Raw genomic sequence first — 144,179 nt, forward strand, 5'->3', positions numbered from 1 at the left:
ATCTATATTTAAATTCTAATAAAGAATAAAATAAATTTTTTTGCCTCTATAGGATTTAAAATGAAATTAACTTTCAATATATCCATGACTATGGCCACAAATATATTTTAAGTTAATTTATATATTAAATTCTGATAAAGAAAAAAAAAGAATATTTCAAAAAAATATGATGATTTTTTAAAAGAGACCTAAGTGGAGGTCAAATATTATTCCATAAAAGATAAAAATGTTAAGTATTATTCACATTTTGACTATGGCTATAAATGTGAATCATTTAATTAGAATTAATTACCTCTTATTAGAAAGGTGCACGTGCCATTCATGTTCCACCATTGTAAGTTTTTGAAATAAAGGTAAAAATAAAATGAGATATCACAGGCAATTATGAGAATTGTATGCTCATACATTCTATTCTAAGCTAAAAAGTAAAATTCTCATTAATGGCAACTTATTACAATCTTTAAATTGAAATTGAAATGATAAAATCCCTAATCTAAGAAAGAAAATCAACATTTCTATGTATTCCTGCAAAACAAAGTTAGCATGAAGCGAAATACTAAATTTGGAAAGAAATTAAGATGTTGTATTGAAACTAAAATGCATATGATGATGCATGCATGCTAATGAGAAAATATACATGAAAATGCATATACAATGCATTATGTTGATGAGAAAACGTGTATTGAAATATATATGTAATGCACTAAACTAATGAGAAAATTGATACTAAAATGCATATGTAATATCCTAAGCAAATGGTGAAAATGAATATTAAAATGTATGGATAATATCCTAAGCTAATGAGAAAAAGGATATTAAGATGCATATGTGATGCATTGAGCTAGTGAGAAAATGCATGTTATGATGCACTGCATTATTGAAAATGTGCATATTAGAATGCAGTGAAGTGTTGTGAAGATATTTGGTTGCAACTGTAAAAAATGCTGTGAAAATGCACATAAGTTGCTGTGAAGAGGTGAAGTAGGGCACGTGGAAGTGTTAGGTGTAGTAGCTGAAGATGATAATGACATGGTGGGAATGCAAGTGTTGTTGGTGAAGTGCAGGAAATCGGGTGTAATAGGTGAAGGAGTGATAGGCAGCAAGTGAAGAGGTGATGTTAGTATAGTGGAGAGGGTAAATGCTAATGGTGGAGATGGAGTGAGCTGGGTGTAACGTGAAAGATGCAGTGATATATGGATGCTGCAGTAAGTGCAACAATGTGGAAATGCATTGAGGGTACATATGATGTGTATGGAAGTGGCTGATGATGAAGTAGCTGCACACATAGTGAATAAGTGTGAGTATGGTGCAGGTGAAAGAGGGTGCAAAAATTTACTATAGTTGCAGCAGGTGAGGGAGTGAATGAAAGGAGGTGTTATAGGCATATGGGGTGTTGTTGCTGTGTGTTGTGAAAGTGGGGCAGCAACATGTATGTAGTGAAAAGGTGTTATGGAGTGAAAGTGTAGGTGCCCAGGTGAAGTGAGGTGCTAGCGTGAGAGTGCTGTAGGTAAGTGGCAGAGATTGAAGGTGGTGTAGCAGTGTTGTGGGCATAAGTGCTGGAGCACAAGGGAAGTATAAGTGATGGTTTGTGCTATGAAGGTGTGATCATGGGCTGTATTGAAGAAAGTGTAAGTGTGATTGAACATATAGATGCAATGTAGTGAAGAGGGTTAAATGGCATGTGCTGAAGGTGTGTAGTAGATAAGTGTAATGAGGAATGTGATATGCTGTGAGTGTAGCAAGTGATAGGGGAATGGTAGGTGTTGTTGTGAAGGCAACAAATGTAGTGTGCTGCTGTAGGTGGAAATGCATTGGAGGTGGAATGGATGCAGTGGGGAAGTATAATGCAATGTAAAATGTGTAGCAGGGAAGTGAGGTGTTATGCATGGGAGAGTGCAGCAGTGGATGATGTTAGTGTACAGATTGCGTGGGAATGAAAACTAAAATGAAGAATAAAGTGAACATGGCAAATGAGATGTACAGATGCATGGAAATAATATGCAGGATGCTACAGGTGTATAGATGAGGTGCTGTGTAGTGGATATGTGCAAGGGGTTGCAGGTGGTAAGTGATGAATACAATATGCTGGAAGCATGGAGGTGCAATACAGTGAAATAACAGAGACAGGCAAAAGGCTACCATTGACCTTTGGATGCAATACATTAACAACAAAAATAGAAACGAGGATCAAAGTCATAGCAATAAAGAAGATGTTGGGACTACAATCATGTCCAGATGGTGTGAACCAATGGAAGAGGAGCCCCGCACCTGAGAATGTTGTCACGTAACAAAACAATGCTACATACTAGAACTGTTCATCCTTCCTATTTCATTCATGCACAAAATCCAACAAGAGAACAACTTGAGCAAAAAGAAACAATCATGTGCCAAACTTTGATGTAGTCTTGTAAAAAATGATGAATTCTTTTGGGAGAAAAAACATCAGTATTACCACAATACACCCGTTTGTAATCTTTGCCATCCATCTACCATGGTGGAGACTATCTCAGACATCATTCTGGTCCTTGACCCCAATCATTGAAACTGCCAGGATAGTGAAGAACAAGAAATTTTTGAAGCTTACACGCAACACAACAGCAATTTGAAATATGTTCCAAGACAGTGAGACCCTAACTGGGTTTCTGCTTGAAGTGGCTTTCAGCATAAAGCCGGAGCCGAACCAGGTTTTATTTAAAATTTACATGCACCAGTAGAACGTGTCTAATCCGATTACCAACCCGATCTTCAAAACATGAATCCAGAAATATTGAAAGATGCAAAAATCATATTTTTGATATTCGATCACTTTGATTAAAATCATTAAACAAGGCAGTAAAGCACGTTATCCATATCCCAGATTGTACCCAGTACTTTACAAAAATCATATTGTGGTGAATGTGATTCATTCTGAGATGCAATCGATCAATGGAATGAAATCCATACCCAAAATCTTATCTAATGATATCATATCCAGGATTTATAAACATATGCAGAGCATGATTTTAGATTCTAACAGCAATGGGATCATTCAGAATCACAGAGGCAACCCCTGATATTCACAAGTAGAGGATATTTGTAGGCAACATTACAGAGGTCTTTCCAATGGTACAATGACAAGGTTAAATATGTCAAGATGGATGGATCCCTATAAGAAAAATGAACATGGGCAAAGCATAATATCTCTAACGATGCACAACAAAAATCCCCTATGCTTCACAACAATAAGAGGCTAAAACACAGAAGATACCGTATGCTGCAATACTTATTAAAATAGAGGCTAAAAGAAATGAAACAAAACATTTGAATGAAATATAGATGAGTAAATGAACCACAATGTTGTTATGCGATGCAACAAAAATTTAAAAAAGGAACAAAAGAACAGATGAATACAGGACACTAATATGAACAAATACAAGTCTTAAACTGAATTAAGAACATAGAACATAACATCAGAATGTAAAAACGAAGAATCAAAGCATGGAAATTACATAGGATTGCAAAAATAATAGAAAAATGTTGGAATCTGGGAATTCCATTGATATTGCACATAGGTAGATCGACGTTGCTATAAGCAACTCGATGCTACCAAGGGTACTTTGATGAAGAAGATGAAAAAAACCAGTAAAAACAAAGGAAAAGAGAGAAGATGAAGGGCACTTACCGTAGCCTTAGTTGTGGGATTGATTGTTTTCCTTCAGCCAATTAGGAGGAGAACAAAGGAAGAAAGCAAAAGAGGAAAAGAGAAAAAGAGGAAGGAAGAGAAGAGGAGAAGAACATGAAGCTTGGTGGGGTGAAAGGCGATCTGGTGGGGTGGAAACAGATCGCTGGAGTTCTGAAGGAGGGAGGCAGATGACGACTATCGAGATCTCCAAATCAGAAGATGAAGAGGTAGAGGTAGAGGGAAGAAGGAATAGGCATAGAGAGGAAGCAGAAGGTGATCAGAGTAATAGAGGGGTGAAGAAGGCTCAGGCTAATTCGAGAAAGGATGGTATGAAGAGGCTCAGGCTTGTTCTCTCTAAAGTTAAAACTTAGGCAAGAAAATTCCAAATGATGAGACTATAGGGGTGAAGTCATATTTTATAGTTTTCTGAATGAGATAGATTACTAAGTTTTTTGAGTTCAAATTCAATCCAAATGAATTATAGTCTATCCCTAATGAGGATAGGACTCACCCAGAAGAGTCCTCCTTCTTAAAAGTTTTATCCAATAAGAGTCCTCCCTCCTGAAAATCACGCAAGAGGGAGAGAAGATTGGAATTTGATAGGATGACGATAAGCCAAATGGCTTATCCTCTATCCAAGTTGTGGGATAGAAAGGAAACTGAGTTATGGAGGCTGTGAGAGGTCTCGTTGAACGATGTTGATCTAGTTTTGAATCGTTTAGGTCCCACCGAACGAGGTCGAACTAGTGTTTTGAAATAAAAATTGGGTTATGGGGATCATTTTAGGTCCCGCCGAACAAGGTTGGGTTAGTTTTAAAAGTATAACAATGCCTTTTTTAGTCATCAGTTGGCGAAGATGATCTTTTGCTCCTTTGATGAACGACTCTCGCTGTAACTGCGCTGTATGACCTAAAGAAGAGCTCCTTTCCCGAATGGCATTACAGAAATACTTTTTCAGAGTTGGACGACTTGAGTGGGGTGTCTATCCAATGTTGGATGGCTAAGAAGAAGAAGTCATTTGATATAGGATGGCGAGACATGAGATACCATCCGACATAAGAGGACACGGTATGAGGTGCCATCCCATGCAAAGCTTGGATGTCGTCCCATGCGGGACGACAAAGCTTGGATTGTCGTCCGTTGCACCACTATTGATGTTAGACCCACAGAGGAATTTATTTTTTAGTCAGATTGAGACTCTTTTCCTTTTAAAATGCCTCCCGCACCTGATTTGCTCCTCACTTCTAAATTCTCTGCTTCTTGATGAGATTGATTGGTGCCCCGGCTTCTGCGATGGATTTTTCCTGCAATGGTAATCACCCTAAAAAATAACAATATCTTTCTTGTTAACCCTTGCCAGGTTCATGCTTATATGGGGACTTTTAAGAACTTTTTCCTTCTTTTTTCACTTACCTCTTGCTATTATTCATCCCGCGAGCCCTCTTTGTAGACCAACCACGGATATGAGGGAGATATTGTTGCTCTTGATTGGTTCGATGAAAGGTATACCAAATTTTGGACTGTCCAAATGGATATGGATCATTGGGTTTTTTGAGTGAGATATGGATCATTGGGGTTTTCAAGGTCAAATCCAGTCCAAATGGATCATAATCTATCCCTAATGAGGATAATACTCACCCAGAAGAGTCATTCTTGAAAATTTTATCCAAGAAAACTCCTTCCTGAAAATTGCGCAAGAGGGAGAGGATGTAGGAATTAGATAGGATGAGGATAAGCCAAATGGCTCATCCTCTATCTAAGGTGCAGGACGGTGGAGCGGTTTGACTGTCCCAATCAGGGACGGTGAAGCAAACATCTGTCCCATGTGTCCCGTCCCAAGATGGAATGGCGTCAAGTGTTGTCGTCCCTAGGTGGGACAATGCTATATGTTGACATGCCTAGGTCACAACTGACACAGCAAGGGTCACAAACAGGGATGGCAAAGCATTGCGCCGTCCCGCATGGGGATGGCGACTCATGACCTACTGTCCCAAGGCTTGGGATTAGCTTTTTGCGAAAATTTTTGAAAAAAATTAGGTGTGTACAGAATCAAATCTTCCTTTCTAGAACAAGTAGTCCATTTTTCTTTTACAATGATGAGTCCATCAGGATCAAACCTTAATTGGCCTCACCATGTACCGACTAACCACAAAGAATGGGCTGACATCACAATGCTGCTCTATACTTGTTGCAGGTCTGAACCCAGAGGGGAATCAAACTTATGACATCTGAGGCCTCTTGGACTCTCTCACATGCTATGGGGCTCTTGCTGTCACAACCCATGAACAAAATTATACGGAATGCGACATTGAAATCCCATTTCATTAGTTTAACAATTATGTTTTGGCAAACTTACAGTAAGAAATCTCTAGTTTACGTTTAAAAGCTGTTGATCATCACTGTAGTTCGTGCATGATTGTGACCCACAAACACAGTTGCAGGATTTGCAGATGAAAAATTACAACAAACAACAACAACAACTACGCCTTCATCCCAAAACAATTGGGGTCGGCGATATGAACCAAAAAAGAAAATCATTCTGGGTCTTCCATAAGAATCCTTCTCCTCCAATCATTTCTATCCATTGTCATGTCCTCGGTGAGGTTCAAAGCATTCATATCCTTCCCTATCATCTCCATCCAAGTCTTCTTAGGCCTACCCCGACCTCTTGTAACTAATATATTTTCTCATTTCTCCATCCTTTTAACTGAAGCATCATTAGGCCTTTGTCGAATATGTCCAAACCACCGTAAACGATTCTCTCTTATCTTATTTTCAATGGATGCAACACCTACCTTCTTATGTATCTCCTCGTTTCGAATCTTTTCTTTTATTGTATTTTCACACATCCATAAAAGCATACGCATCTCAGCTACACTCATTTATTGAATATGATGTCTCTTGGCAGCCCAAAATTCCGTACCATATAGTAAAGCGGGCCTAATTGTCGTCCTATAAAACTTTTTCTTCAACCGCAATGGCATTCTACGATCGCACAACACTCCAGTTGAACTTTTTCATTTCATCCACCCAACCTTTATCCTATGATTTATATCTCCATCAATTTCTCCATACTTTTGAATGATAGATCCCAAATATTTGAAACAATCGTCCATCAGTATTTTTTGCTCACCAAGCTTCACTACACTCCCATCACTACTTCGTTGCTTACTAAACTGACATTCCATATATTTTGTCTTACTCTTACTCAACTTAAAACCTCTTGCTTCCAATGTCTATCTTTATAATTCTAACTTAGCATTAACCCCAGCTCAAGACTCATCAATCAAAACAATATCATCAGCAAACAACATACACCACGGCAAATTTTCTTGAATTGATCTCGTAAGCTCATCCATCACTATAGCAAATAGGAAAGGGCTTAATGCAGATCCTTGATGTAACCCAACCGTTATAGGAAAATTGGTTGTCACCCCTCCACAAGTGCGGACATTGGTTACTACTCCTTCGTACATATCTTTAATTATACTAATGTACTTAAGAGAAATACCTTTCTTCATCATTGTTCACCAGAGAACATCCCTAGGTACTCTATCGTATGCCTTCTCCAAATCAATAAACCCATATGCAAATCTTTGTTCCTCTCTCTATATCTCTCAATAAGTTATCTAAGAAGATATATAGCTTCCATAGTTGATCTTCCAGGCATAAAACCAAATTGATTCTCCGATATCATTACAACCTTTCTCAACCTATACTCAATGACCCTCTCCCAAAGTTTCATAGTATGACTCATGAGTTTTATACCATGATAGTTTCTGCAATCTTGTATATCACTCTTATTCTTATATAGAGGTAGGGGTGGAAATTTCTGACACGACCCGCGAACCCGCTTCTTAGGCGAGTTCAGGTTTGGCTTAAACGGGTTCGTGTCGTAAAAGGGTCAACCTGCCTAACCCGTTTATTAAACGGGTCGGGTTCGTGTTAGAGGTATGCCAACCCACCAACCCGTTTAATAAACGGGTTAGGAGGGCGGGTCAACCCGTTTACCCGAACCCGACCCGCCAACCCGCCCGCTAACCCGCCAACTCGTAAACTTTTCAAAGTAAAACAGTTTTGAAGGGTTAAAAATTTTAATGCCTGTGGGGTCCACCAATCCCTTACCCCCGTCAAAGTTTTGAATTCACGTTGTTTATGATTTAATGCGACAAGTTAAAATTTTTAATGCCTGTAGGGTCCACCGATCACCTCCCATAAAAAAATGTGACAAGTTAATTCAGCCACGTGAAGTGGCTGTCAAGATTCCTTTGTGGGGTCCGCAAATTCCAAGAGAAAATGACAGGACACCCCCTTCAACTTTTTAAAATTGATAGGGTTAAAGGTCGTCAAAACCTTGAACCTGACCCGCCAACCCGTTTACCCGACCAGACCCGTTTATTAAGCGAGTTAACCATGTCGTGTTGGGTTACCCATTTAATAAATGGGCCGGGTTCGTGTTTGCAACAGCCGACCCATTTAATAAACGGGTCGGGTTCGTGTTGAGGTATGCTGACCCGCTGACACGACCTGCCAACCCGCCAACCCGACCCGATTGTATATAGAGGCACCAAAGTACTCTTCCTCCACTCATTAGGCATCTTATTTGTCCGCCAAATCTTGTTAAAAAGATTTGTCAACCATTCTAAACCTTTCTCACCCAAGCATTTTTAAGCCTCGATAGGTATACCATTTGGGCCAACTGGCCTTCTTGATTTCATTTTCTTCAAAGCCTCTGCAATTTCTTTCTTTTGAATCTTGCGCATGAAGTCACGATTCATCTCATGAAAAGGAATGGAGAAGTCTCCAAGATCCTGAGCATGACTTCCATTAAATAGCTTATCAAAATAATCTTTTTATCTCTCCTTAATCTCCTCATCTTTGACTAAAATCCTTTATGTTTCATCTTTGATACATCTAACCATACCCAGATCCCTCAATTTCCTATCTCTCATCTTTGCAAGCCTATAAATATCCTTCTCGCCCTCTTTGGTATCCAACTTGTTATAAACCTCCTTATATACCTTATCCTTCGTATTTCGAACTACTTTTTAGCTTCCTTCTTTGCTATCATATACTTCTCCAAATTCTCATTATCACGACTCTTACTTAGATTTCTATAACACTCTCTTTTAACCTTAATAGCTAATTTGACATCCTCGTTCCACCATGATGTATCCTTACCTAGCGATGCACCGCCTTTAGACTCACCCAATACGTCCTTAGCTACCTTTCTCATGCCACCCGCTATCTTATTCCACATTGATTCTGAATCCTCCTCGAGACACCAATCAACTTCCTTAACTACTTGCTCTACAAACATTTCTTGTTTAGCTCTTTTCAATACCCACCACTTAATTCTAGGATCTATCCTATGTCTATCCCTTTTGCGGCATTTTCTAATTCTAAGATCTAAAATTAAGACTCTATGTTGTGTAGCTACACTTTTTCTCGGTATAACCTTACAATCGATGTAACAACCCCTATCTTTCTTTCTAAGTAGGAAAAAATCTATCTGACTCGTATCAACCCCACTTTTAAATGTTACTAGGTGAGACTCCATCTTCCTAAACCAAGTGTTTGCTAATATCATATCATAAGACAAACCAAAAGCTAAAATCCTTTCTCCACTTTCGTTTCTTTCTCCTATACCATAGCTGTCATGGATACTCTCAAATCCATCCCTACTAATGCCTACATGTCCATTAAGGGCACCGCCGATGAAAAGCTTTTCTCTATAAGATATCTCTTGTACTACTCCATCTAAATCTTCCCAAAATTGATGCTTAATGAAATCATCTAAACCTACTTGAGGTGCATAAACACTAATAATATTAATAATATTCGTACTTATTACTAATTTAATAAGTAAAATCCTATCACCCTTCCTATGGACCTCAACTACATTCTCTATAAATTCACGACTAATAACAATCCCTACTCCATTCCTATTCCTATTTATTCATGTATACCAAATATTATATCCCCAAGGTTCTATCACTTTTACTCTCACCTACCCATTTGGTCTCTTGTAGACATAAAATATCCATCTTTCTCTTACACATAACATCTACTAACTCTACCAACTTACCAGTTAAAGACCCTATGTTCCAAGTGGCTAACCTAATTTTATGGTCTTGAACTATCTTCTTTACCTCCACTCGTCCAACAAAGTGAGGGAACCCTTGCCTATTTGACACCACACCCGAGCGCCGGTGTGACGCGTCGCTTTTGAGCGACAACCTAGCAACCCTTGCCCATTTATCACTGCCTCCGGGCTTATAGAGTACAACCCGTCGCTCAGTAGGAAACGCCCCAACGAAATTCTCATATTGGTTCATATTCATAGGGTGTGACTAAGTTTTTATGCTGGCTGTCACTGGCCTACCGCAACCCTCCTCCTTTATCCGGGCTTGGGACCGGCAGACGAAAACATTCATTTTCATAATTAGGGTATGATTAACACATGCAAATTATTCTAGTGGATACAGCTACCACAACCTCAGGAGAGTCACACATGCATTTCGATTTTGAACTAGTGGGTATGTTTGGATTAGGAATCGACTCCAAAAATTGGCCGTAAATCAAAATCAGCATGATTGAGGAATCCTACAGAAAAGACCGTTGATTCTTCTTTACAATTTTTAGAATTGGTACATAAGGTGACAATGTGATAAGAGTGGTGATATAAACTATCACCTTAAGAAAGATTATGATTATCCTCATTTTGAATAGGGAGGTGGGGGTGAAGCCACTGGCTTTAGGCTTTTCCATTGGAGCAACAAGAAAATGCTAGGAGTCCACAAGTTAGCCTTTACCTAGATCATTTTTAACAGTATAGGAAATACATTTGTTAATCCCTCATTTCCTGTATGCTACGCATCAAGAGAAAACCACCATCGACTTGCTTTTAATCCCAGAAACCATAGTCAATTAGTCTTCCTAAAAATGCTCACTTATTTGTTCTGGAAGGGAAAGTTCATTATACCATTCAAACGTCATTTTTTTTTACACAATAAGCAAAAATGGATAAAGGCCAGTTACCTGCAGGGGCATTGCCTGCCTCATTATAAACTTCAATACTCTTGGTCAATATCTGACATCACTAGGGAAACCCTCTTTTTCACTTGAGGAACTGAAGCACTCACTATCAAAGCGAGCAACCATGCATTCTCCTCATAATGACACATTATTTCAAAATCTAAGAACTATTTGCAACAGCAAGCTGAAAGGCATGAAATACCAATAATTATCGCCCAATATTCAAATTGTGCGGCAGTGGCATTAAGATTCTTCTATTGAACATGTAACAATCAAATGAAAGCCAATTGAAGACACAACTGGGCAAATATACAACTAGAAAAGATAAGATTCACAAAGAAAAGAAATGGACCAGGAACTCTTCCTACGTTCTGACAACGATGCTCGTAGTTTATGGTACATGGAATCCGAGGATCATCCACGGCAAAAACTCCTGATCAACTAGATGAAAGATCTGCATGGGTTAGTGAGAAAGAAGCCTCTTTTTTCTTTTTGTATTCATTGTACCGCAGGAAGAAGTACCCCAGGTAATCAAAATCTATAGGAGACACCTTTGCCTGTCCATCGAAGAAGAATAATAAATCTGCTATTCTTCACTTGGCAGCAGAAGCTTCCAACATGAAAATGTTGAAAAATGTCATGGGCTAACACCAAGGGATTGAAAATTACCTGAATCAGTGCCCATAAGGCCCAGTATGGATGTGAAGCTAAAACATAACAATTTGCCTCAACATAAACAGCATCTAGGTCTTCTTCAGATGCCTGTATGTTAACGAGTCAAATACTTGCAATACTTGGAAGTGTGTCGGATAAATTTGAAATGCAAAGAATGAACTTTTTCACCTTAATCTAGCTTCAATTTTAACACCATCTACTTTGATTCCCATGCTAAGGAAAAACTATGAGATAAAAATTCTAAAGATCATCTGTCACGCAGTAAACTTGAACAAATCACACAAACGCTAGTAATAGCCTTCCAAGCTTGGAACAAAATCTAAAAGAAATTATTGAAAACAATGCCGTAGATAGCCTTATGACATGGTTCAAGAAAGTGCAAGAAAATCCACAGTAGAAAACACTGGCTGATCAGTCACCAAGTAAAAATTTAGGTTGCGAAGCAATCTACTTTGATTCCCAAGACAAGGAAAGACCGCCTATCTAGTTTGTTGCTAAATTGAAATGGTGGATGGCAGTAAGTTTTAAGGGCGGTTGGGATTGAGAGAAATGTAGGGTAAAAAGCAAAAAGTGCAAAACTTGAAATATCACAAAGTACAGCAGCTGAAAAGCAAAAACTTCAACAATATATTAAGTCACGAACTCCCTTTTCTCTCTAACACTCTCTCTCTCTACCTTTCTCTACACTTCTCTACATTTTTAACATGAAGAGGTACCATATTTATAGAGGGCAAAAGCCCTTTACACGAAAATAGAAACCTAGGCTAAAAAGTAGGAAAGCTAATACACGTACATAGCCACTTCTCCCTACTAACAAAAAGCAATTCCTATTAACTAGGAAAACTAACATATCGTGGGCTTTGAGTGCCCTTGAAGAAAATCGTGGGCATTGGATGCCCTACCCACTTCTTCTTCCTTGAGCACAAAAAACGGACGTGGGCTTTGGATCCTCTTGCCCACGACCTTGAGCATTACCAACATTTTCCCCCTTAATGTGAAAGGCTTTGCACACCTATGGATTCTCTGAACATCAAAATTTTTTTAGATGACAAGGATTTTGTGAAGCCATCAACAACTTGATCATTTGTAGAGCAATGCTTCAGCACTACTTTACCTTTTTCCATTGCATCCCTTATAAAATGATATCTAAGCTCAATGTGCTTTGTCCTACCATGAAAAGTAGGATTTTTAGCAATAGAAATTGTAGATTGATTATCACAATAGAGCTTAGTTGGGAGATTTTGCTCTACATGCAGATCCTTCATAACACGCCTCATCCAGATTGCTTGACAGGTAGCAGATGTAGCCGCAATATATTCCGCTTCTGAAGATGATAGCGCTATTGAGTTTTGTTTCTTTGAACACCATGACACAATGCCTGAACCAAAACTGAAAGCAAACCCGCTTGTGCTTTTTCGATCATCCATTGAACCTGCCCAATCACTGTCAGTAAATCCAATCAAATTAAAGTCAGTAACATGATTATAAAAAAATTCATAATTGATTGTTGCCCGTATATAGCGGAGAATTCTTTTTGCTGTGCCTAGATGTTGCACAAATGGATTGTGCATAAACCTTGAGATCATACTGACTGAGAATACAATGTCTGGCCGAGTGTGAGTTAAATACATTAATCCACCGACCAAGCTTCTAAAACATCTTTCATTTGCTCTTGCCATTCCATCTTCCAAACTCAATTTTTTATTCGCATTCATCGAAGTTTCACAAACTTTGCAATTCAACATCTTTGATTTTTTGAGCAGTTCCAAAGCATACTTTTCTTGAGACACGAAAATTCCTTCTTCAGATTGCACGACATGAAGACCAAGAAAAAAACATAGCATCCCCAAATCTGACATTTCAAATTCCTTGATCATACTATGTTTAAATTCTGCAATAAGCTTAAATGAAGAACCAATGTAGATAATATCATCTACATAGACACTTACTACGAGCAATTCATTCCCATTTATTTTGACATAGAGTGTAGGTTCACTATCACTTCTTTGAAAACCATTTTGGTGGAAGAATTTATCAAGGCAACTATATCATGCACGTGGAGCTTGTTTTAGCCCGTATAAAGCCTTTTTTAACTTATACACTTTTTCTTCCTTTTTTTTAACAACAAATCCAGGTGGTTGATCAACATACACGACTTCATTTAGAAAACCATTTAAAAATGAAGCCTTAACATCAAATTGATAAACTTTCCATTTGAATTGAGCTGCAATCGCAAGAATCATTCTGACAGTTTCAAATCTTGCAACAGGTGAAAACGTTTCAGTAAAATCAATTCTATATTTTTGCACGAACCCTTTAGCAACTAACCTTGCCTTATATTTTTTAACATTTTCACCAGCATCATACTTAACCTTATAAACCCACTTTACTCCAATTGATTCCTTTCCAGGTGGCAAGTTGGAAAGCTCCCATGTGTCATTCTTCTTAATGACCTCCATTTCTTCTTTCATTGCATCTAACCATTTTTTATCTGCGCATGCTTCATCATATGATGATGATTCTAGAACAATAAAAGCAAAATCACATTTATAAATATCCTCTAGAGACAGAACCTTTTTCGGAGGAGTGTCCACATCAAGTGTGGACTCAATATTTTCTGTGAATTCATCTCCCATACTTGACGTTTCTGGAGATAATGCTTCAGTAGTATGATTTGATTGCGATACCACTTCATCAATTTGCAACTTCACGCTTTCATTGTTGGTCCATTCTCAACATGCTTTTTCATCAAAAATAACATCCCTTCTTATAATCAATTTTTTAGAAGAAGGATTATAGAGACGATATCCCTTAGTTTCATTACTATAACCAACAAAAATGCACTTTTCACTCTTCTTATCTAACTTGGTTCTTTCAGAAGAGTCAATCAGAGCATATACTATACTGCCAAATACCTTCAACATACTTACATTTGGTTTTCGATTCCACCAGGCCTCATAAGGTGTTTTGTTTCGAACTGCCCTTGTTGGAGAAATATTTAAGATATGTACTGCAGTGTTAACGGCTTCTGCCCAAAACTCATTTGGCACCTTCTTTTCACTTAGCATGTTGCGTGCCATTTCTACCACTGCACGATTTTTCCTTTCTGCCACTCCGTTCTGTTGTGGTGTCTTTCTTACTGTTAGTTGCCTGCGAATACCATGATCTTTGCAAAACAAACCAAACTCATCAGATAAAAATTCTCCTCCTCTATCTGTGCGCAATATTTTTATAGTTTTTCTTCTCTCATTTTCAACAAGGAACTTAAATTCCTTAAATCTATCAAATGCATGAGATTTATGAGTAAAAAAGTACACCCAACTCATTCTAGTAAAATCGTCAGTTAAAAGCAAAAAATATTTGCTATTGTTTAATGAAGGAGTTCTCATGGGCCTGCATATATCAGCATGAACTAATTCAAGAGGTTCCTTAGCTCTCCATGCTTTTCCAACTGGGAATGATAATTGGTGTTGTTTACCAAAAACACACCATTCACATATCTCATTTGTACAATTAATGGCTGGCAAACCAACCACCATATTTTTTTGATGCAAGAGTTTCAAACCATTAAAATAAAGATGCCCATACCTCAAATGCCACAGTTTATATTGATCAACACCATTTGCCATAAAGGCACAATCATTTATCTTGATCATTTCAAGTGGGAACATTTTATTTTGAACCATATCTATTTTTACAAGAACTGTACCATTCTTGTTTTTAATCTCACAGACATCATTTTCAAATAAAAGAGTGTAACCCTTTTTAACCAATTGCCCTACACTCAACAAGTTCTGAGCCAAACCAGGAACATAATACACATCTTGAATGTATCGTTCATTACCTGATTTTGTCTTGATTGCAACTGTTCCTTTGCCATTGACGTCTACTTTATTGTTGTCCCCAAGCCACACATTCAACTTCACAGTCTCATCAATATTCTTAAAAAGACTTCTATCACCGGTCATATGATTACTGCAACCACTGTCTACAAACCACATTTCACTTTTGCAATTGTTAGTATTCATGCTTGCAAAAAACAAATTTTCATTTTTATCTGCAAAATTTGCTTGTTGCTTTGCCTTTTCAAAACATCGGGCTTCAATATGACCAAATTTCTTACAAAAATGACATTGTTTCCCTCTAAAAAACAGATTTTGATTACCTTTTTTTGTTCCATCATTCCTTTGAGGAGTATCATAAAACCTTCCTCGACCTCTTCCACGTCCACGAAAGGATCCTCTAAAACTTCCTCGTCCTCGACCTCTACCTTCACCCTTTTGATCAAACTGAGTATTCTTTTCTTTTGGAATTTCAACTTTCGATTGAAAAGCCTGTTCCAATGTTTTTTCGGAAGACCTGTTTATGCGATGCTCATGGGCTAAAAGAGATCCCATTAATTCATCAATAGAATACACAGATAAATCCTTGGACTCTTCAATTGCAATAACAACATGATCAAATTTAGAAGGTAAACACCTTAAAACTTTTTCTACTATTTTTTGATCATCTAAAATTTCACCAAAGGTCTTCATTTGATTTACAATAGTAGAGAGTCTAGAAAAGAAAGTTTAAATTGACTCACTGGTTTTCATAGAAAACGTTTCAAACTCTCTTCTTAAGGTTTGAAGTTTAACCGTTGTGATCTTCTTATCACCATAAAATTTTTGCTTCAGAAGTTGCCAGGCTTCTTTTGACTTGGTAGCATCGGCAATAGTTGAAAAAATGGTTTCAGACACAGCCTGTTGTAGTACTAACAATGCCTTTGCATCTCTCTTTCGAGCTTCTTTGACATCGATTTTTTCTGCTGCCTTTGATCCTTCAATATCTGCATAGCCATTTTCAACCAACTCCCAGAGGTCTTGTGAGATAAAGAAAGTCTTCATCTTAATATTCCAGAATTCATAATTTTCACCATTAAAAATTGGCACTAACGATTGTGACAAATTGAGAGAGTTAGAATTATTTGGCATACCAAACTTACTCAACAATTATCCTTCAAAAAAAAATCGAATCTATAGGAACTCCTTGCTTCGGCAATGCTCCTATTGCGTTTTTCTCGAACGCCCAGCTCCGATTCGAACCTGACTCTCATACCAAGAATTGAGAGAAACGTAGGGTAAAAAGCAAAAAGTGCAAAACTTGAAATATCACAAAGTACAACAGCTGAAAAGCAAAAACTTCAATAATATATTAAGTCACGAACTCCATTTTCTCTCTAACACACTCTCTCTACCTTTCTCTACACTTCTCTACATTTTTAACATGAAGAGGTACCATATTTATAGAGGTCAAAAGCCCTTTACACGAAAATAGAAACCTAGGCTAAAAAGTAGGAAAGCTAACACACGTACATAGCCACTTCTCCCTACTAACAAAAAGCAATTCCTATTAACTAGGAAAACTAACATATCGTGGGCTTTGAGTGCCCTTGAAGAAAATCGTGGGCATTGGATGCCCTACCCACTTCTTCTTCCTTGAGCACAAAAAACGGACGTGGGCTTTGGATCCTCTTGCCCACGACCTTGAGCATTACCAACAGGGATTTAGTGTTTCATGTGATCTGCTGTAAATTATAGAACTAGCGCATTTCAGCTTATCATGAGGGTGTGCTACCAGGATGCCAGGCTATTCCAGGTTTGATATGGTTGTCGTGCAAGGAGGTACTTAACGTTGTAGACTGGCCTGTAGGGCTAATCTTATCAGATCCGTCCGTTCATCAAAAGTGGAATCATTGCAGACATACCTCAGATGGAGGATGATCAGAAAACGGTTATTCAGTTTGCTTCAAGTTCCTTTAAGGAGTGTGATCTAATAGCCTTTAGCGTCTATAATCAGAATATAATCGTTTTATGTTGCTCTTTGAGCACTCCACATGTGCTTGAATAAGATGCTAGTTCATTCCATTGCTTTGAGTGTGGTGAAATAGGCGGCTAAAGAACCCTATTCTTGTCGATGATCCAAAATGAGTTTCTTGAGTTGGTAAATACATGTGGCATTACCTTGTGAAAACCTCTCTTTGAGGTCAACCCAAACGTCTCATGGAGTCTTAGAATAGATCACACTACTTGCGAGATCTTTTGTCATGGCATTCAATAGCCAAGACAAAATCATGTGATTACAACAATCTCATGCTTGTAACTTAAAAGATGAAGATATTGATTGAGGTAATGAACCATCGACAAAGGCAAGTTTATTTTTTACACCGAGAGTCATCCTCACGGCTCTTCTTCAAGTAAAGAAGTTATCACCATTCAATAAGGTAGAAACAAGAACCGCACCTAGGTTGTAGGAGTGATGCAGGAAAAATGGAGATGATGGCATATGTTCTCTATTGATGACAGGCGTGGTGACTTCTTCATTCTAGTTATTGTTAATGGCAGCCATATAGAAAAAAAATAAGAACATGATAATTTATTTAGAAAATGGTAAGGAGCTCTTCTGGGTGCTTTGATACCATAAAGAAAGTAATATGTTGTGGAAAAGTATATTATCATTTACAGATTCTATGAATATATATATATATATATATACATCAACACAAAAAACCGATTCCTTTATATGAGGAATGAGGAGGTTACAGATGCAATAGGTTGAGAAAGGTAAGCTACATTCAAGGGATATGTTACAAGCAATTATAAAAAAAAATGTATCTTGAAAATCTTCTGGCGACAGGTTCAGTTCATACGTTTCAAGTTGAAGAGACATCTCGAGTTCGATACTCCGGCGGTGTATTCCTTGCCACAAGGCCTAAGCTGGGGGCTTCACACTCAGTTTTACCGTGATCGAGTTTGTTTGGACTAAAACTCGATAAAATTACAGTTATTGTTGTAAAGGAAGTCAATGAATCAGATTTTATTGAATATTGACTGAATCTTATTCTATTTAGTCTGATTTGGTAAGCCAAAACTGTATCTAATTATAATTGGATGTGAATATGGTTTTGATTTTTGCTACCAAATTTGACAGATTTTTGGGATTTGACTGTCTCAAACCAAAAAATCTAGATTTGACATGAGCTTTTCATCATTCTAATCTGAATCCGAATCTAAATCAGTTCAGCCAACATCCAATTAATCAGATATGGTATTGGGCACATTCCACCCAAATCCGAATGGTTTACATCCCTACCAAGAAATCGATGGTTTTCTCGATCTCCAGAGAGAGAGAGAGAACATTCACCATTCAACATTACCAAAATACATCCAACAGAATATTGGATGGGAGAGACAAAAGAGAAACATAAGAGCAAAACAACCACAATCTAGATGGTGATTGTGCATAGATCAGAGTACAAGCCGATCAGCCCCCCCCCCCCCTACTATGTAACTTAAGAGCGAGATACACATCAGACATGACCCGTTGCCGAAACCTTCCGAAATCGAATTTGATGCCCCTGAAAAAGATGTCGTGACCCACCAAAAGCAACCAAGATGTCGTTTTCTCGATCTCCAGAGAGAGAGAGAGAGAGGGCTGTCATCTTGATATAAGCTCTGATAATGATGTTTTGTTTCTTGGATTTGCCAAATTGGCAAGTGGTGTAGGCCCCAAGAAAGTGTTTCTAAACATAAATTTTTAAAACCCCAAGTCAGTAATTTGGATTTTGTTCATTAATGGATGATAAGAACAACAGGGTATCTTCATCAATCCTAGTCTGGCACAATATTTTACATTTAGAGAACCAACATTTTATTCACTAGTGGTTTACTCAAGCGGCAGGATATCCTTGTCAATCATAATATAGCACCATAATTTACAGTTCCATAGCTAATTGCAAAAGCAAATGGCCATATTTGGAAATATCACTAAATTCTCCATATCTCTGGATTTTTTTTCAGCCGGACATTGGTCAATGATTTAGTCAAGCTGATGGTTTACAAAAGGAGACATGGGCTGCTTATCCAAGGTGGGTCGGGTAGGGACCAGGGTTGAATCTGAGTGGATCTAGGATTTATACTACGATCCATTCAACTACCCAAATCTGGCTATTCCGGCCATTCATTGTTTTTTTCTTTTTTTCGACAGAGAAAGCTGGGGTTAGGCAGACCCCTACCAGTTATACAATCATATCATTTGGGGTTCGAACTTGCAACATCCCAACAGAAGGTGACGTGCACTAACTGCTCCTGCCAGACAAGTGGAAACCCGGTTGGTCTATTCCGGCCATTCATGCTAAACACCAATTGCTGCAAATGCTTGTCTTACCAGCATTTGATATAAGTGCATTTTTCATGTGTCCTTTAAGAAAGCTATACCCATATGCCCCCCTTTAATTTATTTAAACCACCTAGCTAAAATTGCAAGTGTTTTTTTTGAAAGGCAAGCCGGGGTTAGGCAGACCACCACCTCTCATTATTCAATGCACCACTGGGGTTTGAACCTGCAACGTCCCACCACAAGGAAACTTGCACTGACAGCTCCTACCAAGCACATGGAGCCCCGTTGGTGAAATTGCAAGGCTTTTATCTGTAAGAACATACTTGGCTAGGTGGGTCAGCTTAAGACATTCAAGTTGAAGGACATTGCGAGTTTGATACTCGCTGTGGGTGTGTGTGCCACAAGGCCAAAGGAGTAGGTTTTCCTGATGGGCAAGCGGGCAGTCGAAGGGTTTTAACCAATGTTGTCAGTATCGGTATCTGCCCTGAATCGTTGGGCTGTGGATTCAGCTGTATTGTTTTGTATCGGCTCAAAAATAATAAAAAACTATTACGGGTCAATCATAATGTGACACATGTTAAAACTATTAAAATAATTTTAAAAAATATCTTTTGGTATTTTTTTACATTTATTAAAAATTAGCTGAATCGGCCCTGAATCATATGGAAATTCTGCCGATACGCACCGATACTGATACCATTGGTTTTAACTGCTTGGAGAGTAGTCCTTACCACATAAACCAGGGTTTTCCTTTATTAAACATAAAAGATTTAACATGTAAAACTAGCCATCCCAACTTGCTTGTACAATATGCAAAAGTATGTTGGCATTTCCCCCATCTCCTTCATATTTCTATTAGTTCATAATTCATGAAGGAAATTATCGGCCAAGTAGGGGAGTCCACTCAGCATATGCTGCATTCCGACCTTCCCATTCCCATCAATGTTGTCAGTATCGGTATCGAATAGTTTGGCCAACGATTCAGGTGAATCGGCCGATTCTCAAGTGAATCGTTTAAAAAAATAATTTAAAAATATTGTGTGTCAATCATTATGTGACACGTGTTAAAATGATTAAAATAATATTAAAATTTTAATTTTAAACATTTTTATATTTATGAAAAAAAATAGCTGATTCAGGTTAGTATCGTATTGATTTTCTGCCGATAGGCCGATACTGACAACATTGATTCCCATCCAGGGAATCCACAACTATGGTCACACTCTAGGTAGACCTGCAGATAGGATTGATGGCCTTCCATAGCTCGAAGAACTGGCCGACCAAGTAGGTCTCTTAGCTCATGTTTGGTGGTTGCCTTGAATAGTGTGAAATAGATTGGTATGTTTCCTGAGTACATACGTAAAAAATGACGATTCCGGTTCACCCAAGTAACATGTGAGTGGGTTTGGGTTATAATTTTTGTTGGATATCCAGCCAACCTGTTGGTGTATTTAAAATATATGTAAAAAAAATATCCCAAATATCTCTAAATTTTGTGGGTAAGGTTCTGGATTTCATTTTCTCAATCCAACATAACCAATACGTACCCAAACCCAAGAACTTGTTATCTAGGTGGGTTTGGGTGCACCATGATGGGCTGGATACCTGACCCCTTGATTGCCCTAAATCGAAGAAAATGTTCCATGGTTGTGTTTAGCCCATGTGCATTTCTAATTTTTTTTTAGGTTAATTTCTGGATAAACTAAGTCCAGGGGATACTAGAAGAAAAGCAGTGTAATTCAAATTTAAGTTTGAAAATGTTATTCTTTTGCTTGTAATTTTCTCCGTGCTAAAAAAAAAATCATTTATAAGATTCACCATTAATGAAAGAAGCAGTAAAAAATTTCATTCACATGACGTTAGGGACATTGGAAAACCAAAAAATTTCATTCACATGATAAAAAAAAATTCACACACACACACACATATATATATAATTACTAGAATATGAGTACCGAAACATGAGAACCAAGAGAACTGGAAATATGGGCATTTTCAACACTTGTTTTGCAAATCCAACCAAGTGGATGTGCTTGGCATGATGAATTTGCTAGGAATCAACCATTGGATCGTGCATTTTGGATGAAAAATATGATTTTTGATTGTTTAAATATTTATGAAGAATATGAGCCACTGATTTTAAAACCATAGAAAAATCTTATTTATTCATCAAAATCGGGCATGTTCTTATAAAACGAAGCATGTGGATCACATCCGTACAGTTAGATTCCAGAGAAAAGAATAAAAAAATCATGAAAATTACCATTTACACATCAGTTCTCATATTTTCAGTTCTCATAATCTAGTGACTATATATATATATATATATATATATATATATATATATATATATATATATATATATATATATATATATATATATATATATATATATCCTTTTCTTCTTGGTCATGACAGCCCAATCAATGACAAATGCAAGAATAATTGATTGATCCAATCCATGTTTTATTGCATCATGACCTTGGAATTGTTCTACTCAAGAATACTTTGAGCATTTGACAGCCATAACACCTGCACCATGCAATGAACAAGACTCCGAGATTCTTTTATGGAAGGTGAACTCTCTTCCAATATATCTTGAAAAGAGTGGCAATCCATGGCAATACCTCATTGAAGGCTTTGGCTGTTTTCTATAGTTTGGACTAGTTACCACGAAGCAAAAATGGATACGAAAAGCGATCTGTGAAACATCAGATAAGCAAGTGTCAAAAAGTAGCATGAGGCGTGAAACAAGATTCATTTTGAAAGTGAAGCAAAAAAAAAAAGAAACAATGATACGAGGCACGATGAAATGAAACGACGGGGCGATCAAAGGTAACAACAAATGTCTTTCCAGTGGGGATCTGAGGCACAATGCACCTCATAGCCTGATGGAGAAGGATGAACTATTGGATTAACCACCACGATTTACATGGTGATTATCCATGATGTGGATTCATCCCCACAGCTGCAATGATCGCTTCCGATAAACCAGCATGAGATAAAGGGGGAACGGTTATGCAAACCGTTCCCATCCCATGCCCTATAAATCAGAGGGTATCATGAGCGACCCTCATCAAGTAAAAGTGCGAGTCACCTACTCAGAGAGGGAAGAGGTCTACTCATCGACTGCATTCAGAAGCCTGTGTTCGTGGTGGTTGCAGCCTGGCTGAGCAGAGAAATTCTCCTTGTTGCCTGATCGATCACCACTGGACTGGCAACGGTTCTCCTCTACTCTAGTCGACTCCACCATCTACAACAGCATCCTGTCAATGGCTGCCTCAGGTACGCAACATCTCCCTGCTAAACTGTGTTTACGTAACAGTCGTTGTGCTTTTCTGTCACAGTGCAAGGTCACCGCTATAGGGAAGCCGACCTCCGACTTTGGAACCCAACATTGGGTTATGGGCCCACACCCCGCATCCACTGCGCGGGGTGTGTCCTGGTCGTCTGGCTATGCAGGTCAGCGTGGGGTGACGCTGCAGCTAGTCGCCGGCACCGACGACTGTCGCCGTAGGGGGACAAAAAAAGGGGCTTACCTCTGTTTTGGGGGTTTTCAATTGAGCAGGGTGTGTCGGCTGCCCTGTTGTGGCTTCTTCTCCATCTGGTACTGCAGAACCGACGCTGCTGTCGTCGACGACTATCGAGTCGCTGGAGCACGACAGCAGGCCTGACAGAGGCTATTTTTTGGCCCCACCGTCGAAAGCTAGTGACCATTAGGTCACAGACGGTTGTGGCAACTCCTCTTTTGGCTTCGGATCACCGACAATCGTTGGATTGGCGAGCGTCGGGGCCGGCAGCGGCGTTCCTCCTCAACAACCGGAGAAGAAAAGCGAAATAGGGTTTTGAAAACCCTATTTCGTATTTTCAGTCCCTTTTAAAGGTTTCGGGTCGGGTTCAGTCCCCGACCCGACTCGCCCCAACCGAATCTGATCCATAAAGATATCTAGATCAGATCCAGGATTCAGATGGGGGACCCATTCTGTTTCGACCCATGATCCACAGACCTTTGGATCTGGATCGGGTCAATATTATGATCTGATCCATATTACTTGATCTGATCCATAAAAGGTCCTTTGGATCGGATCCGGTTCTCAGATAATGGATCCAAAGTCCTTTTGACCCTGACCCGTTGTGTTTTAGGATTCGGGTCGGGTCTGAGAGGTTCATTTTGGATCTCTCTGGATCCGCAACCGATCCGTTAAGAACTTTTTTTATCGGATTGTGATTCAGACCCGGATCTGATGACCCATACCAACCCATGATGTAACGCCCCAAAAATCCAGGACTTGTAACTTTTTGAATAGTCTAGAAAGCTTTGAAATCATACAATAATCAGAGTTCAAATAGTACTTCAGCGGAAAATGATATTTTTAAAACAACAAGTCGATGGACCTTGAGCGCATTACAGCGTAAACTTTGCTTTGTCAAATTCTGCACAACTATTGAAATCAAATGGTTTCGAAATGCATTTTCAATAATTGAGAATTTGTTCATGGGATTTTACAACTCGTTATATTTGTTGAAACCAGAAGAAGTTTACTAAAACAGTTTTAGTAACTCAAGGTTTAATCAAAAGAGAAATTTTGAAATACACTTTATACCAAATTTACCAACATGTCTTCAGGAGCGAAACGTCAGGGAAAGAGCTCTATCTTGATCTCATCACGCCATTGTGCCATCGCAGAGTGTATCACCTATACATCACCTGCCCATAAAATGGGCCAGTTTCACTAAAAACTGGTAGGTGCACATACAGGACAATATTGAACATAATTAAGCAAAATAATTTAATATGTCAAGTAGACAGACAATTATATAGCAATTTAATTCCACCAGATTCACGGAGCAACTATCATGAGCACAATGTTAAAATTAGTACAAGCATTTTACTGGCACAAGTAGGCTAACTATTACAAGCAAAGAACTACATAAGAAATTTAACTAGCAAAATACAAGGCTTCATCAACCACACACACACAATTCCATAAGTATTGAACTTGTTGTACACTATAACTTTCATACGCGTATAACTCAACAAATTGTGTGATCGGATTGAAATTATGTTTCGATATTAACTGGCCAAGTAGGTACACACAAAGCACGACTCTAGAAACAACCTAGACTAATCTGGGGGTTTATTATGCTATGTATTTTAAGATAACCCGGATAGCTGACTGAGTCCGCACCTAAGGGGACGGTTAGTGACCAAGAGAGAAATCCCCAAAGCAACATAAACAATGGATGCATCCCGAACATGGAGAGCTACCACCTAGGATAATTATGGTAGTCCCCTTCCCCTAACTCTGATGACTGGGGAAGCCGAGTCTTTTGCTCGTAACTGTCATTAATGGCTTGTCCATCGAAGTTTTTGTACCTTCCCGTCCTCTCTCCTGACAGGAGTCAGTGGTTCGAATGAGTACATCAGGGGTAGTTAATTGAAGACCCATTCTACATACTCTGGTCTTTCGACCCAACTCGAGTATCTTGCCGGTGAAGGCGGAAATCATCACTTATATAGGTGATCTCAGCATTTTGTTATTTGCACTCATCAAGGTTGCCATAACCTACTTATCCAATCATCGCAATGTAAGAAGACGCACTTGTCAAAAAAGTATGGACGTACTTGTCAAAAGTACGACTACGATAAAAGGGATATGGTTTCACCAAAGAAACCCCAACAGATATTATCTGCATAAGAAGTAACACAACACAATTTGGCAAGATAAGTCTTGAATTCATTTCAACAATATTTTGAATAATTCAGGATACGAGGTCGTTTCAGATCTCTCGTCCGATCAACAAAGTACTTAACACGTCGTGCATGACTAAAAGTACGCTACACCAAAAAGGGAGGTGCGTAGGCTTCTCAAAAGGAACACACAACTTCATAACGATCAAACAAATATAGAAGTGCTCATTTCGCATGATTCATCCTTAAAAGCCACAATTCACACAAGGCACATCACTATCAATCTTGCATCCAAAATTTATATTAATATCGACATGATTCGCACGACACGCAACACTAAGTTTAATAAATGAAGAATGGGTCCTTCAACAGAACCTCACTCGACCACAGGCTCTTGCCCCCAATCGGGGTTATTTAAATTGAGCTGCAACTTGAATCAAGGTTATAAAACATTTCTCCCAAGTGTGTGGACTTGGGAGGGCCCAAATGTGACTTCGCAATCTTGCGAGACTTAAAACTTAACTTTGCAAAAGCTGTGCAATTTGAAGAGCACTGGGTTGGCAGAAGGAAACTCGCTTTTAAAGAACTGCAATGCACAAACAAAACTTCTAGTGTTTTGAAAACAAGTGATATCAGGATAGGCATAAGACTACATTTATGTAAGTACATATTTACCATGAATGTGAGCATATGCAGGTTATAACATGACAACAAGCAACTCTCGACTTGTGATGCCGCACATCGAGGAAAAAACACATAAGTAATACACGAGGTACCAAAATCATACCTTGGCCACTTAGATAGGCAAACACATAAGGTCATAAGTAATACACGAGACACGAAGTCGTACCTCACTCAAAGGAAACGTGCATGCAAAAATGGATGCAAGCAAACAAGGGCATATGTATTTCAAGAAATACGAAACCACACCTCAACTCATAAGCAACTATGCAAAATAATGATCGAAGAATGAAATTGTACATCGACCCATGAGCATACAAACAAGATAATGCGCAATGCAGAAGCAATATAATTCTAAGCATATCTAGCATGGGCATCTTAATTATTTCAACTTAAATAGGTTCATTTATTACCCTTTGTGCGACTTTACCCTACCTCGGAATGTTGTATAGCTGCATACGCCTACGCGTGAGGATAATACGAGGGTCGGGCCGTGGAGCATGAACGGGGCCTATTGCGTAAGCTGCAAAGGTACGTTATCAGTATGCATTTTAATGAACAGGGAAAACGACAACAAAGGACTGGGGTCTCGGCTTCTCTGCAAAACAAGGCAGGGATCAACGGTCCCTGCTGACCTGAAACAGAATGGGGGTAGGGTCCAATGACTCATGCCGCCAAAGGAAACAAATGCAGGGGCCATCGGCCCCTGCCGGATATTTAAAGAAGGGCAAGGGCCATCGGCCCCTACCAGAAAGAGAAATGGCAGGGGCCGATGGCCCCTGCCGAAAAAAATGAGCAGAGGGAGGGGAGCGCAGGGGCCAAAGGCCCCCTGCGGCTTCCAAAAGAGGAGGCAGAGGCCAATGGCCCCTGTCGTTCATGGAGAAAAAAGGCAGGGGCCATCGGCTCTTGCTGGTCTTTAAAAGAAGAGGAGGGCAGGGGCCAAAGGCCTCTGTCGAGCTTGAGAAAGAAAATGGCAGGGGCCATCGGCCCCTGCTGGGTTTTAAAAGAAGAGGGGCAGGGAGATAGGGGTACGACCGACCTCCTGTCGGTCGCCCGATCTCTCACAAGGAAGAGAAGGAGTAGACAGGGGGCTCGTAGGCCCCCTGTCGTCCTCAGATGGATACGCAGAGCACGGCACGGGTCGTGTGCCGCCTGTCGGCCTCATTGTGAACCCCTAAGAAGGGGGAAAAAGAGGAAGGTGAAGAGGGAGGGCACGACAGGGGCCACCGGCTATCTGGCGTGCCTTCCAGCGAGATGACAGAGAGAGAGGTGAAGGGAAGAGACAACGTACCTGGGGAGAGGATCGCTGGCGGTGGTTGCAACAGCGACGACGATCGGACCAGCAGAAGGAGGCATCGGCAGGCAGACGAGAGAAGAAGGAGCGAGGGGAGGTATCAGTTGGGGCTGCCGGCGAGGCTGTCGCCCGTAGGGAACGAGGAGAGGGAGGGCGGTGTATCGATCCTCCCCTCCCGCAACGCTCTTAAAGAGTTCAGGGAGGGGCGATAAACGAGGAAACCCTCAAGGGGTTTCCTTATTCTGCTGAGGGGTGGAGTGGTGTGGGTGAGGTGCGGCGCACAGGGGAGAGGATTTGTTTTTAAACAAATCCTCCCTCTGTGTCGGGTTTTAAAACCCTGCCGATAACGGGCCCGGGTCGGGTCCTGACCCGACCCGGCTCGGGTCCGATATTTTTTTTTACGTGGGTTTTACATCCTACCCCTCTTAAAAGAATTTTGTTCGCAAAATATCATTAAAAGATTATCTGCAACAATCTGGTTCTTAGTTAATCGTTGTTAATGAGGATGCACTATATGCGTGAGTGATCCGAAACACGTATGCTATTAAAGTAGTCAGGACAACACATAATAAATTCCTGAGAAAGGTTCGAAGCCAACAACTCGATCGAACAAAATGTGAGTGATTTTGTTAATAATTTATGTCTTCGCAAGAGTTTATATGGAGTCACAAAAGGGTTTGGCAGGAGACTGTAAGAATGTTTATTCGTCACCTTCTACTACATTCGATATGAATGAAGAGACACAACGAGACATTGCTCTAGTTTGTTTATGTTCCTTGAACGGAGGTTTTTGTACTTTATCATAATCAGGTTGTCATTTGTTACCCTTACTATTTCTAACAGACTCTATGTCCGGAATAGCCTCAACTTATCCCCATAACCCAAGGCCTTACATAGCCAGTTGTCCTATCTTCGCTTAAGTTATCATTCTTAGAATGACCCTAACTTTCATAAAAGACAAAAACATAACCTCGTATCAAGATCTAGAATCAGCAAGGATCTGATTCTCTAATATAAAACCAGTATATAATCATGACACAATAGAAAGCCAAATTTAAAGATTCATATCTGGCTATATGAAATGCTCTCAAAAGAGCATCGAAACACACCATGATTCTCTACGAAATCAAAATCTACAAGTTCCACACTGGATCACTTGGTCTAGGAAATGTACGACCTCACAAGGAATTACCGCCCTAGATGGTTTACCTGGTCTTGGACAAATATACTTCATCACAGGAATTCGCCGTCTTTGCGGCTACCCGATCTTGGACAATGTACTTCCTCACAGAGATTCACCACTCTAGTCGGATTACCTGATCTTGATCATACATGCCCTCACAGAGAATCCTTTGCGGACAAGGTCCTCAACAGGTACCAAAATCAATGATACATGCATCAAAACAAACGACCACTCACAGGGTCGATAGCCACCAATAATGGGCAAAAGCATACATATCATCAGTACACATCATCACTTAATCTAGCACATAAATCAAAAATTACACCTTTCACCAATAAGGTTCCATGAATCATAGTTCACTATTGAACTTAAACATATATCGCATACTTTCAAAATTTAAGGTCACATGCATTTCAATCATATCATACAAAAGCATATTATCCTATGCATTATATCATTGCCACCAGGAGCATTGCATTATCCAAATCTAACCTCAAAGCATGAGTTCTATACAATGTGATCATGTATATTTCAAGAATTAACTAAACATCAAAATACGTAATTTCTACGCAGCTCGAGTTATGCACACCGGATTTAAGTCATATATGCATCTAAGACATTCAGATCATTGCATCATCTTCATAAGCATTCACAATATTTACATCAAATCACATTCGACTATATTCAGCATGAAACACACGCACATACCTCCTAAGTAATTTAGTTAGACATTCATGCCTCTTCAATATACTTACTCAGACAATCACAATGCAATCCTCTGCAATACAACTACGTAGGCGTGATAATCATCAAAACTAAGTGTTTGTAGTCGTGAGGTGTCATTCATCTAAATAGTCTAACTAATGATTTGTAGGCGTATATGTCAACCACCTAAAAGTTAATCATTTGTAGGCGTAACAAGTCAACTACCCCAAAACTAATCAGTTGTAGGAGTGACATGTCATTTACCTACATAAGCATCATAATCATAAGGGTCTAGGTTGAACAAAATTCATACGTAATTTCATTGATAAACTTTTGCTTGACAAAATCCGTACTGAAAAAAATTAAAAAGTCTTACCCAAACTTATTAAAGTGTTTATTCGCTAATTCTCTACCTAACCCGTCATGATAAAAATAAACACGATTCACTACTCTTATTGTCACTAGTGAGGTAGTTTGGGTTGTTGTTGTTGACTTTCCTTTGTGGTTCGCTTCTTCAGATCTGTTTCCTTTTTACGACAAACTCTGGCGAAATGCCCCATCTTTCCGCAATAGAAACAACCTCCAGTGTCTCGAGGGCATGGTTGTCCAGGATGACCATAATTACACTTCGAGCATTTTCGACTAGACGATCGATGTAGCTTGATTTCTTTGTCGTGCCTTTGTTTCTTAGATAGGAATCCCTGCATTCTATCATTGGCAAGTCGGCATTTGCTAACTTCCTTACTACCAACTGACTTTTTGTTCTGAATATCTTTACCCTGCTTCCCTTGCTCCAAGCCTTGTGTGGCCAGTTGTCACCCATCGTACTTTCGCTTATGGCGACATTCTTTCACTGAATGGTCCACCTTACCACAAAAAGAGCAAACAATAGAATTTTGGGGGTATAATAGATTCGGGCGAACTTGATGGTTATCCATCTAATTATCGCACTCACCCTGGAAGGTGTTCTCGCAAGCCACACTATGACTCAGGTTCTGAACCATAGATTGGAGATGAATAACGGCTCCGGTCAAAACATTTATTGTCTCGCTCATCTCATTATACGACATCTAAATTGAAGCAAAATATTTTAATCAAATTAAGTGCAAATCAATAAGATCAAAAGTACTTACTGTGCGATGCAGATGTCGGATGGTCAAGAATCACTATTTTCCCTGTCGTTCTGATACCCAGTTGTAACGCCCCAAAAATCCAGGACTTGTAACTTTTTGAATAGTTTAGAAAGCTTTGAAATCATACAATAATCAGAGTTCAAATAGTACTTCAGCGGAAAATGATATTTTTAAAACAACAAGTCGATGGACCTTGAGCGCATTACAGCGTAAACTTTGCTTTGTCAAATTCCGCACAACTATTGAAATCAAATGGTTTCGAAATGCATTTTCAATAATTGAGAATTTGTTCATGGGATTTTACAACTCGTTATATTTGTTGAAACCAGAAGAAGTTTACTAAAACAGTTTTAGTAACTCAAGGTTTAATAAAAAGAGAAATTTTGAAATACACTTTATACCAAATTTACCAACATGTTCTCAGGAGCAAAACGTCAGGGAAAGAGCTCTATCTTAATCTCATCACGCCATCGTGCCATCGCAGAGTGTATCACCTATACATCACCTGCCCATAAAATAATAGTTACCAAAGTAGGGAGATTAAAAGATGTTCAGCATGACCTGATCTGCTTCCTTATGAAGGTGCTTCCGGTAACCATGATTTGGACATCCATCCGTTTAACGTGTATGGATGAGTACATGCCTCTATTAGAAGAAACACACCCACCCACAAAAAAGAGTATGAAACTATAAAATAAAATCTTGATGTCAATTTTGAATATATCATAAAGCGAATGAATTTTGCACCAAACTGCCTCTAAATCAATTTCAATCACGTCTATCGTGGCAATTATGTATGCATATCAAGTTGGGGGTTAATTTAATGCTGAACATTTGGTTTTGCTGGGGTTGGTCTCACCCACACGAACTCCCCTGTTTGGAAACTTCACTTACTATGCATTAGAAATGGGCCCAAATGACATCATTTTAAGAGCTTCCCCAGTTTGCTGGTTAATTAAGGCCACACTTGGAAGAAAGGATCAATAGACTAACCAAGTCTGCTTTAACTTGTTTGGACAATTCAGGTGTTCTTGCTCCTGGATTTGGATTTATTATAGCATTAGGACATAGACATAATCTAGTGTTGAGAGCTACCTAAGCATCCTATGGTAGGGGTGTGCATCGATCGGGGGCATTTAGAGCTCGGCCCGCCAGACTTTAAGTGTGGCTTGACCCGGAGATGGCTTGGCCCGTATACTTAAGGTCCGGATTTTTGGCCCAATTATTAACGTGCTTGGGTTTGAAGAGCAGCTCATGGCTTGGCCTGTTGGTCCAACGGGTTAATGTGAAGCAGGATGGGTCCAGCCCGATCTGACCCAAATCCATTTGTAAATAGTAATAATTAACAATTATCAACTTTTCATGTACCCAATTCATTATCTTTCTACTTTTTATAAAATTAACCTAACTAATTAGGTAAATAATAATAGTTACCAATTTACCATACAATAATTAAATCTTTTATTTTTATATTATTAAAAAACTAATAAATAACTCGGGCCAAACGAGAGGGTGTTGCGTGTTTTCCCCGAAACACGCACTCTAGCTACAGTGCATGTTCCGGGGGTCCCTACTGAGCTCCGCGTGACGCTCAGTCGGGTGTACGGGCACGCTGTACACCTGCTACAAGAGGTGTACGACGTGACCGTACACCTAACTGAGCACCACGCAGTGCTTAGTCCGGACCCGGAACCCGCACTGTAGCTAATGTGCATGTACAATGCGGGGTGGGGGGATATAACCTGCCCCTGGTAGCCCACAGACTAGCCCACGTACATAATAGGTCGGCTCTATGCCCAACCCTATCCTATACATTTAATAAGTCCAAGTACTCATGATACTGTTTTATTTGGTTGTTTGTAGAGTAGCTAAGTTGTTGTAAGTATCCTCCAGTTGGATTCATGCCTAGACTCTACCCTTGGGGTAGTACATTGATCCAGCTAGGATATTTGTTCCCATGTAAATTTGCTAACATACTACAAGTTTGGAATCGGAAAAAATCTCATAAAAAAGGAAATTTTTGCATATAAAAAGTTTTCATATGAGAACTTTTCTTTATGAAATATTTTCTCATGTTTGAGTGACATGAGAAAAAACAGGTTGGGAAAAATAGAGTTTTTTTATTATGGTGACAGCCTTAAATCTGAAATTTTTTAATAGGAAATTTTTTTCCATCTTTGAGATGGAGAAATTTTTCCTACAAAAAATCAGGGGAAAAAGGAGGAAAATTCTATTGCTTCATACGGTTGGAAAAGTTTCCATTTTTTCTTTTTAACTTGTATATTTTTCTAGCATTTTCCTACTTTCAAACATGTCTAATTCAGGGCATTTTTTATGGGAAAGTCCATACTTTTACAGCTATTGACGAAAGAAACAACATTGCAACGAAGAGGAAAAGTATGGGCTGGCAGGTGCGAGCCCCAGCTTTTCTCACCTACTCCCTCTTTTTATGCTAAGTCTCTCCCATATGAAAATCCTTTCGAGTTCTTGGTCTATGTTAACAGTAATGTGGGACCTAAAGATGGGAAATCCCTAGCACGAAACGTACGCTAAGGGTGTATCAGTTTTGCTACAGCATCTGCTGCTTTAGCTAATTATTGTCCATGGTCTGCTTGAATTTGAGCTTGGCTTTTTATGTCGTTTCTTAGTCACGATTTCCCCCATGTGAAAATCCCTTCTCAATGTGGGCCCCAAAGATGGGAAAGTGTATCATCCTTAGCATGAAATAAAATGTACCTTAAGGGTATATTTGATGGCTTGTTCAGGATTAGACCAAATGAACAAAAAAAGGACAGAACTGTTTCGTAATTGTTCCAAGTCCAACATTTGTTTGGACCATACTCAAATGCTATGTTTCAAATGTTCGTTGTTTCATGATGATGTGCAAACAACTTGGACAGTCATGGATAATGGGTTGAATTACTTCATTTTGTATCGTATGACCCGATTCCTCCACCATTCTTACATGTTTTAACAAGTTTATTATGGTTTTTTGCCCATATATGGATCCAATTACTAAATTATGTCTAAAATCATAATTTGATTTAGTGAGCTTAAATCACAGTTGTGTTTTCTTGGTACCAAGGTGAAATTTCACTAGGGGGGTGAATAGTAAAATATGAAATAGATCGATAAAATAAAAAATATGATAATTAGGCACAACACAGAAAACATAAGATTTATACTGGTTCGATCGAGTTACTGACGTAGATTCAGTCCCCAAGTAAAACACTTGAGCCTTTTACTATAAAATCTGTGTTACGGGATAAATAGTACAACACCCTCTTCCTCAGACGTCTACTTCTCTCAACAGAGAAGAGAAACACCCTCTTTCACAGAGGTTTACTTCTCTCAATAGAGAAGTGAAACACCCTATTCCTCAGAGGTCTACTTCTCTCAACAGAGAAAGAAAACACCCTCTTTCACAGAGGTCTACTTCTCTCAACAGAGAAGATATACAGTTGATAAGAGAAAGTTACAACACTTTCCTATAGAACCTTCAGAATGATATGAATGCACAAATGAAGATTCTCAGAATGTTCTTTTCTTTTCACACACAGTTGATTCTTTTGTCAAAGAGTTTTTCTCTTTTTTTTTCTAAGCTCTCTTTTTCGAATATTGAATAGGAGTTTTTCTCTTTGTAAGCTCACTTATGTTGAATATTTTTTTTGTTTGTATATATATAGGCTTAAGAAAATAGTCGTTGCCTTTTTGAAATGATTGTCTTTTGGGATAGGTCATTTAAAAAACAACTTGGTGTGAAATGATAAGTATACTATATTGTTTTTTTAAAAAGTTTTCTTTCCATAAGAGTAGTATTTGGGGTACACTATCTGTTGTTGTATTTTCAATGAGATATAATGGGTCTTTTCTCATAATAAATGATTTGTAGTACATTGAACGTAAGAGTGCAATCTATCATGTATTTTTGTCTTTTTCTCAATTTAATGATTTGTAGTATATTAATATTTTTCTTACAAGTCGTCACTTCTTTAGTTAAATGCATGTAATTACAATAAATGCTTTGTTGAGTGCTTTGTTTATAAATGGTCATTTCTAAAATGCTTTTTGAGGTGGCATTTAATGTTTATAGAAGGAATGATGGCTTTAAGTGTAAATCGACATTCTTGAGTGTGTATTTTAAAATACATAGCATAATAAACCATGCATTCTTCTCATAATGACACATTAATTCAAAATCTAAGAACTATTTGCAACAGCAAGCTGAAAGGCATGAAATACCAATAATTATCGCCCAATATTCAAATTGTGCGGCAGTGGCATTAAGATTCTTCTATTGAACATGTAACAATCAAATGAAAGCCAATTGAAGACAACTGGGCAAATATACAACTAGAAAAGATAAGAATCACAAAGAAAAGAAATGGACCAGGAACTCTTCCTACGTTCTGACAATGATGCTCGTAGTTTATGGTACATGGAATCCGAGGATCATCCACGGCAAAAAGTCCTGATCAACTAGATGAAAGATCTGCATGGGTTAGTGAGAAAGAAGCTTCTTTTTTCTTTTTGTATTCATTGTACCGCAGGAAGAAGTACCCCAGGTAATCAAAATCTATAGGAGACACCTTTGCCTGTCCATCGAAGAATAATAATAAATCTGCTATTCTTCACTTGGCAGCAGAAGCTTCCAACATGAAAATGTTGAAAAATGTCATGGGCTAACACCAAGGGAAATGAAAATTACCTGAATCAGTGCCCATAAGGCCCAGTATAGATGTGAAGCTAAAGCATAACAATTTGCCTCAACATAAAGAGCATCTAGGTCTTCTTCAGATGCCTGTATGTTAACGAGTCAAATACTTGCAATACTTGGAAGTGTGTCGGATAAATTTGAAATGCAAAGCATGAACTTTTTCACCTTAATCTAGCTTCAATTTTAACACCATCTACTTTGATTCCCATGCTAAGGAAAAACTATGAGATAAAAAATCTAAAGATCATCTGTCATGCAGTAAACTTGAACAAATCACACAAACGCTAGTAATAGCCTTCCAAGCTTGGAACAAAATCTAAAAGAAATTATTGAAAACAATGCCGTAGATAGCCTTATGACATGGTTCAAGAAAGTGCAAGAAAATCCACAGTAGAAACACTGGCTGATCAGTCACCAAGTAAAAATTTAGGTTGCGAAGCAATCTACTTTGATTCCCAAGACAAGGAAAGACTATGAGAAAGAAATTCTAAAGATCATCCATCATGCAGTAAACTTAAACAAATCACACAAAAGGTAGTAACAATAATATGATATCAACATTATTAGCCTACCAAGCTTGGAATAAAATCTAAAATAAATTATTAAAAACAATGCTGTAGATAGAATTATGCAGTTAACTTAAGCAGCAAATCACGGAAAAGGTAGTAACAATAAAATGATATCAACATTATTAGCCTTCCAAGCTTGGAATAAAATCCAAAAGAAATTATTTAAAATAACGCTGTAGATAGTATTATGACATGGTTCAAGAAAGTGCAAGAAAATCTGTAGTAGAAAACACTAGTTGATCAGTCACCAAGTGAAAATTTAGGTTGTGAAGCAATGACCTCAAATATCTAATGAACTAGAAAATGCCCATATGACAACCAATTCTGGACCTGTATCAAACATCCCAAATACACCAAGCCATCTCACAAGGATATGGGGGTTACAGCTATCTTTATGGAGTTCATTACAAATGGCACAAGGAGATTTGGTATGAGGGTAATACGTGGCACAAGGAGATTCGGTATGAGGGTAATACGTGGCACAAGTGGCAACTGCTAATACATAATTTGATTCCAAAGGGAGAATAAGAAGAGACTAAAATTTGAGCAAACAATGTAGCATGAGAATCTAAAGGATATTTTGGGTATTTCAAGGTCTGCAAACCAATCATTAACCAACACAGCTCTTCATAAATCAAGCAAGGTAACTGTGTTAATCGAACAACAAACAGTTTTAATTTTTTGATATCCAAGTCATCAATGCCTATATACGAATTAAATACGACGGATAATATTTTTAAAATATTATGGGAATTTTACGATAAACTAATCACTGACTTTAAACATATATATAGGGAAATGGAAACCTATAAAATGGGCACAGTGCTAAATGAAACATGCTATTAGATTTCCGGTGTTTTTTCGAAATTCTGAACATACAGATGTGATCTATATGTTTTTTTTATAGGAATCAATTCTTGGAGCATTTGCTTCCAGTGCATAGGTAGGTTTTTATAAGGTTTCAAAAATCATCAGCCTACAATTTTCATACATTTTTTAGGCTCCAAATACCATTTTATCCATCCAAAATGCATAGTCCAAGTGTTGATTTCTACTAATTCAATCATGGTGAACACGTCTATGGGGTTGGAATTTCGAAAAAAAACACAGAAATTCATTAGCATGTTTCATTTAGCACCATGCCCATTTTGTAGGTTTTCATTTCCCTATATATATATATATATATAAAAAAAAAAAACCAATGACTGTCTTTTTCATTTATTTTTTATTTGATTCAAGGGATTGACAGTGCAGATCGTAGTCTCCCTCAGTCGATTCATTTCATAGCTGCCTGAGAGTTGCATCCACTCAGAAAATATGACTATCTTTATCTGGCATGGGTGTTATATTGGCTGCATTTCACCCATTACCAGGAAGAGAAAAAAACAAGACAAAGATTATAAATGACAATACGAATCCAAACATGCATTAAATAAAAAACTGAAAAAATATGCATATGCCTGCAACAAAAGGAAACAAGCCAACCATTTAAAGCATACCTCATTCGGTTTCTCAGGATGTAAATAGTGTTGAAAGAAATGGTATTGTGAACCCTTGTCAGGGTACCTACATCAATATCTGAAAACTAAAATCATATTTTGGATTTAAAGGCTTGTTAGATGAAGAAGATGCAACAAATATCAAGAAACATACAGGCTGTAGTCACAATCAAATCCAGCATATTCATTGAAGTGATTTGCAATGTCATATCCACGATAGCTGTAAGATCCATACTCAAAATCTATGAAGTATAACTTATCTGAAAGAATGAGGGAAAAGGTCAGTTCAGAATCAACTGAATCACAGAGAAAGAAGATCAACATAAGATGACAAGAGACTTCTGGGTCAACATGGACCATCCAGGATGCATGTTATTAGTCTAAGTGTGAGACTACCAACAAATTGAAATATGCTACAAAATTTTACATAGAAATAATATGCTCACAACGTGTTAATAAACCCTATTACAATGTGCTTTCATTTTATAATCATTGGGATGACTTCCCAAGCATCTTCACCATCAAAGAAGGTTTAAAAGGCTGACAACCAGAATGCAAGTGCCTTGATTTTTCTGTTTTTCTTTTTTTCTTCTTTTTCTTCCCAGTTGTCAATGTTTATATCATCATAGAATCAAACTATGCTTGTTAAAGAGTTAGAAAGTGAGGTAAAAATATCACAACATAACAAATGCGCCCAGAACAGAGTCAAAGAATTAATGCTCCTAGAAATAAATGTAGATAGTGTTTGATGTATGTAATTACAGTTTATCTGTTTATGTTTAGTCTAAGCAGAAAAAAAATTTGTCCAGATGAGTACAGATGATTTCAACTTCAGTATACACATTTGGGACAAGTACACATAAATAGACTATAATTAGAAGCACGTAAAGATTATAATATGTTCATATAAACATTAGACACACGATTATTTCAAATAAAAACCTAACAAAACATGTATCCATCATTTAAGATGTTGCCACAAATAGTCATTCTAGCCAAAAACATGGCTTTTCTTGCTACTAGTTTAATCATCCGTCTATTTATAGTCGGTTCATTTGTGTACTCATACAAGCTTATATTTTTGGGGAATATATTCAATTATATCTATTGCTAGTCAATACTTTCTAATTGCATATGCTTGATTATGTTCATTTTCAGTATGGCAAATTAATGTTTTTGCTAATTGATCCTAACCTCAACTTTACAGTTAACGTAGAACAGCCCCTAGGGAGCTCAATTTCTGAGACCTCTCAATTGAACTGCCATAACTTTAGCATCCAACCATCGCATTTGATCCTCCAGTATATGGCTGTTTTCTTGGTGGTGTAATTATGCTATCTTTTATTAATCTAGGCAACTAAATTTGTGTAACATAGGGATAACTTGCACACAGCCACTAGCTCCTTGCTTTTCTTTTGGTTTGTCCATTATTCTGCAATTCTCTTCTTTTTCTAATTTTTCATTTTATAATAAAAATTGCTTTTGATTGGCAACTTTTCTGTTTCTTGGCACCATAATTGACAACAAATTATGATCTACGTCAGAGGGACATGCCATTTTGATTGTGTGTCCCTGGTGACACAAGCAGACACATTGACATGGACACAGACATGTAGACCATTATTTTAATATTTTTAAATAATGTTTTATTATATTTTAATCTAATTTCAATAAAAGCCATGTTTAATGTTAAAATATTCAAGAATTAGTTTTTTATTGATTAAAAAAAATCCATGTCCTCATGCCCCATTTTTGAAAAAAAAATTAAACTTTCAAGTTGAATCTGAAAATCATGTTCTCGAGTCCACAAATCATTGTGACATAGATTATGATATGTATAATCTTGACTAGGATCATTTATTGCTAAGTTGTATCTTTCACGAATGCACTATTGTACAACTCACAATGATCTAACCTAGATGACTCCTAGCAAGTTAATAAGTCTGCAAGCCAGGTCTAATGATAGTTCTAGACCTTAATTGTGCTTCATATGGATCAAAGCATCTCAGAAGGCCACTCTTGACACTTGCATAAATTGCTTACATACAGCACATCAAAAAATACACTGCTTGATTTATATTGTCAAGAATTTAGCATACAGAAAATGCACAGTAATGTGGATTCACCGTGCAAGGAGGGTATTTTCTCATTAAGGAAGCAAATATAATAATGATTGTTTTGGTAACCTGAAGGAAGGATCAGTTCTTAAACTGGGTCCAAATCTTAGTGAGTTGGCTGAAATTGAATCAGCAACCCCACCGCATTCACATGGTTTGGCCCTTAGCCACAACCTTCTTATAAAGAATATCTAAATAAGAACAGCCAATAAGTAATGCACAACATAAGCTCAACAAAAGATAAAAGTTGAATGGTGATATATTAACTTCTATACCCTAAAAAAAATGGACAATTTGTAAAATCCTTAGATTAATGTTGCAACCTCTTACCTTCATCATCACTGAGCATCAAGTTTCCAGCAAGCAAATCATTATGAGCAAACACCACAGGAGCATTTAGACGGTCTGTTAAGGCCTGTTAAAATTGGACCAAGTAGACAAAACATTTGAGTTGCATGAGGTAATAATGCCCAGAATTCTTGAAAAGTTCAAGTTAGAGATCTTACGTACAAGAACTAGAATAGCAATAATATAGAACAAATGGAGGCTTTAAGACTTATGGTATTAACTTAGCATGTTACAAATGGATGCATCATCACTTAAGAAAAATTTGGGATTCCTGCATAAAGGACAGGTTTAACCTGAGGTTACCAGACTAAGAAGCGGAAGCAGAAAAAAAAAAAAACAAGTGGAAGCGAGAAGCAAGATATTTTAAAATTTATAAGCGGGAAGTGAGGAATCAATTTAAAAGCAAAATAGGAATAAAAAAAAAGTGATATGGGATCAAGTGGGAAGCAAAATACTAATCAAAAGAGAGGAATAAAAACTAAAAAAAATGATTATTCTTAAATTTTGTGATTTTGTAGTGTAAGAATTAAATTTTTCTCAAAATCTAAAAATGATGGTTGCCAATTTAAAGAAAGTATATGAGAAGTGTGCAGGAAGCGTGAAAGGAAGAACATGGAAAACATGAAAAGAAACGTGAGAGAAGCGCATAGGAATCATATAGGTAAACAAAGAAGAAACATGTGGGAAACATAAGAGAATCGAGATTCCTATCATGTTTTGAAAGTGAGGAGTTTCGCACTTTCGAAGCGAGTTTCCGGGAAGCACGCTTCCCGCCTATCTATGAAGCTTCCGGTAACCCTAGTTTAACCCCGTCGTATATTTTTAAAATATAATGGTAAGAACCCCAAAACAATATCTCAGAGAACCGAGTTTTTTTTTCAGTCTAGTAGATGTTTCCTCTCTCCTTTACAGTGTCAGTATTATATCGTATTGTATGATACAATGTGATATATCGTAGTATCAGTGCAGGAATCGATACGATTTAAGTAGTAAATTGTATTCGATACATTTTTTTTTTACTTCTTCAGCACCAGAAAAGTGGCGACCAGCCACTTATGGGGGGCATTTTTTAGCCTTCAAGGGTCATTTTAACCCTGTTTTTCATGTTCTCCCTCCCCAAACCCCTTTTCTAAGCTTACCTACCCTTTTGAGATCAAATTCACCGTAAAGATTGGAGAATTTGCTAGATTCGAGCCTTGAAGTGTGGTTTGCATCAAATCTCACCCATTTCCATCCTACCCAACCTTTTTTGGCTTCTAACCCTCAAATCTCACCCATTTTCATCCTACCCCACCCTAGAAATTAGAGCTTTTGCTAAATCCGAGACCTAGTAGTGTGATTTATCATAATCTGCCCATTTCCATCATACACATTTTTGTCCCTCTAACTCTCAAATCTGAACCCTAGAGGGTTCGATTCAACATATTTGGAGCATAGCTACATAAAGAGACCCAGCATGGGATCATTGTCCATCAGTTTATGAAGGAAATAGGATGTTGAACCGGTGTAATTATTGTAAGAGGTAGATTCATGGAGGCATTTCAAGGATGAAGCATCATTTAGCCAGCACAAGGAAAGATACAGTAGTACGCACTTCTTCGAATTTGCCAGATGTGAAATGGTAGATGCATGAGATTTTAAAGGAATCTTAGAGGAAGAGGCAGAAAAACAAGAGGCAGTAGAAATTGAGAGCTACAATATGTCCGAACCTTGGGAAGAACTAGAAATGCCACTTAAGCTATATGGAGAAGCGACATAGAGTGTAACCGGCCCACTGAAGAAGAGTTGGAGTTTTTACTGTTAAAATGTAAAACACACATATATATATAATAATATTATTATTATATATTATTATTATATATTTTTGCATATAATATTTTTTTTCTTTTATTTTTTCCTTTTTGTTTTATTATCTAGTTTGATTAGAACTAGATAATAGAATTTGGTCAAGTTCCGGTCGGAACTTGACCAAACTTCTAGTCGTTGGAACTAGTCCAACGGCTAGAATTCTAGCCGTTGGACTAGTCCAACGACTAGAAGGGAGAGCTCCTTATGAGCTCTCCCTCTTGCTCTTGTATAAATAGGGGTGCAGCCCCTCATGTAAAATTACTCTCAAAAATGCTTTTTAAACATTTCATTTTATGAATAAATTCCTTTATTATTATCTTTTTCCATATTTACCGTTTTGTGGGTTTTGCTTAAAGTGTCTTTTAGACACATCACTTGCGTGATTCTAGTGCTTTCTTGGAAGAGCACCATTTCATTACATGGTATCAAAGCTACGGAATTATTAGATCTTGAAAAACTTCGACCTCGATTTCTGTGCTTCTTGTGCAAAGGTGTGTTATCACCTTGCTCTTACAAAAAAGTGTCTCGTCACTTGGAGAAAAAGTGTTTTATCACTTGCCGGAAGAGTGTTTTACCACTTCACTATCGGCTACAAGAAGATTCATTTGAAGGACTTTAACGACATTCTATTGTATTTCTTCCTCTTCTCCTCTATTCTTTTTCTTCTTTCTCTTCTATCTTTTCTACTTCACACCCTTGTAAACGATGGATGACAATGATAAAGTCACCATCATACCCATGAAATTGAATGATACAAACTATGTAATGTGGGCTTCAATCATGAAGCACCACATATGGGGAAAAGGTTTATGGAGAATCGTGGATGGTTCCGATTCGGAACCATCCAAGCTATCCCTCACCAACAAAGAGGGTGATAAGGAACTTTCGTTAACGGAAGAGGAGAAAAACAAGGCTCTAGCCTCTTACGAAAAGAAATGGAAAGACTGGAGGATGGGACATGCTAAAATAATGTCATGGCTTATTAATAGCGTAAACATTTTTTGTTCTAGCCTTGCTAAGTTTGAACATGCCGATAAGGCATGAGAATACCTTAGAAATATGTATTCCCTTAAAGATATTGCACATATGTGCAATCTTTAAGAAAAAGTTCGGACAATGACTCAAAGTGACAAATCCATTCGTGAATATTATAATGAGTTATCCGAACTTTGGAAAGAATTGGCTCTTTTAGAGCCAAAATGACATGTTGCCCAGAATATCGAGCTTCGCCAAAAGCAACTCGATATGAAACACTTTTATCAGTTCGTAAATGGGTTAAGGCCGGAGTTTGAATCCACCAAATCGGCCCTCCTTCATCGTAGAAAAATTCTCACTATTGTGGACACTATTGAAGAATTAATAATGAAGGAAAATCGTCTTAGAAAGAGTACTACAAAATCTGATGATTCCGTTCTAGCAGTATCTAGACCAGGGAATCATACTCGCACTTATAAGCCACCCCATTTCGGGAAACATAATGGAGAGTTTGATAAAAGAAAAGTTATTTGCCACCACTGTCATGAATCGGGACATTATAGGCCTCAATGCCCAAAGCTAAAAAGGTGAGACGAGAAGAGGGTTGCATCTGTTGAAACTGAGTCTAAAGATCAAGATGCACCAGTTTTCATGGCTCAACCTATGTCACATGGGTGCGGGTGCGGGTACGGGTGTGACACGGGTGCAGAGCAATTTCAAAAAATTTGGACACGGAGACACGGCTATATATATATATGTATATATATTTTTAAATATATATATTATATATAACAATAATAAGACTCGGTCAAAGTAGTGCCCGTTAGGGGATACAGCTATATATATTTAAATATATAAAAAGATTGATTTTTTTTAGTTTTTATACGTCTTTTGCCCTAAAATAGAAAAAAATAGACTCGGTCAAAGTTGACCAAGTCCAAAATATAGACAGACTCAGCCCCGGTGCGTTGACCGAGTCCGACACTTGGTTGACCGTGTCCGCCCCGTGTACGAAGCCGCACCCGTGTCGGGTACGAGCGACGCGGGTGCGTCGACCTTTTAACCGAGTCAGTGTGACTTAGGGCTCAACTAATGGAGATTCTTCAACCTCTTCTCAAAGGGGTACCCTCTTCAACTGAAGCCTCAACTGGAGCGGCAGTCGCATCTGTTTCCGGTCCAGGTAACCTTCCTTGGCTTTTAGATTCTGGTGCTTCATTTCATATGACCCAAAATGCTAAATGCTTATCTGAATGTCTTAAAAATAACTCAAGTATATCAAAGGTTTTTACAGCAGATGGAACGTCTCTTGAAATAAAAAGAGTAGGATGTTTTGAAAGTTTTCAAAAATCCAAAAGTTTTTTTATTCCTGAAGTTAGATATATCCCAAAATTGGATTTGAATCTTTTATTTGTTTCACAAATTTCTTATTATGAATGTAATATATCCTTCTCTTTTGGTGGTTGCTGGATACAGGATCGCCAGTCAGGAAGCTGATTGGGGAAGGCCATAGAGAAGGAGGACTATATTACATGAATTTTTTGGAACTACCAAAGAATATTTTTTGTCTAAATGTTCATAAATTGGAAACAGAATTATGGCACAAAAGACTTGGCCATCCTCGTATGTCTAAAATCCAATACTTCCCAAGTTTGGGAAATTTTTGTAATCCTGAAAATTTTGCTTGTAAAGACAGCATTCTTGGTAAAATGAAAATATTACATTTTTCTAGTAGAACCTTTGTCTCTACAAAACCTCGAGTTAATACATTCGGATGTTTGGGGACCCGCACCAGTTATCTCAAAAGGCGGCTATACATATTATGTCATCTTTGTTGATGATTTTTCTAAACACACTTGGATTTATTTTCTTAAACATAAATCCAAAGTTTTTGCTCACTTTCAAATATTTCATAAGATGGTTACAAACAAATTTCAAAGTAATATCTCCAGTTTTCGCACCGATTCAAGGGTAGAATTTATGTCCGAAGAATTTAAAAATTATCTTAATCTATATGGCATTACTCATCAACGATCATGCCCACACACCCCTCAACAAAATGGTCTTGCAGAATGCGAGCATCGCCACATTATGGAAACCACTCGGACTTTGCTAATAGCAAGTCAAGTTCCAAAAGGGTTTTGGGCTGAAGCAGCTCTAACTGCCACCTATCTCATCAATAGAATGTCATCTTCTTCTTTAAAAAATATATCTTCAATTGAAAAACTTTATGATTTAACACCTGACTACTCTAGATTAAGAGTTTTCTGTTGCAAGTGTTTTGTATTTACAAACAAAAATGATAAATTCTCCCCTCGTGCAATCCCATGTGCCTTTTTAGGATATGCTGAAAATAAAAAAGGCTACCAGTGCTATGATCTTCAAAATGGCAAATTATATGTATCAAGAAATGTGTCTTTTCTAGAAAATTAAAGTTCTTTTGAAAGTGAAAAATCTAAAGATATTACTGAATATTCCTTTTTAATTTATTTAACTTCAAAATTTGATGAAGAGGATTTTGAATGTAACCTTGATAATGATCAAAGCCCTATTATCTTTGAAACTGATAGCCAAGACCTAACCAGTAAGGATGTTGGTTTGCAATATTCAAGACGAAGAGTTGGAGAACAACCCCCTCCATGTGCGTTAGAAAGGTTTTCTGAAGTTCCCCCTCGAAGGACTTCTAGAATTTCTAGACCTCCCGACAAATTTATTTCTTAAGACTCTTTTTCACCCTCATATAGGGCAGCCCTTGCATTAATCCAATCCTATGTTGAACCTTCATCCTATTCTGAAGCCAAAAATCATTATTAGATCTAATTGCTTATACTGGTGCTGATTGGGAAGATGATCCTAATAATAGGCACTCAACCATTGGTTTCTACGTGTTTTTAGGTGAATCTCTAATATCATGGAGGTGCAAAAAGCAGCAGAAGGTTTCTCTATCCTCCACAGAAGCTGAATATAGAGTCATGACAACCACCACAATGTAAGTTGTATGGCTCAGGCGATTGTTTGCTGATATGAGAGCTGCAACAACACAAGCTTCACGAATGTGTTGTGACAACAAGAGTGCAATCTACATTGCAAGCAACCAGACGTTCCATGAATGCACCAAACACATTGACATGGATTGTTACTATGTTAGAGAGGAGAATTTGCATGGAACCATTGATCTGCCATATGTTACGTCAGAATACCAAACCTCTTGCGGCTCCCCGATTTCATTTCCTCTTAGACAAACTTTCGCTCATTGTATCGTAAGTTTGACAAAGAGTGTTAAAATGTAAAATACATATATATAATAATATTATTATTATATATTATTATTATATATTCTTGTATAGAATATTTTTTGTTTTCTTTTATTTTTTTCCTTTTTGTTTTATTATCTAGTTCGATTAGAACTAGATAATAGAATTTGGTCAAGTTCCGGTTGGAACTTGACCAAACTTCTAGTCGTTGGAACTAGTCCAACGACTAGAAGGGAGAGCTCCTTATGAGCTCTCCCTCTTGCTCTTGTATAATTAGGGGTGCAACCCCTCATGTAAAATTACTCTCAAAAATGCTTTTTAAGCATTTCATTTTATGAATAAATTCCTTTATTATTATTATCTTTTTCCATATTTACCCTTTTGTGGGTTTTGCTTAAAGTGTATTTTAGACATTTCACTTGCGCGATTCTAGCACTTTCTTGGAAGAGCACCATTTCATTACATTTACGACAACAAAAGGGCAAGGCGATGGAGGTGGGGACAGACAGCAGTGGTACTGGACGTGCACCATCTCGTGATGGACCTGGTGGTAGTAGTACAAAAAGGAGGGGAGCAGATAGGGGATTTACGAGTACAGGACATGGGATTGGCACCTATTTCCTACCTAGGACAACACCTAGAATCCAACCCGATACACGTTCTACCATGGCCCCCAAGCAAATGATTGAGCAAACATATCTAGTAGTTGGGCATTTTTTTATGAGACTTGCACACTATTCAACGTTGCAAACTCATATCATTTTCAGGCTATGGTTGATGTAATAGCCAGTATAAGAGTTGGTTACAAGATGTCCTCCTATCATGCATTGAGGGGGCAGGATTTTGAAGCAAGTTGTTGCAAAAGTGTGGTGAGTTCAGAGAGTCTTGGAAGACTACGAGCTGCACCATCATGGAAGATGGGTGAACGGATAGGCGACAACGAAATCTGGTAAATTTTTTTGGTTTCTTATCCTAAAGGTGTTATATTTTTTAAATCCGTTGATATCTTTAATAATCAAAAGACGACAAAGGAGCTGTTTGCGATTTTTAAAGATGCAATGGAGGATGTTAAGCCTGAAAATGTGGTCCAATTCATAAATGATAATGTAGCAAAATTCAAATTTGTTGGATTAAAGTTGCAGGAGGAATGTAAATGCTTTGTTTGGTGTCCATGGGTAGCACATTGCATTGATCTCATGCTTGAAGATATTAGTGAGATGGAGGGCATTTCTGAGTGCATTGAGATGTGCAAAAAAGAAACAAAATTCATTTATAATCATTCAATCATCCTAAACTTGATGAAGAGGTTTACCAAGGGAGTCATGTTGATACACCCTGCATTGATAAGGTTTGCTACAAATGTTTTGACTGTACAGAGCATTGTCATTCATTAAAATGAATTAAAGTAAATGTTTGCTTCAGATGAGTGGTTTGCAACGAGGATTGCGCAAAAACCTATTGGGGTTGAGATAATGGAGATAGTCTTCACCATAGAGTTTTAGAAGAGGTGCAATACGTTTTAGAAGATGACACTGCCACTTGTGAAAGTATTGAGGAGAGTGGACAGCGACGAGGCTCCAACTATACCCTACTTGTATGATGATATGGGCATGGCAAAAGAACATATTAGAGAAAAATTCAGCACATAAAAAAAAACTATTATATGCCAGTTTAGAAGGTGATTGATAAGAGATGAACTCTCCAGCTCCATCAAAACATTCATGTTGTTAACTCTTACTTCAATCCTGCCATCAATTTTTCCCTCACATTCGTATATGATAGGAAAGTACAAACAAGCGTTCTGAACTCCATTGAGAAACTTAATAAAGATCATAGTCTCCAAAGACAAATTCATTTGCAGTTAACCAAGTATTAACAAAGCGAGGGGGACTTTGGACGAAGGAATGCAATCCAATTGTGTAGCTCATTGCAGCCAAGTATGCATTTAAAATTCAATGTTATTATATTTAATTATGCATTTTTTTTGTTGCAAGGATTTTGATAGCAGTTTGGGGGCACCCTTGTGATTTTCCTTTATTTTTGTATTTTCTTTTGGGGGTGGGTTTGGATATCTCTCTCAGTATGAACTTGTGGATCTAATGATCTAAGTGAGTGTATGGGGTATTATGGCTTACTAAGAGGGATACAATGGTCTTTAGGGACAATAAGTGTTGCATGGACATTATTTGAATTATCAGGGGCAAGGAGGTCCTTCTACTTGACTCAATGCCTCACCAGTGACATTGTGGTCTTTTTACCTAGCTCAACGGCCCCTTAGGGGCATTATCATCTTTGTGCTTGAGGAGACAATCTCTCCTAGAGATCGTCCCAGGTGGAAAGGCCAGGAGGTATGGATTTCTATTTAAACATGTATGGCAACGTTGAAGGAGGCAATACATTCCTGAATTCTATTGAGGTTATTTGATGGGATTTGTCTCTTTCATTAAGAAAGAGATTGACTCCTTGGCTCTTGCCAAAGGAGAGTTCCTTTCATCCTTCCATCCTTCCAAAACGTGCATCTCTCTCTCTCTCTCTCTCTCTCTCTCTCTCTCTCTCTCATGCCTTCTTCAACCTCTGGGTGCGTAGTAGCACTTGGCTAAGATCTGTTATCATTTGGTATTAGAGCAGGCCATCCTTGGCTACTGGAGCGAAGATCGAAGCAAAGGTCCGACGTTCTCACTGTCGGATCTATCCAAAGCCATCATAGAAGCGAAGATCTACCTTGTCGAAAGCACAACAACAACCTCGAGATGAATTGGAGGCTCAGGTGGATGATGCCAATGATTATGCTAACCCAGAGATGAAGGAGGAGAAGAAGACAAATCAGAAGAAGAGGATCCATCATTGAATATCGTTTTCATTATGATTGAAAGATTAAGATGCTTCTTCTTTTGTTTTGTTGTGTAATATATAACTTTGATATCAAACATTCATGTTTGTGACTTTTGTTAAATGATTGTTAGAAGTGTTATTAGTATCGTATCCAAAGTTTTACTAATGCATGTTTATGTTTAGGTTCCGATACGCTATTTACAACATTGTTTCTTTCCACTCTCACCCAACTGAAACCACCACTTCTCCCTCGAAAGAGGAAAAATTGGTTGCAGTTAGACATCTCCTTTTCCAATTTCGAATTTATACAGGTGTCTATTCTTATGGTCTTTGACCTCCTCGTTTACTCTTTGCAGTGCACATGCTTTTGAACCTTCAAAATCTGAAAATTTGGGGTGGCAAGAGTAACACAGGGAACCATGACTTAGAATAGAAACAGGTTGAGTTAATAGGAACACAAATAAAAAAAAGTTGTTTTATTTTTAGTTGGAGGAATTTGAAAGAAATTAAATTTTCTTTTTCTTTTGCAAAAAAGAAAAACTACTCATTATATACTACGGATAAATCCTTTTTGTGATAGCAGAAGTCAAAAAGAGGTACATACAGATTCATAAATAATATATGGCCTTTATTAAACTAACCATGCTGCACAATGCTGATGCTCAAGTGCTATTTGGAACTAATAATTGGAAGTATATGCACCTAGGAGGCATTTGATCTCAATCCTGCAGTCCTACGCCTTGCAAAGAATGAGGTATATGCAGATGCCTTTTACTCTCTTTCCATTGAAAGTATTTTGCAAGGACTAATATCATGATTTATGAGAAAAAAGAAATCCTATTGTGATCTTGATTTCTAGCAGATCTTATTCTTTCAGGAAGAAGTACAATAAAGTAATCGAGAGCAGAATTCGTGGAGCCACCAAAAATTGCCAATTCAAAAGGATAGATCAATATGTGATACATGATAAAGAAAAAAAGACACTGCTTTTCAGCATAACCATCATCATTTCAGAAAACCTAAAGTATCATTCTATCATTGAAAGATAACTCCCGTAGAACATACAGACCTTTTGCATGCTTTGAGATATACTTTGTATTGTGAATATTTCACAGACCAACATTTTTAGCACATCAAACCCTAACATGCCAGTTCAAGAACCTGATTGGGTATTGTTTCCTCCCAACAGGATTCATATATTTTTCCTTCTCTCCTTTTCTCTCATGACCACTAGTGTTAAGCTTTCCTTTTGTAGCATAAAGCAAGCTGCCTCGGCCTTCATGTACTTTTCTTTAATTATGGTAGCCAGGGTATTTTAGTCATTATACCATGCCATGTGCTTCATGGTAGTATTTCAATATTTTAGTTCACATATTTTAATTGTTTATGAGCATTCAGCCTGTAATTGTGACAATTATATAACGAGCCTAATGAGATGTATATAAATGCATAAAGGGCATCCCAAACCAGTTGTTTGGGATCGCTCATTTGACTCGGCCATGTCCCTCGCCTATATTATCTTCTCTTTTCTTTTCTCCTTAATCATGCTCAGGTTAAAACCTTTATCTTATTCAGGAATACAAGAAGAATACACATATATCCCTCCAACTTTAAACATATTTTCAAACATGTTATTTAATATAACATTAACCATATCCACAAGACTTTCATATATTAATGCATGAATTCACAGGCATCTCTGCATGTACATGCATACCATCACTGAAACTTTGATCTCCATCAGGATAAAACCATAAATGGTGAATTGATTATTGATGAATACTCATAGGAGATCCACAGATCTGTTTTGAGCAAGAAAGATCCAAGAGGAAGCTTCTTAGTCTAGTGCAAGTATTGAGCTTTGGAGTAACATAATATTAATATATGGTAATATATGCATATTCTGCTAAAGGGTTGACAGTTTTCAACCACCCCAAGTTTATATGAGCACAAAAAAATCAGAGACTAACACTACTGCAGACACTTTAGTCGATTCCTGTATCACATGTGATCATACATATGTTATCTTGATTTCTTTATGCATGGTATGAGGTTTGTTTTGGCTTTTCCAATGTGCATTAGCCTGTATGTGATTGATAATTTTGCATTATCTGAGGTATTTGCATAGTTCTGCCACACTGAAGATTGTCACACTTCAATGTTGCCTAATAAAATGAATATCAACCCAAATTATTCTGCAAAATACAACATTATCAGAAATGAATTTATTCGAGAGAAGTAGGCAGTGTCACCAATATTTGAACTGATTTCATTGCAATAATGAAAGAGAAAATCAAATTTGAGTACATTAAGAACTAGAAATAATGTAGCAATATTGCATAAATGGTTGAAATTTATAAAAGCAAGCAAAAGCAAGGTTAATCAGGAACAAAGCTACCTTAAGTTCGTCAATCTCATCTCTGACTTTACTGAAGCAAATTGTAGCATATTTCATTTGTTTGTCATGATCATCAAACTCGAGAGCAGATGCTGCAAGTTGAAAGCTCAATTCAGAATTGGAGAGGAGACAAAACACATGCATCACACAAGGGAAGTCCTCAAATTATTCATGAAACATGCACATACTGTCAGTTGAACACCAACGCTAAAACAGGGAAGAAACTTCATCTAGTGAAGAAAGCACCTCTCTTGAAGAACTTGAAGATATCATTCCACAATTGTGGCTCTTTAGAACCTGGTATATCAATCTGATGGAAAATATGTAGCTGTCTTGCAATTTCAGACGCAAGTTTTGGCTTCCCCATGTCTGCAAAAAATTGGAGATAAATGAAATGATTGTTGCATGTTATATTATAGTTAACCTAACCAAGCCACTACGTACGAAGGACCAACGATGATCCCAACTTAAGTAATGAATGCCACTTGTGCATATATTGGGATTTGTGCACCACAATTTCTACAGAAATCCATGTCACTAAACTAGCTCAGAGAGTAACGACCAAAACATGCCTAATTACACACAATACCTAAGCACCAGCCTTGCATTGATAGACAAGTCCAAGTAATAATTGCTTAAGATAAGATGCCCCTTTCTCTACGGTCAAGTGTTAAAATATATGTATCAATACACACACACACACACATATATATATATATATATATATTTCTTCAAATACACCATAATACCCGATAGGGGTATTATGGTCATTTCACATAGTACCCGATAGGGGTACTTGTTTTTTTTCCTTTTTTATTTTCTGTAATTATTTTTTTCCTTTTTTATTTTTTAATTTCTTTAAGCCACTTAAGGGGCCCCACCATAGAGTCGTTGGGGCCCCCAACGGTCACAATTATGACTGTTGGGGGCTCCCAACGACTCCATGGGAGCCCCCTTTTGTGGATCTCCTTTTGAGGCCATGTGGCCTCTCTTCCTCTCTTTTCTTTTGTATAAATAGGGGTGAACCCCTTTGTATTTTCTTCATGCTTGAGCTCTCTCTCTCTCTCTCTCTCTCTCTCTCTCTCTCTTTCAATAAAGAGACTTTTACATTTTGTCTATCTCAAGGCTTGTGTATGTGTTGTCCCTTTGTGGACTTGGCTATTGTCTCTTTTGTTTGTCCATTGTAGGACATTGCAAGTGCTTATAGCACTCTTCGTATTTCCGCATATCTCATTACATCAAGATGGTGCAAGACAACAGGAAATTTCTGTTTTTGCTACACAAAATTCTTTAACAAGCCTCAGCACAGTTCAAAGGCCAAGTGATGGGGTACTGAATGCAATCAGACAGCCCTACTTCAAGAAAGGTTTAGTTATGATAACAATCCCCGATCTTTTACAATAGTGGGCATACATATTATGTGAAAATTAAACTAATCTTTTATTGTATGATTTTTGTTACAAGGCTTATTTCTAAAAGCCATTCTCCAATCTTCTTTAGTCTTGTGGGCATGCATATTATGTGAAAATTAAACTAATCTTTTGTTATAGGATTCTTGTTGCAAGGCTTATTTCTACAAGCCATTTTCCAATCTTCTTAGTCTTGTCTCTGTTCCTTTGTGTATTGGATCACACATACCACACACACATAGGGTCATGATGATTGCAATTCTCATCATCAATAAGATGTTATTTCTACATTGTTTACAACTCAAGTTAAGCTTCATCAAAATCAACTATTTTGAGGATGTAGAAAGTACCAATTAACTCCAATTCCCCCTCGTGCAATGAGACAATGCACATATATAGCTATCACATGGCTGGATGAAGACTGGGATTGTATTCAAATATGTCAACTGGGAGTGGTCTCCACGCCTCAGATCAGTGGCCATTGTAAATATCTTTCTTAGCAATGCCTCATTGCCATGATATCTTTCTTTTGCTTTGTACAGTTCCCTATTTTGGTGTAGGTTCCCAGCTGTAATAATTTTTTTGTAATGGGTAAGTCATTTTTTTTAAGATCTAAATATGCTAAAATTTAGGTCAGGGAAACATTTCTTGTTAATACTTGTAGCAAATGCTTCTCAAATTTGACCATACTCAAGATTGAACGTGCTTCAGGGAAAGTTGCAAGGGATCTTAATCAGGAAAATCAAAATGATGATCTCTACCAAAAGAATTCAATATGATAGCTAGCACAAAACACCTAACTGACCAAAGGACAGATGGAACTCAATGAATTCTTTTTAAGAGCTACGTTTGGAAAGAAGTTTTCTCCAACCAATCATTAATTTCTTTCAAAGTAAAAAGATACATATTGATGAGTTGTTCAACCCCATTGTAGAGTGTAGGAATACTGCTTATGATGGACATAGGTTTCAGCCACAACAAAATCAGTGCCCTGCCATTTGGCAATAGCAGAAGCATAAACATCAGCTAAAATTATTTTGTAGATAATATAATAGATGTTTAGAGAGAGATTCAACAAAAAATCACTCTCATATGAAATGTTGTATCATATGGTATCGTACGTGTGAAGAGACTTACAAATAATCAAGTTTTCAAATAACTTGATAATACATACATTCACCGAATATGCTAGAACAAAAATAGCATATAAATGCTTCACGACACAAATGTAAAAGAGTGCATAAAAAGCACTTTAATCTCAATATACTTGAGAGGAAAACCCTCTGTAAAACATACATTATGGGCATGGCCCTTATTTATAGAGTACATGCTCACTTGAGATAGCTGTTGGGCTACTCCCAACGGCTCTAATTAGAGTCGTTGGGAACAACCCAACAGCTTAGTCAATAGTCAAATATTGACTGTTGACTGTACATAGACAGTCAGCCAGACTGTACAGTGACTGTAAAAAACTACGGAAAAAATATTCATTTTGGACCCGAGTCGGATCCGGATCCGAAACCCATTAGGGTTATATCACCCGACGCAAGGGGGGGGGGGGGGAGTTCTTTTTAACGAAGGAGGGCCGCAGGGGCTTGCCGCTCCCCCCCTTGAGGGTTTCCCCGATTATCGCCCCCGAGCTCTTTAAGAGCATCGCAGGAAGGGAGGGTGGGCTCTCAGCGTCGCGCCTCTCTCCTCCTCTACCTCGCTCTCCTCGCGCCGACGCCCCCTTCTCGCAACCCCCGACGCTGCTGTGGCCGGCCACCTCACAGGTACGCCTGCATTTCTCTCTCTCTCGCTCTCTGCCTCCTTCATCTAACTCCCTCTGTGTCCATCGGAGGGCCGGCAAGAGGCCAACGCCCCCCCTGCCACGCTCTCCCTCTCTCTCTCTTGTGGTTTGTCGGAGGGATGGCAGGGGGCCGGTGGCCCCTGTCGCACCCTCCCTCTCTTTTTGGTTATCGGAGGGCCGACGGGAGGTCGGCAGTCCCCCTGTCATGCCTTCCTCCCTCTCTCTGTGTGCGGGAGGGGGTCCGGCAGGTGGCCCCTGCCTCCCCTCCCCTTCTCTTTTGGGGCCTGCTTGAGGGTCGGCAGGTGTCCGGCAGCCCCTGCCGCCCTTGCCCCCTCCTCTGTGACCTGTCAGGGGGTCGGCAGGTAGCTGGTGGCCCCTGCCACCATTTTCCCCCTCCTTCGATCTCCTCTGTTACCGGAGGGCTGGCAGGAAGGTCGTGCCCTCCCGCTCCCTCTATGCCTACCAAAAGGTCGGCAGGGGACCGATGACCCCTGCCGCACCTTCCCCCTCTTCCTGGCTTTGCCGGAAGGCCGACAGGAGGCTGGCGGCCCCCTGTCGCGCCTTCCCCTTTTGTTCTCTGCGCTGTCGGGAGGCTGGCAGGAGGCCGACGGCCCCTGCCATGCTCTCCTCCCTCTTCTTCACTGTTTCTGTTGGGCAGCCCCCCTGCCATTCGATGTCCATCAGCAGAGGCCTTGGCCCCTGCCGTTCGCTTTGTTCAGGCAAGTAGAGGCCTGGACCCCTGCCATCCGAAGACTGTTAGGCAGGGGCCTCGATCCCTGTAGTTCGCTATATTGTCAAGCAGGGGCTGAGGCCCCTGCCATTTGAAGTCAATCAGGCCGAGGCCCCTGCCATTCGAAGTCTGTTATGCCCCTGTCGTTCGTTCAGCTCAGGCAGGCAAGGGCCGAGGCTCCTGTCGTTCGTTCAGCTCTGTCAGGCAGGGGCCTCGGCCCGCTGTTCGCCAGGTTGTCAAGCAAAGGCTTTGGCCCCTGCCGTTTGTTTAGTTCTGTCAGGCATGGGCCTCAGCACCTGCCATTCGAGGTTCGTCAGGCAGGGGTGAAGCCCCTGCCATTTGATGTTTTGTTCGATATTTTTTTGGTAAGCAGGGACCTTGACCCCTGCCACTCGTCAGATTATGTATAACAGGGGCCTCGACCCCTGCCGCTCAGGCTCTTCGTCGACAGGGCAGTTTTGCCACTGTCCCCTTCTTAGGGAAACTAGTAGAATGGTGGGCAAGGGTTGCGCCCCTATCCCTTCGCTAGTGATTGATGAGCGAACAGGGGTTGTACCCTCGTCTCTTTCTGTTCTTTAGTATGGTTGCAACCTTCTAAGTTTTCACACTTCTGCATATTTACGCAAAGGGTCTCATTTGTGCTCCGCGGCCCGAGTCCCGTATCACCTACACTCGTAGGCACACGCAGCGACGCAACATCCTAAGGTAAAGGAAAATCGCACGAGAATTTTGGATGAATTAAATAAAGTATAAGGATTCTGAGAGAGAATAATTGATATTTCATACATGTGTACATGTAGAGCAATATAACTTGTGATTGCCTGTTTGGTATTTCCTCGTTCTTACTCTTCTAAATTACATGCTTGATGTATTCTATATGGGTAGGCTCATTTCTACAATGATTCCTATTACTGCGTTTTTGTACTTGCTCGTTGTTGTGATTGCACTGTAGATGCTTTGTTTGTTATTACACGTTGGAGCTTGTTGCCGCCCTCAGGTAGGGGTGGCAATCGGGTAGGGTTGGCAGGTCAGCATACCTCAACACGAACCCGACCCGTTTATTAAACGGGTCGGCTGTGGCAAACACTAACCCGACCCATTTATTAAACGGGTAACCCGACACGACACGGTTAACCCGTTTAATAAACGGGTCGGGTAAACGGGTTGGCGGGTCAGGTTCGTGTTAGCAGGCGGGTTGGCGGGTCAGGTTTGTGTTAGCGGGCGGGTTGGTGGGCGGGTCGGGTAAACGGGTTGGCGGGTCGGGTAAACGGGTTGACCCACCCGCCTAACCCGTTTATTAAACGGGTCAACCGGGTTGGCATACCCATAACACGAACCCGACCCGTTTAGTTAGGCGGGTCAACTCGTTTACGACACAAACCCGTTTAAGCCAAACCCGAACCCGCCTAAGAAGCGGGTTGGCGGGTCGTGTCAAATTTTGCCACCCAACCTCGTAGGGTGTATAGGTACGCGTACCATATTTCACGCCTTTTGGAAAGGTGCGAAATTGTGTACAAGCACTAAAAGCTCGAGAGGAGGTGCTTCCTTGTGCAAAGCTGACTTCTCGAGAACAAAATTCTGCTTATAAAGTTTGTGATCTATTTATGCGTTGCTAAATGCAACTAATTGTACCCTGAGTCGATTACTCGGAAAGAATGATTGGATCCACGATGATCTCAAGACATGTTTAAGATTTCCTGTTTCGTAGTGTTTGAGCATGCCAAGTATATTACTGCTTTTAAGTTATATGAACCACTGTGTGAGGTTATCCTTCAGAAAACCCATAACCCGTTATCGTAGTTGTACCTTGAGTCATGTACGGTATATACATTACGATAAGTAGTATGTGAGGTCGTTGAGCACCTCGAAGTGTGCAATGAGACGCTCTTGAAATAAGTGAAAATAATGATGTTCGCCTCTATAGGCCAAATGCTAAAAGAGCAATGCATGTCAAGTTCACACTAAATGAATTGCAACATATTAATTGTTGACCCTCTCATCATAGTTGTAGCTTTAGGTAGGTACGACCATACTTTTAGGCAAGTACATCACATTGGTGTTACGATGTTTGGATAATGAGGTCGTGACAACCTCGAAGCGTGCATATGACACAATGCTGAGATCACATAAATGGTGACAACTCGCCTTCACAGGCAAGATGCTCGAGTGGGTCTAGCAGACCAGAGCATTTAGAATGGGACGACGATTAAGAAACCCTCGTCGTGCCCATTCAACCTTCACGGTTCATCAAGGGAGAGGATAGATGGTACAAAAACTTCAATGGACAGGTTGTTAACAACCACCCAACGGGCAAAAGACTTGGCTTCCCCAGTCATCAGAGTGAGGGGATTTGAGATTACCATAAATTATCCTAGGTGGTAACTTCCAGGTACTTCTGCAGAAGTTGGATGCATCCATGGGCCACGAATGCCTTTGGGGAATTACTCTCTTGGTCACTGACCGTCCCCTTAAAAGTGAACTCAGTCAGCCATCCGGGTTAATGAAAAACACTTGACATAATAAACCCCCAGATCGGTCTCGGTTGTTTCTATGTTTCGCGTTTGTACGTACCCACAAGCCAGTTAATATCAGAACTTAAAGAATATCTCGTTTACAATAGTTGTAGATGATTGAGATTCATACTACTTACAATGTTGTTTATATCTTGTGAAGAATATCTCTTTCAGGACAGTAGATCTTTTCATATGTTGCACCTACTTATCTCATGAATGTCCTACTTTATTTTATTCTTCATTGTCTATTCGTGCACCTACTGATTTGTTATGAAATTGACCCATTTCATAGGCAGGTGACGAGTAGAACTTTACAGGCGACCGATGGTACGATGCAACATGGCTCGAGATTTTTCCTTCTTTCTACTAGCGTCTTGGCTCTGTGTTTTGAGTTCTCTTTAGATTTTTGGATTGTGGGAAAGAATGCTTATCATTTTGTAATCAACTGAAAATTTTATTAATAAGTTATGGTTTTGTTTTGCACTTACTCATGAGTAACAGTTTTATGGATAATGATGATTTTATAACTAACGTGCCTAGAATTTGTTAACTTGTGCTCCTTTCTAAATTGTTTCCGCTGTCGATTTTAAAAGTAAAAACTTTAATCTTTGAAAGGTTTTTCGTCAGTGTTTTCGAAATCACAAGTTGAAATTTTGGGGCGTTACAATGACAGTCAACTAGTGACTCTTAGGGAAAAGACAAAAAAGAAGAGAAATAAAAAGAAAATAAAATAAAATAAAAATACAGAAAAAATAAAGATTACAAAGATATACATATATACTTTAAATATATATTTATATACATATACATACTCTTGTGTTACGAAGAGTATGTATATATATATATATATATATATATATATATATATATATATATATATATATATATTCAAGTATATACATATATATATGTTATTTTCTAACAGTCTCCCTCAAACTTATGGTGAAATCACCGAAAGTTTGTAAAGTAAAATGTTGAATCTTGGTGAGCACAGTGCCTTGGTGAAGAAATCAGCAAGTTGATATTTTGAAGTCACAAAGGGAAGATCAATAGTCTTCTTTAAATATTTTTCACGAATGAAATGGCAGTCCATCTCTATATGCTTAGTTCTTTCATAAAAAGTATGATTTCGAGCAATATATATAGTGTAAAACTCACAAAAAAAAAACTTGTTTTGGACCCGGGCCGGGTCGGGTCCGGACCCGACCCGGGCCCCTTTTCTTTGGGGTTTTAATAACCCAACACAAGAGAAAGTTTTGAAAAAACCATTTCTCCTGTGCGTCGCCCCCCACCGCGCCTTCGATCCGATAAGGGAAACCCATCGGGGTTTCCCCTTTTGTCGCCCCTCCCCGAGTTCTTTAAGAGCATTGCGGGAGGGGAGGATCGATGCCCCCCTTCTCGTTCCCTGCGAGCGACAGCCTCGCTTGCAACCCCGTCGTTTCCTCTCGTCCCCCCCTGCCACTTCGCTGCTGTCGGCAGGGGTGCGACCCCTGCCGCTTCAGTGCTGTCTGCAGGGGCTCGCCCCCTGCCGCCTCGCTATGTTTGACAATGGCTCTTTCTCTGCCACCTTGCTGTTTTCGGCAGTGGCTCGTCCCTGTCGCCTAAACCTACCCATGTCCTCGTCGCACCATTAATTATATTAGCAAAATTGAATATTTAACACTCTTGCATATTTACGCAACAGGTCCCGATCGTGCTCTGCGGCTCAACCTTCGTATTATCCTCACGCGTAGGCGTACGCAGTTGCACGACATTCCGAGGTAGGGTAAAGTCGCACAAGGGGCAATAGATCTAATTAAGTTGAAATAATTAAGATGTCCATGCTAGTTGTACTTAGATTTATATTGCTTTTGCGTGGCGTATTATTCTTGTCTGCATGCTTATGAGTCGAGGTACGATTTTACTCTTCGAGTATTAATTTGCGTATTTGCTTATGGGTTGAAGGTGGTTTTGCACTTTTTGCAATACTTATGCCCTTAATTGCTTGCATATATACTTGCTTGTACGTTCCTATGGGTTGATGTACAATTTCATTCTTCGATTATTATTTTGCGTAGTTGTTTATGAGTTGAGGTGTGGTTTCGTATTTCTTGAAATACATATGCCCTTGTTTGCTTGCATCCATTTTTGCCTGCACGTTTCCTTTGAGTGAGGTACGACTTCATGTCCCAAGTATTACTTATGACCTTATGTGTTTGCCTATCTAAGTGGTCAAGGTATGGTTTGGCACCTCGTGTGTTACTTATGTGTTTTTCTCTCGATGTGCGGCATCGCAAGTCGAGAGTTGCTTGTCGTCATGTTATAATCTGCACATGCTCACATTTATGGTAACTATGTACTTACATAAATGTAGTCTTGTGCCTATCCTGTTATCACTCGTTTTCAAAACACTAGAAGTTGCACTTATGCGCTATAGTTCTTTTAAAGAAGATTTCCTTCTGCAAACCCAGGGCTCTTCAAAGTGCAAAACTTTTGCAAAGTTAAGTTTTAATCCTCGCAGGATTTCGAAGTTGCATTTGAGTCCTCCCAAGTCCGCACACTTGGGAGAAATATTTTATAACCCCGATTAGAGATGCGACCCAATTCGAATAACCCCGATTAGAGATGCGACCCAATTCGAATAACCCCGATCAGGGGCATGAGCATATGAATGAGTGGGGTTCTGTTGAAGGACTCATTCTTTATTTATCAATCTAGTGTCACATGTCGATACTAAGATAAATTTTGGATGTAAGATTGATAGTGTTGTGCCTTGCGTGAATGACTTAATGTGGCATTATGGATTTTAAGGATGAATCGTGTCAAATGAGCACTCTTTTATTCTTTGGATCGTTATGAAGTTGTGTGTTGGGAGTTCCTCTTTAGAAGCCCACACACCTCCCTGGTTCAGTATAGCGTACTTTTAGACATGCACAACATGTTAAGTACTTTGTTGATCGGACAAGAGATCCGAGATGACCTTGTATCATGAAATATGAAAAATGTTGTTGAATTGAATTCAAGACTTATCTTGCCAAGATGTGTTGTATTAATTCTTTTGCAGATAAGATCTGTTGGGGTTTCTTTTGTGGAACCATTTCCCTTTCATCGTAGTCGTACTTTTGACAAGTACGACCGTACTTTTTGACAAGTACGTCTTCTTACGTTGCGATGATTGGTTAAGTAGGTTGTGGCAACCTCGATGAGTGCAAATAACAAAATGCTGAGATCACCTAAATAAGTGATGATTTCCGCCTTCACCGGCAAGATACTCGAGTTTGGTCGAAAGACTAGAGTATGTAGAATGAAGTCTTCAATTAATTACCCCTGATATACTTATTCGAATCGCTGACTCCTGTCAATAGAGAGGACAGGAAGGTACAAAACTTCGATGGGCAGGCCATTAATGGCAGTTACGAGCAAAAGACTCGGCTTCCCCAGTCATCGGAGTTAGGGGAATGGGACTACCATAATTATCCTAGGCGGTAGCTCTCCATGTTTGGGATGCATCCATTGTTTATGCTGCTTTGGGGATTTCTCTCTTGGTCACCAACCGTCCCCTTAGGTGCGGACTCAGTCAGTTATCCGGGTTATCATAAAATACATAGCATAATAAACCCGCGGATCAGTCTAGGCTGTTTATAGAGTCGTGCCTTGTGCATACCCGCTTGGCCAGTTAATATCGAAACATAATTTAAATCCGATCACACAATGTGTTCAGTTATGCACGTATGAAAGTTGTAGGGTACAACAGGTTCAATACTTATGGAATTGTGTGTGTGGTTGATGAAATATTGTATTGTGCTAGTTAACTTTCTTGTGCAGTGCTTTGCTTGTAATAGTTAGCCTACTTGTGCCAGTAAAATGCTTGTAATAATTTTATGCATTGTGCTCATGATAGTTGCTCTCTGAATCTGTTGAAAGCAAATTGTTATTTAATTGTCTGTCTACTTGACATATTAAATTATTCTGCTTAATTATATTCTATATTGTCCTGTCTGTGCACCTACCAGTTTTTAGTGAAACTGACCCATTTTATGGGCAGGTTTTGGATAGGTAATACAGTCTGCGATGGCACGATGGCGTGATGAGATCAAGATAGAGCTCTTTCCCTGACGTTTCGCTCTTGAGGACATTTGGTATAAAGTGTGTTTCAAAATTTCTCTTTTATTAAACCGTGAGTTAATAAAACTGTTTTGGTAAGCTTCTTCTTGGTTTCAACAAGCGAATTCTCAATTATTGAAACTCCATTTCTAAACCATTTGATTTCAATGGTTCTGCGGGATTTGACAAAGGAAAGTTTACGCTGTAATGCGCTCAAGGTCCATTGACTTGTGGTTTTAAAAATATCATTTTTCCGCTGAAATATTATTTAAACTCTGATTATTGTATGATTTCAAAGCTTTCTAAACTATTCTAAAAAGTTACAAGTCCTGGATTTTTGGGGCGTTACAACTTGGTATCAGAGATAGGTTAAATAGTGATTCTTGACCATCCGACATCTGCATCGCACAGTAAGTACTATTGATTTTGTTGTTTTGTACTTAATTTGATTGAAATATGTTGCTTCGATTTAGATGTCATATAATGAGATGAGCGAGGCAATAAATGTTTTGACTGGAGCCGTTATTCATCTCCAATCTATGGTTCAGAACCTGAGTCATAGTGTGGCTTGCGAGAACACCTTCAGGGTCAGTGCGATAAACAGATGGATAACCATCAAGTTCCCCCGAATCTATTGTACTCCCGAAATTTTATTGTTTGCTCTTTCTGTGGTAAGGTGGACCATTCAGGGAAAGAATGCCGCCATAAGCGAAAGTACGATAGGTGGTATCTGGCCACACAAGGCTTGGAGCAAGGGAAGCAAGTTAATGATATTCAGAACAACAAGTCAGTTGGTAGTAAGGAAGTTAGCAAATGCCGACTTGCCAATGATGCAATGCAGAGATCCCCACCTAAGAAACAAAAGCAAGGCAAATGAATCAAGCTACATCGATCGTCTAATTGAAAATGCTCGAAGTGTAATTATGGTCATCCGGGACAACTATGCCCTCGAGACACTGGAGGTTGTTTCTATTGCGGAAAGATGGGGCATTTCGCCAGAGTTTGTCGCAAGAAGGAAGCAGAGTTGAAGAAGCGAACCGCGAAGGAAAGTCAGCAACAACAACCCAAGCTGCCTCACTAGTAGCAATAAAAGTAGTGAACCATGTTTATTTTTATCATGATGGGTTAGGTAGGGAATTAGTGAATAAACACTTTAATAAGTTTGGGTAAGACTTTTTATTTTTCAGTACGGATCCTGTCAAGTAAAAGTTTATCAATGAAATTACGTATGAATTTTGTCCAACCTAGATCCTTATGATTATGATGCTTATGCAGGTAAATGACACGTTACGCCTACAACTGATTAGTTTTTGAGTAGTTGACTTGTTACGCCTACAAATGATTAACTTTTAGGTGGTTGACTTATACGCCTACAAATCATTAGTTAGACTATTTAGAGGAATGACACCTCACGACTACAAACACTTAGTTTTTATGATACATCACGCCTACGTAGCGGTGTTGCAGGGAGTTGCATTATGATTGTTTGTGAGAATATATCATACCTGTATAGCATGATTGATGGATATCATATTGGACTAAAATGTCTTGTAGATCTATGCGTGTGTTTCACACTGATATGGTCGAATGCGATGTGCTTTGAAGTAAAAATATATATGCATATGATGGTGTCATGATTTAGATGTCTTAGATGCATATAGAATTTGAATTCTGTGTGCATAACTCGAACTGCGTAGAAGTTACGTATCTTGAGGTTTAGTGGATCCTTGTTATATACATGATCACATTGTATAGAACTCATGCTTTGAGGTTAGGTTTGGATAATGAAATGCTCCTGGTGGCAATAATGTAATGCATAGGATAATATGTTTTTGTATGACATAATTGAAATGCATGTGACCTCAAATTTTGAAAGTATGCGATATATGTTTAAGTGAGCTATGGTTCATGGAACCTTATTGGTGAAATGGGTGATTTCATGAATTGAATACCATATGAGATGAAGTGATGATTCATATTGATGATATATATATATACTGGTGCCCATTATTGGTGGCTATCGACCTTGGGAGTCGTCGTTTGTTTTGATGCATGTATCATTGATGTCAGTACCTGTTGAGGACCTTGTCCGCAAAAGATTATCTGTGAGGGTATGTATGATCAAGATCAGGTAATCCGACTAGTGGTGAATCTCTGTGAGGAAGTACACTGTCCAAGATCGGGTAGCCGCAAAGACGGCGAATTCCTGTGAGGAAGTATATTTGTCCAAGACCAGGTAAACCATCTAGGGCGGTAATTCCTTGTGAGGTCGTACATTTCCCAGACCAGGTGATCCAACGTGGAACTTGTAGATTTTGTTTTCGTAGAGAATTATGGTGTGTTATGATGCTCTTCTGAGAGCATTTGTTATAGCCGGTTATGAATCTTTAAATTTGGCTTTCTGTTGTAGCATGATTATATACTGGTTTTAGATTAGAGAATCAGATCCTTACTAAATCTAGATCTTGATACGAGGTTATGATTTTGTCTTCTATGAAAGTTAGGGCCATTCTACGAATGATAACTTAAGCGAAGATAGGGCAACTGGTCATGTAAGGCCTTGAGATATGGGGATTAGTTAAGGCTATTCCGGAATAGGAGTCTGGTAGAAATAGTAAGGGTAACGAACGACAACCTGATTATGATAAAGTATAGAAACTTCGTTCAAGGAACGTAAACAAACTAGAGCAATGTCTCGTTGTGTCTCTTCGTTCGTATCGGATCTTGTAGAAGGTGACGAATAAACATTCTTACAGTCTTATGCCAAACAATTTTTGTGACTCCGTATAAACCCTTGCGAAGACATAAATTATTAACAAAATTACCCACATTTTGTTCGATCGAGTTGTTGGCTTCGAACCTTTCTCAGGAATTTATTATGTGCTATCCTGATTACTTTAATAGCATACATGTTTCAGATCACTCACACATATAGTGTATCCTCTTTAACAACGATTAACTAAGAATCAGATTTTTGCAGATAATCTTTTAATGATATTTCGCGGACGAAATTATTTTAAGGGGGTAGGATGTAAAACTCGCAAAAAAAAAACTTGTTTTGGACCCGGGTCGGGTCGGGTCCGGACCCGACCCGGGCCCCTTTTCTTTGGGGTTTTAATAACCCGACACGAGAGAAAGGGTTTTGAAAAAACCCTTTCTCCTGTGCGCCACCCCCCACCGCGCCTTTGATCCGATAAGGGAAACCCATCGGGGTTTCCCCTTTTGTCGCCCCTCCCCGAGCTCTTTAAGAGCGTTGCGGGAGGGGAGGATCGATGCCCCCCTTCTCGTTCCCTGCGGGCGACAGCCTCGCCTGCAACCCCGTCATTTCCTCTCGTCCCCCCATGCCACTTCGCTGCTGTCGGCAGGGGTGCGACCCCTGCCGCTTCAGTGCTGTCTGCAGGGGCTCGCCCCCTGCCGCCTCGCTATGTTTGACAATGGCTCTTTCTCTGCCACCTTGCTGTTTTCGGCAGTGGCTCGTCCCTGTCGCCTAAACCTACCCATGTCCTCGTCGCACCATTAATTATATTAGCAAAATTGAATATTTAACACTCTTGCATATTTACGCAACAGGTCCCGATCGTGCTCTGCGGCTCAACCTTCGTATTATCCTCACGCGTAGGCGTACGCAGTTGCACGACATTCCGAGGTAGGGTAAAGTCGCACAAGGGGCAATAGATCTAATTAAGTTGAAATAATTAAGATGTCCATGCTAGTTGTACTTAGATTTATATTGCTTTTGCGTGGCGTATTATTCTTGTCTGCATGCTTATGAGTCGAGGTACGATTTTACTCTTCGAGTATTAATTTGCGTATTTGCTTATGGGTTGAAGGTGGTTTTGCACTTTTTGCAATACTTATGCCCTTAATTGCTTGCATATATACTTGCTTGTACGTTCCTATGGGTTGATGTACAATTTCATTCTTCGATTATTATTTTGCGTAGTTGTTTATGAGTTGAGGTGTGGTTTCGTATTTCTTGAAATACATATGCCCTTGTTTGCTTGCATCCATTTTTGCCTGCACGTTTCCTTTGAGTGAGGTACGACTTCATGTCCCAAGTATTACTTATGACCTTATGTGTTTGCCTATCTAAGTGGTCAAGGTATGGTTTGGCACCTCGTGTGTTACTTATGTGTTTTTCTCTCGATGTGCGGCATCGCAAGTCGAGAGTTGCTTGTCGTCATGTTATAATCTGCACATGCTCACATTTATGGTAACTATGTACTTACATAAATGTAGTCTTGTGCCTATCCTGTTATCACTCGTTTTCAAAACACTAGAAGTTGCACTTATGCGCTATAGTTCTTTTAAAGAAGATTTCCTTCTGCAAACCCAGGGCTCTTCAAAGTGCAAAACTTTTGCAAAGTTAAGTTTTAATCCTCGCAGGATTTCGAAGTTGCATTTGAGTCCTCCCAAGTCCGCACACTTGGGAGAAATATTTTATAACCCCGATTAGAGATGCGACCCAATTCGAATAACCCCGATTAGAGATGCGACCCAATTCGAATAACCCCGATCAGGGGCATGAGCATATGAATGAGTGGGGTTCTGTTGAAGGACTCATTCTTTATTTATCAATCTAGTGTCACATGTCGATACTAAGATAAATTTTGGATGTAAGATTGATAGTGTTGTGCCTTGCGTGAATGACTTAATGTGGCATTATGGATTTTAAGGATGAATCGTGTCAAATGAGCACTCTTTTATTCTTTGGATCGTTATGAAGTTGTGTGTTGGGAGTTCCTCTTTAGAAGCCCACACACCTCCCTGGTTCAGTATAGCGTACTTTTAGACATGCACAACATGTTAAGTACTTTGTTGATCGGACAAGAGATCCGAGATGACCTTGTATCATGAAATATGAAAAATGTTGTTGAATTGAATTCAAGACTTATCTTGCCAAGATGTGTTGTATTAATTCTTTTGCAGATAAGATCTGTTGGGGTTTCTTTTGTGGAACCATTTCCCTTTCATCGTAGTCGTACTTTTGACAAGTACGACCGTACTTTTTGACAAGTACGTCTTCTTACGTTGCGATGATTGGTTAAGTAGGTTGTGGCAACCTCGATGAGTGCAAATAACAAAATGCTGAGATCACCTAAATAAGTGATGATTTCCGCCTTCACCGGCAAGATACTCGAGTTTGGTCGAAAGACTAGAGTATGTAGAATGAAGTCTTCAATTAATTACCCCTGATATACTTATTCGAATCGCTGACTCCTGTCAATAGAGAGGACAGGAAGGTACAAAACTTCGATGGGCAGGCCATTAATGGCAGTTACGAGCAAAAGACTCGGCTTCCCCAGTCATCGGAGTTAGGGGAATGAGACTACCATAATTATCCTAGGCGGTAGCTCTCCATGTTTGGGATGCATCCATTGTTTATGCTGCTTTGGGGATTTCTCTCTTGGTCACCGACCGTCCCCTTAGGTGCGGACTCAGTCAGTTATCCGGGTTATCATAAAATACATAGCATAATAAACTCGCGGATCAGTCTAGGCTGTTTATAGAGTCGTGCCTTGTGCATACCCGCTTGGCCAGTTAATATCGAAACATAATTTAAATCCGATCACACAATGTGTTCAGTTATGCACGTATGAAAGTTGTAGGGTACAACAGGTTCAATACTTATGGAATTGTGTGTGTGGTTGATGAAATATTGTATTGTGCTAGTTAACTTTCTTGTGCAGTGCTTTGCTTGTAATAGTTAGCCTACTTGTGCCAGTAAAATGCTTGTAATAATTTTATGCATTGTGCTCATGATAGTTGCTCTCTGAATCTGTTGAAAGCAAATTGTTATTTAATTGTCTGTCTACTTGACATATTAAATTATTCTGCTTAATTATATTCTATATTGTCCTGTCTGTGCACCTACCAGTTTTTAGTGAAACTGACCCATTTTATGGGCAGGTTTTGGATAGGTAATACAGTCTGCGATGGCACGATGGCGTGATGAGATCAAGATAGAGCTCTTTCCCTGACGTTTCGCTCTTGAGAACATTTGGTATAAAGTGTGTTTCAAAATTTCTCTTTTATTAAACCGTGAGTTAATAAAACTGTTTTGGTAAGCTTCTTCTTGGTTTCAACAAGCGAATTCTCAATTATTGAAACTCCATTTCTAAACCATTTGATTTCAATGGTTGTGCGGGATTTGACAAAGGAAAGTTTACGCTGTAATGCGCTCAAGGTCCATTGACTTGTGGTTTTAAAAATATCATTTTTCCGCTGAAGTATTATTTAAACTCTGATTATTGTATGATTTCAAAGCTTTCTAAACTATTCTAAAAAGTTACAAGTCCTGGATTTTTGGGTCGTTACATATAGAGCACTTGTTGTCACAGCACAATCTTGTAGGATTCTGAAGATGAATTCCCATATATGAAATTAGTTGCTTAAGCAATACGATTTTCATGGTAATAGTCGTCATTGCTCTATATTCAGTTGTTGTAGATGATAAAGGCACCTTTTGTTGTTTCTTGCACTTCCATGAAATCAAGGATTTACCTAAAAACACAAAAAAAAACAATTGTTGATCGCCTATTATTTGGATCCCCTCCCCAATCAACATCAGAGTATACAATAAGATTTAAGGAAGAAGAAGAGGATAGAAAAACTCCCTTATTTATTGTGCCTCTAATGTATTTGATAATTCTCATGACTGCACTCATATGAGCTGATCTTGGAGTGTGTTGAAATTGACTGGCTATATGTACTACATGAGCTATGTTTGGTCTTGTAATACTTAAATACATAAGAGATCCCATGAGCTGTCTGAAGGGAGTTGGATTGTCCAAAGGAACTCTATCATCGGCTCGCATCTTTATTCCAATAGTCTCTGGAGTGTCAACACCTTTATCATCTGATAGTCTTGACCTGTCAATAATATCTAAAGCAAACTTTGTTTGTGACAATATGTACCCTCTGTTAGAGTATGATACTTCTATACCAAGAAAGTATGTTAGAAACCCAAGATTTGTCATTTCAAAAGAATTTTTCAAAAGAATTTTTCAAAAACTATTTTACTTTCTTGATTCCTTCTTTATCACTACCTATAATCGACATATCATCAACATATAAAAGTAAAATTATAATACCAGCAGAAGAATTCTTGATAAATATTATTGTATCAGTATAGCATGGTTTAAAACCATATCTTGTAATAACATTGTTAAAAGTATCAAACAAAGCTTTAGGTGCTTGTTTAAGGCCATACAGTGCCTTCTTTAATTTAAGCACTTTACTTGATTGAATTATCAATCGAGATGGATCATCCATATATACTTCCTCGTTAAGATTCTCATTCAAAAAAGCATTTTTAACATCCATTTGAAATATATTCCAATTTTTAATAGTTGAAATAGCTACAAGCAATCGAACAGTAGTCATCCTGGCAACAAGAGCAAAAGTTTCTTCATAATCCACTCTGTATTCTTGAGAATATCCTTTAGCAATTAGCCTGGCTTTATGCCTTTCCAACGATCCATCACTTTTGGTTTTTAACTTTTTACTTTAAAAACCCATCTAGAGCCTATGGTCTTCTTTCCAATGGGTAAATTTAGAAATTCGCAAGTGTTAGCTTCTTTAATAGCGTCTAATTCTATATGCATAGCTTTTATCCATTCTAGTAAATTTTTTGCTTCATTATAACATGGTTCAAAATATGAATGAATAGCTAATAGACATGCTTTATGTTTAGGAGACAATGAGTCATAAGATACAAATTTATTTGGAATTCTTGAGATTCATTCAGATCTACGAATAGTGGTTTGTTCTGAAGGAATTTCTAATGCTTCAATGTTACTTTGATTTACACATTCATTGGGTGCGTTTTGATTTCCTCTAGTGTATACTATTGGTTCAACTGTTGTTCTATTTTCAATAAGGGATTCTACATAAATATTTTCATCATTAGACAGTAGTTTAAATAAAAAAGAGTAATCAGAATTTATGTCTTGCGACATGTTTCCTTCAAATCCACTCTTATTTTCAACAAAGTTAACATTCCTTGAGACGAGAAGTTTATCATTTTTGATATCATAGCATTTAAATCTTTTTTGTGTTTTAGAATAACCACTGAACGCACAAGGGATAGCCTTAGAAGATAGTTTATCTCCTTTAGCATTTAAAACATAACATTTGCAGCCAAAGATTCTCAATCTTTGATAGTCAGGTTGATATTTGAATAATTTTTCAAAAGAAATTTCATTGGCCAAAGTTTTTTAAGGCATCCTATTTATAAGATATACTGAGGTTAACACAACTCTAGCCCAAAGGTTTTTAGGAACATTCTTAGCAATAAAAAGAGTCATTGTAGTTTCCATAATATGTCTATGTTTTCTTTCTGAAATTTCGTTTTGTTGTAGTTTCCATAACCTGTAAAATTTCTTCATTTTTTAAAAATTGTTTAAACTCATTTGACAAATATTTACCTCCAGAGTCAGTTCTGAGAATTTTGAGCTTACTTTCAAATTGATTTTTAATCATGTTATAGAATATTTTAAAGGTTGCAAATACATCAGATTTAAACTTAAGAAAGTAAATCCAACAATATCTAGTGAAGTCATCGATAAACACAACATAGTAGGAGAATCCTCTTTTAGAGGCTACGGGAGTGAGACCCCACACATCCGAATGAACTAATTCAAAAGGCATCGAAGAGTAAAAAGTTCTTTGATCATAAGGCAAGGTTGTCATTTTACCAAGTAAACATTCTTTATATTCAAAATTACAAAGGTTCTTGGTAATAAGTACAAAATTTAATTTCTTTATATTTGGGTGCCCAAGTCTATGATGTCAAGTCCGTATATCTTTTGTTTGGGCAGTGTTACAAAATGATTCCTTTGGAATACAAAGGAAATCCATGTAATAGAGATTTCATTGCCTAAAACCTTCCCCAATCAATTTTCCAGATTGGCGATCTGGCACCCAACATTTGTTTGATGAGAAAATGACATCACATCCATGATCCGAGATTTGAGAAACTAAAAGTAAGTTAAGATGAAGTTTTGGTATAAGTCTTATTTTTGAAATATAAAATTTGTTATGTTTTGACAAATCATTTTCAAAAGTTCCAACACCCTTTATTTTCAAGGAAGTGTCATCGGCAGTGGAAACAAATGATGCATTTGAATTAGGTTGACATTCGGATAAAATAGACCTGTGTGGGGTCATATGAAATGAAACTCCAGAATCAAGAAGCCAAGAGTACGTACCAGGAGTAGAAGAGGATGCAATGGTCGCTCCTGAAGTAGATCCTTTAAGCAATGGTTGCAATGCTTCCGTTAGTTGAGATAATGATTTGGTGAGGTCTTTGAGATTTAGAGTTAGGGATGGCAGTGGACCGGGGCAGGGGGACAAGGTCTCCACCCCCGCCCCATTTCAAAATTTGAACCTTCATCCCCGCACGGGGATGGATTTTAACCTCCACCCCTGCCTCCATCCCCGTTTTATGTCCTCCATCCCCGGTCCAAACGAGAGTGAGGCGGGGCAGGGCCCCGTTTCCCCTCGGTCTATAGTCATTCATTAAAGGATTGGGGACGGAGCGGGGCGGGGAAAGGCGGGGATTGAGACAGGGATGGGGCGGGGAAAGGCGGGGATTGAGACAGGGACGGGGCGGGGCGGGCATAGATTTTAACCTTCATCCCCGCCTCCATCCTTGTTTCATGCCCTTCATTCCCTGTCCAAATGGGGCGAGGCGGGACGGGGCCCCGTTGTCCCCCGCTCCACTGCCATCCCAATTCAGAGTATCCTCGTCTTGTTTCGATGGTGCAACGGCAACACGTTTTTCTTGAGGCCTATATTTGTATCTAGGACATTGAGGCCTAATATAACGAGGCTCATTACAGTTATGGCAAATGATTTTTTATTCTCCTTTATTCTTACTAAAATGAGGAGGTTTATATGGCTTGATATAATGTCCTGGTTTGGATGCGGCAAGTGCGCAAGCCATCTTATTGTCCATTGCTAGAGGTAGCAAGCACACTAACATTCTTACTCATGTTTAGCCTAGTTTCTTTTCCACTAAGTTTAGTGAGAATCTCATGAATAGGAGGAGGTGATGAAGATGAGAGAAAAAAGACCCTTGTTTGTTCAAACTCGGGTCTCAAACCATAGAGAAAAGCGAAGAGTCTATCTTCTTCAACTTGAGCTCTTCGCATTTCTATATACTTCCCTTCCCATTTGGGTTCAAAATGGGCAAGTTGAGTCCAAATGGAGGATAACTCCATAAAATAATCTCTTACATTTTTATCTCCTTGTTTGATATTTCTAACTTTTTCTTGAAGATAATACTTGTGAGCCGTATCTTTTTCGGTAAACATACCTCTAAAATATTTTCATGCTTCATTAGCATTTTTGTAACATTAAAGGTTTGAGGCAATTTTTGTCTCAATTCCACTTAGCATCCATGAAAGAATTTTAGCATTTTTCATGTCCCATTCATCCAATTTTTGTAATATCTTTCCATAGCTTTGTCCCTTTCTTCAAGACTAGTCTCCACGCCATTTTCACCTAATATAATTTTGGGAGTAGGTTCAAGAATAGTGCCTCTTACGAAACCCCACAAACCTTGACCCTTTATGAATGTCTCCAAGTGTCCCTCCCAAATGTTATAGTTGCTTTCTTCAAGTTTGAATGGCTGAATAAAGTTGGAGTTGCTTGTATTGTGTGGAAAAAATTCACCCATGAGGAATCACAAAGAAAGAAGAGAACCACCACCACGAACGAGAGCAAGCACACTTTACAAGGCAGCCCACCAATGCACAGTTGATCATAAACCAAGCTTTGATACCATGTGAAGAGACTTACAAATAATCAAGTTTTCAAATAACTTGATAATACATACATTCACCGAATATGCTAGAACAAAAATAGCATATAAATGCTTCACGACACAAATGTAAAAGAGTGCATAAAAAGCACTTCAATCTCAATATACTTGAGAGGAAAACCCTATGTAAAACATACATTACAATGGGCACAAATGGCCCTTATTTATAGAGTACATGCTCCCTTGAGATAGTTGTTGGGCTACTACCAAGGGCTCTAATTAGAGAAATCGGGAACAGCCCAACAGCTTAGTCAACAGTCAAATATTAATTGTTGACTGTACATAGACAGTCAGCCAAACTGTACAGTGACAGTCAACTAGTAACTGTTAGGGAAAAGACAGAAAAAAGAGAAATAAAACAAAAATACAGAAAAAATAAAGATTACAAAGATATACGTATATACGTATATACATATACATATACATATACATATACATATACATATACATATACATATACATACTCTTGTGTTATGAAGAGTATGTATATATATACATATATATATATATATATATTCAAGTATATACATATATATATGTTATTTTCTAACAGTATGATGTGGTACGATATGTATTGTTACTATGGGCAACAGTTATTGATATACACTCGTATTGTGATACGAGCGTATCGTATCCGTATTGAGTACGATAAGGGGTGTATCATATGATACTCCTTCGGTGCACTTTAAAAAGGGCTGAAACTTGTTTTTTTTTATTTTTTAGGTTTTAAAGACCTCTTCAGGGTCGACTTCCTCGTTTGTGTAGAGGTCATTAGAGGGTATTCATGCACCGTAGTATTGGGAAACAACTCAATACACTATCGATAGATCGCACTATCGATACATTGAGTAAACAAAAACAAAAAGAAGAGAAAGAAATCAACCACAAAGAACAAGGATTTTACGTGGCTCAGCAAGAGTTGCCTACATCCACGGTTGCACTGAGATCCATTATTAAGATTGAGATACACATAACTTACAAAAAGACGGATTGCCCTCTTTAAATATAAAGAGTCTAGGGCATCCTATTTTGATAAAATTACAAAAACTACCCTCCAAGATTTTTTGCCTCAGCTTACGCCACCGAACCCCCCACCTTATGGGCAAAGTGTGTTGCCCTCCCCGCCTGCAACCGCCAACTTACCGCAAAGTTGGATCTGTAGAAATTAGGGATTTATATCAAGGTAGAAATCAGGCTTCACACTCCTCCAACACCTAGGAGCCATGAGAATGATTCAGGGGTCGATCCGTGCCCAAGGGAGAGGGTTTTTGTGGTTTGCATAAGTAAAATAGCATTTTCAACAATTTTTCACTCAAGGAAGTGAGTTAAGGTAAAAAAAATCCATATTCTTTGCTTTATATTGAGTTTTTTGGGGGAGAGATGGCATCAAATGACTCGGCATGTCAACAAGGTACTCAAGTAATGAGTGAAAACCGATTGAAAATCGAGTGCAACTATTGCTATAATATTTTTTTGGGTAGTATCTCTCGGTTGAAGCATCGTTTAGCTGAGACATCTCTCAATATTGTGGCCTGCATGTCAAGGAATTTGTCGGATGTTGTGAAATGGCAATGCCATTAATTACTCACTGGTCTGAAAAAGAAAAGACAAGAAAAATAAATGAATGAGGCAGAAATAGGGTATGCGTAGCCCTGGGATGATGTGTATGACGAAGATGAGACATAAATGCTTCATACATGATTTCATGGTTGTATTTTGTTCAATTCATCATTGTTTCATGTGTTATGATTTTTTGAATTTTTTGCTATTTTTTTTTTATAATTTTTTATAATGTTTTTGAAATTTTTGAAAAAAAATTTATTAAAAATTATGATTTTTTATAATACGATACATATCTTATTTGGGGCAAGACCGATACGAGTAACGGTTCGATACTTACAACATTGCTCCTATGTGTTTCACGTTAATGGAATATATGTTCTTTAGGTTGTTACCTGCTCTTACTAGAACTTACCAGGTGGAGAAAGTGTGCGGGCATTGAGGTAACTCTGCACCATCCCATTTCCAAATATTCCAAGCAACTTTGCACCAAATCCCGCAGCTGAGAGATGATATATCGCCTGAAACAATCAAGGAAAGCAACCACCAATAAAATACAGAGAATGAGAATGTATTGTAACAAAATAATTTAAACAGATGGAAATGTTCATAGCTTGGTAAAGAACAGACAGCTTAAGAAATTGAGAATTCAAGAGATCTACATAGAAAGCCATCACATTAATCTGTCGACAAGATCCATCAGCAATGGGGACACATAATCAAACTAACAAGAGATATTTTTCATCTAGCATTAAGAGAGGTTTAATAATTCATATTTTCCAACCTAAAAAGCATCAAGTATAGCTACAATAAAGCAATAATCAGTAAACCAACAATGATAGTCTTGAGGAGGGCACAAATACTCAACCCCTTGCCCAGGGAAAATGCATGGATCATCATACATGAGCTCTCCATAAATGCAAGGAGAAAAGATAAAATCAAGATTACCCATTATCAAGGCATATATACAAAGAGGGTGAGAAATAGAATATGCACAATTACTACATAATGTATGGACACCCTTTTTTTAGAGAGAGAAAAAACAATACACACCTAAATTTGACACATACGCACTTCACCACAACCCTCAAAATGGTTGAGGGATTGTACTGAAGGATTGGTGAGATAAAACAAAGGCAGAACATTAATTTCTAAAGGCAATGGGTTTAGCATTTATAATACAGTAAAATTTTCAGGAACATGGGAATAAGTTAAGACTATTCAACACAATTATGTATAAACTAGGGGAAGCACATTAATTTTATCTGTGGGCCAAGGGCCATAGTCTAGGAACATTTTGATTGTATGATAGCACTGAAACCAACAGGTGCTTCATGATATTGTTACTTCAGTATAGTCTAACAGATGAAGGATAGAAGGGCAAACCTGTAACTCGCGATTTCGATCAATCACATACTCCGTATTTGGGCCATAGACACGAACTGTAAAAAGTGCATCTTTCCCATTGCTTTCATTGACAGAAACCTTCAGCACTGTGAAAGCACCAATTGTAGATAATTAAATGGGCAAATTTTTAGTATCATATTCAAATAAAAGATGCATAACAAATAGAATGTATATATAATTAGATGATTGTAGCCAACAGAAAGATTAATAGACAAAGCAAGCAAAGAAGTATGAGGCAGAAAAGATGGATGGCCTAGGAAGTGTTCATACATCATACGTGCAATACATACATACAGAACACCTATATATATATATATATGTGTGTGTGTGTGTGTGTGTGTGTGTGTGTGTGTGTGTGTGTGTGTACAAACTACAAATATACATAATTGGTCTATAGTGGCCAACACTGAGGTCACTAAGTAGGGCAAGGAATTGTGAGGCAGAAAAAATGATCGACCTAGAGCATTTGCACACACATGCACAAATACACATCTGTATGAAAAAATGCATAGATAAATACATAATATATGCATATATAATAAAATTAATGAACCTGACAAAATTATCTATCACAGCATTATGTATAATTATGTATATATGCCTATGAAGCTATAATCTGTTGTTGAATATAGAAGTGTTGCCTTTATAGGCATTAGGTTTTAACAAAGTTGTCAGTCGAAGAAGCGGGAGCGGGAAGCGATTCAGGAAGCGGAAGCGGGAAGCGAGCCACTTCTAAAATTTTAGGGAGTGGGAAGCGACTTAGAAGCTAACCGAGAATTGTCTCGGAAGCAACCTAGAAAGTGAACCAAGATTCGAAGGAAGAATGAAGAAGGAAGCGACCTAGCATTCAAGTGGAAAGTGAAAGAAAAGTGAATAAGAATCGAAAGGAAAGCGAAAATGTAATCATATTTTTGCTAATTTACCAAAATCTAATATTTGTGTTATATAACTTAGAAACAGTCAACCAGAAATATAAGTTATATAACTCGGAAATATAACTCAGAAATAGTCAACCAAAAATATAAATTACATAACTCAGAAATATAACTCAGAAACAGTCAACCAGAAATATAACTTAGAAGCAGTCAAACAGATTATATATGAATTACACAAACACAAATATATATATATATATAACACGAATACAGAATATATATAATATATATATTATAATAACTGAAATACAGAATATATAATATAACTGAAACACAAGATTATCAGTTATGTATATATATAACTGAAAAACATAAACTATAGCAAAAACAGGAAGACAGAGAGAGAAACATGAATAAGAAGAAAAAATCAGGAAGAAGAAGAAAAAAAGGAAAAAAGAAAAGAGAAGAAGAAAAAAGGTATTTCTTTTATATTTTTTGTGAAATTTACATTTTTAAGGGCTAAAATATGTCAACTAGGTACAAGTACGGAGGGTATATATATATATATATAGAGAGAGAGAGAGAGAAAGGAAAGAGTTTGGGTCTGGGTCCACATAGGATCCAGACCCAAACTGTCTTTCCTCTCTTTATATATATATATAAGAAGAAAGAGTAACCTCTCTCTCTCTCTCTCTCTCTCTCTCTCTCTCTCTCTCTCTCTCTCTCTCTCTCTCTTTCCACAACTTCTTTTTCTTCCTCCTCTTCCTCTTTCGTCTTCTTCTTCCTTCTCCTTTTTTTTTGTTCTTCCTTCTCCTTTTTTTTTGTTCTTCCTTCTCCTCTTTCTTTTTCTTCTTCTTCTTCTTCCCATTTAGGAAAAGTGTGCTTTCCCTTTAAATGTTGTGTTTCCCAGTGCATTTCAGAAGCACCACGTTTTGCACTTCCCTGGGTCCTATAGCGCTTCCAGTAACCCTGGGTTTTAATCAAGGTTGTTAAATGCGCTGAGGCGAAGCGAGGCGTTGAGCATGTTATGAAGCGAGGCGTAAGCCTCGAGACGTTGGAGCGTAAGCTTCATGATCCCCGGGTTCAGATATATATTTGACAATATTATATTGCTAACAAAATCTAAATGTGCAGATATGAAAAAATGGATCTCAAATCCTAGCTGGTAATCAAACATAGAATATTATATCACAGGTCGAGCTTTACTTTAAGACTCAAAGCCAGGACTATCTAAAAAGACAAATGCCAGTGGACTTCCATCAAATGGACATCTTTCCTCTTATCATCCCTCAAATTTGGAAAAGGTGCTCCAGGAAAAACCTTGATCTTGATCTACCTAATGAATCCATGTGAAACATCACTGAACCATAGATCACCAAGGTAATTAAAGGATACCAAAATTTACTTGTTATGCATGATATCTCCTCCTAATTGTAGCTAAAAAAAGCCTACTTCAGACTATTTTAATTTTCGTTAATGTATTGTCATCACTTAAAGAATAAGATACAAGCTGGTAGCCGGTCTAGTGACCTCATTTCAGATGAACAGTTTCCTTACGGTCAAGGCGTCAGCTCAATGTCAAATCTGAGGGATCTGGTCCTGTCAAAATCCATTTCAAAGCCACCACCCCAGGCATAAAAAAAATCATAGAATCAGAGATACAGTACCAATCCTGAGAAGGAAGACTCCAGGCCGCACACAGCTCTCTCTCTCTCTCTCTCTCTCTCTCTCTCTCTCTCTCTCTCTCTCTCTCTCTCTCTCTCTCTCTCTCTCTCTCTCTCTCTCTCTCTCGAGGTCTTCTGCACCGTCCCCTCCCTCGCCCAGTTCTGCCTCACCGGCTCTCAGAAGGACTCCGGTTGCAGCAGCATCCTCGAGTACAACAAGGAGCGCAACGCCCTCGACAAGGTCCATCAAGAGACCTTCGGCAAGTTCGGTTGCCGCCGAATCGTCCCGGGTATGTTCCTCGCCGTCGACCCCAAGGGCCGTGCCGTCATGATCGGCGCCTGCGAGAAGCAGAAGCTCGTCTACGCCCTCAACCGCGACACTGCTGCCCGCCTCCCCATCTCCACCCCTCTCGAGGCTCACACCTCGTCTACTCCATCGTTGTCGTCGACTGCAACAACTCCATCTTTGCCACCATCAAGCTCGACTACTCCGAAGCCAACCAGGACCCCTCCGGCAATGCTGCATCGACGCTCAGAAGCATCTCACCTTCTACGAACTTGATCTCGGCTCTCCCGCAAGTGGTCCGAGCCCAGTGACAATGGCGCCAACCTGCTCGTCACTGTCCCCGGCGGCGGATTTTGGCAGGAAAGGGGCGGTTTGTAGGGACTACACAGATGCGTACGCTTTAGAAGCGAAGCGCATTTCGACTTGAGGCATGCGCTTCACATGACTGAAGCGTGCATTTCAAGCCTGAAACGCCTCAATGCAACGCCTCAATACCTTGAGCGTGCGCTTCGCCTATGAGGCGTACGCTTCAGGTATTGAGGCGTACGCCTCTCACAACATTGGTTTTAATGTTTATTTCAAAATATAAATGGATTTATAGGATTTGCATTATGATAAACCTTAACCTTATTAGGATGTAAATATAAGGTTATGTGATGTTTTACATATGATGCCTTAGAAAAATGTTGAATCTTATGTTTGTTTGCATCCATGGTTACCAGAAGCTTCTATGGGAAGCTTGCTTTCCAAAAAGCCACTTCGGAAGCTGGAAGTTAAGTGCTTCTGAAACTTGGTTCCCTTATCATGGGGACCATGCTTCCAAGGACCCAAGATGTTCAACATGAGAATTTAATTTTCAGTATGAAAATCACATTTGTATAATTAATGAATTGCAGTTCTTATAATAACAATACCATAGTTGACCAATTTTAATTATATTGAAAACTTAGTCTTAAATGAAAATATATTTTTTATGTTTTCTTAAAATACAAATTTGTTCATTTTTTAAACTCAAGATATTTTAGGCCATTTATTTAAAAAAAATAAGTCAAGGCACAAATATTCAAAATTCTTTTCTTATTATAAGAACATGTACGCTATTATGTATTCTCTAGATCAATTATTTGCTGCTCCTTAGTTGTTATAATATTTATAAAATTTGATTTTTGCTTATCCCCCAGCTTGGTTGTTGAAGAACAAAATAAATAAAATAAACAATGCCTTCAGTTATCATATGAAGGGAGACCCTTTATTTGGAAACCTTATGCAGATCAGTATGAGTTTAAGCTACATGCCAGTGCTTCACCTCATGTTAGGATAACTTCTTGTTTGTTACTCCAAACATGATTCACATAGCAAACTTGCCCCAGACAGTATTTATTGTCAAGTTACACTAATTTCAATCGTAGTGGCATTGAACGGGATCACCAAGAAAAGCCTTGAAATTTCTTTAACAAGAATTCAGCACAAATAAAAGGCCAAGAAGATCACTGCCAAATGCCCCTAAATAGATGTGAATTTCTTGGGTTCCAAAGGTCTACATACCCAAATACCCATATTGAACTGGTGTTGTACTTGAATAAACAAGTGTGTTTTCGATAGAATCAATAAGTTTATGAAAGAAAAAAAAATAAGCATAGCTAAGACAACAAACATACCCTTTTCGTTATGACCCAATAGAAAAGGTTTCAAGCTAAAACTGGACAAAAGAGAATATATCAACAAAGCGAAAAGTTGGAAAACCCCAAAAGGCATAAAGAGGGACGCACTCACGTAGATTGGTGATGCCTCCAGAAACCGTCTCCACGTCGAAACAAGAATCATCCAACGAATCCCATTTCTTGAACAGATCCTTGCACAACTTTCTGGACGATACCAAACGAGGCTCCTCATCAATAATCCCAAGAAAAGAACCCCACATACACACACTAATTGGGAAAAAAATGCAAGAAAATGAGGAAAAGGGAGATGGGGTATCGCTAATTCTGTTGAAATACGAACATGATCTGCGGCTTGATTTCAGGGAGCGGGTGAGCAATGTCGACGGTGATGGCGGAGGAGGGAAGGTCCTCGGTGGTGCCATTTCTCGCTGCTTCTCGCGCTAAAACCTCCATTGAAGTATGATGGTTGCTCTGGTGGTGAGCGGAGGCTCTCTTCCCGACCATTCTTTCTTCTCGTCGCTCGGGGGATTCGAGTATTTTAAGAGGATCCTGAATTCCAGGAGATCGAGTGGACTCTCTCTCTCTCTCTCTCTCCACAATTTCTTTTTCTGACCAAGCCTAGCCTACTGTTGATAACGAAAGATGATGAATGGAACCCACGGATCTCTCTCTCTCTCTCTCTCCCGCGAGCCTGGTTGGACAGGCAGGTCCAGCTGGGCCAGACAGTCCAGTGTCCTAATGTGTGTGTGTGTGGTGGTGGTGTGTGTGTGTGTGTGTGGTGGGGGCGGGGGGGGGGGGGGGGGGGGGGGGGGGGGGGGCGCTTACTCCAACTCATCCTCCAGACAATGAGTGACTTGCTGGGTTTGCCGTTTTTTTTTTCGATTTATAATCTCAAAAAATCACACCCGGCATGAAGATCGAAGGCTGAACCTGCTATACCTACTGTCGTCTTAAACCTTCAAATTTTTTTAAAATTTATATGTTTTAAAATAATTTCAACTGTATTAGAGAACTGATAACCAAGATGAATATGCATTCGGTAAAAGCTTGGTGGTAGTTGTTTGGAAAATTGATGTCGAGGAGGTAGTTTATGCATTGGAGAAATAAAGTGAGACAGTCTCTCCTTTTTATATTTGCATTAAAAGCTGGATTTGGTAACTACCACCTTTTAAAGATGGTAGCTGCCAAATCCAACAATTGGATGATATCACCTTCGGACTTTTGAAACAGCCTTTTGTACAAGTGATTAACGTAAGAAAATTTATTTTTGGCTGTTTTAATTTTCAAATATTTATGTTAAATGCTTACCTTATCAAGGAATTGCTCAGATGGCCGCTTGAGTTATTTTCTATATGACTTGGCTATAATAACTCTTTAAGATGACAATTTGTCTTTTTTTTTTAATTATTGAATGTCACTTTTTTATCTCCTCATTTTTGTAACTACATTTCAGGACAAATATGTAATTTGAGCATTAAGAGTACCACAAATGAACACTTGAGCAATTTCTTAAAAAGGTGGGCTATTATTTATGTATAACCAATCTTACATTATTTTCAATCTCCCTTGGAGATCATATGCTTCTCATTTCAAAAGTGTGAGAGTGGGGCTCATGCACATCTCCATCAAGTGAGATGCATAGTGATGATCGAATGTAAACCAAGGGGAGGTTAGGGTTTCATAATGATGAGCTTGATGAGCAAGGCAGTTTCTTCTTCGGGTATCAAAAAAGTTTGATGGTTAGTAGATTTCACATCTTAGCCATTTGGGAGAATTCTTTTTTTTTTTTTTTGACAGAGAAAGCTGAGGTTAGACAGACCCCTACCAGTTATACAACCATACCATTTGGGATTCGAACTTGCAACGCCCCAACACAAGGTGACGTGCACTAACTGCTCCTGCCAGTTGGTAATTGGGGTATCAAGTTGTAAATTTCTTCACGCCTTAGTTCTCCTCCCTCACTAGTTAATGAGATCAACACAACACAAGGCATGGCATGACAACTTTGAAGTTTGAAAATTCTTTCTACACTTGTTTGCTTTTGGACTTCACATTACGTATCTTAGAGTCGTTCATCTTGACATATCTCTCGATAAATGTTGAGATGGATGGCTCTAAAAAAGCAACGCTACATAAAAAATGACCTCTTGCTTATTTTCCAATTCTTCCAAACCATTGATATTTTCTTGTGTAAAAAATAGACTAAAAGGCTGCACACAAGCCCCAAGGGGGATTGGCATAGTGGGGTGGGGCCTTGGCTGTTAGACGGGCAGCCAAGGTTCAATTTTCATGGGCATCACCGCTCTGGGCAAGTCAATGCTTAGCATAGGCCCCAGGAGCAAAGGTCGTAACTAGGGGCAGCTCAAGAAAAGCTGAGGCCCTAGGCATATTTTATTGGAGGCCCTCAGCCTATGTCATTTTTCATTGGAGGCCTTCAGCATGTGAAATATAAGCGATATAATTTTTTTTATTTGAAGCATTTTACATTTTTTTTTTATTTGAGGCCTTAGGTGGTGGCTTCAAATTTCAAAGAGGCCATCCGGATCTGGTCCTAGCTTTCGAGTTTTAAGTTGTAGGCACGACGACCATAGGTATAGCAGGATGAGCCAGGTTGACCAGGTCTTCATGCAGGGTGTGGTTCCATCATGCATGTTTTGTTGACCTAAAAACACGATTTTAGGTGTCATGAAAATATCAGACATTGTGGGCTGTTTAATTTTGAAATCTTTCATCTCCAAGTTGAAGTGTCAAGGATAATTCGGGTTTGGATCTACATCACCAAAGCATGAGATCCAATCCAGATGGGAACAGCAAAGGCATCAAATTAGGGGTGTCAACGGGTTGGGTGTGGTTCGGACCCAAGTGGAACCAGACCTGGTCTCGATTCTCAGGTATGATATCAAGTCCGGATCACTCAGTTTAATTGGACCTATCATAAGAGAAACCATACCCATACCCAAACCCAATAAGAACTACATGAACCAGACCCAAGCCATACCCGGTAAAATAATACTTTTTATCAATTTTACATTGAAATTTTGCAGGTCTTAATTGAAACTCGGGTCGGGCTCGGGTCTAGTATAAAATTTCACAAAGTATACCCGGCTCCATGTATTAATCGGACCTTCGGGTCTGGACTTGAGTCTTAATTGGGTCTTTTTATTTATCACCATACCCGGACCCTATAGGGTTTGGTACGGGTCGGGTTCCTTTGACAACCCTACGCCACCATATTGGAAAGAGATCAAGATATTAAGATTTTCAACAGGATGGATCTATTTCTAATGTAAAGAACTTGAGATCATAGTAGCCAAACTTGTCCTCAGCAATTCCTTAGGGATGTCCTTCCTCGACAAATCGTGATTAATTGACATGCAAACTCCTTATTAAATCATGATTAATTGGCAAAATTTTAAATTTTATATTAACATTTAAAAATAAATAAATTTCAAAAATATAAATGACTGCAAAATTTATTCCATTGTACTGTTAAATTGATGGTATTTTAATATTTTAATTACATAATATGTTCTCACCATTAGATATATATCAATTAAAAGAAAAAACCAACCTATTGAATCATGATAACAAAAATGTTGAAATTAGTGAAGTTTAGAGCAAATATATGGTCAACTAGGTTGTAGGAAATGGTTAAATTTTAATTAATAATTAAATTTATCAGATTAATATTGCCATATAAAAAATTGAATATACATAAACTACTTTCATTTTTTGTACATTTAATTTTAGTTTTGATTTTATATTTATACTAATATTATATCTTTTTTGTTAATAAATTATAAACAATTTAATTTTGTTTTGTGTCATCAGGTAAATGGTGATAGCCACCGTTGACACAATGAACCAAATCTCCCACTAAATAAAACCTAGTTGTGACAATTAACCCAAAAAAAAAAAATCATTACCTCCAAAATCATGTGACCTTACTACTGATTCCCACTAAATAAAACATGCAGATTGCATCTATGAGGTCATCACGAAAAACAACAAACAAATGAAAACAGTGATTTAAATCATTTGTACCCATAGTTGCATAGAAACTTTATTTTGCCAAAAAACTCGTTTCTAAATGCATATGAAACTCGTCCCTAAGAATATAGGAAACCAGTGAAGCCAGTACCAAATTTGGTATAAATTATGGTGTCAATCATTTTATCCCTCTCAAGTAAAACATGGGATAATAGGACCTCCACAACCCCTCTTACATTGTTCTTATAATTGCTAGCTTACTTTCATTAAAACCATCAACATGCTTCTCTCACACCCATTGAAGCTGCCATTGGAATTTTATTTTTTTAATCTTGATTTTTGTACTTTTTATATCAATTTCATAATTGATATTTGAGAAGGCATGCAAGATATCATGTTCATTGTTTCATATATTTTTCACAAATTATTGCAAGAGGTAGCCTTTACGTCATTGAGTATATTAGCCTGAGATCGATGTATGTTTTTTCTTTATTTGGTTATTGTCTTACAACATTTTGCGTAGTTTGATACATAGGTCCACATGGTGAAATTATGTGATATCTTGATTTGAGTGTATTTACTTTTCTTAACATTTTTTATCACAATATATATCATGTCATTATTCTTATAACATAGATGATATCTAATTTTCTTACATCTAAGGTGGTATATACTTGATTTACATAGATCTAAGTTCCAAATGCAAAATCTAACCATTGGATCATGTTTAGCATATTCTATTTAGTATTTTCATGTGTTAAAGTTTATTCCAGTATAATTTTTTACGTTAGTTTTAAACCACCCTTATTTTCATGAATTGTGAGTTGATTTTTACATTCCCAAAAATGGAATCCTATAGTGTATTAAACAAGACAAAACTTTCTAATATACCAAATAAATTATGTTAAACATATTTATACAAACAAAAGTCTGTACCACCTTAGGGTATCATTGTACATATCCACCATATATTTTCCTATATATATAGTATTCATATTTGGTGTTATCCAAGGCACTTAATTATATGGAACTATTGAGCTTAAAATCATAGGGATTTTTTTGTAAATTAAATCTTATGGATGTGATCTACAATGTTTGCTTAATGGGAAATGAGTTTTGAATCATATGATTGTGACACATAAGCATGATTTTTAAAGGCTTCAAAATTAACGATTAACAATGCACTAAAATTTTATGACTCAAAAAGTCATAGTTTTTGAATAGAAATAACACGATCCAAGATTTGATCCTTAGCAAGCAAACCTTCCTCAACACATCTATGGTTAGATTGAGTTGATAAAGCCTTCTCAATAGTTTCATATAATTTGGTACCTTCAATACTACCAAATATTAACCTCATATATAGGGTAGCTGCCTACTCGTGTCTACTACAAGTGAATGAGAGGTTTCCAGATTGATTTTCTCAAATCTAAGCTCAAAGATGCATTCAGTATAGTTGATTGTCTAAGAAATGGCACTTGGATCATGTTTTTTTATAGAAAAATATAATTTTTTAAGCCTTTGATATTTATGATATTTATTAAAAGATTTACACCGTCAATTTTAAAACCTTATAGAAACCTATCCACACACTGGAATTGAATGATGCAAGAGTCGATTCATACAAAATCAAGTACATAAAATGCATCAGAATGGTCAAATTCAAAAAAAAAAAAAGAGGAAAAGGACCCATCAAAAGCCCCGTAAGCAGCAGAAGGCATGAATCTGTGTAGGTCTCTCTCTCTCTCTCTCTCTCTCTCTCTCTATATATATATATATATATATATATATATATATAGTAATGAGTTTCTTAGGCCCATTCAAAAATTATAGTTTTTAAGTATTTTTTTCTCACGTCTAACACTGTAAATGTAGATGTGATCTATAGGTTTTGTTTAGTGGAAACTGGCTTTTGGATTGCCGGAATCTGACCTATATATAGGTTTTTTTCAGTGATCCAAAATCAATGGCTATAAAGGTACCAGTTTTTCTTGGCTCAGAAAAATATGTTGTTTCATGGAAAAAACATTATCCAAGAGCCTATTCCCACTAAATTGAGCATGCTAAACACATGTAATGGTTCAGATCTATCATAAAACACTTAAAACCTACGGGATATAACAAAAAATGGGGCCTAATATGTTCAGTTCTCATATATATATATATATATATATCTATAAGGTAATACATTAGTGCTGAATGGGTTTTTGAGCTTCTGTTTTTTCTCAGTTTCAATCTCATAAATGTGTTGGGCATGTTGATTTAGTAGGAATCTACACCAGAATCATGTGTTTTTTAAGAAAAATGATATTTAGAGCCACCAAAATTTACAAAGATTTTTTACTGTTGATTTTTTGAACCTTATAAAAGTCCACCCATGTGTCCGAATCGATAGCTTCAAGACTTGATCCCTATAAAACCAAGTACATAAATCACATCTGTATGGTCAAAATTTAACAATAAAACTAAAAAAGCCCGAAAACCCCGTTTAGTATGTTTCATGTAGCAAGAATGTATTATCATATATATATAGTATTTGCTACATTAAATGTCTCTTTTTTTCTATTTCTTTTTTGCTCATGAAACTAACCTTACAGATGTGATGTACATGTTTTTCTTGGTGAAAATCAGCTCTTAGATCATCTGATCATGACACGGGCAGATTTTTATAAGGCTTGAAAAATCAACGGCCTACAATGTGGGATACTTTTTTAGGTAGAAAGAGCACGATTCAATAGCCGATTCTCACTATTTTAGACAGGATGAATCCATCTGAGGTAGGATTGGATCAAAATAACCTGTGCCACAGAGATCTGGAGGTGTTTGTACCTACAAGTGTTTGTGATAACACATTACGTACCTATAGATAGATACATATATTAGGTGTGTTCGTGTACATAAAATACAGAACCCAGTTGCACACACACCATTTTGGTAAACAATGATGCAGAACGAACCGTCAAAACACAAAATAATGGAACAAAACTTTGTATCAGGACCATCCAACAAACCCAGCAGCAAAGAGGTGTGGTTCGGTGATCGAATCCAACTATTTTATAAAGTACTTGGGCCACACACAACACAGAAAAACATTATGCGATGGAGAAAATCACTGCACATAAAATCACAACATGAACAACAATTTTCTATTTTTTTGTGTGGCCCGAATACTTAGTAAAGCACTTGGGCCCAACCACTGAATTTGCTCCGAGCAGCAAACTGTACACGAAAGGGATCAATCATTAGCACTTAAAAGGTTGGCAGCACATGAACCATTCAGTTTATAAAATAATCTATCAATCTCTGAAACAAGTTCCTTTTAGTATCCAGTCAATTGTGTATTTTCCTTCATTCAAAAAAAAAAAACTTATGTATTTCCAATCCTATTAGGTTTGTTTAAAAAATATTTTCCACTTCAAGATAGGTTTAATACTCTTCCATTTTGTACATTAATATCCAAGAGTCTATCTATTCCTCAAAAAGAAAAATTCAATATTATACCCAAATCATGAAAAAAGAACTCATGAAATAAATCTTCTTTCAATTCATAACAAGAAAGGATAAGAAACAATTGTTACACTTCATTTATTAAGGAAAACTCAATTTATCAGGAGATGCAATTCTCGGTTGAACCAACAATTAAAACTTAGATTTGTATCATAAGCAAATAATTTAGAAACAGCAAAGATGGTTATAACGCATAGCATGAATGGATGAGGCATTCCAGGTTGAAGGATATAATTCAGAGAAGTTGACCTGATCAAAGATGCACTAGTATAAGATTTGGTATTCAAGCAAATAAGAACAATAACATGGCAGATTAGATATACTGTCAGGAAGAGAAGCACAATAGTGATATAACATTCTGCAATCGTCCTTCTATTGCTGCTATACAGCAGTCATGATGCAGTAGCCAAAAGCTGACCTAATTATTATAATTAACTGTTTATGTGGCAATACACAATAATGAATTTACATACAATGGAGTCCAGGAAATATGAAGCACAAAGAAAGAGATGCTATTTCAAGAGATTCTTATGGTACACGTTTGAAGGATAGCATCTTTTACCATTGTACCTAGTGAAATGTTTCAAGAAGCCTTTTTGGACATAATGTACTCAGAAAAAACATATTCATAATTATCTCTATTTTGCTGAGCTCCATTCTCTTCTTCCAATCTACAAGCAAGATACTTGGTGGTCATCAATGTCAAGTGCTTCATCTCAGGAGCAGCTTCATCTATCAGAATGAGTGAAAGTTTAAAGATTTCAATCCTTCAAAGAGAAACAATTTCTGATCATGGTCCCGTCAAGTAGGTTGTATAATATCTTCATGGCGTATGAGCTATCAATCATCCGAACATACCAAGAGCACTGAACTAAGCAATGAAATCACTATCGCATTATGTTCTCAAGTGAGAGATTCAAATAGATTATGCCATGAGTACCTTTTTTAATGAAAAAGATACATTCGCCAACCAACACTAGCATGAACTAGAGAAGCATTGGATCCAGAAAAGAGACTGAGAGAAAAGTGCACGGTCCAACATGTCCTCTTGAGCAACACTAGTATCTGGAACACAAAATGTTAGCCTCATGCTTGAAGCACCTGACAATGAACAATGTGACTCTTCAGACGACTCCTACCAGCAATGCTTGACCAAAGATTTGTAACAAATGTCTTGAAGTGCCCTTTACCGGCAATTGTCTCCCAAAGCTGATCCATGCTTATCTCATTAGACTTTGACACATCAACCAGACTGATGCTCATGTTGTTGCGTATGATACAAAGTTTCCCATTGAGAGGAACAAGAGCAGCTGCCTCCAAGGCTCGAGAATTCCCTAAGTGTAATTTGCTGTCTATTTGCTTGCTCCAAGAATCAGTTGTGCCATCATATACTCTAAGTTTGCACCCATCCTTGCAGTCCAATGCATAAAGCTGCCCATTCAAGGAGACGCTTGGATTTCGCCAGCCAGCAACCATGCCATCATAAACGGGGAACCAGCTGTTGCTTTCTGGGATATAAACTTCACTCATGACCTGACGATGAGTACCAAATCCTTTCAAGAACCACCTTCCCTGATAAACAACTCCAATAAATGGAACCATAGCAGTACTCATATCTGCAATAAAAGACCATCTATTTTTATTGGGATCATACATTTCTGCTGATCTTAATGACCTGTGGACTCCTTCACTTTCTCCACCTGCAACATATAAGCAGTTGTTTATGACACAAGAACCAAAGAAATGCCTTCTCCTAAGCATATCTGGAGCCCGGTGCCACTTATTTGTCCTAGCATTGTAAAAAATGACTCGTCTCATGGATCCTTTCAATGGATCTTTACCACCAAATAAGTATAGATGGCATCCACTTAGAACAGCACAACCAAATTCAAGTGCTTCAGAATATTCACCAGGAACAGGTGGAAGCGGCTGCCAAAGCTGGTATATTGGATCAAAGGCATGCCATGAAATTTTTCCATCTTTATCTCTTTTAATGACATATATCCATTCCTCAGCCATTCCAAGGCTCTTACGAAGAGAGTAAAAAAAATTTCCTGCAAGGAGTCGATACCACCTTTTGCAAACTAGGCGAAGCTTTCTATGTTCCACACGTGGAACCCGAATTAAACATGCTATTGCAAGGTCATCGGGGAGGCCTGGCAGCAATGGGGATTGGCCCCTACTCCGATCACCTCGAACAGCCTTGTTTCTAGAAGAATGTATGGATGGCTTGATGTCAGGCTGAATGCAAAGCTTTGTTCCAGGGACAAACTTCTTTGCCCCTGCAACAGTTTTCAGGCCTGCATCTACCCTACAGAAACATGCTGCCGTATCAACCTGAATATAAAATAAAGACAAATATTAGAGTCAGAAATCAGATGTAATCCTTTAAATCAAAAGTAAATTCACAAGCAGCAATTTCCACCATAAAGCATTGAATTGGCTAAAAAAAGGACCACCTTTGAGAACTTGATAAAAGAATTGCTAGAGAGGCAACAAATTGAGCTGCTCAAGTTATACATTGAAACCCATTTATTCAATAATATCCAGAGCTAGAGCCACGCTTTAAGTTTATTTAACAAATTGTGCCAACCTCGAGCACGAAAAGGCTCAATGAAGAAAAGAAAAGAGTTAGAACATTCAACCTCCTGTTCCTTCTTCAACTTTAAAATGACATAAACAAATCACCTTTTCAGAAAACATGACTGGCTCTCCCTGACCCAAGCTTAGCCGAGCCATGCTTGAGCACTATTCATGTAGGCTAATATCCCAATTTATATTATTTACTATTCACATTCTATAATTCTTTTTGCTTTTTGACTCTTAGATGTTAGTAAAGTCACTAGATGTTAATTGTTAGTTTTTAATATTTTGATGCCAGATATTTTTTTCATTGCATATATTTTTTCTATTTATATTATATATTTATACTATTTTTATAAATTAAATAAAAGTTAACAAAATTCCACGAAGGCAATGGGTTTACTAAGCAAAGTTCCAAGTCAAGACCAAACAAGTCGAGTCACAAGTCACTGAGTTTACCACGTAAAAAAAACACATTATTTTGTATGATATGATATGAGTAATTACAGCAACCAGCGGTCATTGGACAAGATGCAATTCTCATATTAGAAAAGGTGAGAATCATGTCATGTAGTATGACACAATATTGCACTGTACAGTATAAGATACAAACCATTTGTCAGTTGAAATCTAAAATTTTCAAACAAATTTTTATTCTATTTTAGTAAGACTATTTAAATAAATAGGATTCTATTATGGTTCAACCAAGGTTGCCAAACAAGGAAGCAGAAGTGGGAAATGATACGGGAAACAAAAGCAAGAAGTGAGGCATTTTAAAATTTCTCATTAGTGAGAATCAGGAATCGATTTGGAAGGGAACTGAGAATGAAGCAGAAACTGAATTAGGAATTAAATGAGAAGCAAAACGGGAATTAAACGAGAAGCCAAAAGGGAACTGAATGAGAAATAAAATAATTGACCAAAAAAAAAACTAAACACAAATAAAATCAAACGGGAAACAAATATAGAAGTTAGCAGCAGAAGTAACTAGAGCTTATGCACCTAGTCCTGGTGAGGTAACAACCGTAACATTTTTAACTGAGGACCATCTTTACAGTTTATGGTTCTATCTTTGTCATATATTCTGAAAAGGCTACTTTTGTCCAATTTCTGACTAGATTTTTACTGATATACATTGCCCACAAGTTTTTATTACGCATATTTGATTTTTTATTACGAAAATATTTGGCATGAATAAACACACACCAATCATTGAACCACCCAATAAGTTATTTATAGCGACATAAGTGTATTACACCAGATGTTCCCATATCTGGTCAGTGGCCAAGGAGTAGCCACTCTTGATACTGGAGAAAATGGGTATGAGAAGCAGATCTCTTCTTAGTTTGAGTAAAGTTAAACTTTTCATGCATGGATGCTAGGTATCAATTTAACTGTGCTATTCAATATTTGCAAATAAAGCATCAAATTTATTAGCGAGCACGTAACAAACTAATCACGGCATGCCTATCATTTAAATAGTGTAAAAACTGAAAACACAACCAATGAAGTTTTTTTTCCATGTCAGATATCAAATCAGCTTGTGCCTGTGATAGTATTTATCAAGTAGCTGGGTTTAGAGACAGCCACCAAGCATGACAATGTAGACAATAGATATTTTTTACAGAGACACTATTCAAAACATAAACACAAGATTACCAAGCTTTAACTCCTTAGCACATTAATGTTAAGAAAAGGGTTTTCTATTTCACCTCCATGTATTATTGTTCTTTAATATAATTACGCCATTGCCCAGTAACTAAATAATTGCCATCTAGTATTTTCATCTTAGGAATTGGCAGAAAAAAAAATCATTCAAAAACCAAATAGCAATTATTTTGGATAAGAAATTAACTTCGTGTATTCTAACACAACAGAACTATATTATTGGATAAAGGAAGCCAAGGAAAAGGCTGCTTCATAACTGTAAAGGCCAGATTCAGTGATCATGTGAATTTCTATGGATAGCTAACTTAAACCTGAATATATTATTATATTCTATCAATGAATATTGAACTTATTGCTGAGAATTGAAGTTTCCACCAACATTGACTGCTCTCCCCTTTTTTTTAGTTTACTTTTCTAGAGGAGCTGGGGTTGTGACATTGTTCTTGACAAAGAATCTAAGCCAATCTGACCTGCAGCCTAATTTAATCAACCCAGAAGCAACAATATTTGGAGAGGTAAATATGGTGGACACCAGGAGAACACTTTATTTCCTATATAAACATCAAGTATCAAATCATAAGCTTTTATAGGCTCCTTAACGTTCTATTCCTTACTATTAAATCTGAGAGTGCAAATGATCATATATCCAGAATTTTCATGAAAAGGCTATCGAAGGTAGTGATCATAAGAACAAATGCCAAATGTCCACTTCTACTATATCATCTTGAAACTTCCGATGTTTCCACCAAACCATAACATCCACCTTCCAAGAAACAGGTCCTTGACAACTCCATGGTTATTTTCAGCCAGACAAAAACATAAAACAAAGAAAATCCAAAAGCACAACAAATTACCTTTTATCCTGAAGCACTAGGGCTGGTAAACAAGCTGAACGAACCGAACATGGCTTGCCGAGATCAGCTCGTTTACCATTGAACCCAGCTCCAGCTCGGCTTGTGCCCGTGTTTAGACGAACCAAGCCCAAATCAAACAACTTGAGCCACCAGCTGGCTCATGTGAAAAAATTTGAATCAATTTCAAAATTGGTGCCATTAGGTTTTGAACCTCAAACCTCGCTCTCACACACCAAGAACTATAACCAACTGTACAAAACTACCTTTTGTACAATGTCATACACTTAAATGCTATATAGTATATTGTCACGAGCCGAGCCGAGCCGAGTAGAACACTCCTTGTCTGTGCTCACCTCGTCTATGCTTAACCAGCTGCTCGTGGCTTGGTTGGTCACCTACACAAACCGAACACGGACGAGTTCATGGCGAGCTGAACCAAGACAAGCCACGAGTTGCTCGGTTTGTTTACTAGCCCTACAAAGCAGCAAACACAGCCCACATTATCTCAATTGAACTACAAGAACTGGACTCCGCAAAGAGACAATATCACACCTATTATGTTGCATAAGGGGAGAAGCAATAATCAACAGGATACTAATTTATGAAAGAATCCAGAAAAATATAATGTTCTAAAGTCCCCTCTTGTGAAAACAGCTATAGCAATTGGAACTATATCCAGTAATTTGCTTTGCCAAATTATGGCTTAAGATGGGTGACCAAATCTCTCAGAATTTTATACATCAGCCTTATATCTAAAATATATATCATTGTATAAATATCTTAATTTTGCGCATATGATTGAAGCATTTCCTGCATGTATTACTATCAGCACTTTAACACATCTCATGATCATAGCTTAAAATTTTAAAGCAATATGCATATTTTATTAATGTTTAACTTAAATTCAAGATAAAATCTAAAACAAATGAAATTTGAGAATACAGAATGATGGAATAGGTTCTTTGTGCACATCAAGATAAAAACTTTTGTTAACTAAACAGGATTTAGCAACAACAATATAGGTAACTCTTTAGCAATAGCCATGCATGTGACCTATGTTCAAACTTATAACTCCTAACAGGATGCAGAGTATACTTGGAAAGCATGACAGATTCACCACTAGTTTAAGATGCTTCATAGTGCACACTACAGAAACAGGACTGGAGTTGATCATTCAGTCAGGCTTGTAGAACCAAAAACTTTGTTTTCACATGTAGCAGTCAAAGGAAAAAAACTGATAGAAAGGATCATTGGTCAAAACATGCCGCTTTATATTCATCTAAGATTTGAACTTTGAATCAGCCAACACATGCTACGTATAAATATTGGCTAATGGAAAATAATGAGTCACATAACGAATACAAGTTATATAAGAAACAAAGTTTCAAATGTTTCATATCCGAAACATGGCAAGGAACAACAATCAATTGTCACTTTTCTGACTTGAACTTCATAGATCTTCACAGGAAAGAGACTAAACCTTCTATACAAATGAAATAGATAGCTATGCATGTCACTGGGTACCAATAAATTAAGAAGCGGAAAGTAAAGGAGTTCACAATATATCCACCCTAAGGGCCCGTCTGCATGTCACGGAAAAGGGGGCTTTTATGCGGAAATGCATAGGCGCCTGTGCCATTTCTGCAGGCCCCACAATGCAACACAAACATGGGAACTGCTTTCCTGGCGGAAAGCAGCTCCCATTTTACACGCTAGACCCCCCTTTCCACGGATTCAGTTCCCGTGGGGGGGTGGTCCGATTTGTATTCGGCGGAAGAAACACACCTAATGTCTACAAACCAAAAATCTCGACCAAGTAACCCCAGAAATATCAGAAGAGCCAAAACTCTCACTAACAACAACAAGCATGACCAGCATCTGGCAGTGATGAATGTTGAGGAGAAGAAAGCAAAGGAGCATCTTCCAATTGTGATGTCTACCAAAACTTTAACAGAAAAGAACCCATAAGCTGGCGAAAGTCCTCAATATCCAATATTCAGCAAACAAACGCAACCCATTGCCTCCAGCGACATCAATCAGGCCCAATTTTCTAACATTTAATTGCAGCGGTTTGGTATTTAATACAAAGATTCGCCATGAACAGCGCCAAAACGTAATACATATCGATCCACAAGTGGATTAAGTAATCCAAAAAACCGTGAAATCAAGTAGCAAACCCAGATAAAAAGAATAACCATTCATCAATCAACTACAAAGATAACAATGGATCGGAAATTCCACCTCATGATCTAGCGAAACGCCCATGAGAAAAAGAACAAAGAAAGAAAGTTTAGGGAAATTAAAAAAAAATCTCAACCAGAATCAGAAAGGAAATAAAGAAACAAAACAGAAATCGGCAAAACCGGACTCACCAACGGAGGCTGTGGCCCTCGTTCCATCCCGATCGAAAAAAGCGTTCTTCACGCAGGAAACCGAAGACCCATTTCACCAAAAACACTCTAGAGACTCAGAAATGGAGATATAGGCGGAACCCCGATTTCCTGAACAAAGCCAACCAAAAAAACCTTAACTTTTCTACAGATGGGTACAGAAGAAAACCACAAGAGGGTGGTTGAGTAACTGGTATGACTCAAAAATAACCGAGAAAACCCTAACTTTTCCACAGATGGATAGAAAAAAAGAAAAAAAACAAGGGGGTGGTTGAGGAACTGGTATAACACATATTAACCCTGTGAAAAGAATGAAGACTACCTCCACCACCGCCACTACCAACAACAACAACAACAAAATGGTGACAGAAAAAAACCTAACCCTAACCCTATCCCTAATCCTAGCTTAGGGACAGGATAGTGGGTGCCTTCATAAAAATGGGAGAATGGTGATAAAGGTGGAACCAGAGCTTCACCCAATGAAGCAAAAAGCCTAACATGAATGACCCACCATTAAACCAAGATGCACCAAGAGAGAGAGAGAGAGAGAGAGAGAGAGGGCTTTTAATGGGCGTGGGGAGGAGCATAAGCCTTGGAGAGTTGCAGTCATGGGAAGTAGGAATGGTGATGAGTCTGATGACCCCACACAAATGAATGGCCCTATGATGACCCCATCCTTATGTTACCATCCAGCATCAACATCACCAATTCACCAACACCATCATCATCATTCATCATAGTTATTCAAAATTACCAATAATAGGAACCAATGAACCATTGAGGCAACACTCCCAACCACCACTAGTCACGGACGCTCTTATGCCTTTATTGGGCTATACATACTTTTGAGAGCCGTTAACTGAGGTGTTAAAAAATTAAAATCATTGTGTTGCAACCATTAAAATTTTCTTGTGGCAGTATTGACTCTTGACTTACTATTGAGTACTAAAATAAGGGGTAATGGATGTGTAATGGCGCCATTACGTACAAACGAGTTTGAATCTCTTATGTGTACGTGTAAGTTGTTTGATCCACACGGACCTCAACGTGTTCAAAATAATGGGAACCGCTTTTGGATCATGTTTAAAAACATGATTTTATGACCCAGAAAAGCATCTTACATTGTAAGCCGTTGATTCAAAAGCCAATCCCCACTAAGTGAAACATGTAGATCACATCTGTAAGGTTGGTCTTATGAAAAATAAAAATAAAAAAATGGGACGTTTGTAATTGTAGGTCATGACGACAAGACCAAATGTGGCCCCTAAAATAAGTCCATCTGCAGAGCTCAACTGTTTTATGTATAACTGGCAGCATAACATGGACCAAGTTTATTATTATCGCCTCTCAAAAAAAAAAAAAACTTCATCATTATTCGGTCCTTTCTTTTCAAAAAGACAAAAACTTTAATATTCGGTTCTCTTGCAAGTGCATTCATGATTTACTGGTAGAGTTACCCAGTGTGAAAAGATAGGCGTTTTTTGAAAAAAAAAATGCAAAAAAAAACACACACAAGAAATTGCCTGAGGAATCTTTTCCGATAGAAACTCTAGAAATTAATTTTTTATTTTTAAAAAAGTTTTCAGTTGTAAAAATCAACTAAAATTGTTTTTTAATTCAAATTTTTTACTGTTTAATTATTACCAAAATATGTGAGATTTAAAAAGAAATTCAAAATATCACGAGACTTTAGCTGCTCTTGTTTATCTAAAAAAATGGTTTATCATGGAGTTATCCCTCCCATAATATTATTTTTCATAAATAGGGATAACGATCATTCATGTAAAAGCCCCATCTCTATCTTGCTGACGAAGGAGTACACTCAGCTTCGACCTTGCGCAAGGTAAGCGCACCTGTGAGTTTCGAACTTGTAAAGTCCCCTCAGCTTGGTGCCACCTCCCGGTCCCTATAACAATGTTAGCTGCTATCTTGCACTGGATTTTAACAAGACTACAATTTCTTTATTTTGGGGCTAGAGAGGTACTTTCTTGAGTTTCTCATGATATTTCTAAAACAAAGACAAATATAAACCCTTAGAATGCAAGAGTAGAGATGGCATTTGAATGTTTAGAGCTTGTGGGGGCTCATAACTTCATGTTTTCTTTAATTTCTCTTTATTTTTCTCAAACAAAGACAAATAAAAACTCTCTTGGTTGCAATTCTAAAGATGGCATTTTGAATGCTTATAATTTGTGGGTCTCAAAACTTCATATTTCTCCTAAAGTTCACATGAATTCATAGTTAGGATTTACTTTTACCTAGCCAAGCATAAATCTAAATGCACTGTGGATATGTCGATGGCCAAACTGTTGGAGCACTAAAGCTGTTATTGGTTGATTTTCTGCTATGGTCATACCTAGCGATGGGCAACAGCCCGGGCAGCCATGGGCTGGGCTAAGTCTTCATTTTCGACTCTACCTTAACCATATATATATATATATATATATATATATATATATATATATATATATATATATATATATATATATATATATATATATATATATATACATGTGTGTGTGTGTATGTGTGTGTGCAAGAAAAAGGACCATCCAATCAAAAGAAGGTATAAACCATTCAAACCACTTTTAAAAAATCGTATTTAAAAGCTTTTTTGGCAAATCCAACCATACATATGTCATCTTCATAATTGAAAACTTAAGAACCGACTCTTATTGCAAAATTTTTGAAGTATAGATTGAATTTTTATAATCTAAAAAACTTTAAAATGTTCAAACCATTGATTCTTGTCCCATTATAAAATCCTATGTACAAATCAGAAAATTTTGCTAAACGGCAGTTATTAGATTCTTAACCATGCGGATTGCATCTATACAGTTGGATTTGCCAAAAAACACTTCTACAATTGATTTTTGAAAGCTGTTTGAACGGTTTGTATTTTCTTTTGCTTGGACTATCTCCACCTTTTATATACATGGATATAATATACACATTCTCAGCCCAATTGGGCTCATGGGCGGGGGGCGGGCCCGTGCCAACCCCCAGTTATCCATGCCTCCCAAGTTTGATCTGATGACCAAGATCAAGAGAACATTTGGTCTGGTTGGTGTCCACTGGCGCATGCTGCATTTTCATTTGGGGGTTGATAGAGCACATGCCCCCCAATGAGTGAAGCAGGTTATATGCTCCCCCCCCCCCCGAAGACGGCCGTTAGCTACATCGCATGTTCGGGGGTCTCAATGAGTGTCACGTATGTAAGCACGTGTGGCTCGTATCCCTATGTTTATCAGCATTAGTTAGTGTGTGGTTGCAAAGACTTAAGTACCCTTTCCTCCATTGGTGTCATAAAATGATGATTCTAGAAAAAGAACAGTTGCAAAGGCTTAAGTACCCCAAATATGGTTATTTAAGACCCAATTCCTGCATTGCAGGATTATTCGAGAAAGGAATCCCCCCTCAAGAAGGCCATGAACATCAACCCTCTCTCACTCTCTCCCTTCTCTTTTTGCCTTTGTGCACATCCAACAGACGATCCTATACTGTAGCATGGTTCAACTTGATGAGTTGTGGAGTCTGATTCAGAAATTTTGCACTTACAGGAGGAGAGTTCGGGGGCTCCCCCTGACGCGAGTCCCGCAATTTTGGTGATAAACTTTTGTAACTTTTGGTGAGTTGTGAACAAAATTTTTTTGGGTCCTTGTATAAATTTTTTCTTTTCTTTCCCTCTTGTAATTGTCGAAAAAGATCAATAAAGTGTTCGGTTTGATCGTGACGCTCATATGTTTCCTTCAGTTGTGTCTTGCACAAGGTTTTCGTAACACCCTTTCCCGCGATTTTCTATTTTTTTTTTCGCTACGCGATTTTTGTAAATTGTTACTCGATTTAGTGATTTTTTTATTTTTTTTGGTTACGCGATTTTCATAAATCGCTACTCGATTTAGCGATTTTTTTTTTGCTACGCGATTTTCGTAAATCGCTACTCGATTTAACGATTTACGAAAATCGCATAGCGATTTGCCATTTATTTTCGCTACATGGTTTTTGTAAATCGCTACTCGATATAGCGATTTACGAAAATCGCATAATGATTTGCCATTGATTTAGCGGGGAGGTGGGTCCTGTCGAAGAGCACGACCCCAGAGGTCGAGATGAGGACCTCGCGGTGCCAGAACCTGATGAATGCCCGCCAAGACTTGAGGGTGCAAACACCAGTGTTGAGCAGCGTCCGGGTGGCCTGGAAGGCATAGTTCTGATCGAAAGTATTGCCGACGTAGGGGTAGACAAATTGTACTTTGAAAGACTCCGTTGTAGGTGTACTGGAGAAAGATTTCGTTGTAGGTGTCCCTCGAAGGCGGGGGAGGGGCCGTCACAGTCGATTGCCCGCTGAATGAGGGCAACATTCTGGCCACTGCTAGCAGAAATAGGACAATGATCACCATCGGATCACCGGCTCTTTGCCTCCCTTAATACAGTGTTTCACAGAGAAGGAAGAAGAAGAAGATGATGACGAAAAGTTCAAACGAAAAAGAAAGAGACAACATTTCATGTTTGTTTCGTTGTTTGGACTTTGAAGAGTTAACATCATCCTCGACTTTCTGGATGAATGATATTTTTGTTCTTTTTTCGAACCATCATTTCCCTTTTTTTGAATGAAGGACATTTTTGTCATTTATTTGAACCATCGTTTTATAGCAAGAATAGCAAGAAAGGGTACTTAAGTCTTTGCAATCACACCGGACTCCGACGCTAACTGATGTCGACAAACATGGGGATACAAGCCCCATGTGCTTACATACATGGCGCTCATTGAGACCCCCCGAACACGCGATATAGCTAACGGCCATCTTCGGGGGAGAACACACACCACCCTCCCCCCAATGAGAGTGGATCATATACCTGCGGGCCCCAATAGAGTATGGATCTAAACATACACATGTTTTCATTGGATTGGCAGGGGAGAGCATGATGCTGATTGCCGGTTTCCTGTGAAACTTGTTTGTTTCGGGTAAAAAGGATGGGCCTCATTAGCTCTTTCCTGCCTGGTGTTCATTTCACCTTAGGCAGAAAAGAGGCCCCTTTCATGTGAAAGGGGGCTGAAACAAAGCAATGGTATCACAACTGGAAGCAAAAAAAAAAAATTGGGCCTTAGACATGTCACTATAGCTGTACATGACCCTAGTTTCCATTTCTGTGAGGGGAAGATCTCACCAAGTGTGAGCAAAAAACTAAGAAACAATGCTATCACAATAAAATCATTATGTTGAAAGTATCCCTTTTTTATTTTATTCATCTTGGAAAATTATCATGATAGAATTGAAATATTGAACGTATCATCGATATTTGAGACCATGGTGAGAATTGGCCTAGTGTATGTCATGTAAGATGAGTGTTCTAGATAAGCAATAACTTGGGTTTTACACACATAAGCTCCGAGTTGCAGGAAGATTTTGACACAATTTAGCTATGTGCCCAAGTTAACCAAGTTTGGTCGAGCTCCAAATTGTTTTGAGGACGTGCTTGGTGAGCCAAGTTGGAGCTCTTTTGGGCATGCTTGCATTCAGTGAGGAGAGGAAACCAGGTGATATGCCAAATCACCCATCTTTGGTGTTTTAGCATGGTCACCGTCCATCCAAGAATAGCACCTACTAGGGCCACTGATGACGGTGTCACATGGGCCGACAATGCTCGCTTGGTGATGAAGGAATGGTGACGATGCCGAAACACCAAGGATTGGTCATTTGGCATATCACCTCATCCATTATCCTAACAATGGTGTGTCCCATGTCCTTTTTGCCGTGTCCATGTGACATAGACTACACGTACTTTCAACTCATGCACCTGATTGGGTAAGTGCCCCTTGGAAAGCCTTTGGTAAATGGGGCTGGGCTGAACAAATCATTGCCCCGAATTGGGGTCCAGTCCTTTCTCAATGGCTAGTGATAATGAATCCACACCTTCAAAGTCGAAGGAATTTTCACCATTTCCATAGTAGAGGGGCCCTGCTTTTACCATGCATTAATTGGTGTTTAGAATTTATTTCCTTTTTTAATTATCACTACACTAACATATTAACTCCCAACTATAAATAGGTAGCATTTCATTTATCTCCCGTAACTCTCTTTCTCTCTCTCTCTCTCTCTCTCTCTGCCTGCCTTTTTTTATTATCACTGCAATAAGATAATAACTCTCAACCATAAATAGGTATCATCTCATTTATCTCTCATAACTATGACGCTCTCTCTCTCTCCAATCAAGTTGATTCCGTAGTCAGCAAGTAGCGTTAGATTTGGTGAAATGATGTTTTTCTCGCTTTACCCATTGCTGAATTTCATGTCATGTTTCTTTTTCATTCGGGGAAACCACTCCACGAGCATAAACCTAGCAGCACTGGCTCACCCTGCCGTGTTTACGGTTTTTTTGTTCGTGTCAGCATAAAACTCAAGGGCTTATAGGGTGACATGCTCATGAGATTTGAACATAGACGGCCCGTCAAATGGTCTAGGCTCTATCCCACTATGCCAAACCCCTTGAGTCACCTGTGTCAGTAAGGTGTTAGATTTTGAATCCACCGAAGAAACTAAATAGTTCGTTAATCGTGTTCGCACTAAATCGTTGAAAAGAACAAACAAAAATCAAATCATGATGCGAAAGTGTACCTAAATTCATTGGTGCTTCGGTAGATCTGTAACGGGTATGATCTTTCAGAATCTTTATACGCGGCCTTATCTTTCTTTAAACCTTACAAGAAAAGGACAATTTTTTCTTGATGATGACGGAGAGCCTCAAAGAATAGTCACTATATATGGTTTGGAGACTATAACCTAATTGTAACTACTTAAGGTTTATTTTCAATTTAGCTCATCATAAAATTAAAAATTAACATATAAAGGCACATGAAATCTCTATACATAATAAGACCATATGAAATATCACATGGCCTAACCATATGATATCACATAATATGGGCTTTAACCTTAGATAGCCTATAATGTGTGATTGAACATATGTAGGCACACATAATTTTCTCGACAATCTCTCACCTGGGCCACATATGTCACCTTATAATCACGCATTATATCTTTATAAGCTCAAAAATATTGTTTTATCAATTGATGTGTCTAACAATCTGGTTCATCGATCATGTCAATATAGAACCAAAGCAGTTTTCATTACAAATCTCGTAAATAGACCCATCAATGATCATATATATTCACATAATCAAATGACATGGATCAAGTATGAATGTGAAGCATGAAAATTACATGTAATGTGATCTATACATGTATATTTTCAACTGGTCCTACCTTAATCTTTAGTGAGATCACAACAAATGAGTATAGAATGAAACCCAAACTTTAACTTTATACTGAAGCAGTAAAACAAAACTTTATTATATCATAGAATGTCCAAATGCAAACTTTCACTAAACTAGTATATCATAAAATAATAAAACACCCATTTGAACAGTGTGCTCGTGAAAGACCTTGGGTGGCAAACCTTTGGTAAGCGGATCCGCAATCATGGAGTTTGTGTTAATATGTTCTATATATATTTGACTATTCTATACTCTTTCTTTAACAACAAGGAACTTGATCTCAATATGCTTTGACTCCGATGAGCTCTTGTTGTTGCTGTTAGAATATAGTATTATCGAATTATTGTCAAAAATAATTTTAGCAGTCTTTCAATACTATCCAAAATCTACAGCCCTCTGATAAAGCTACATAATCATATTTCATGATTGGATGCCTCATGACAGGCTATAAATTTTGTTGTCATAATGGAAGAAGCAATGAGTGTCTACTTAGCACTCCTCTAAGAAATAACTTCTCTGACCAACAGAAAAATATAACTCGACGTGGATTTGCGACTGTCTTGACATCTAGAAAAGTTAGAATCAGAATACCTAATGATCTTTAATTGATCTGACTTCTTGTATGTGAGCATATAACCTTTTATTCTTTGCAAGTATCGCATAACCCATTTGACTGCTATCCAATGATTCATACTTAGGTTACTAAGATATCTACTTAACATCTCAATAATGTATGTTATATCCAGACATGTAAACACCTGAACATGCATAAGACTCCCAACAACATATGCATTGAGAATCAGTTCCATATCCTTAATTTCAGACTGGTATTTGGAGCACTGAGTGAGACTAAACTTGCCTCCCTTAGCAACAAGAGTATCATCTGTTTTACCATCCTTTATGCCAAATCTATCTAGAATCCTTTCAATATAGCTCTTTTGCGATAATCCAAGAATACCTTGAGAACAGTCTTGATGTATTTGGATCTTTAATACAAAAGAGGTGTCACTAAGATCTTCATTTCAAATTTCTTTGTAAAAAATCTCTTAGTTTCGTGCAGTATGCCTATATCATTACTGGCAAACAATATGTCATGAACATATAAAACCAGAAAAATATATTTACTCCTACTGAATTTATGATACATGTATTCATCAACTACATTCATCTCAAAACCAAATGAAAGGACAACTTGATGAAATTTATGATACTACTAACGGAAAGCCTGCTTAAGTCCATAGATGAATTTCTTTAATTTGAAAATCATTTTCTTTGCATCGCCCGAGACAAAATATTTTGGTTGCACCATATATATTGTCTCATCAATATCACCATTAAGGAATGCAGTCTTTATATTCATCTGATGCAGCTCCAAATCATAATGAGCTACAAGTGCCATCATAATTCTAAAAGAGTCTTTTGTAAAAATTAGGGAGAAAGTCTTTATATAGTCAATACATTCCCTTTGAGTAAACCCTTTTGCAACAAGACGGGTCTTATATCTTTTCACATTACTCATTAAACCCTTTTTGGTTTTAAATATTCATTTGCAATCAATGGGTTTCACACCTTCAGGTAATGAGGCAAGATCTCACACATCATTGTCCTTCGTGGATGTAATCTCTTCATGCATTGCATCAATCCACTTTTGAGAGTTAGAACTTTGTACAGATTGATGGAATTTGATTGAATCATCTTTCCTTAAACTTGTATCACCATCGTGTTCTTTTATAAAGCTAATATAATCATCTAAAATTATCCTTCTCATCTCTTTAGTAGATTTTCTTAATGAAACTTCTTCTTGAATTACTTGAGGTATTTCCTAAGGTTGTTGAGTTTGTAATCTTGGAGTAAAAGCTTGATTTTGAATAAGGAGATCTAAAGCATTACCTTGTTCTGGATTTGTGGAAACAATATCAGGAATAGAAATCTGATCATTATCAACTATAACTGTAAGAAGAAAAAGAGATTCATCTACAAAAGCAATGTCTTTTACTTTATCACTCTCTCCAAACTCAACATCCTCAAAGAAATAAGCATTTTTTATTTCAAAAAAGAACTTATTCGCATGGTCATAAAACTTATAGCCCCTAAATCTTTTAGAATACCCAACAAAATAGCAGCTAACCATTCTTGAATCCAGTTTCTTTTCATGTGGCCTGTATGGCTTAACTTCAGCTAGACATCCCTAAATATAAAAATATTTTATACTAGGTTTTTTTGCCTGTCCATATTTCATATGAAGTCTTGATCACTGCTTTAGATGGTATCATGTTCAATACATAGGTTGCAGTCTTTAATGCTTCTTTGCAAAGAGACTCTGATAAGGTAGAATGAGAAATTACACTCCTTACAATGTCTTTTAGGGTCATGTTTCATCTCTCAGCAACACCATTAATGGTAGAAGTACTTGGCATGGTATACTGAAGGATGATCTCACATTCTTCTAGGAATTTAGTAAAGGGCCCTAGATGTTGTTCACTTGATCCATCATATCTACCATAGTTTTCACCATCACAGTCAGATCTGACGGCCTTAATCCTTTTGCCAAGTTAGTTTTCAACTTCAACCTTAAATGATTTGAACACATCCAGGGATTGAGACTTTTTATGAATTAAATATAAGTACCCATAACGAGCATAGTCATCTATGAACATAATAAAATATTATTGATCATTCCAAGAAGCCATACAGAATGACCCACAAATATCTGTATGAATTAGTTCTAAGACGTTTGTTCTCCTTTCGATACCTAATTTATTTATGTTTATTTGTTTCCTTTTTATGCACTCAACACAAATCTGAAAGTCGATGAAATCAAGGGAATCAAGAATTTCATTTGTCACATGCTTTTCAATTCTTTATTTAGAAATATAACCTAAGCGCTTGTATCATAATAAAACAAAATTCTCATTGGTTAATTTTCGTTTTATACCACGGGAACTAGAATGCAAGGTTTTATTATATGAGGCAATAATATTAAGCAAATAAAGGTTATTAACCACAAATAAAAAATCAGTCCCAATAAGATTTAAATTAAGAAATAATTTAAATTAACTATTTTCAAATAAACAAGAGTAACCAAATTTGTCTAATACAAAAATAAAAACCAAATTCTGTCTAAAAGATAGTACAATTAATGTTTCTTTCAAATCTAAATAACTATCAGTCTCTAATAATAACCTAAAGGTCCATATTGTCTCAACTTGAACTGATTTGCCATTGCCCACATGGATGAATCTTTTAGCATCAATTGATGTTCAGTAACTTGGACAACCCTGTATAGATACACTTATATGAGTGGTAGCACTAGAATTCATCTACCAAGTGTGTTTGAGTATAGAAGTTAAATTAATCTCAGAACAAACCAAAGTAAGGAGTGTACCTTTCTTTTTACGCTAAGCAAGATGTTTGGTATAGTCCTTCTTCATGTGACTCTCCCATTTGTAAAAAAAATAACTTGACTTTGGATTTTGATGTCTTTTTTGTTTCTTCTGCAATTGAAGGTCCACTGCAGCTTCCTTATTTCTTTTCTTTTTCTTAAATTTGTCCTTAAAGGCTACTACCAAGTGAGTACTTTCTGTCTTTTCTTGTTTCATCCTTTCTTCATCTTGCACACATTGAGAAATAAGTTCGTTAAGAGTCTATTTGTCTTTCTAGCAGTTATAGCTGGCCTTAAACTAACAGTATTGTGTAGGAAGAAATATCAAAACTAAGTGTACAAATAAGTCATCAGACAACTTTAACTTTAGTACCTTGAGTTTTGAAGCAAGATGAGATATTTTTATAATGTACTCCCTGATGTTCCATTTTTCTTTATACCTCATTGAGACAAGACTCGAAAAAAGAGTGCTTGTCTCAGCTTTTTCATTTTTAGCAAAATATTTTTCAATTTCTTCAAGGAACTCTTTAGCATTAACATCTTCGAACATAGTGCCCCTGAAGGATTCAGAAACCGTACGTTTCATGATCATAAGATTCATGCGATTGGATCGATCCCACCGCTCAGAGTTTTTTTTATCCTTAGCAGAACTCCTATCTGTAAGAGCAGGTGGTTGATCCTCTCGAAAGGTAAGATCCAAATCCATGCATCTGAAAATGATCATAACGTTCTTTTTCCAGTTTTTGAAATTAGAACCACTTAAAATAAGGATCAAATTTATATTTATAGATATCGTAGAAGCAGAAGTATTAACTGAATCAAGAACAAAATAAGCCCACAATTAACATACATATTCACATGCATTAACATAAAATGACATTTAAACTATGGTGAATCCTATCACAAGATACTCAAAACAACATTAACATTTAGTCTTTGAACAAAAATATCAACTTGTAAGTGGTACTCTCATTAAAGTAATCAAATATGAACAATTAATCCTGTCAAACAATGAGTCTTTCTTTGAACCGATTCATTATTCACATAAAAAAACTGTACAATTGTCCCATATTTATTACTGAAAAATATATATTTGGGTTAGACTAAATAGTAATCTTCCTTTGAGCTGATCACTATTTGCATGAACCTCAAATATATAAACATCTCAATATTCAAAACGAGTCAATCTATACAAGAGAGGTTACTTTAGTAACATATTGTTTTAATAAACTTAATTAGTATATTGGACCCTTATTCAGAAAAGAATACCATGGTTCAAATACGTCAATACATGCATATGAACAAAAGAAAACACAATCATATTCTGTATAGAGCCAAAAAATAACCGAAGATGACCATCTAAAAGGACCCATAAAGCACACCAAATAGTCCTGAATGTAATAATAAAGTCCTCATAATTTTTTGTTTTTTATTACAAGGCATGTGCACGGGTCCGGCCCATTAAATCGCGCTAGACTATTCTGCGGGTCATAGCAGGTAGGGGTGGCAAAATCTGACACGACCTGCCAACCCGCTTCTTAGCTGGGTTCGGGTTTGGCTTAAATGAGTTCGTGTCATAAACGGGTCGACCCACCTAACCCGTTTATTAAACGGATCGGGTTCGTGTTAAGGGTATGCTAACCTGCCAACCCGACTGACCCATTTAATAAACGGGTTAGGCAGGCAGGTCAACCCGTTTACCCGAACCCGACCTGCCAACCTGTTTACCCGACCCTGACCCGCCCGCCAACCTGTTTACCCGAACCCAACCCGCCCGACAACCTGTTTACCCAAACCCGACCCGCTAACCCATTTACCCAAACCCGACCCGCTAACCCGCCAACCAGTTTACCCGACCTGACCTATTTATTAAATGGGTTATGTCATGTCAGGTTACCCGTTTAATAAATGGATCAGGTTCGTGTTTGCCACAGCCGACCCGTTTAATAAACTGGTCGGGTTTGTGTTGAGGTATGCTGACCCGCCAACCCGACCCGATTGCCACCTCTAATAGCAGGTATGGGGCAGACCCAATAATACTATTGTTCAGTAGAGGCCTGCGGTATAAGGTCCACTACAAGAAAATTGTTAATTAGCGACGGAAATTTGCGACGGATTTTTTCCGTCGCTAATTAGCGACAGATTAGCTAGAGATACAATCTGTCGCTAATTCGCGACGGATTAGCGAAGAAACAAATTTTATCGCTAATCTGTCGCTACTTAGCGACGGATTAGCGACTGTAATTTTTTGTCGCTAATTCTTATTACAAGAACACCATTTTAGCGATGGATTTAGAGAGGGAACTCTGTCGTCGCTAATCCGTCGCTAATTAGCGACGGCGTAGCGACAGAATATATTCCGTCACTTTTTGGTATTTTGATTTACGACGGCTTAGCGACGGAATTATTCCGTCGCTAAATGTCGCGTAAATCCCTAATCCCAGCCCTCTTTCTCTTTTTCCTGTTTCGCTGTCTTGCTCCCGCCCGCCGCCCTCTCCCTCCCGCCGCCCGTCGGCTCTCGCCACCGCCCGACCGCCACCGCCCGACCGCCGCCGCTCGCCAGCCGCCGCTCCCCGTCCACCGCTCGCCAGCCGCCCACCGCTCGCCAGCTGCCGCTCCCCGTCAGCCTCCCGCCACCGCCCGGCGACTCGCAGGTAATCATTTACATCTGCATTTTCTTCTTCTTCTTCTTCTTCTTCTTCCTTCGATTCCTCATCTGCATTTTTGCTTCCTCCGAAACTATCTTTTTATGATTATGTCTTCTTTTTCATTTTTTCCATGATGTTCAATGCTTCTTCTGACACCTCTTGTACGAGAACAACTTTCAAAGCTTGTTCTTTGAGCAGAGATAAGCAAACTGTTCTGAGCGATTTCCTCCATTTCTGTTATTTTTTGCATTTTGTTTTATGGTTTTCATGTGACATCTTTCTTACATTATCTCCCGCTATTTTTCTATATTTTTTTATTTATTTATGTTATGTCCATGATGATTATTTCTTCTTCTGACACCTCTTGTATGAAAACTATCTCTTGAAGTTGTTCCTTGAGCACATGCAAGCGACTATCTGACCTATTTTCTATAATCTTTTTGAGGTTTTAACTGAATTACCAGTTTGTTTTCCAAGTGTTATTATTTGGAATATTTGTTTGGGCTAATGTTTGTTGGATGGAAAGATGTAACATCTTGTGCCATGTTTGTGTTAAGAAAAGGATTTTTGTCATTATTTTTCTTCTATTCAGTTTAATTTTCCTTTCCCTTTATTTCTTTTAATGATTGGGGAAACAAAGGGCATGATAGAAAAATATGAGTTTTAAAAGATTTTGATTGAGAAAATGGGAACAGAGAAATCCTAAAGAGAGTATATCATTATCCCATTTTTAATTGGTTGTGGTTTAGTTTATTGTATATTTTGCAAATGGTTTTTTAGTGTGTCTCTCTTTTTTATAATCTGTTAGGCAAGTGGTTGTTTAGTATTTCTCTGTACTGGTTTATGAAATTTTTGTTTTGTCACCTCTTGTATAAGAATGATCTTCTATAGATCGTCCGTTGAGCAGAGATAAACAATTTATGATCCATTTCCTATTTTTTCTTTGTTCTATTTTTCTTTGTTTAGTCTTTTTGCTTCCTTTGCATAAGTGTTTGTGTTTCCCTAATTAGCTTCAATATTCATTGCAGTACATTACTTGCACACTTTATTTCATCGCATTTCATCATTAGATATATCATCAACAGTTTAGTTGTTTTTTGCATTGCATAAGTGTTTGTGTTTCCCTAATTAGCTTCAATATTCATTTTAACACAGTGTTTTTTACAGATTTCTCAACGAAACTCGCTTGTGCCCCGCCACCCGTGGTAAGTAAGTGACAAAAACAATGCAAATCGGGTAAATACCCGTGGTGAGTAAGTGATGCAAGCGCATCACATGTTATTTAATTTATTGAATGTAACACTTTATTGTTCACACACTCACTTAGTTGTTGATATCTAGGACTGCTTTGTTGGAGTTCGGAGATCATGCTGAGCATGATTTTAATGTATGAATATGGAAGTGTTCTTATTTTTGGAGTACGGAGTCCATGCTATGCATGGTAGTAGTTAGTGGGATATTGAAGTGTGTTTGCTGCAGGTACATGTTTGACATTTGTTTGATATGAATTATTTCGATGTATTGCAATGTTTGATGTGATTGTATCCATGCTTACATGTAGTTACTTTCAATTTGATTATGTCTTCCATGTGAAATTGTATACTGAAAGCATGCTTCAAATGAATGTATCGTGTCATGAATAGTTTGCACATGAAAATATTAAATTATCAATGCATGCATCATAATTCTTGTGATTGTGTGACATCATATATTGCATGATAAATTTGATATTTTCTTCATCATAGCATTCTGATGGTTCTCTTTTAACTGGTTAGGATACTATTCGTAACATCATACGACAGAATGACTGCAAACCGTGAATGGATGTACCGTAGGATAGTGGACAATGAGTTATCGCATGAATATATGGATGGTGTTGACAGTTTTATTGAATTTGCAATGGCAAGTCTCAGTACGGTAGATCCCACAGGTCAGATTAGGTGTCCCTGCAAGATTTGTAAGAATAATCGATTTGTAGAACCTCATGGCGTTAGACATCACCTATACAGAAAGGGTTTTGTGAGTGATTATCAGAACTGGACGTTTCATGGAGAAGAATTTAGAAACGATTTTGATGCACAGGTGAATGTGGTGCACGATAATCCATATACGAATTTGATATTTGATGCCGCAGGAACAGAACTGGGTTCTGCTATGAGTTCTAGTGATGTAAGAACTGCCGTAGATGAAGAATCACCAAACGATGCAGCTAGTAGATTTTATGATTTACTTAAAGATGCTGATGAGCCACTTTAGAACGGTTGTGAGAGTCACACTATCTTGTCTGCAGTTCTTCAACTAATGAATTTGAAGTCCGAGTATAATTTGAGTCAATCATGTTTTGACCGTTTGTGCATGATTGTGAAGAGTATGTTGCCTAAAGATGAAAAATTGCCACAAAATTTCTATCGTGCGAAAGTTATGGTCAACGCTCTAGGTATGGGTTACAAAAAGATTGATGTTTGTCCAAATCACTGCATGTTGTATTTCAAGGAGCAGAAAAACGACATATCATGCCCGTCATGTGGGCATCCTCGGTTCAAGCCAAAGATAAGAGGCAATGGTAGCACGAGATCAAAGGAAGTTTCATACAAGTCGCTCCGCTACTTTCTTATCACTCCTAGATTGCAGCGATTGTATATGTCTTCAAGGACAGCTAAACACATGAGATGACATGCAAATAAAGTTCGACACGATGAAAACAAGATCACGCATCCTGTTGACGCTGAAGCTTGGAAGCACTTTGATCGTACTCATCAGAACTTCGCAATGGAAGTGCGAAATGTTAGACTCGGTCTATGTACAGATGGATTTAATCCATTTGGGGGTAGATCAACTCCATACTCATGCTGGCCAGTATTTGTAACTCCATACAACCTTCTACCAAGCTTATGTATGAAACGTCCAAATCTTTTCTTGTCTCTGTTGATCCCTGGTCCGACCTCACCTGGCCAAAATCTTGATGTATATCTAAGGCCATTGATTGATGAATTAAAAGTACTGTGGGATGACGGTGTTACCACGTATGATGCCCACAAAAAACAAAATTTCAACATGAAGGTCGCTGTTCTATGGACAATTAGTGACTTCCTTGCATATGGTATGTTATCTGGTTGGAGCACACATGGGAGGTTGGCTTGTCCGTACTGCATGGAGGATTCCAAAGCTTTTAGATTGAGGCATGGAAGGAAGCCTTGCTGGTTTGATTGCCATCGTCGATTTCTACCCAGCGATCATCCGTTCCGACGTCAAAAAAATGCATTTAAAGCAGGCACAACTGAAACGGAAGGTCCATCCTCAAGATTGTCCGACATAGAGATTCTAAGAAGATTGTGATACTTTCCAGATGTATTAACAGATGCCCGCAGTCCTACACCCTTCCGTGGATTTGGAAAGGATCACAATTGGATGAAAAAATCTATTTTTTGGGAACTACCGTATTAGCCGACCCTATTGATACGACATAATTTGGATGTGATGCATATAGAGAAAAATGTGTTTGATAATGTGTTCAATACAATAATGAATATTAAAGGAAAAATGAAGGATAATCCGAAGGCCCGTATGAATTTAAAATTAATATGTAAAAGACCAGAATTGGAACTCAAAGAGTATAATGGCAAAGTACTGAAACCAAAGGCTAAGTACGTGCTCGGACCTGATCAAATAAAACATGTATGTCAATGGTTGAGACAACTGAGATTTCCAGATGGATATGTCTCTAACATTGCTCGGGCTGTGAAGATTGACGATGAACAGTTATATGGGTTGAAGAGCCATGATTGTCATATCTTTATGCAACGATTGATACCCCTAGCATTCCATGATATGTTAGACAAACCTATATGGGGGGTATTGTCTGAGTTGAGCGGATTTTTCAGAACATTGTGCGCATCGAAGGTCGTTGTATCAGATGTAAAGAATCTCGAGGACTCTGTCATCACCACTGTTTGTCTGTTAGAAAAGATATTTCCGCCAGCATTTTTCGATGTTATGGAACATTTGATCATACATCTGCCATATGAACTAAGGGTTGGTGGCCCTGTGCAATATCGATGGATGTACCCATTTGAAAGGTATATGTTTTTTTATATTTGTCTCTTTAATGACAGATATTTAAAATTTGAAATGTATATTCTTGTCAGATGCATGTTCGAGTCTAACCAGACCTGACCCGTACAAAAGCACGACCTGACTCGGTTCAGCCCCATAACCAAATGGGGATTGAACCGAGTCAGTAACCCTCACCTTGAATGAGACCTAAGCCAGCTCCGACCCCCGATTGGGTGTCAAACCCGGCTTGAGTCACTAAAGAGGTCAATACCCAACAAAATACAGGACCGAATCGGTCCCTATACAGATGACCGAACCGGCCCAACACTGATGGCCGAATTGGCCCGACCAACTATCCTGGTTGAGCCCTGCCAAACCATTCCATGCATAATGGCCGAACCGCTTGTGCCTAATGGTCAAACTGGTTAGTGATGTTGGCTAAAAACCGAATCGATACCTAACTGAATGGCCGAATTGGCCCAACCGATCTGAGTCAACAGATGGACACCGAATTGTCCCTTGTCAAATGGCCAAACCGACCTAGGATGTCACACTGCCTGACTTTCGAATTAGCCCTGGGTCACCGATCGACTGAAGCACCTGAAGACTGAGCCCAATGTTGAATCCCGCTGGCGGACGACCAATTTGGATTCTGATTCCCATCGGCAGAGGGCTAAACCAAACCTCAGTAACAGCTGGCCTACGAAGGTCACCGTCAATGGCCAAAAATGACACTAAGTTACCGTCGAACCCAAGAATGCCTGGACTGAATGGGTGCCCGCCTTCACCGTCTGGCGATCTGAGCAGGCAAGCGCCCGTTCTGCGATCGGACTTGTGAAAACTTTTCCCCCCTTCTCAGATAGCTTGATGAGGGAAAGCATCAACCATTCGATGAATTGAGCGATCGATAGCCCCTCCCACCGTCCGACGAACAGGAAAAAATGGGGGAGGGCCCCATCCGATCAACAGAAGGGGGCCCTTCCTGCTTGGTCCACTGAAGTGGTCCGACTAACCGAAGGGGGAAGGGTCTGTCGACCCTTCCTGTCCGACAAACCGAATAGGAGTAAACCCTTATGCTAGTCGGCGGCCAACCTATGTTCAAAAGAGGGAGGGTCGATCGGTCCTCCCTGCGCCCGAGCACATCCAAATGGCATGAGAAGGGCCGATCAACCCTCCTCCGCCCGTGCCCTGACACCGATAAAAAATAAAACATCGCCACCAACAGAAAAAAACATCAAATATATATTAAAATCGAATATTTCAATGATTCAATAAGAACAAACCGCTTTGATACCAATTGTTGGATTTTGAATTCACCGAAGAAACTAAATAGATCATTAATCTTGTTCGCGCTAAATCGTTAAAAAGAACAAGCAAAAATCAAATCTTGATGCGGAAGCGTACCTGAATCCATTAGTACTCCGGTAGATCTGTGACGAGTATGATCTTCCAGAACCTTTATACGTGGCTTTGCTTTTCTCTAAACCTTATGAGAGAGGGACAACTTTTTCTTGGTGATGATGGGGAGCCTTAAAGAATAACCACTATATATGGTTTGACGATCATAACTTAATTGTAACCACCTTAGGGTTTATTTTTAATTTAGCCCATCATAAACATTGAAAATTGACAGATAAGAGCACATAAGGTCTCTATACATAATAAGACCATACCATATCAGATATCACATGGCCCAACCGTATAAGATCACATAATATGGGCCTTAACCTTAGACAACCTATAACGTGTGATTAAACATATTTAGGCCCGCACGATTTTTCACAACATAAGGACCCTTTTGTTTCATCCAAAATGGTGGTCAGGGAGGCCTCATTTTAAGGTGAAAGTGGGTGTCTTTTTCGCTTGGGATGAAACACTCATCCAAGTGAGAAAGAAACTGTGGGGCTCGCTCGCACATTAAATGGTGGAGAACCATTTCGCCAGCAAAATCAAGTCGCACCCCCTAGCCTCCCTTTCTCTTGAGAAACGACTTTCTATCCATTTTCCCTCTTTCATGACAAAAGGGTGTTCTGCCATGGTGTATTGTAACAAGCAGCTTCTAAGGGTGCACTTGATTGTGTGTTTCGTGCATTGCATGGGATGCAGCAGACATGTGTCCTCGGAATTCATGGAACACTATTTTTTTGCACCGACCCCCTCCCCTGGAACAGCGGGGATGGTACATTTAAATAAAAAAACAAAAAACAAAAAATAAAATCCTGTTCAGGATAAACTGGACAGTGTGTACTGGACAGGACCACTGTCCTATACGCCCTGGACAAATTGTTCTATCCTAACCTGAACAAGGAATCAAACACACCTTAAAGGTGCATTTTTATTTTTAATAACCTGAAGAAACCTCACCTCACACGTAGTGCTGACTGCAGGCGAGTTTGAAAGCAAAACAAGTGCCCCCACCCCTAGACAAGACTTTCTCTACCTACGGTCGCCGTGCCTGCAGGCGCGTTTGAAAGCAAAACAAGTGCCCCCTCCCCTAGACGAGATTTTTTTCCCTTCTCTTTTAGGAATTTATTCTCCCTAATAACGCAAAAAAAGGATGACTTTTTTTTTTTGGCTTATCAAACGCAACGTGGGGTCCACTCGAGATGAAAACTTAAAGTCTCACTCCACCAATTTCTCTTTTTCATGCTTTCAAACGCGCCTCATAAGGATCTAAGAATTAAATGAGAGTGACTCCAATGACTTGGTAAGCGGTTCTATAAGTTCATGCTAGTCAACATTTTAGTGATCTTTGTATGATAATGTTCATGACTTTGGTGATCCTAGTCAATTTTGGGCTAGTCAATATTCAAGTCAAAAAGGAGAGCTAATTTCCAGCAAATTTCGAGGGGGGCCGAGTTGAGTGCGAGTCACGTTCCCATGAAGCTCTCCCCTCGATAGGGATGCAAACCAGTCGGATCCAAAACAGTTAAATACATGGGAGAGTGGGATCCGGAACAGCCAAAAATTGAAAAATTAACAACCATCTTGGATTCCCATTTGGATCCCCAAGATTCGACCCATTTGCATCCCCACTCTTCGACCTTGCATTTAAGAGGGTGGAATATACTTGCCTCAACTATTATAGAGATAAATCTTCGACCTTGCATTTCGTTTATGGCAACCTTTGTATAACCACATTAGTTATTAAATATTTAAGATAAACACCTACTTTTAAGAAATTCTCAGGTGACCACCTGAGTTACTTTTTATATCACTCAACTCTAGCTCACTGTTTAAAAATAACACACTTAACCTTTCCATTAAGTTATTGAATGTCTCTGTTGTATCTTTCTGTTTTGTAACTACAATTAAGGGCAAATAAATCATTTTAGAGAGTAAAAGTAACACAGTTGACCAACCAAGCAATTTCTGAAAGCTCGAGGTGTTTTTCTTTAAATATTCAAAACTTGAAGCATTTAAAAATAAATTCACCATACATTAAGTGCTCTCTCTCTAAATTGATGTCTCTTCCTTTTTCTTCCTCCCTTTTACAAGAGAAAATCATACTTGAGTTCCTAAAAATATTTGACCTTCTCAAAAAAAAAAAAAAAATCCAAGTGTTTCCTTATGAGTCAAATCCAAAGAGGGACTAAATGATGCATGTACCCTTTGTAATATCATGTTGGAGGCCTGCATGTCATACATTATATATGCCATCTAGTTTCCAAAAAAAAAAATCTCCTCTTTTCTTTTCAAAGGAGTTGAAAGACTCAAGCCACTTATGTCTTTATCTTGGTGTATTTCTTGTGGAGGACAGATGGTTGTGGGGGTTGAGAAAGTCATGAGTGGGATTATGCAGACTTCCTCACATGGCCCACCCATTATGAGGGGTGACCCAACACCACAGTGAGAAATATCAGCTCATATATTTTCAAAATATCATGAAAAAAATGTGATATTTTGGTCACTATTTTAAACAGCCCAAATATCACACTATTTTTAAAGTTTCATGATAATATCATTTTAATGAAAATATCACAATTTTATCTCAATATTTTATATTTTTACCAAATATTTTGCAAGAAAAAATGGGTTATATTTTTATGATTTTTTTTGTTTGTTTTTATTTTTGCATATTTTGTCTCAAATTGTTTATTTGTTTTTTTTATCGATAAGAAACACGATACAATAAAAAAAAGTTTCAAAATCTCATGAGATTTTCGCTTGTTATTTTCCCGTTTTAAACTTTATCACTATACCCAAACACGTACACATGGGGTTGATTCTGCAATAGAAATGCAGATTTGATTGTTTAAAGGGGTTTCAATAAACCCAATAAGATGAGGATAAAAATAGAAAGCAAGTGCATAAGTGGACAAACAGAGGGTTTTGTTCTTTGAATCATCAAGGCATCATCCTTTCATGTGAAAGAATAAAAGGCTTAGTGAATTATAGGATGGTTGGGAGACTTTGTCAACCACATTTGGTAGATAATGAGAAGGCTCATGTGGTGTTGGTATTTTCCTGGTAACCTCATAGTTAGTGGCTGTGTCTATCAAGCAAGTCTACTTTTAGCAGTTTATTTCATTTCAAAAGACAGGTTTCATCACTTCACTTTGCATTTTTTAACTATTTTCTATATAAAAAGTACTAGCGCAGGTAGAGTAAGCGTATTAAGAGTGTCAACTGGTTGGGTTTGGTTCGGTCCAAGTTGAAACCAGACTTGGATCCGGTTTTTGGGTATGGTATCGGGTCAGGACCAGGGTCTAGTCCCCGGACCCGATAACAACTACATGAACCAGGCCCGGTAAGACCATCTTTTTTATCATTTTTACATTGAAAATTTGTGGGTCTTAATCGGAACTCGGGTCGGGTCCACGACTGATATAAAATTTCCCAAACTATACCCGAGTCCATTTATTAATCGGACCTTTGAATCTAGACCCAAGTCTTAATCAGATCATATTATTTATCACCATACCGGGACCCTATAGGGTTTGGTTTGGGATGGGTCCAGGTAAACCGGACCTGTTGACACCCCTAAAGCCTATCATAAATTTTGGAGTGCTTGCATGTATAGGCTTAGGTTTTGACTCCAACAGCAATTAGCTAGATTCAAATTAGGTTCAGCAACAGGCAAAGCCTGAGTGAGAGACTTAGGCTCGTCTTAGCAAGAGCTTGATATATATATATATATATATATATATATATATATATATATATATATATATATATATATATATATATTAGAGATATCTGGAAACCAGATAGAAAACGTACGAACCCTACCCAATAAGATTTTTTCAGTACTTTTTTAAAAATTTGGCATGCAATTTATCATATTACCCCCCTGCATGACACTTGGATAATGCATTTTGGATGAAAATAATGGTATTTGAAGCCTAAAAAATTTATGAAAATTGTAGACCGTTCATTTTTTAACCTTATAAAAAATTATTCAGAATTAAATGATCCAAGTGTTAATTTCTAGTAAATCAATCATGCTCAACACATTTGTAAGGTTAGAATTTCAAAAAAAGCACAAAAAATTGATGGTCTCAAGCTATCAGGTACCATCTAGTAGGGATGGAATCGGGTAGCTTCCCACTACCCTATATATAATGGGTTAATATTGGCTACTAATTAAAGTTGAGCTAGAAATCATAAGTGCATGTTATATGGAATCAGTCTAGCAACATAGATGCGTTCAACATGGTTTGTAAAAGATTTGTATGTAGTTTGTGTAGAAGAACACTATAAAGAGAAACCTTACAAACAAAAAACAAAGAAAAAAAAACTCTCAATGCACAACGTTTTTAACATGGTTCAACTTGTTAAGACCTACGTCCATGACCTCTGTCTCTCTCTTCCTCAACCTTGAGGGGCTTGAGACAGAAGTGATTTATTTATATTAGTAAATGTTCAATTAAGTATGAGACTCTCTTTATAGAGAGTTATCATTAAGAGAAACCATATTCTCCCTCAAAACCATCCAGCATGGAGGAGACCTAGTTGGACTATGAAACACTAATTTTATCCTTAGTCTTCCAGGACTCCTTGCAGGCCAAGACTATATTAAAAAGTGAGATTTTGACTGCAAGAGTTGATCTCCACCTTTGATCTTGATCTTGATCTTGATGCAATATTTGATTTTGATTCCAACTCCTTTTCCATTCTTGATCTTGATCCAGACTCTTTATTTATTCTTGATTTTCTTAAGTGTGGATATGGATTGGGACATTGTACCTTAATAGTTTGTTTGAAAAGGATCAAGCCTTGGATCGTGCTTTTTTGATGTAAAAAAGTGCTTTTTTGACATAAAAAAGTGCTTTTTTGACATAAAAAAGTGATCTTTTGAGTTATAAAAAGTTGGCACATTGTGGGCCATTGATTTTTCACCCCTTTAAAAGCCTAATTACTTGTCATAATCACATGATTCAAAACAAGTTTCTTACTAAACATGTTAAGATAGACGCCTAATTAGAAGGATGCTTTTTTTGGAAAGATGATCTCCTCCTAATGGTCGTCGTCTATCTCTATCGTGTTATCCTCTTCCCTTAGAAAGTTTTCTTTTTCTGCCTCTGTCTTGTGTATTATAAATGTCTTGTACCTCACATTAGTTGGTAAGTGAATATATCAAAATAGCTTCCCGTGGATGTAGGATGTATAGCCGAACCACGTAAAACCCTGTGTTAATTGTGTATTCCTTTTTTGTGGGCGTCTACAAATCGTAACAACTCTGGCAGGTACACTAGATAAATCGTAACCCGATACTGCATGGAAATCGTGACATAGCGAGTCCAGAAATCCCTACATGGCTTTGCCTGTGAATCGTGACATAGCGATTCCTATAAATTGTAACAAGGGCAGCAATCGCAATGCGTAAATCGCTACGTGAGACTGCATACAAATCGTGACATGGTATCAGAGCGTGCGATCTGGGCAGAGTGACTGTTGTTTTTCAATCTTAAATCAACATCCCTTATTCTGCATCTATGGCCAGTGATGAGAGCAACTCAATAAAGTTGGGACTCAGGAGTAGAACCCCAGTTTGAAGATTACTACAACCCTCCTCAACGAAAGTAACTATCTGCCATGGTCCAAGGTAGCTACTCTCTTTCTGAAAGGCAAAGGAAAGCTTGGCCACATCACAGGTAAAACTCTCAAACCTGATGTGACTGATACCATATATGATGATTGACAATCTGTCGACCATCTTGTTATGGCTTGGCTTCTGAATTCTATAAAAACAAACATAGTAGAAGGCTATTTATTTATTGAATCTGCTATGGACCTATGGAGTGCCCTGAAAGATCTTTATGGACAACAAAATAATGTTGTTAGAATCTATCAACTCCAACAACAAATAGCCCAACTCCAAAAAGGAGATAAGTCATTCCATATTTATTTGAACACCCTAAGAGGAATGTGGGATGAACTTAGTCATTATCGCCCCATCACCAATGATGTCAACACGTTGAAACAAAGAGAGGAGGAAGATAAAGTGTTTAAAATTCTTGTTGGATTAGGTCAAGAGTATGAGAGCATTCATAGTCGAATCTTGATGACTAGTACATTTTTTTCATTAAACATCATCTACTCTATAATTCAAAGAGAAGAAACTCACAAAACTGTTATGGGGTCTCAACAAAAGACTGAAGATGAGACCCATAATAGAATTGTTTATACAACCTCAAATCTGTGCGGTTTTAAATCTAAAAGCACCAATTATCAAAATCAGAGCAAACCAAAGTTTAAGTGCAGTCACTGCAAGAAGACTGATCACACCAGAAATCGATGCTGGGAGATTCATGGAAAACCCATAAGAGGAAAAAATGAAAAGGAAGGACGTCTAGCCGCCAATATGGATGACCTTACCAAGCTTCTTCAGCAACTTACTCGTTCAAATCTAGCCATATCAGCTTCAAACCATCAACAAGAAAATAAAGAAGAAACTTCAGGTACTCCTCTAACCTATAATGCTATGTCATACTCCAGCAAATGGATTCTTGATTCTCGAGCCACGAACCACATGACTGGTCAAAATACGTTGATTGATGATATTACCCTAGGAGCCAATAATCCGGTCGGCATTGCTAATGATGCACTTGTGTCAGTTCAAGGGATCGGTCATGCCTCCTTCTTTGAAGGAAAGACTAAGGAAGATGTGCTTCTATTGTCCAACTTTCCTGCCAATCTTATTTTTATCAGCAAAATAACCAAGCCATGTAATTGCTTGGCTATTTTTTTGGCTAATCAAATTGTGTTTCAGGATATCCAGAGCAATAGGGTGATTGGTAGAGGACAAGAGCATAATGGACTATATGTCCTAGAAAATAACCCTATGAGTTTTAATGTGCAGAAACCAAGTAACTCCCACAGACTATGGCATCGAAGACTTGGTCATCCCTCGGACAAAATCTTGAATATTATGTTTCCATCATTAATTAGTGACAATACTTCCTGCGATGCATGTCAATATGCAAAGCAAACAAAAAACTCCTTTAACATGTCTCAAAGTCGATGTAATAAATTTTTTGAGCTTGTTCACTCAGATGTTTGGAGGCTAGCCCCTGCCACTTCTTACTTAGGATTTAAATATTTCACTACCTTTATTGATGATCACTCCCGTGCCGTGTGGATTTATTTTCTAAAAAATAAAAGTGAAGTCTTAAAGGCATTTAAGAATTTTTGCTCCATGGTTCAGACTCAATTCAGTGTCAAAGTTAAAGGGTTAAGATCTGATAACAGTGGAGAGTATATAAGTGAGGCCTTTAAAGAGTATATGGCTCAAGAAGGTATCCTTCCTCAAAACACCTGCACGGGCACACCACAATAGAACGGCATTGCCGAAAAGAAAAATTAGCAACTCCTCAATGTTGCTCGTGCTCTCATGTTTCAAAGCAATGTTCCCAAAGAATTTTGGAATGAGGCTGTGTCCACTGCTGCATATATTCTCAACCGGATACCAAGCTTTGTTATTGAAAACCAAACTCCCATGAAGTTGATATGGGGAAGAGAAATGTCTTTAGCTCATCTTAGATTTTTCCGGTGTAAGTGTTTCGTTCATATCCAAGAAGGCCAGTGAAGCAAATTAGATAAACACGCCGTCAAATATATTTTTTTGGGCTACTCCACCATTAAGAAATGCTTTAAATGTTATGACCCAAAAGACAAAAACTCTACACATCTAGAGATGTACAGTTCTTCAAAAATGAGACTTACTTTCAAAAAGAGAACGGGGATGAAATTCAGGGGGAGCATGTAGTGAAGAAATATGGTGTTCTTCCAGTAGTCGATAATCTGGAATCAAATAACCAAGGAAATGTTGATGAAGGACCAGATCATGTAGGAAGCTCAAACAAAGATAATGATCAAGTTGATGAGCAACCTCGCAAATCATCTCGAACTACTCGAGCTCCTACACATCTGCGGGACTTTTATACCTACCTGGTAAGAAGGCCAGATGACTATCCTATTGAAAATTATGTTGATTTTTCAAAGGTCTCGAACAATTACTTTGCTTTTCTTAGCAAAATATATTCTCAAAGTGAGCCACAAAACTTCTCAGAAACTGAAAAAGATTCAAACTGGACAAATGCTATGAAGGAGGAATTGGCTGCTCTTGAAAAAAATAATACTTGGGATATCATGCACTTGCCTCCAGGAAAAAACCCTGTAGGGTGCAAATGGATCTACAAAATCAAATATAACAGTGATCGGTTAGTTGAAAGATATAAAGCCAAAGTGGTTGCTAAAGGCTACACCCAAGTGGAAGGTGTGGACTATGATGAAACGTTTGCCCCAGTTGCAAAGATGAGTTCGATACGGATCCTTCTCTTTGTGGCCGCAAACAAGAAGTGGAAAATGCATCAGCTTGACATCCTCTCATCCCCACTTTTCTTCCCCTCCTTTCTTTTCTCCACCCTGCACCACCACTGTCGTCGAGATGCACTTCGTCTCCTTGACGAGTGCGAACCCGAAGGCCCTCCACTGTCGCAGTTCTCATCGGTCAGTACCAGATTCTCCATTGGCCCTTCTTTGTGTTTTTTTTCTTCTTTTTCTTTTCTGCCCTTGTCCGTGCGGGAATAGCGACGAGTGATCGTGTACCAGTCAAGATTCATCCATCTCGTCGGGCCTCTGACCTGTATCCGCCAATCGTGAAGGTTTGTTCGGGTGATGATAAGCTGGTCGTTGTGTGTGTGTGTGCAGTTGTAACAGTATCTCCTTATGAGAGGGACGAGTAGATCATTTTGTATTGTATTGTTTTGTATATTTATGCTTTGTAGGTACGTAGCTAAGCTAATTGTGCGATTCTTAATGCTAAGCATCGCATGCGGCTAAAAATGCAATGCAAAAAGAAATAAGAAAAAAAATGCAAAAGCAAAAGCATGCAAATCGGGTAAATACCCGTGGTGAGTAAGTGATGCAAGCACATCATATGTTATTTACTTTCTTGGATGCAATACTTTCTTGTTCACACACTTACTTAGTTGTGGATATCTAAGACTGCTTTGCTGGAGTTCGGAGATCATGCTGAGCATGATTTGAATATATAGAAAAAGAAATGCTCTTATTTTTGTAGTTCAGAGTATATGCTAGTCATGACAGTAGTTAGCAGGATATTGGAGTGTGTTTGATGCAAGTACGTGTTTGACATTATTTTGATATGAATGATTGAATGTATTGTAATGTTTGACGTGACTGTATTCATGCTTGCATGAAGTTATTTTTGAATTAATTATGCCTCCATGTAAAAATGTATTATGAAAACATGCTTAAATTGAATGTATCGTGTTTATGAATATGATTTCATCTTTCTAAATATCTTTGATATATATATATATATATATATATATATATATATATATATATATATATATATATATATATATATATATCAAATCATTATATCCACAAACAATGCATGATAAATTTGGTATTTTTTTCATCGATACATTATTATGATTATCTTTTAACTGGTAAAGATAATATCCTTAACATTATAGGATAAAATGATTGCAAACAGTGAATGGATGTACTGTAGGATAGTTGATAATGAGGTGTCGCTTGAATATATGGATGATATTGACAGTTTTATTAAATTTGCAACGGCAAGTGTCAGTACAGTGGATCCCATCGGTTGAATCAGGTGCCCTTGCACGATGTGTAAGAACAATCGATTTGTAGAACCTCATGACGTTAGACATCACCTATACAGAAAGGGTTTTGTGAGTGGTTATCAGAATTGGATGCTTCATGATGAAGAATTTTGAAACAATTTTGATGTACAGATGAATGTGGTGCACAATAATCCATATATGGATTTGATATTTGATGTCGCAGGACCATAACTGGGTTCTGCTATGGGTCCTAGTGATGTACTAACTGAGATAGAGGAAGAAGCAGCAAACGATGCAACTAGTAGATTTTATGACTTACTTAGAGATGTTGATGAGCTACTGTGGAATGGTTGTGAGAGTCACACTATCTTTTCTACAGTTCTTCAACTACTGAATTTGAAGTTAGAGTATAATTTGAGTCAATCATGTTTTGACCGTCTGTGCTCTATTGTGAAGACTATGTTGCCCAAAGATGAGAAATTGCCATAAAATTTCTATCGTACGAAGGTTATTGTCAATGTTCTAGGTATGGGGTATCAAAAGATAGATGCTTGTCCAAATCACTGCATGTTGTATTTCAAAGATCAAGAAAATACTAGATCATGTCCATCATGTGGGCATCTTCGGTTCAAGCAAAAAACAAGAGACAATGCTAGCACGAGGTCAAAAGAAGTACCATACAAGTTACTTCACTACTTCTCTCTCATCCCTAGATTGCAACAATTGTATATGTCTTATAGGACAGCTAAACACATGAGATGTCATGCAAATAAAGTTCGACATGATGAAGACAAGATCACGCATCATGTTGACGCGGAAGCTTGAAAGTACTTTGATCGTACTCATCAAACCTTCACAATGAAAGTGATAAATGTTAGGCTAGGTTTATATACAAATGAATTTAATCCATTTAGGGGTAGATCAACCCCATACTCGTGTTGGCCAGTATTTGTCACCCCATACAACCTTCCTTCAAGCTTGTGTATGGAGCGTCAAAATCTTTTCTTGTCTCTATTGATCCTTGGTCTGACCTCTCCGGGCCAAAACCTTGATGTATATTTAAGGTCATTGATTGATGAACTGAAAATACTGTGGGTTGACGGTGTTCTCACGTATGATGCCCACAAAAAAAAAAGTTCAATATGAAGGCTATTGTTCTATGAACAATTAGTGACTTCTCTGCGTATGGTATGTTATCTGGTTGAAGCCCACATGAGAGGTTGGCATGTCCATACTGCATGAAGGATACAAAATCTTTTAGATTGATGTATGAAAGGAAGTCGTGCTGGTTTGATTATCACCGTCGATTTCACCCAATGACCATCTGTTTCGACGATAAAGGAATGCGTTCCGAGTAGACACAACTGAAATAGAAGGTCTACCTACACGATTGTCTGACATAGAGATTTTAATACGATTGTGATACTTTTCATATGGACTGACATCTGCCTGTAGTCCGACGCCCTTCCTTAGATTTGGGAAGGATCATAATTGAACAAAGAAATCTTTATTTTGAGAACTACCATATTGGTCGACCTTATTGATACGACTTAATTTGGATGTGATGCATGTGGAGAAAAATGTGTTTGATAATGTGTTCAATACGATAATGAATGTCAAAGGAAAAATGAAAGATAATCCGAAGGCCCGTATGAATTTAAAAGTAATATGTAAAAGACTAGAATTAAAACTCTCAGAGTACAATGACAAAGTATTGAAACCAAAGGCAATGTACGTGCTTGGACCAAATCAAGTAAATCATGTATGTCAGCGGTTGAGACAGTTGAAATTTTCAAATGGATACGTCTCTAACATTACTCGGGCTGTGAAGATAGACGAGAGACAATTATATGGGTTGAAGAGCCATGATTGTCATGTCATTATGCAACGGTTGATTCCCCTAGCATTCTATGATATGTTAGACAAACCTATATGAGAGGTATTATCTGAGTTGAGTAGATTTTTTAGAACATTGTGTGCATCGAAAGTTGTAGTAACTGAGGTAGAGAATCTTGAGAATTCTGTCGTCACTACTATTTGTCAGCTAGAGAAGATATTTCCACCAGCAATTTTCGATGTCATGGAACATGTGATCATACATTTGCCATATGAATTTAGGGTTGGTGGTCATGTGCAATATCGGTGGATGTACCCATATGAAAGGTATATTTTTATTTATACTTTTCTCTCTAATGCTATTGAGAATTTATTGTATTACAAGATGTATATTGTTGACAGATGCATGTTTGACCTCAAAAAAAAGGTTCGGAATAAAGCAAGAATGGAGGGTTCAATTTGTGAGACATACACTTTAGAAGAGATTTCAAATTTCTCATCTATATACTTTGAACCTCACATTCCAACACGTTACACTTGCCCACCTCATAATGATGATGGAGAACAATTTACTGTGACTGACAAACTATCGATATTTAAACCACTTGAGCATGACTTTGGCAATTGTCGGTCAAGACTCTTGGAAGATCGAGAGCAAGACGCAGCACAAATCTATACCTTTTTAATTGCTTAGCGATCGACCCCTACATCGAGTAAGTATACTTAATATGTAACACTAAGTTCTATACGTGCGTACATGGTTCAGTAATATAAATATTTGTTAAGTGCAGACGATTTGATCTAGAGTTGCGAAGAGAACTTTCATATCTCACTGATTTAGAAGTACAAAAAGAATGTGAAAATACGTTTGGGGCATGGTTTAAAGAGTTGGTAAGGATGATGACATGCATTCTTTTCGTGTAAACAACAATATGTTACTTAATTGGTTGTGATTACAGTCATTATTTATGCTTGTAGGTCTGCCATGGTGATGTTAATGACCAAGAAATATATGTTTTACAAAACGGTCTGATAAAAGTTGTGCAATGTTACAACGTATACATCGTAAATGGTTATCGATTTTATACAAAAGACTACGATGTAAACAAGTCAACGATGAATAGTGGCATGTATGTCAAGGGTAGCAGTTACGGTGAAAATGAACTTGACTACTATGGTGTTATTGAAGAAATAATGGAGTTGACTTACTTAAGGATAAATAACACATTAACTTTATTCAAGTGTCATTGGTTTGATCTCACAACAACAAGAGTCGACAAAGCCTCAGGCATTGTGGAGGTGAATCATAAATCAAGGTTTAGAACATATGAACCATTCATATTAGCCTCGCAAGCTCAGCAAGTTTACTATACTTCATATCCGAATACAAGAAAGTCAGATAGAAATGAATGATGGGCAGTTTGAAAGGTGAAGTCTAAACTATACACCGAGTATGATCAGTTACAGAAAGACAAGATTGCTGAAGAGGGTGGTTATTATCAATCAAATGATATGTATGACTTTTCTTATAGTCACGATGTCACACATGGTTTGCATGTCACATCTCCATTGTTCGATGACACACGTATGAAAGAATGTGATCCAAATGATATACCAAGGGGATGGGCGCCCAATGAAGAAGAAGACAAAGAGGACGAAGATGAGGATGAGGAAGAAGAAGAATATGAAAGTCAAACAAGTGATGAGGAAGCATACTCGAGCTAGTGAAATACATCTTGTAATACATACCACATCACTTTCTCATATGCTCTTATATTTGTAGTTCGGAGTCCATGCTAGTTATGATTGTAGTTAGCGGGATATTGGAGTGTGTTTGTTGCAGGTATATGTTTGACATTATTGTGATATGAATGATTTGAATGTATTACAATGTTTGACGTGACTGTATCCATGCTTGCATGAAGTTAGTTTCGATTTAATTATGTATCCATGTTCATGGAATTGCATATCATGTTATATTCCATGCATACTTAGCATGTACATGCACAGTTATAAAACTAATTCATGTAGGACGTTTAAATCTTTATATTTCATGATATGTCATCTCCTTGCTAAGATCAAGAGTTATGTAACTAATCTAAATAACATTTTTATTTGTTAGAATATGGTTCGTGGAGGTCACAGTGGTCAAGCACCCAGTGGTCGAGGACCAAGTGGATGTCGTGGGACATCATTAGGTAGATGTCTTTGTGTTATATTTAAATATAAAAATTCATTATATTTTTGCTTATATGTTGATATAAAAATTGTTACTTGTTAATCGTCTTTATAGGATCTCAACTTAGTGATAGCCAAAAATTTCAGCCTTTGTTTTCACGTAATCCTTCAATAGGTATATCATTTAAATAAATGTACAATTGATTAGTTTATATGTGCATTGTATGAATTTCTAACTCATTGTGTTATAGATGATGTTTTGCTTGTACATGACCCACCTACACCAGCTACTCATACATATCACGAGACAACGTCGGATGTAGGGTATTCTCAGTCTGACACACGATGACTCATTCAAATAGTATATATCGATAGTCGATCGTAAGTATAACATTGTCACTTGTCCAATACTTATCTTATAAATAGTATATATTGATAGTCGATTATTAATGTGTACCAATTCATGTGCAGCGCGATGTTCAAGCTACAAGAAGTAATACGAAAAATTAAGAAGTCACTACTTTAGCATCTACCAGGACCAGTCACTCAATGAAAAGAGTACCCGAAGGAGGTGTTGGAAAGATTATGGTCCTCATTCATGGTATACAATCGTTTATCATAGCTAATGTGTTTCATATATAATTTTTTGTTACAGTCATGTGCACTAACTTTCTGAAATTATTTGTAGGTTTCGAATTGCTTTGCGACTACAAAGGAAGAGCAAGACGCAAGGATAGTGTGGCAGAAGGTGACTGCCAATCGATTTGCCGACATGCTGCACAATATGAAGACTGCAACAATAAAAACAACTGGTGGGATAGATGATCCACTGTAGTGAAAGGGACATGGCCTTTCTACTATCAGAGCAGATTATTGAGATGCAATGTGCGACAAGTGGGTAAGCCATGAATTTTAAAACTGCTCAGCAAAGGCTGCGTAAAATCGAGTGAAGATGCTCGATGCCCATCTACACATAGGTGGTTTTAGGACTTTTGGGACCCACCAGAAGAAAATAGTAACTCATCAATATATATATATATATATTGTCAAATTTATAAGTATTTCTGCATACTTTCTAATTGATTTTTTTATTATTCAACCTTACAGGAAGCCAAAAAAGGAGGCATTGTGCCTTACAAGAATGTGTTTGTTGAAACACATAAATGTAAGAGCACGAGAGAGTTCGTATCCGAGAAGGCGAGAATGACAACAATATGTATTTATTGTATTACTAAACATTGTAATATACAAGTTACCATGAATTACATTATCATAAACATTGTAATTCTTAATTATTAATTTCTACTGTAATCGTTACTTTATAAGAGTCATACGAGCAGCAAATGGTAGAGCGATATGACGATGACTCCACTCAGCATCCGCCTTTTGATCCTGCAGCATGAGTGATGCAACCGGTGAACTAAAAAAGGGTCGTGTGTTCGGGTTTGGGAGTAACATGAACACCACACCAATCGTTGTCTTCTGCAGTCAGGGCTCTCAGAGTTCTCCCACCAGCATCAACTCCCACCGTCCAATTGACCCTACTATTTCTTGGGATGGTGTCTGCAGACTTCTTCAGGATACAATGCGTAACTTTTTACATGAAGTCATTCCCAACCTTGTCCATAATGAGTTGTGTAACTTTTTTTGGGGCAGGGGAACTTCGTCTGTATTCAAGATGAGCTCTGGTGCCCGTCAGGTATGAATGATTTAATCACTATGAATTTTTATTGCTAGCATTAGAATACATGTATGCATGATTGAATCACTATAAAAAATTTTATTGCATTATAACACATATATGCATTATTGAATTACTATGAAAGTTTTTTGACAACCTTAGAACACATATAAGCATGATTTCATCACTATGAAAGTTTTTTGACTGCCTTATAACACATATATGCATGATTGAATTACTATAAAAGTTTTTTAATAACCTTAGAACATATATAAACATGATTTCATTACTATGAAAGTTTTTTGACTGCCTTATAACACATATATGCATGATTGAATTACTATGAAAGTTTTTTGACAACCTTAGAACACATATAAGCATAATTTCATCACTATAAAAGTTTTTTGACTGCCTTATAACACATATATGCATGATTGAATTACTATAAAAGTTTTTTTGACAACCTTAGAACACATATATGCACAAAGGCGTAGCTAGGATACATGTGAGGGGGGGGGGGGGGGCAAACAGGGGTGCAGAAAAAAAAAATTTATTTGTGTGATAGTCGGGGGTTCGGCTACAATTATTAATAAAAAATTTTTTTTGAGATAAAATAAAAATGGCTACAATTATTAATAAAAATCTATTTCATATGGACAAATCAAACTATTTGCTGCAGTCAGGGCTGGGCTAAAAAATGAATAAAAATCTATTTCATATGGAATCAGGGCAGGGCTAGGACTGGGCTTTTAAAAAAAAAAAAATTAACTGTTTGGGGAGGCAGGACTGGGCTACAGCTCAGTCCTGCCCCCCCCCTAGCTACGCCCCTGTATATGCATGATTGTGATGCATAACACATTTATTTGACAGCCTTATAAACCATATATGCATGCTTGAATCACTATAACATTTTTTTGACAACCTTAGAACACATATCTGCACGATTGAATCACTATGATTTTTTTTGTCAGCCTTATAATACATATCTAAATTATGTTAATATTCTTCATTTTATTGCTAGTCTATGTGTCATTCAGCCATGTTACTTTGATTTCCTTAGATTAGGTGCATTGCATCTAATTTATTTCATTATATTTTGTTTATCAAAATTAACATTTTGGTTCTCTTGTAGGATGCTGGAGATGATCAACGTAGAGGAGTTGATGGAGGCATGGATGAAGGGGTAGATCAAGACAATGAAGAGGATGATGCTCCAAATCTTGACGATGATTAGATTCATGTGTTGAATTTGTTTCACGTACTTGTTGTTTCAAACAAAACTCTTTGTATATGTTCACTTGTAACTAATTAGAACTTGGCGAGGATTATAGTGGGTTGTTAAATTTATTTCACTTATAGCTTGTGCTAAATTTGTTTCACCTGCTTTATATATATCTTTTTTATATGTACTTTTTTTTTATACACAGGTTATATAAATTGTATAACGAGTTTTTTTTTCTCGATATTTATATTTCAAATAATTTTTTTTTATTTTTTAAAAATTTTGCGACAGATTAACGACGAATAATATTTGTCACGAATGTAGCGACGCATATTAATCTGTCTCAAAAACTGAATCAGCCAATGTTTTGCGATGAAATATAATCCGTCGCTAAGCCATCGTTAATTGGGCGACAAAATTTAGCAATGAAAACGTATCCATCCTGAAATTTTAGTGACGGATTATCGATGGATATGTATCTGTCGCAAAACCAAATCAATCATTATTTAACGATGGATTAGCGATGGATCATGACATTCGCTAATCTATCGTGAATTAGCGATAGATCAGTTCTGTCGCTAATTAGCGATCAAAAAATTGTGATGGACACTATCCATCTCTAAGTCATAAGTTTATGGAAAAAAAAAAACAAAAAACAAAGAGAAATGCAAGAGAATATGATCTAACCATTTGTCCTCGGTGATTCCGTACGTGATTGCTCACATTCAACCCTGGCTATGCCCTTTTGCGTGTCTAGAGTCTTAGAGTACCTTGATGTTAAAGGCAATCTATTCCGTTGGGTATGAAGAACGACTCTCTACCATCACCCGTTATCAAACATATAAGTGATTACAACATTCATCATCATGACTTGTTTGATCTAAATGGGATTAGCCTTTTATTCAATAGGTTTTTATCATAGTTGTAACATAATGGTTTCTCATATCTTCATTTTCATCCAAAAAACGCTGCTTTGGTAAAATTAAAAAGTCTGATAAGCATATTATTCTAAAAATATTATAATTTTATTATTTAGATAAAAATATCAAGGAACCACACCAATCCATCCTGAACTTGGTGGTTAAATTTTACTGCCCTGACTATTCCAGGGCAGGTTGTGCAGAAAAATAGCTTGATGCCAGGATGAAAAGGTTTTTTATTCAAAACTCTTCGCAAACTCGCTGGTGATCGTTTCGTATAGTTGGCGAGCCGAACCATAAGCAGCTCGTTTATCTTAAACGAGTCGAGCCCGAATGCAAGGTGTTCAGCTCGGCTTGGCTCAATAGTGCTCGTATAGATAAAATATATATTTTTATAAATAATATATATTTTGTGCAATATATAAAATGAATAATGCATAAAATATATATAAAAGAAGGATAAATAAAAATATATACATAAAATATGGACTATTAAGTGTAATTTATAAAAAGTTATATATATTTTTAAGTATAATATATAAAAATGTATATACTATGTATAAATAACATGAAATGTTTTAACACGAGCCAGCTTGTGTTCGGCTCGTCTCATTCAGGGACGAGCCGAGCTAGCTCAACTTGGCTAAACATGTACATGAGCCGAGCCATGAGCTCAATCCACTAGTAAACGAGCCAAGCCCGAACATGCATTGTTCGGTTCGTATGGCTCATTTACCATCCCTAGCTAGAGCACATAGCTATGAACCATAGTGTCAAGGGTTTGAATCTCTGCTCACCCACATCTGGACTCAAAGGAGAAGACTCATTCATTTCTTTCATTTCTTTTCTTTATTACCTCTAGGGATAAGAAAAATCATGAGTGGGATATTGGACACAAAGCTATGGAACTCAAGTGGAGGTCTTTTGTCTAAATGCAATGGCTTACTGTTTATTGATAGTAGTTACAGTATGCCAAGTTGGAATCAGCATATTTGTGTTTTTCTCCCATCTATACATTTTATCAACAAAATTGCATGAAACACTATTATTTTATTTGGCATATTTCTACTTGCTGATGCTTTTTTTCCTTATTTTTAAGTTTTAAAATTTTTTATTCTGTAATCTAGTTTTTGACACATTAAATAGAGAAAATTATTTCTTAATAGTTGGTAACAAAAGATAAAGCAGTTGATTCCGTAGCATCGGTTGCAATAAAGGCCCGGGGTCGTTATATCAACAAAAAATGGCTTAGTGTTATGTCAACGAATTGGTTCATTAGAGTACAAATTAATTTTTGAATCTTTCTACCTCACCAAGAAACAAGGTGAGTTTAATCATCATATGTTGCTGGGGCAAGGGGTAAGCCCATGGAGTTTTACGCTGCCGGGACAGTAATGGTAAGTACTGCCGGCAGAGCCGCGGCTAAGTCTCCGGTCGTGGGGGCGGTTTCTCCATGTAAATATCAAAAAAATCATCCTATGATATGGAACTAAGTATGTCATATTGCATTTAGCTTGCATTAACAGGTCTTGCTATTGCCAGAGACACCTGCTTTGTAATCTCATGGACCATATCAGTTGCATTTCTGAAAACAATACCTGAAATTTACAAATGAGGGCTCCGCTTGTCTGGTGGGAGCAGTGAATGCACAGTACCTTGTGTTGGAACGTTGCAAGTTCAAATCCCAATGGTATACTTGTATAATTGGTGGAGGTCTGCCTAACCCCAGCTTGCCTATCTAAAAAAACAAAAAATTTAAAAATAATACCAGAAATTTGTCTTATACAATTTTTAAATTTTGCAAATGCGTTTATGTTTATTTTTTTTCTTTTTTGGATAGTTCTCACAAAGGCACTACTTTGTAACCTATATGATATGATTTATGGAATCATATATTGGCAACTGCATGGAAGACTTGAGGAGGGCCTTTGAAGGAATGCAGATACAATAGCAAGAATGTAGTAAACTGCCTTGTGTCGGGCCAATACAAGTGGATTGGATTTGATCCGATTACATATGAACGACGATGCGATACAAAACATTGGTCTGAATCCATAAATAATTTAATTAAGTAGATACAAATCCAGTCCAGATGCACAACTGGACCTTATGTGAAGTCTCTCCATATGTGGCAATAATGTGTCAAATTTGGGTCCATATCAACTGATCCATTTGCATCCCTAATTGTCACACCCTTTTACCCAAAATCATCTTCGTTTCACCTAATAAGGAAAATGAGGCCTCAACCACATTTGTTCCGAAAATGATTCACTAACCAGGATGAGTTCAGAAGAAGAAATCCTAAAACCTTCTCTCTTGACATGTATAAAGTTATGCACTCTCCTGGCCAAAATCTTTTTCATTTTTTGATTAATTACAGAAATAGCCTGCTTTTATACAAGATACAGCATAGACAGGGCTTGATCTTTAGGTCCTACTGTGCCCTGCTCGATCTAAGCACCCAAAAAAGCTTCCATAACTCACATATTGTGTTTGCAAAACACAAGCCCCAAGATGGCCTAACGACTTCAAGTCAGAGCACAACAATTTTCTCCCAAATTTACTTCCTACAAATTGCCATACAAAGAGCCATTTTCAAGAGTTTTTTCTTTCTTTCGAAATCTAATCCATGTGTTCTAGATGCTCGATTTTGTAAGACTGGCTCCTGAATCATCCAATTACGACGCTTAAAAGGTCAGAATTTTTGTAAATATTCAAGCCTCAAAAAATAACATTTTCGTCGAAAAACATGATCCAGGTGTCTATTCCTAGAAAATGTACCATGTTGAATTTGCAAAAAAGTATCGAAAATGCCCAGCTTGTATGCAGTTCGTACTTTTGGCTACCATCATTTTTCATCAACCGAAGCAATGTTATGATCTGGTCAGTACCACCCTTGAAGGATCGGATTTGCAATAGCAAAAAACTAATGTTTCCTCTCAAGAAGCTGATAGATGAATATCTGGTTCCAATTGCTTACCATGCAATAAAAATCAACTCGTTCATATTTCATGAAAAACAAAGGTTTACAATTTTCTGCTCCAATTCCAAATTAAAAATAATAATGTATACAACATAATTGAAGGCCTTATCGCCCATGCGAGATGGGGACAATGCAGAATTAAGGAACCGACCCCAAATGTTTAGCAGTACCAAAAATGTAAAGCAGAAAGTGAAACCAACAACCGAAAAGGAAGCAGAAAACACAACTGAGTGTACATTCTCACAGTTTCTTCTGCTACTTCTGAAGATTCATTGTATGGTACAAATTAAACAGAACAAAGAATTCCAGAAAACCTCCTTTTTTCAACCAAAATTTTAACTCTCCTCACAACCATCCCCCTCTTCACAGAGGAAAAATAGAAAAAAATAAAAGGTATAAAATTTTCAAATCCAAGTTCTGTAGATCACAAGAAATGGCATGTTTATGCACATTCTTATGTGCCAACCATAATCCAATATTCATATGAAGGAAACCATAGAGAACCATTATCCCTCCATGAATCACAAGGTCCGACATAAATTTCCACCAAAGCAGAGTGACGCTCATCCACAAATCACAAGATGTCCATAGAAGAAATTTTCAAGGTACCCCAACTAATAAAGAATTAGTCATCACGTAGAAGATCAGCTTGTGACCTGAATTTTCTGAATGGTGGAATGTGTTGTGATATAGCAATGAAAGCCATAAGCAATGTCAACTGCAACATATCATACCAATAACCAAACATAAGCTAAACTACTACAAACTTGTTTAGGGTAACACACACATACACAGTAAAAGAAAAGCATACTACCAGAAGAGGTAGGGTCAAGAAACTCCAAATCGGCCATAATGCAACAGAAAACCTGTAATGACACATCTCCATGAACCTGAATGCTTAACAAAAGAACAAAATGACAAATACAAGATGCTTCTTACATTGTAAAACAGAGGAGTCCAATCATGACCACTATTTGTACAACAGTGGAGGTGGAGCCATTTAATGTTTCATCATCTTTAATCCACCAACATGTATATAAGACAATAGCACAGTTCAAAATTAGACATATAAACACAAGGTTGAGTGCCGCCCTGCAGGAATAGTAGAAAAGATCACCATCAAGTCCATGTGGAAACATAAACCACAAACTCAATCTGTAGAAAGCTGATGAAGTCTAAGGATTCACCAATATGTCCAATGTTTTTCGGTAATACTAACAATGCAACATGTCTGTAGTGCTAATAATTATCAGTATAAACATTTGTCCAAAACTCTACACAGATAATCATCCTCAAGCTAAGTGACCAATAAACCATAAATATGCAACTCTTAGGAGGAAAGATGAGCTACGGAATTTTCTTGCATATTTAGGATATCTACTGATGTTTCTTGTTTTGTGGCATTACTTCAAAATTCATTCCTTTCCTGAAGCGCCACATCTAGAAGAGCCTTCAGAACAGAGTTTCATGATCAGCAAGTTTGTGAGACTTGGTTCTGAATTGGAAAGTGCAGCTAACATCGTAAACCATAGAACTTCATTAGAGGATAGAATCTTTAACTAATGATATTCCTATTGATTGACTTCACTTGCTTGACTTATATGAACATATCTCCTAGTAGACACTCAAGAATGAACCAATTCTATGGCAATTCTATGGTTTAAAAAATACATGAACGTTTAGCTAAAGAAGAAAACCATATTCGTAATTTCTCATGGATATTTTCAAACTATTGTGACACTATATTTATGTTAATATTGTAAAGACATGATGAAGAAATTATTTAAATGGAAAAGCATTATAATTTTTTTTTGAAATATCGGCAGTTTTCAGATGTGTCATGATAATATTATGACATGTTCACAATACTTATCATTTGTCTTTTTTCTTAAACTTGGAAGTGATTTTCTCAATTCTTTTTTGTTAATCTTTCAAAGACTTCCCACCCTTTGTTTGTGTTGTTGCAAAAACTTCTACCAAGGTCTAGTATTCTTTCTATATCTTTTATTTTTCAAAAATAACAGAATACAGGATTTCTAGAAAAGTCAAGAATATCAAGAGATTCGCCTCACTGACATATTGTCAAGACTGAACTTCGTGAATATGATTCAATGTTGTCAATATCGTAATCGGGCCTGCATCGTTTGGCCAATGATTCAGGTGAATCATTCTGAATCGGCCAAAAAATAATTAAAAATATTACATGTCAATCAGTACGTGACACATGTTAAAGTCATTAAATAACATTAAAATTTTAATTTTAAGCTGTTTGTTACATTTATTAAAAATTAACCGATTCAAGTCAGTATCGTATCGATTTTCTGGCGATACAATACGTATGGGCCGATTCAGGCCAATAAGCACCGATACTGACAATACTGGTTATATTATATAGTCGTAAGACTATTATGATGAGTATCGGCATTTATGGTTATACCACCTCTATTTCTGCTAGATTTTCTCAAATTACATAGTAATAGATGAAAATAAAATAATAGACATCTATATAAATGGGATCCATCTGTTAACCTATCAAATGTTTTTATTTCATCTCTATCTGTCAGGTCTGGCAATATCCGGAAGATAATAAAATAGACTGCATGATATAACACCCCCTCCCTGCACCACACATGCACACAAACTTAGAGTGTGAGCATGATATGAGATACTTGATTATAAAGGACCATTAATACACTCTTGGTTTTTGACAAGGCAAAAGAGATACATACTACATACATACACATATGTATGTATATAGAACATGTTTTGAACATGATATGAAATACTTGATTGATGTAGGACCATTAATAGACTATACTGATTTCTGTGAAGGCAAAAGTGCTCTTATGGGGTTGGTGCCACTAATAGAGTGAATTGCTACACCATTTTCACTAATTATTTATCAGGAGCTCCTACACATCCTTGGATGCTTTCTTCCCAGAAATCACTTCCGGGGTAGGAAGCTAGATGCTTCCATAATCTGCTTCACAAGTCATAGGAAGCATACCTCCAAAAGCATGGAAATCATAATATCTGCATGCAGAAAATTATACTCTGACAAAAAAGTCCACATGCTTCAAAATATGGGGTTATGATTTCTGCAGAAATGGAATCGAATTTGTCCAATTTCAACTAAGCTTTAAGAAAAATACCGAGTCATTTCTTGTGATTTTTTTAAAAGACAAAAATTATGTAGTTGACTTTTATGAACTTGAACATATTCTAAAAATAAGTTTGGGTAGAACATTAGCCATTTTCTTTCTAACACAAGAAGAATATGTATATAATGTGCATGTGCTTCATAGATTTTATATTAACTTTCTTCTTTTGGGAAGAAGATTCTGTATTAACTATCATCCATAACTTATTATTATAAGATGATTCTTAACAGTTTTCATATCAATCTAAGATGTGTATAATATTTATTTGTTTGCGTCCATATAACAATAGCCAATTTTGTAATTTTTGGAAAAAAAAAAAACCTCTATAGTAGGATCCCCATCAGCATTGCTTTACTAATGTAGTTATCTTTTTCAGAACCAAGAATTTAGGCAGTATTGGATTGTAATGGTAATATAATGTGATATAATAATTGTAACTCTTTTCACTTTCAGTATAACAACATTCTAATTCATTTCTTAAACTCTTGTTATTCCCTTGCTGCTTCCCACTTCACGTAAATTTAAAAAGATTGTTTCTCGCTCTTGCTTCCTACATCACTTCTACAACAACAACTACGCCTTCATCCCAAAACAATTGGGGTCGGCGATATGAACCAAAAAGAAAATCATTCTGGGTCTTCCACATGAATCCTTCTCCTCCAATCATTTCTATCCAATGCCATGTCCTTGGTGAGGTTCAAAGCATTCATATCCTTTCCTATCATCTCCATCCAAGTCTTCTTAGGCCTACCCCGACCTCTTTTAACTAATATATTTTCCCATTTCTCCATCCTTCTAACTGGAGCATCATTAGGCCTTCGCCGAATATGTCAAAACCACCGTAAACGATTCTCTCTCATCTTATTTTCAACGGATGCAACGCCTACTTTCTTACGTATCTCCTCGTTTCGAATCTTATCTTTTATTGTATTTCCACACATCCATCTAAGCATACGCATCTCAGCTACACTCATTTTTTAAATATGATGTCTCTTGGCAGCCCAACATTCCGTACCATATAGTAAAGCGGGCCTAATTGTCATCCTATAAAACTTTTTCTTCAACCGCAATGGCATTCTACGATCGCACAACACTCCAGTTGCACTTTTCCATTTCATCCACCCAACCTTTATCCTATGATTTATATCTCCATCAATTTCTCCATACTTTTGAATGATAGATCTCAAATATTTGAAACTGTCATCCAGCAGTATTTCTTGCTCACCAAGCTTCACTAGACTCCCATCACTACTTCGTTGCTTACTAAACCGACATTCCATATATTCTGTATTACTCTTACTCAACTTAAAACCTCTTGCTTCCAATGTCTGCCTCCATAATTCTAACTTAGCATTAACCCCAGCTCTAGACTCATCAATCAAAACAATATCATCAGCAAACAACATACACCACGACACATTTTCTTGAATTGATCTCGTAAGCTCATCCATCACTATAGCAAATAGGAAAGGGCTTAATGCAGATCCTTGATGTAACCCAACCGTTATAGGAAAATTGGTTGTCACCCCTCCACAAGTGCGGACATTGGTTACTACTCCTTCATACATATCTTTAATTATACTAATGTACATGAGAGAAACACCTTTCTTCATCATTGTCCACCAGAGAACATCCCTAGGTACTCCAAATCAATAAAAACCATATGCAAATCTTTGTTCCTCTCTCTATATCTCAATTCTATTTTCTTCCTTGGCAACCTTGGCTTAGATCTTGCTATAGCTGAAAGATAGGGTAATCACTGGCAACATTTATACACGACAGGGATCATGCACAATAATGGAAGGAAGTGGGTGGCTTGAGATGCTGCTAGCTCCAAGAAAGGGAGTAACAGCTCATGACATTCGAGGCACCATTAGTGCCATCACTTGTCCCACACTTCTACCTGGTCAAATGATAAACAAAACTCTCTAACCAAGATAAGAAGAGCATGGAGAAGGAACCATTGACTGAACTATGAATGGTCGCAATTTTCAAACAAAGACATGCAATGACCAGTATTATTCTTGGAGCTTCAGCCCAACCAATAAATTGCAAATGAATGCAGAAACATTTACAGGAAAGTACTAAACCAGTAATTAGTAATTAAACAAAATCAGACACCACAAGGAAGATGACTTTAGATTACCAAATTGTTCAAAAGTTCAAACGAACCCTCTTACCAGCTTTCTGCCTATACTGTAAAAACTGCTCAAAATCCTCATGTAAATTACAAACGACAATGAAATCCAAAGAACATTTCCCTATTCAAGAGAAACATTTCCATACTGAAAACGTTTATGAAGATACAAATTCTGATTCAATTCAAGAAGTAGTCAAAACCCATCATCCAGAAATTTACTCAAAAACTCCTCAACATTCAAAACGGGCAAAACCAATCATCACAGATAGTCAATTAAACCCTATACCCGCTCATACCCAATTCCAAAATCATAGAAAGGACGAAAAAAGAAGCAAACCAACATTCAAAATTCAACACGAATTGCGAAAAAGAAAGCAGACCAACGACGGAAAAGGTCAAAGAGGCAATCCCCCAACCTCTTGATTCGGGCGTCCCAAAGCAACAATGAGACGAAGTTCGAGCGACCATCTCCGTAGTAGACGATGAAGGCGGAGGAGAGGACCCAGAAGACGATTTCCAACACGCCGGAGACGTCGACCCTGTGGCTCTGAGGGCGAGGAGCGTACACCACCTGAGAGGAGGCGTCGTCCTCGAGATCCTCCCCGCTGGAGGCGTACCCACTGTTGCTGTGGCGTTGCCGGACGGTCGGGCCAGTGCCTCCGGACAATCTAACGCCCATCACTCACCTACCCATCAACCGAAAACCGTCCAAAAAACGAAACGAAAGCCTTCCCTCCCGAAACCACTCGCTCTCTCTGAAGGTAGGCAATCGGAATTCCTTCCTCTCGTGCAGGTGAGAAGAGGGCAAGCGAGAAAGGAAGGAGAGCTCCCGTTGAGGGGAAGGATTCGAGATTGGTTTGCAAGGGATTCCTTGGTCGATGACAGAAGGAAAGAATTGGATAGTCGTGAAGGAAATTGCAGAGAGAGAGAGAGAAGGAAATGGAAATCGTTGGAATTTCGCTCAAACGGTTGAAATAGATATCAAATGTATATAGCCGATGCGGGGGCGGGGAAGGGGTGAATGTCATGTCTGGTCATGTCGACAGGACCGTACTATCTAGTCAGAAACGCGTTACAAACCGTTGGATCCATATACTCTCTTGAATACTCATAAAAAGGTATTCAGTATGGTTTATTTGATACGTCACAAAGAAACGGTACACTCAATTTGAGTTCTGACACGCAAGCTTGAAATTTCTTGAAACTGAGGACACAAAGACAAGGAATTTTTGTTTTTAATCCAAAAAAATATTTTTATACTTTAAAATATGAAATTGAAAATTATTAAAAAGTATTACAAATATTAGGCTAATGTCCGTTTTAGGGCCGTATCAGCATGCATGACTCATGTCACCCATGACACGCACTTTAAACGGCGTGTCATTGTAACATACTTTTTTTGTTAGGGACCATCTTAGATTGTAGTCTTTTACATAGAAACATAAATTTTGAGTCATGAAATTTGCTGCATTTTAAGTCATACGCGTTTTCTAAATTTTTAGAAAACCTGCTTATATATCATAATCAGGCCATTCGAAGCTCATTTTCTATTAAGCAGACTATATAGATGATATCATCGACCAAATATCTATACAAATAACAAAATTGTGTTTCTTAATTATGATGCGAGGATGTGAGCAAATATTATCCCCTGGAATTTAACAAGTTACTGCAAAAGTTGATACTCCAATGAGTTCAACCAATAAAATCCACAAAATTATTATTATTATTATTATTATTTTATTTTTTTTTGGGGTGGGGGGGGGGTTTAACGTGGTAAGTACCAAGTAAAGACCAAAGGCAAGTGGGTCCCACCAAGGGGGCTCAGCTTGTCTGGCAGGAGCAGTTAGTGCACGTCACCTTGTGTTGGGGGCGTTGCAAGTTCGAATCCCATTGATATGGTTGTATAACTGGTAGGGGTCTGCCTAACCCCAGCTTTTCAGCTTTCTCTGTTGAAAAAAGACAAGTGGGTCCCACAAAAAGTGTACCATAAGAGCTCATGGGCAACATGTACCATTGATTTTTTTTTTGAGCCAACTACAGCCTTTGGATTAGAGCAAACAGGTCCATGGTTTGCCTTTCAGGAACAAAACTAAGGCACGTGAGCCCCAGCATAGGAGCTGGGCTGAAAGGCATGGACCAGTTTTTAAACTTTTAACTGCTTTTGAATGTAGCTTCCATTGGTATTTTTGTTTCTTTATTGATAAAATGGGAGGTAATGTTTGCTACGCTCGTGGGTAAGGAACCTTTTAGTGAAAAATTGTATTATTTATTTATTTATTTTCAGTTGTTTTTGTGCATCTGATCATTCAGATGTGATCTACTTATCAAGTTTAGTAGAAACTGACCTTTGGATAATGCTTTTCTCGTATATATGTTACATTTTATGAAGGTTGAAAAATGAACGGCCTACACTATACTAAATTTCAAACCTAAAATTCTCAACACATCCATGAGTTCAAATTTCGTCAAAACAACCTTTCCATATGAGCTCTAACAAAGAGGTTCCTTACCCACGTGGGTGGCAAATGTTATCCTGATAAAAAAAAAATGAAGAGTTGAATCATCTGGAGTCCGGATCAGGTGCAATCACATGGTACCAAATTTGTGCATTAAGCACCTGATGGCCTTTCTTAAGGCTTTGGGCCCCACAACTGACAGGCCCTATCCCCGAGATGAAGGGTGATCAGATGGTTAATGCACAAATATTTGTGCGATCATATTGCACCTGATCTTTTCAGGTCATGCAATCTTTTATAAGTTTCACTTGGCAATTTTGTTGTATGGTAAGGACGTAATTTTTGTTTTACTCTTTTGCAAATGAAGTCTGGCCCACCTAGCCCCAAGGGGGGGTTGGCCTAGTGGGGGCCTTGGCTGCTATAGACAGGCAGTCAAGGTTCGATCCCATGGGCTTCACCCCTCTGCACAGTACTGTCCATAGGTATGGCAGGCTGAGCCAGTGTTGTCAGGTCTTTGTGCTGGGTGCAGTTTTTTCGGGTTATAAATCGAAAAAAAAAAAATAATTTGGCCCTCTTCAAAGAGCAATCTGTGAGCATCACCAAGTTGATGGGGGCATCACAAGTTCAAAACATATCAATGGCATCTTTTAGGAAGAAGCTGAAGTTGAGTGTACTCTCTGGTAGGCAAAGAAGACTTCGTTTTAGCTGTGGTAAACTTGGCAAGCAAGGTAGTTTTTTCTCTATTATCCAAAAGAAAAAAAACAGGTAGCTTTTTCTTTTTTTACTTTTTACCTTGGTTGCCACGGATAACTCATGTTCAAAAGAGTTTTTTTTCTTAATAATCTTTTAAGTCTTTTAACAAAATTTGACCATGTTACCAACGGGGGCTCAGCTTCTCTGGCAGGAGCAGTTAGTGCACGTGACCTTGTGTTGGGACGTTGCAAGAACTGGTAGGGGTCTGCCTAACCCCAGCTTTATCTGTAAAAAAAAGAAAAAAAAAATTTGAACATGTTATAGGTATAGCACCATTTGATCCTATCCACAGAAAAGTCTTCAACTTGATTTCAGCCGGAAACCATATGATAAGATAAAACAGCTCTAGCAACCTAACTATAACTTTCCTTATCTGCATATTTTATTTAAAGTCAAGCCTTACAACATAAGTGGCACATCCTAGTGCCTTAGAGATCTATTAATAATACAATAAGTAAATAAATATATAAGGATAGTATTTGTTTTTGTTTTTTTTTACATTTTGTTCATTGTTTTGGTAGATCAGACCCTACAGATATGATCCACAATGTTTGTTTGACAGCAAACAAGTTTCGAATAATGTGATTTCTATGTATTAAGAATTTTTTTTTGACAACTTGAGATATCATCAATAGCTCACAATGTTAAAAAAAATCACAAGTCTAGAAATCATTTTTATGTAAAAAATGATCCAAGTGTGATCTTTATCAATCAGGCGATGTTGAACACATCATGAAGCTAAATTAAGTCTGAGGTAGTTCCTAGCCATGATCTATAGACATATTAGTTTGACAGTTTATTTAGTAAATGTCATGTTTTTTTTGTCTAACATGAATATAAAAAACCTTTCTCTTTGTACCATATATGGATATATATGTGTGTGTGAAGGTACATAACTAATGAGTAGAAATCACTTTTTAATTTAAAAAAATTCTAATTTTTTGTAGATCAAATGTTACAGATGTGATCTACATGATTTGTTTAGTAGGAAACTTGTTTTGAATCATGTTTATTACAAGTAATTAGGTTTTTAAAAGGGTCCAAAAATCAATGGCTTACAATGTGCCACAATTTCATTACTCAAAAGATCACATTTTTACATCACAAAACCAAGATTCAAGGCTTGATCCTTAGCAAGCAAACCACGTTGAACACATCTATGTGGTTAGATTGAGTTGATACAACTTTCACCTATAATTTCTAGCTCATTAGTTTTGTACCTTCGTTAGTAGCAATATATATATATATATATATATATATATATATATATATATATATATATATATATATATATATATATATATAAGCAGTTTGTCCTAAATTGTGCTAAACACTTCTAAAAAGCATAGTTATATGTGTCTTTTTGCTTAATTCACTTCTGTGGATGCATTCATCATCGCTTATTCACTAAAAGTTATGCATTATATCAAATTGATTCGATAAGAAAACTTACTTTTTATTACACCAAGTTTTTGATTCAATATCAGCCATTGATTTTCAAATGCTTTAAATGCATATTTAAACATGAAATTTGTCTAATCTATAGAGAATAGGTGTTTGAGTTTAGATGAAACAAACACCTCAAACTTTGTCCGAGACAAGACTGTTTAGAAGCTACTGTCTCTCTCTCTACATTTATAATTGATTCTTGGCAAACAAGCCATGCTATATTCTCTGTGGTTAGATTGAATTGGTACAATTTCAACTATGTTTTCTAGATCATTAGTTCGTCACCTATATATATATATATATATATATATATATATATATATATATATATATATATATATATATATATATATATATATATATATATATACACGGTACATAAGTAAACTCTGGTTGAGAACT

At 37.7% G+C, this 144,179-nt stretch overlaps 3 protein-coding genes and 2 non-coding genes across 10 annotated transcripts; 2 read left to right on the forward strand and 3 right to left on the reverse strand.

The window, feature by feature from the left end:
* Positions 1–34,447: 34,447 nt before the first annotated feature.
* EMB1187 (Protein kinase superfamily protein) lies at positions 34,448–80,187 on the reverse strand. Of its 2 annotated transcripts, XM_089988514.1 has the most exons (11): positions 79,919–80,187; positions 79,691–79,782; positions 75,072–75,178; positions 74,101–74,206; positions 51,020–51,142; positions 50,774–50,865; positions 39,452–39,536; positions 37,159–37,264; positions 37,005–37,071; positions 34,928–35,020; positions 34,448–34,814 (listed from the first exon to the last, which is right to left on the reverse strand). In XM_089988514.1, exons 1-11 carry the CDS (start codon positions 80,080–80,082, stop codon positions 34,695–34,697), a joined length of 1,155 nt encoding a protein of 384 aa, XP_089844640.1. In that variant the 5' UTR covers positions 80,083–80,187; the 3' UTR covers positions 34,448–34,694. The 2 variants fall into 2 exon arrangements, 1 of the variants encoding a protein (XP_089844640.1); XR_016427843.1 differs by lacking the exon at positions 34,448–34,814 and having other exon boundaries at positions 34,964–35,020; positions 37,005–37,083; positions 79,919–80,185.
* Positions 80,188–87,362: 7,175 nt separating this feature from the next.
* Positions 87,363–95,377, reverse strand: LOC149815129 (F-box/kelch-repeat protein At1g55270-like). Of its 4 annotated transcripts, none has more exons than XR_016427844.1 (3): positions 94,553–95,377; positions 88,016–89,412; positions 87,363–87,946 (listed from the first exon to the last, which is right to left on the reverse strand). XR_016427844.1 is itself a non-coding variant. In XM_089988517.1 (3 exons), the coding sequence occupies exons 1-3, from the start codon at positions 94,577–94,579 to the stop codon at positions 88,162–88,164; spliced, it is 1,068 nt and encodes a 355-aa protein (XP_089844643.1). In that variant the 5' UTR covers positions 94,580–95,167; the 3' UTR covers positions 87,363–88,161. The 4 variants fall into 4 exon arrangements, 3 of the variants coding, with proteins under 3 accessions (XP_089844643.1, XP_089844642.1, XP_089844644.1); XM_089988517.1 differs by having other exon boundaries at positions 87,363–88,775; positions 88,986–89,412; positions 94,553–95,167; XM_089988516.1 differs by having other exon boundaries at positions 87,363–89,412.
* Positions 95,378–108,002: 12,625 nt separating this feature from the next.
* On the forward strand, positions 108,003–108,097 carry LOC149815130 (small nucleolar RNA snoR1). The gene has a single exon (XR_016428149.1). It is a non-coding gene; the product is annotated as a small nucleolar RNA snoR1 (small nucleolar RNA).
* A 110-nt stretch (positions 108,098–108,207) lies between these two features.
* LOC149815131 (small nucleolar RNA snoR1) lies at positions 108,208–108,298 on the forward strand. Its single transcript, XR_016428147.1, has one exon. It is a non-coding gene; the product is annotated as a small nucleolar RNA snoR1 (small nucleolar RNA).
* A 25,541-nt stretch (positions 108,299–133,839) lies between these two features.
* LOC149815132 (uncharacterized) lies at positions 133,840–140,079 on the reverse strand. 2 transcript variants are annotated; one of them, XM_089989219.1, is made up of 4 exons: positions 139,533–140,079; positions 134,755–134,907; positions 134,630–134,681; positions 133,840–134,533 (listed from the first exon to the last, which is right to left on the reverse strand). In XM_089989219.1, exons 1-4 carry the CDS (start codon positions 139,793–139,795, stop codon positions 134,441–134,443), a joined length of 561 nt encoding a protein of 186 aa, XP_089845345.1. In that variant the 5' UTR covers positions 139,796–140,079; the 3' UTR covers positions 133,840–134,440. The 2 variants fall into 2 exon arrangements, with proteins under 2 accessions (XP_089845345.1, XP_089845346.1); XM_089989220.1 differs by lacking the exon at positions 134,630–134,681 and having other exon boundaries at positions 139,533–140,046.
* Between the last annotated feature and the right edge of the window lie 4,100 nt (positions 140,080–144,179).

Source organism: Nuphar pumila, chromosome 15, assembly GCF_984573655.1.
Source record: "Nuphar pumila chromosome 15, dmNupPumi1.hap1.1, whole genome shotgun sequence".
NCBI classification, from domain to species: domain Eukaryota; kingdom Viridiplantae; phylum Streptophyta; class Magnoliopsida; order Nymphaeales; family Nymphaeaceae; genus Nuphar; species Nuphar pumila.

Excerpts from the sequence above, each read along its gene's own strand:
- LOC149815132 (XM_089989219.1), bottom strand. The coding sequence starts at position 139,795 with ATGGGCGTTAGATTGTCCGGAGGCACTGGCCCGACCGTCCGGCAACGC. Across the intron at positions 134,682-134,754 it reads GGACTCCTCTGTTTTACAAT|GTTTTCTGTTGCATTATGGC; the intron begins GTAAGAAGCATC and ends GTGTCATTACAG. Across the intron at positions 134,534-134,629 it reads TCTTGACCCTACCTCTTCTG|TTGACATTGCTTATGGCTTT; the intron begins GTAGTATGCTTT and ends GATATGTTGCAG.
- LOC149815129 (XM_089988516.1), bottom strand. The coding sequence starts at position 94,579 with ATGGAACGAGGGCCACAGCCTCCGTTG. Across the intron at positions 89,413-94,552 it reads GAGGGCCACAGCCTCCGTTG|GTTGATACGGCAGCATGTTT; the intron begins GTGAGTCCGGTT and ends TTTTATATTCAG.
- EMB1187 (XM_089988514.1), bottom strand. The coding sequence starts at position 80,082 with ATGGTCGGGAAGAGAGCCTCCGCTCACCACCAGAGCAACCATCATACT. Across the intron at positions 75,179-79,690 it reads TGGAGGCATCACCAATCTAC|TGCTGAAGGTTTCTGTCAAT; the intron begins GTGAGTGCGTCC and ends GTGCTTTCACAG. Across the intron at positions 37,265-39,451 it reads GATGCTCAGTGATGATGAAG|ATAAGTTATACTTCATAGAT; the intron begins GTAAGAGGTTGC and ends TCATTCTTTCAG.